General features: G+C 39.7%; 1 protein-coding gene across 1 annotated transcript; it reads right to left on the minus strand.

Annotated features, from left to right (window-relative positions):
* Positions 1–11403: 11403 nt before the first annotated feature.
* On the minus strand, positions 11404–85882 carry LOC111158554 (katanin catalytic subunit A1 like 1). The gene is made up of 11 exons (XM_022520654.1): positions 85734–85882; positions 66736–66911; positions 64601–64761; positions 45890–46058; positions 39212–39339; positions 38481–38586; positions 33656–33814; positions 32162–32288; positions 29724–29858; positions 14337–14463; positions 11404–12694 (listed from the first exon to the last, which is right to left on the minus strand). Exons 2-11 carry the CDS (start codon positions 66895–66897, stop codon positions 12496–12498), a joined length of 1473 nt encoding a protein of 490 aa, XP_022376362.1. The 5' UTR covers positions 66898–66911; positions 85734–85882; the 3' UTR covers positions 11404–12495.
* Between the last annotated feature and the right edge of the window lie 58297 nt (positions 85883–144179).

A 144179-nucleotide genomic window follows, 5' to 3' on the forward strand; every position in this document is an offset into this window, starting at 1 on the left:
AGGCAAGAGAGCTCTAATTGGGTGCTGCCACTAAACCCCAGTTTTTGGATCAGGAAAGGTATTAAAAGAAGTGAGAACTGAACCCTCACTTCCTCTTGCCCCTACCACGTTTGCTAGAAAATAGATGAACAGTTCCCACAAATGCCTGGTAAACACTTCTATGTTCAAATGTCTAAAGGCACTAGGTAGGCCGTGACAATTCTGGGGATCAGAACCCTTTGGAAAATTAAAGAATCTCACTTTTGGCAAAAGGCTGAAAGCAGTGTGGACACTGCCTAGATAGAGCTCAGGCTGTATTTGTCAGGGAATAAAAGGGTGGTGCAACACTTTGGTCTATTTCCGGTGTCCTCAGATTTCTACTACGCTGCAATAAAAGTACTGGAGTAAAGTCTAGCTCAGAAAAGACAGTGGCCCTAATTTTGACAGATCCCCAACAGCCATTCACCCCGAGTCAAAAATGGCTCAATGCAAATCAATCTGCCCTGTTCTTTATGACTAGCAAGGGTTAGGAATAGGATTCATCACCGCATCTCCCTATTTCAGAGGGACTGACGAGAGCTAGACCAGGCATCCAGAGCTGCTTTACTTACCGAGAAAAAAGAAAAAAAAAAAACAAAAACAAAAAACTTGCACAAAATAAAAACTAACCAGTGCTGTGCTGGTAAACTGGCTCTCTCAGGGGGTGTGCCAAGGAAGACTCGATCTGTAGTGTTCGCTGTATAAAGATGCCCACTGAGGCCGATTCCAAGCCAGCTGGCTCTGGGAAAGCCTGTTACATGCCACCTTAGCTCACAGTTACCGGGGATTCATTGCAGTGCCCAAAACTGACAAACACTTGAAATTCAGTATCTCATTTCATCTCCCTAGTGGTCCTGTCTTATTATCACCTCCATTTTCAGGTGGGATAGCAGAGGCACAGAGAGGATAAGTAACCTGCCCACGGTCCGGCAGTTTGGAAGTGACGGAGCTGGGGCTAGAATCCAGGTTTCTGGTGCCAGAGCTGACATTCTCACAGTACCATTAACGCCTCTTGTGATCCAACCAACAGACCTCTTGTGTAAATGGCTACTAGATCTCCAGCCAGACAGCAGGAGTGAGGCTTGGACCAGAGTATACACAGTGCAAATAAGACCAAACATTTGTGGTTCATGGCAGGCTTCAGCTAGTCATAGAATACATGAGGATTCCTTCCCTTTGAAAACTCCATACCCTCCTTCCTGGAGTCTCTCTTCTAGTCTGCCTCTCAGACCTTAACATTTTGCTTTTAGTAACTACGGCTGCTTGACTCTCGCTTCTTCCTTCAACAGTTCTGTTCACATTTAACTGAAGAGTCCTTCTCCTCCTCCATGAGGGAGGAGAGGCCAGCCCAGAGCGGCACGGCCTTAGGTGTCCCCCAGCCAATGAAAAGAGAAGGGTGACAATAGGCATGTCTGCAGGAGAAGATTTTAACAGAAGCTGCAGAAATGGTTGTGGATGTCAGCACAGGGATCCCTGACAAGTGAAAAGAAAGAAATGACAGTGACATTCACATCCTATCTACAAGTCAGGAATTACTTTAAGACTGAGAAGAGGAAAACTCACAACAGAAATTACACCTGTCCCAAGGCATTCGAGGACCATCACGACCAGATTGTGCAGAATCAGGAAAACTGTCAGTGGGACTGGCTGAGAACTGGAACTCCTGGGCACCTGTGGGTCAGGGAGGCAGGCCAGCGGAAGACCCAGTTCCTGACCTCAAGTAGGGGTTTCCACTGTTCCAGGATTTTGTTGCCAAAAATTGTGAGTCTCTTACTAAAAACTCTAATATCTTCAACTTAACCTTGAAATAAATTTCCTATTTCTTTAAAAACCTTCACAGGCTTAGCCAAAGGTAAATGAAAACTTCTGCATAATTAGCGAGCATGATTTTTAAATCATTTTTAATGGAGCTCAAGACTTATAACTGCAGCCAGTGATTTATTTCTTCCATTTGGATCTATATACACTTTTGTAAAGTAACTTTTTCACCACAACAGTCATGAAACTAAGCACTGAAATACACTGAATCACTGTGCCTAGTGAGGAGGCCCTGGCTCAAAAAAAGAACAGGTAATATTTAATCTCATGGCTCTCAGTACAAATATTCTTCGTAATTTTTAGAGGGCATTTTGTACCAATAAAATTATCTGTCAGTGTTTTCACATTTATAGTCTCTAAATTTTCCAACTTTGTGAATATGGTTATAAATTATATGTAAATACTACTATAAATTACAAATATTCTACAAAATATCAATAGCATCAGGGTGGAAAACTCCCAAACATCTTATTGATGGAGAGGTATCATCCCAGAAGTTTGCAGAACACCGCTGCAGGTTACCAGTGATGATGACCCGCACAATCCTGCCCTAGGAGCCGAATGAAATGAGGTCAAGTCCTGCCTGACTTATAGGCCAAGGGCTTTTGGGAGATAGAAGAGCAGGTGCTAACTTGATTTCTATAAATAGAAATTTTTTAAAACTACCTTAATCTACCTTAAAAATCTTGTAAGCATTATTTCCTTTGTAAAGTAAAATAATTATCATCTGGAAAAATACAAGATAAAAGGTAAAAGCATCCTCTCACGCAAGAGATTTTACATTTGGGTTTGAATTTTTAAAAAATTGTTAATTCTTAAAAGGAATTCATCAGTCATAAAAATTTTTCCTAAAGTATTTAAGAGTTCATTTACAGCACAAACTAGCAAAATGTATAAGAAATCAGTGTGCTTGGAAAGTACAGAAAGATATTTTGTTTTCATCCCACATTAAACAATTCAGGGGAGAAAATGAACAGTCTCCATGAAGCACAGGAACTAAAGAGGTTATTTCTTGTGATTAGCAAATGTGTACTGCGCACAACTCTCTAATGAGAACCCAAGAAAACGGTGCCTTTCTTTTCATGTATTTCTGAATGCAGCCTCTAGCTGCCTTGAGCAACCTTCCATCCATCCTTTCGTTGCTATGTTGCAGCAAATCTCTTCCAGAGTCACTCTGGTATATGACATGCTGTCCAATTAGTTGGCAATGTATTTCCTTTTACCTTCACTGCAATGACCTTACTTTTTCTAAGATTTCATACAATCACCCTGCTGAATTAAAACTACACAAAAAGCTGTGCTCACAGACCAACTGCTAGGCAACACAAACCTGTTGAACTAAATCTCCAGTAAGAAATATTTTTGAAGAGAGATGAGAACAATTACAGGCGTTTCCCAATAAATTATTAATTTAATCCAGAATACAGTAATGTCTTGCTGGAATTTGTAAGCACAGGTAAAAACAAAAAATAATCTGTAAGGATTTAAGCATTTTATGAATGTATACATGCATACTTGAGTATGTATGCATATTCATCATGTACGTGACAGATGCCCCCCCCCCCAAAACAGTTAACTTCGTTTGATTTCTGATCAACCCCCTTTTGTCACTGGTGCTATGAATTTGGGAAGGTAGTACAGTTCACTGTGTTTTCGAGATATCACACTTATTTATTACAAGCTCTTTGCAGAGACCTGCTTTGAAGAGAAACAAATGAAGCAAGTTCTTTCAGTAAAAGCAGGATAACTTATTACACTAAATTCAGAACTAGCTTAGATTTTGAAATATGGGCTCTGCATTGTAAACCAAACTAAAATATTTCATCCACATTTATCTTTGGAGGAAAAAAGTTTAGATTGGGGAAAAGGCTTTTAAAAAAGGCTGATGGAATTCATGACAAGGGTTCCAAAGGCTGCTTGGAAATCAAATTGTTCTTAAAAAAATAATTTTGATGAGTTAAGTGCAAATGAATCAGAAACATATTGATTAAATTTCCCTTAAAATACACAAGGGTTTAAAAATTAGAGGAAATATGCTTGGTAAAGTACATTTGAGAAATGTTACAAAACATATTACAAAATGTTTGAAAAACAGCTCGAGGTATTTTACAAATTGCAAACGAAGCTTGATTCATCCATCTAATTACATAATAATTACTAACACTATAGTTTAGGATTTATGTTCTGTAATACAGTAGTCATACCATGATTAGTTATTTGTCTAAAAAAGTTATTAAAGATGTGCTAACTGAAAGCATTTTGAACATTCAGAACTAAACTCAGCTCTAGGGTAACACTTCAAAAATAGACAATGAACCCGGGGCCAAGTACATGGGGGGTGGCTCTCCTGGTAATTGACAGTGACCATACATACAGCTAATGACTCTGGAGCTGTCATCCAGTGGGCAGAGTGCTGTTGGGGATATTCTTAATAAAAATAACTGATAGAGCTTTATGTCACTTAAGCTGGTGGTCTAAATACAATTCATGGAAATTTTCAGAATGACTGGTTCCTATAATAAAGTCTGTCCCGCAAAACGGGTGTGTATTTACAGTCTGATATAGCTCTGACAGTGACATTCCCCAATTCATTTTAGTTCTACAACATAAGAGCCTATAAGTCTCCTGGTTTAAAAAAAAAAAAAAAAAAGGCATTACAGTTTGGGCACCTGGGTGGCTCAGTCAGTTGAACAGCTGGGTTCTGGTTTCAGCTTGGATCATGATCTCAGGGTCCTGGGATGGAGCCCCACATTGGGATCTGTGCTTAGTGGGGAGTCGGGGGGGGGGGGCGGTTCTCTCTCTCCTTCTGCCCCTCCCCCCCAACTCTCTCTCTCTAAAGTAAATAAATAAATCTTTCCCAAAAAAAGCATTCAGGAAAGAGAAGGTAAGAATCATTACTAACCTCAGAAAAATGAGTGAATATAACTTTTATTTCAAGATTTGAGTCCTTTTGCATTTATATTGTTTAAAAGTAATCTTGGAATATAGCAAACAAAGGAATAGGCTCTGGAACTAAACTGACCTAATTCCACTCTTCCTTCCACTGCTTAGGGGACAAATGACTGTAACAAGTCACTTTATAAACCTCAATTTCCTCTTCTGCAAAAAGAGTGTAATGGTGTATCTTACAGCTAATGTACAGATTTAATAAAACAATAAAGGTAAAGTATCTAGCATACAGCAAATATTACAAATGTTAGTTTCAACCCATGACGTCAAGTTATCTTATATGTCTTATAAACAATCACCATCTTGGGTGAATAGGCTTTACTGGCATCAGAGGCGTAAAGGTCCTTAAGATCTGTTTTTGCTGTCTGGCTTACTTTCTTTAAAGCCTATCTGCAGCATTTTTCAAGATCAAAAATAAATACAAGTCTCGTTTCCCAGTTCAAAATGTGATCTTGAAAACACATCATAAAATTCCCCTGGCTCTTTCACCTAGAAGATAAGAGGACTGCACCATGTCATTTGCTCCCAATTTCCTTTGCTCTGGGTTGCTGCTGAGCACCTCTCAAAACTTACATGAAAGGTCCAGAGAAGACTTTGGAAAAATTAGAATTAGAGAAGAGCTCACCATAAACTTTTCTGATCAGAAAGAGGATAGGAAGTAGCCACTGAAGACACTGCTCCTGTCCCTTGATTCCTTTCCTACGTGTCCTGGTTTGGATCCTGGTTTGGCAGGAGCAGCGGTGGCGAGTAAGGAGCCGGGCACGTCCAGGGTAAATCCCTGTGTCTGTCTGGACCAGTTGCAGCAGCCTGAGGTCACGTCCAGCCAGGGAGAGAGGGAAGCACACTGGCCCTAGCCTCCAGGATCTGAGCCTGAGTTGGTAGCTCACGCTTGCCCTTTCTGGCTATCCATTTGCAAGGCAGGGGCTGATGCATGGAATTAAATTGATGCTAGGTGCTTTCCGGCTATAAATATTATATGACGATATGACAATATAATCAAGTACAAACATTGACTTCACGCTTGGGTCTACCAGGAACACTTCTGGGAACCAAAGATAAAGCTAAGAAGGCCACAGCCTAGAGAAAGGACACAAAGCACTAAAGCTTAAAGACTGTACAGCTCCCTACTACTCCTTATCCCCATAGGGCTGTACTCCTAATTTACCCGTATTCTAACAAGCCGTTTAATGACTGCTTCACTGGGCTCACTACAGACTGGAGGTAGGAACTGGAAGAGGAATAAAGGTGGTCAGCCTGATAACAGAATAGTAAAGATGCTGTAAGAGCAAACACCAAAACTCAAAGACCATGTAGAGACAGGCAGAAAAGCCCTGTTCCCTACCTTCCCACCTCCCAATTCCACTAGCTGCTGAGGGTAGCATATTTTAAGGATAACTCTGAATCATGAAGAAAAGGTTAAGCTCAAATTCTCTATTTTACCAAGTCAGAGAAGGAGTATGACACATTCTAGCAAGGTTTCAATAAAAGCCAACTAAAAATAGATGAGCATATGAAAAGATGCTCAACATGTCATTACAGAACTGGAAATTTAAAAAGCAATGTTATGCCAGTACACACTTATTAGAGTGGCAAAATCAGAACCCTGACAACACCAAATGCTGGAGAAGATGTGGGGCAACAGGAACACTCATTCATTGCTGGTGGGAATGCAAAATGGTACAGCTACTGTGGAATAGGGTTCACAGGTTCTTACAAAATTAAACACAGTCTTCCAATATATTCTAGCAATCACATTCCTAGATATTTACTCAAATGAGCTGCAAACTTATGACCACACAAAAAAACTGCACATGAACGTTTACTGCACATGAACGTTTATAGCACTTCATAGCAATTTCTAAAGCTTGTAAGCAACCAAGATGTCCTTCAAACAGACTTGAACATCATGTAACAGACAAAAAGAAATGAACTATTAAGCCTCAAAAAGACATGGAGGAAACTTAAGTGCAAACTGTTAAGTAACAGTAGGATTCCAACTATATAACATTCTTTAAATGGCAACTACAGAGAGAGTGTTCTCTGCTTGTTGAGGGTTTGGGGGAGGGGGAAAGATGAAGAGTCAGAGCCAGGAGGATTTTTAGGCACTGGAACTATTCTGTATGATCCTGTAATGGTAGATATACGACACAGTCCTTTTATCAAAACCCTCTGAACTGTACAACACAGAGTGAACCTTAATGTAAACTATGTACTTTGTAATAATGTAATACTAATGTACCAATAGTGATTCAAGTATAACAAGTATACTACACTAAAGCAAGATGTTAATAAAAGGGGCTTGAAGCGCTGTGGAGGGGAGCAGAGGAGGGAGGAAGAACTCTCCTAGCTGTTGAATTTTTCTGTAAATATAAACTGCTGAAAAAATAAAGTCTATGAATTAAAAAAAATAGTTCTGGGTGATTCATAAAATAAGATACAGTCATCTGGAAAATTCACCATATGGAACATCCATTTTGCAATGGTGTTATACAAATAAGGCAAGTGTATTTACTAAACCTGTTAGAATTAATTAAAAAGCCACTCTTAGATTACCTCCATCAAACTTGAAATTATCATGGCAAACACAAAAGGTCAAGTTTACAATATGTGATTTTTTTAAGAACGGAAACTCTGGGAGATGTCATTCCTTACCAGTGAGGAGTTTGTTACTCTCACTGGTGGCATTAAGTGGACCAGTGACTATAGATCAAATAGGAACCACAAAGAAAACAGCAACGAACAACACTCTAGAAATTTATTATCAAATCAAAACCTATGCACAAAGACAACTAAGCTCAGGAAACTAGCAAAGTAGCAGAGCAAAATGTTAAGGAAAAGCACGTTGAAGAAATACAATTTAGAAACATCTTTTTCTTTGAATTAGGTTCAAAATACTGAGAGACAAACACTGAAACAAAACTCTTAGCCATATACAAACCATCCTAACATGTAATGATCTGCTGGAAGCCATCCACAAAATGGTAACTCAAGGCGACTCCCTGTTGCCGTACCAAAACATGAATAGACCTGCGTCCATTTTTGTTTGTTTTCATAAAACACGTGGGTTCTTAGAGAATGGACACTGGAACAGTTAGATTCCAAGGTTTTTACTGTTATCAAAATAGTCTGCATTTATGAAGCTATGGGAAAGAAGGGGACATGTGTCATGTCTGAAACTGCTCCTTGAAACGAAACACATCCAAATAATGAAGCCACACCAAAAAGAGAAAGAATCATGCAGAGATTTCACAGAGGCTTAATTTGGAATATATAGCTTTGCAAAGGAAAATATTTTAAATCTCAAGATTTAAAAAAAAAAAAAAAGGTAGTGGAGGGAGGGCAAGAGGAGAGAGAAGGAAGTGCTTGAACAAATCTGCATAGATGCTGAATGGAGTTTAAATATGGTTTCAATTCACTTCCTCCTAAAACTATGCCTGGTTAACTGAGGTAGACTCTGGAAAAAACAAGTGCAAAGATTCAAGTTGCCCAAAGGGCAATATTTAGTCATTTCAGAGGTTGTAAAACGAAAGTGCATTTTATGAGCACAAAATCAAGTAGGAGGCTTTTTATAGGAAAAATACCTCTATACTAATTCCCTATTTGTTGTGCTGAATTTCCGAATGTATAAAACCACACTGCCGGTGACAAAGCAGTATCCAGGTTATTTATAGACATACATGAAATAAGGCTGATCAAGAAGTGAGAACGGTAAAATAAAAAGAATAAATGACATTACCTTATTAGTTTTCCTTTTTTTTTTATTAACAAGTCACTTGGAAATTCAGAAATACCACTGAGTTAAAGAGCTGTCTACAGTCAAAAAACCTAGTAAACATTTCAAGAATTACTGTTAATTTGCATTTGTTTAAAAATGTACCTATTATCTTAGGGATTTTATTTTTAAAGTACTTATACCATTCCTGCATTAAGAAACAATATTAAAAAGCAAATGTCCTTTAAGAATTAAATAAATAAAGCCCAATTTGAAAGTATAAATAAGTAAATATAATAATTATAATAGAGTTTTTAGCTTTTTCTGCAAAAATAATTAGTGGAGATGAGAATATAACATTCGGGGTTCAAATATTTTTATTCCCTAATAAGCCCTCCAACTGTAATTCCTATTCTTCTCTATTGTGACAGATTTCTAGATTCATATAAATATTATGTGCATCACAGATTAAGTGATATGTAAAAAAAAAAAATCATACAATCAAAACAGTTAAACAAAAGACACAAAAAAAACTTTCAAAAAAATGTTTCATTCAAGTTAATGTGGCCGTTTCTTGGAAAAGGCCAGCAAATATCCTTAACATTTTAGGCCTATCACACAGGATTAAGATGATTTATCACTAAGATAAAAGAAAGAGTGGGGATCTACTATTACACCAAAAGGACTCAATAATCAAGATAATACTGAAGGAGCCGAAGCCCACACAATATGAAATACCTGCCTAAGTCTATATATATATCCTCCACCCTAGCTAGAGGAGAGAGAAACCTAACTATGCCAACTGGCTATCATTTTACAATTCTCATCATAGATTCAACAGTATAAAGTATAAAGAACTTCCAACGCAGGAGTTCACGTGAACTCAAGCTGTACAAAACCTCAGGATTACCAGTAATTTCGTGTTCAACAGTCAGGCTACATATAGCCAAGTGCAAGAGTGACATTTACGTTGTACATTCGTGCTGCAGACACACATTTTTACTTGGAGAACCTGTATGTTTGTTGATAGCAGATTCACCAGATATATGTACGCTCACTTTCTGAGTAATTAGTGGTTTCACCCTATACTCTGACAGTCAAATATCACGTCAGAAAAACTGCCATCTCAGGAGCTCAGCTGAAGCCCCTAATTATGCAGCTAGACCTCAACACATTTCCTCTTCCAAGCTGTCTTGCTTTTTCTGGAGACAGAGGTCCAAGCCCAAAGTGTGTTTTGATCATGCCAGAATGGCTCCAGCGCTACTAACTGGAAGATGAAAGTCTGTGATGCCATTCTCTAGTTTCCTGCTTGGATTTCTAGAAGGTTTCAGCCTACATTTAAAAGCCATTTGTCTAGTACATTTCATCAACACTAAGTACGTTTAAAAAAAATAGAGTGATAACAAGAGCAAAATGTCTCCCATAATTACACGTGTACACATTTACAATAAACATGAAGTTTGGGAAATGGTTTGTGAAAATCGCCAGATCTGTAATAATTCCATTGTTCAAACAAACTTATTTTAAAACAGATTTAAAGGAGAAAGAGAGAAAAACCTATATATATTATCTTTCAAAGAACACACAGATTACCGTGCCTCTCCTTTTTAAAATCTGAACTCGTTTCATTAGTTGGAGCCAGAAGCCACACAGTGTAATTATAGAAAGTGCCCAGTCAGAATTGCCCAGCCTAGTCCAACTCTGTAAGCCACAGAGGCCCCACCCGAGGGTCTCGTGGACTGCAAGCAACCAATGCGAGCCTGCTAAATGAAGGAATTACCTGATCAGATATTTGTAAGACAGAATTGTACAAAACTCGGTCCTAACCTCACTGTGCTGCAGAGCCCCAAACACTCATGGTTTCAGATGAAGTAAAGGAACTGAATCTTTCTAATCTGATAATGCAACACAGGGAAGAAAAAAAAAAAAAAAACAAAGAAGACAACAATTTTCTCATTCTGGGTAAGGCAACACACTGTCTTGCGATAAAGACAGCATACGACAGTGTACAGTAAAGGCTGGACAGAACACCTGAGCAATCTCCTCAGGATCCTTTAAGGGGGTTATGAAACACAAAGCATTTGCCACCCACTGACAGAGCAAAATGAGAAACAGCGGAAATCAAAAATTTTAAAAGTGCACCTGGTTCACCAACATACCAAAGATAAGCTTCTAGGAAGCTTGAGTGTCCAAATACTACTTAAGTGATAATTTTTTTAAAATCACAATTACCATATTATTATCCATGAAGAATTTTGAAAGAAGAAATACGTGCCAACACAAATAATACAAGACCTAGAAAAAGAGTCTAACAAGTTTTAGCAATCAAAACACACGTTTTAATAGCTGTCCTTAGGACTTCAGGGAAAAAAAAATGTTACTGGATGGTAACCGTCTGCAAGATTATCTTAGTGTGATCATTTATTTCTTTATTTAAAAAGTTAATGAATAAAAGAAAACTTACTTCAATTTTTTAAATGAATTCATTCAATTAAAATAAAATCATGATGTCCTATGATTTTAACTCTTATAAACTATGCCCCAGAGGGAAGGAGGGGTGATTTATCGCATTATATAAAATACTGGAGTTTAGAGTCAGACTTCAGTTATCTGAAAATTATACAACTCCTAATAGGGGAAACAAATGTCTTAAAGCAAGATACTAAGAGTTTTTTTGTTAAGTGTCTAAAAAGTTCTATTATTTTTAGTTTTAAACCAGTTGGGTGCTCTCCAAAACAGAATTCAAGATAGCATCAAATACAAATTTTAAAAAGCATCACCATTAAAGCAAAGGTTGCCCAATCCAAATGGGATAAATGTAATTTTAAAAAACAAGCATGAGGATGCTCTACTTGTGATTAGATAGAAGCCATCTACTTTTTTTGGCCTCTTTTTATTGTCTAATTCCTGTTGAACTCAATGTGCATGTCAGACTTCTATCCTATGTACAAGTTCTCAACCTAGACAAGGAATAATTTTAAAATTTTAAAATGAACATCACTCATTATGTATAATGCTATTTTGTTAAACCAGCTGTCCAGAAAATTCTAAAGATTTTGTTTGTTTTGCATTAGCCACAAGAGAGTGGACTTCCTTAGAATACCAAAGTATTTATTTAGAATATGAAAGTCAAGTTCAGCAAAAATCAAACATTGTTAGAGCTGAGGAAAATAAAAGGCTTATCTATTTGAACATACTGAATGAAAAGTGAAAACAAATCTAGAATTCAAGAATGAAGAAGTGCTTCTTATGCAATCATAATATTCTCTCCACCCTTCCAACATAAGTGCCAGCAAAAAATACTAAAGACCAGAGAAACAACCTGACAAAACACTTCAAAGACCACAAGCCATGAGGACATCATGAAGCTGAGTAAAGGATTAGATAGTTAATAGAAGAAATGGTGGGAGAACAGAAGGTAAAAATTCAACTATATGATAGACTGTGACAGTAAGAGTTTAACAAATTCTAAAGGTTTAACAAATTAGTTAATTCAAAACCATCATTTTTAACAATAATGAATTTGACACAAACCCAGTTCTAATGTTAAAAGTCAACATACATGGGTCCCTCATGCTCAGAGCGAAGAATAGAAAAAAACCAAAACCAACAAATGCAACTGAGAAAGAGAGGTCCTTCTAACCCTTTTGTAAACAAGCTTCTATGTGAGCACACTGATTGCTCTTTGGCCTCCTGACATGCTGCCTTTTTTTTTTTGCACGTGCAATATCTTTTTTTTTGCATGTGCAATATTAATGCGTGAAAACGTGGCATTACCAGCACAAAGCCAGGTGAGGGAGACTATCAGGCTCCCTGTGTAAGCTTTTCTTCTTTCCCAACTATATATATATTCTTTGTGGTTTTAAGTTTTTTGCCTTTAAGGGAAGCACCTCTCCAATGAAAAGTTCTAAACCTGTTTTTAAAAAAAAAAAAAAACTGCAGGGAATTTCTTCACATTTTATAAATAAAAATACCAGAAATGAAGAACTGACAGAAATTCAAGCAGATCCAAATTCAACCATCCATTTTTCATACTTCTCCAAGTCTGCAGCAGAGACAGACTTGGCAATTTTCTTAAGAGCCAATTCAAAGTCTCCTTTGGTAACAGGCATCTGAAGCTCCTCTTTAGAAAGTGCACGGATCTCTTCTGGACCTAAGCCATTGATTCGCCGTCTCATTGCCATTAAAGAGGCATCCCTAAAAACATACAAAATCCGTGAATCCACACTGATGCAAATGTTTTAAAAACTGTCAATTGTAACAAAGTTAAGAGAAAACATTCGAAAGATCATTTTATGTGTTTTTATGGTGCTGCACAGAATTTCCCATTTTAGAGATATTCTGAGGGCTCAGAAAAGGTTAAAACAGGATGCAAATGACTTAAACATAAAATGTACTATTAATGAATCCTAAAAGTCGAGGTTGGACTCCAATAGTACTGAATTTTCTTTTCCCCACTTGCTCTTCAAAGGCAGCCAAGAAAGTTAGGAAACAGAAGTAGACTTTTGAAATACGGAATTACACACTTGAAAACGAACACATGGCTAATATTAAGATAATTCAAATCTTATAACAGTTTGTCTATGACCTAATTTGAGGAGGTAAAGCCAGGAAACTCCTTCTCTGGAACATGAATGTATCTGCATCGGGTAGATGTGGAGGCCCTCACATGGGGCTCTGGTGGACAACTAAAAGGATTAAACCAGGCTTCTCCAGATCCTATTTTCAGCTCCATTCTGATCAGCTGTACATAATTATGAAGGTCTGGAAGAACTGGACAATTAATGCTCACAAAAAAGCAATTAGGAAGCTAACCCAACCAAAACTTCAAATTTTATATGTATTTTACACAGTGGAACTATTGGGAGCTTGTGTGCCACTAAATTTACATGTATGTAAGAAAAATACTAGTACAAAAAGTGAGAAACAACAGATACTACAGTTTTAAAGAAAGGCTATTACTGTCAATTGAAGTAGAGTTAAGATGGGAAAAAAGAAAAACCTTATTGAGTGAGGTGAATTGTCTACAAAATATGATGTCACTACATTGAAAGGGAAATATAGAATATATTTTATACACATAAAATATGTATTTCCCAGCTTCAACTGATACAACTTTGCTTGCTCATCTGCATGTGGTAAAATAATAACAACCAAAACTAATATTATTTTATGTTGATATAACTAGGCTCCAATTTAGGGCTAAACTGACCTTAGCTTGTCAAAGTCATTGTTACCAAATTCAGTATAATTTCTCAAAAACCAAAGGATAGATCAGAGAAAGACAAAATTTATCTTTGGTTTCACTCATATGTGGAATATAAAAAACAATGCAGAGGATCACAGGGGAAGGGAGGGAAAACTGAATGGTAAGTAACAGAGAGGGAGACAACCCAGCAGAGACTCTTAACTCTAGGAAGCAAACTGAGAGTTGCTGGAGAGGAGGCGGTGGGAGGATGGGGTTATCGGTGATAGGCATTAAGGAGGGCACATGATGTGATGAGCACTGGGTGTTATACACAACTGATGAATTATTGAACTCTGTATCTGAACTAAAGATGTATATCTTTAGTTAGTACTATATGTTGGCTAATTGAATTTAAATTTTAAAAAAAATCAGAGGAACATAAAAGGTGACCATATTGCTATACAATCATTCATCTAACAATGACCCATGAAGTTCTGTAGAAAAGAAACAAGACAAATGAGAAATCATTTCAAGGAAATGGGTCGCTGCTTTCATGTCAAGAGCTAGGAATGATACTAACTTTAAGATCAATCCTCCTGTCAAATCTATACCTAATATCTAAGGTCACAGATCATTTAAAAAAAAAAATACCTGCAAACATTAGTTATATCAGCACCAGAATAGCCCTCAATCTTCTCTGCTATATCTTCCAATTCAATGTCAGGATCCAGTTCAACCTCACGAAGATTGATCTTCAGCAGCTCGGTTCTTCCTTTTGCTGTAGAAGATTTTTTTGTTACTGCTGGAGGTTTTACTTTACAAATCATCTTGATGAGAAATCACGTATTAACATTCAGTAAAAGAAAGAGGAGTCAGTAACTTGAGTCCACCTAATATTTCCAACTCAAGGCATGACTCAGAATTACTGAATTTCCTAAGTGCCTTGGCTGCAATAACTAGAAATTGAAACAAAACTCAAAGAGTTTTCCTTATAGATTGTGAAGATACTTGCTGTGAAAACAGTCTGTAGTCCTTTATGAAAAATAAAATCATCAATATTCAAGTATCAAATGTTCTTTTAGTAAAAAGCAACATTTAGTCTAGTTTTATAAAATTAGATTGCATGGAGTGTAACTCCTATGAATCATTTCGCTCACCTTTAAAAGTGATATAGAAAAAAGATTTCCTAGGATACAGGAAATCAGCACTTGGCACAAAACACATATTAATGTGTTTTTTTTTTTTACTTAGAGAGCCAGCCCACAGACATTTGCTGTTCCAATACGACTGAAATGTGTATTATACTGTGTAAGCTCAAATGAATTACAGAATTATTTAAAATAACCAATCATGCTTGCTGTCTTACTATCAGTGTTAATGTCATATTTCTATTTAATACAGCATACTAGGATAATGCAAATTTAGGTTGCATCTGGCTTTCTATTATTTTCTGATATGTAAAATGAAATGTAATTTTCCCCAACTTATTTTGAAAAATCTTAAATCTATAGGTTAAAAAAAAAATTCAGTCAACAACCATTTACCTTCCATCTAGACTCATCATTTGTCAATATTTTGCCATTATCACTCCCTTCACCTCTCCCCCTCCTTCTTTTTTGAATTTAGAGCTAACTATAGGCACTGCAACACTTCACCTTAAATTCTTCAGCATGTACCTTCTAAGAACAAAGATATCCATACAATTATTACACTAACCAGCAAATTCAACCCTGGTACATTAGAATCATCTAATACACAATCCAGATTAACACGTCCCCATTTTCCCCAGGAACCTTTCTTAAAATCCGTCATATACTGCATTTACTTATCATATCTCTTTAGTATTTTTAACCTAAAACAGTTCCCCAAAGTTTGTTTTATCTTTTCTGACACTGACAATTCCCCAAATGATCATACAGAGTTCAAAGCATTCTAGTAAAGATCCCAACAGGTCTGTTTGTCTATCTGAACAGGCAGATATTAAAATGTTTATGGAAATGGAAAGAATCAAGGACAACCAAGACACACTGGAAAAACAACAATAAGGTGGGAGGAACTGCCCTATCAGGCTTTAAGACTTATTACAAAGTAATAAGATTCAAATCAATGTACTACTCTTGCAGAGATAAACAAATAGATCGATGATACGGAACAGGGAGCCCAGAAGCAGATCAAAGCATATACTATGGCAGCTATTTAAGACATGTGGTGGGAGAAAATGCCAGAACAACTACTGTCTACTGGGTACAAAAATGAAACTGCATCCTGCCTCATACCATACATAAAAATCGGTGCCAGGGGCGCCTGTGTGGGTCAGTCGTTAAGCGTCTGCCTTTGGCTCAGGTTGTGATCCCAGGGTCCTGGGTTCAAGGCCCACATCGGGCTCCCTGCTCAGTGGGAAGCCTGTTAAGATACTTAACCCCTCAGTGCCTCAGTTTCCTCACATGTCAGATAAAGATATGAAGAGAATCTACTGCATAAGACTGTTGCATGGGTTAAATAAGTTAATACATGTAAGGACTGGCCCACAGCACTCAAAAAGTGTTCATTGTGGTGCCTCCTCACCCAACACCAGCACCACCAGTGGTTAGCCAACAAATAAGATTAAAGGGAAGCCTGTTTCTCCCTCTCCCACTCCCACTCCCCTGTTTGTGCCCCCAATCTCTCTCTCTCTAATAAATAAATCAAAAGTCTTTTTTAAAAAAATCAGTGCCAGATGTATTACTACTCTAAATATAAGATGCAAAATTACAAACATTTTAGAAGATAAAACAAGAAATACATTAATGAATTCAGAGTGAATATTCTTAAGATATATAGATAAATATCTATATATATATATATTCAAGAAGCTGCCCACAAAGGAAAAGACTGACAAACCTACCACATTAAAATTAGGAACCCCAATTCACCAAGACTGTAAACAGAGTGAAACACAAAAGCTGGAGTTTGAGAAGATATTTACAACATATATTGCAAAGTACTTATATCCAGAATATTTAAAGAACTCCTACAAATATAAAGGTCAGACCACCTAACAGAAAAATGGGCAAAAGATATGAACAGGTATTTGTTATGTATCTTTTCCTTTATTAGCCATTTGATTTTGTTACAATCCAAATGGCTACCATAGGAAAAGATATTCAAATTATTTAATAAAGAAGGAAATAAAAATTAAACCACAATGAGGTAGCACTGCACACCAAGAGACTAGTATATGAATTAAAAAGTCTAAGGTTTTGGAAAAATGTGAAGCAACGGGAACTCTCCTATCTTGCTGGCTGGAGTACAGTGTGTAACAACCACTTTGGAACAACCACTTGGGAAGACAGACTGGATTTATCTCTTATTGTTCCAGCTATGCAACATGACCAGCAACTCACTGCATGGATGGAATGCTCCATCTCCCTAAAGAAACTCGGGCTAAAATTTTACCATTATACGAGTATAAAAATATTCATAGCAGTACTATTCATAATTGCCTAGAATTGAAACAATTAAACTGTCCACCAAATAATAGGATGGGTAACTGTGGTATAATGACATAATGGATGTTATAGGCTGAACTGTGTCTCCTCCAACCCCCTGAAGTTTTAGGTTAAGTTCTAACTTCCAATACTTCAGAATGTAACTGTATTTGAAGACAGTGCCTTTAAGAGGTGATTAAAGTAAAATGAGGTCATATGGGTGGACCCTAATCCAGTCTGACTGATATCTTTACAAGAGCAGGAGGTTAGGACACACACACAGAAGACGACTACATAAAGATACTGGGAGAAAATGGCTTTCTATAAGCCAAGGAAAGAGGCCCCAGAATGAAACAACACCTTGCTCGATCTTGGACTTCTAGACTAAGAAAATAAATTTTTGTTGTTTAAGCCACCCCGTCTGTGGTACTCTGTAATGGCAGCCCTAGCTGACCAATACAATGGAATGATATACAGCAACAAAAATGAACAGCACCTAGATTTCATAATATGGATGAATCTTAAAAATGTACTTGAACAAAAGCGAAATACGAATAAATACAGTTAGTGTGATTCAATTTAAGTTTTAAAAAAGATAAAGCTTTGTTTGGGGATACATTATTAGGTGAGAAAATTATAAGATAAAAATAAATTATTTCCAAAAAAGGAATAACAGTGATTACCACCAGGGGGCAGGAAGGGAGCTATGCTAGGGAAGAATATACTGGGAGCTTCTGAGGTCAGATAATGCTCCATTTCTGGTCCTAGAAAGTAGTTACATGGTTGTTTGCCAATTATTGGATAGACTGAACTAAATTTTAATACATGGTTCTATAGTTCTCACTCACACACGCAAAGACAAAGCAAAGCAATGCAAAGAGAAGCCACAGTGGGAAGAGAAGCAAGCAGGCATTATCTGAGGTTGCCAGAAAAAAAAAAAAAAAAAAAGAGTATGAGTCGGAAATCTTCACCTCTAGAATTCCTTCATCTTGGGAGCTCCTTATCCTTGATCATCCCCAGCCAACAGGCCCACCTTAGAGTTCACTATGGTATAGAGACATAGAAGTCCTGCACTCAGATGGTCAGCAAGAGGGGTGTGGGAAAAACAAGGGGAGGACAGGAAGCCCCTAGGTCTGCCGCTACAGAAAGTGGCTGTTCTCTTGATGCCTCAGTAAGAACTCCGAATGTAACCCAAGTGCGATTTCACAGTTCTCCACACATAGCAGGTGAATGTTAGCAAACAAATATCACTTTGCTCTTAGTCCTAATGCTAAGAGTATCACCGTACTTGTAAATCAAAATGTTTTACTGCAGCCTGCCCTAAGAACTCAAACACCAAGTTCAATATAATGTATTATCCCACAGAAACAAAGTTCCAGTCAGTCACCTTAAATGAACTTTGGAGCGTAAGCCTGCTCAAAGTGAAGGCCTAGTGCTACTGAAGCCTAGTAGGAAGCGTCCTGTTCCCTAGTCACTATAATTTGGGGGAAAATAACTTGTAATTCTGGTTGTATCAGTGGTTTGTTAGAAGATTCCAAGTAGGATTTATCGACTCTATAAAACTGAATGATATTGTTGAAGGATTTAACAAGAAATTAATATGTTAATAAAGAACTGCAAATGCCACATAACCAAGTCAGTACACATTCTAAATTTAAATAAACATCGTTAAAAGGATCATACACTTCTTATATTAACAATTCTTCTTAAGCACACTTGGCAGTCCAGTGAAGATGATAGCGGGTATGTGCTCTGGGGCCAAACTGTCTGGGCTCACAGCCCTGCTCTGCCTCACTGGTGGGGTACTTAACCCCTCAGTGCCTCAGTTTCCTCACATGTCAGATAAAGATACGAAGAGAATCTACTGCATAAGACTGTTACGTGGGTTAAATAAGTTAATACGTGTAAGGACTGGCCCACAGCACTCAAAAAGTGTTCATTGCGGTGCCTCCCCACCCAACGCCAGCACCACCAGTGGTTAACCAACAAACAAGATTAAAGGGAGACACAGAAAACCCAGATCCCTTTTATTAAGGACCATGTGAGACACCGCTGGGAGACACAAGGGAGATAGGCCAGGCCAAATAAGCCTTCACAGAATTAGCATGCTTTAATGTCAACTTTGAAATATCAATAAACTTTTCCTAAATTTGTATTTATTTAAGTAATCTCTACACCCAATGTGGGGCTCAAACTCACAACCCCAAGATCAAGGATCATATTCTCTTCTCACTGAGCCAGCCAGGCACCCCATTGGATTTTTTTTTTTTTCTTCTTCTTTTTAAGTAAGCTCCACGGCCCAAGATGGGGCTCAAACACACACCCCAAGGTCAAGAGCCGCATGTTCTATTGACTGAGCCAGGCAGGGGCCCCAGTAAAGTTTAAATAGAGGCAAAGAGAGAGAACAATCTGGGAAACGGGAGTACCATAAATAAGGACATGGAAGTAAGAAGCAGCGTGCATATACCAGAGTGGTTGGGGGGAGTAAGTAGAAAAGTACGAAGGAGGCCTGAGAGAGGCAAATAGACACAATTAAGAAGGATAAGGTGTGGACCTACAACTTAAACAAAGAAAGGGGGAAAAAAAAACACTCTGACCCTGATGTGATAGGAAATGAGACTAAGAGACTCTATGACACTTCAGTGATTTAAGGAGGTTATTCTAAAAGCAAAATATAATTAAATGAAAGGGGCTGAAAAAGGACTACATTAATCTGAGCAGGTGCCTGCTGCTGTAATTTAGATGCATAAAGGAAGAAGAGACTTACTGTGAGGCCAGGCTCTAGCTGCGCCTGTTATTTTGCCTTTTGTTAACTATGGCAGATTGTATTTACCAGGACGGCTGCAACAGTCTCTCTCATCCCACACGTGCTTCTACAATGTGGTCTTGCCACTCTCCCACCCAGAGGTAGTCTCTTGAAAATGGTGGGGCTGTAAATGTTGCAACCCAGAGTACAGCAGAAGTGACACTACACGCCTCTAAGGCTAGGTTATAAAAAGGGATGCCCCTACCACCTATCCCAGTGGACCATCTGGCGCCCTGAGCTACTACGTATGTATGAACTCTGACTATCTGGAAACCCACCACGCCTGGAGTAGCCAAGGCCGCATGGAATGGCCACAAAGAAGAAAGTGCTCCAGAAAAACGAGCTCTGGCTGAGGCATCCGGGGTGCCTTTAGTTTAATCTATTCTCATTTTTATACTATCTTCCTTTTCCAACTAAAAATTTATTTTCATGGGTTGCTTTGGTTCATAAAATGTCCTTCAAACTTTTTTTTTTTTTACTTTCATATAATCTTTCTTTCCATTAATTTTACCCTATATTTCTAAATCATTCCTTCAGGCCTCTCACTTTTCCAAGGGTTATTGTTTTATCTATTCCAGACCCTTCTGTCTTACCAGATGCTCCAGCCACAAGAGCTATCTGTCTGTTCATTTTCAAGTAACCACACCTTTGTTTCTGTTTTTCTCTGAAAATTAGTGAAAATCTAACTTCAAAACACTTTGGCCAGAATTTATTTATTTATTTATTTTAAAGATTTTATTTATTTATTTGACAGAGAGATCACAAGTAGGCAGAGCGGCAGACAGAGAGAAGGAGGAAGCAGGCTCCCTGCTAAGCAGAGAGCCCCATGCGAGGCTCGATCCCAGGACTCTGGGATCATGACCTGAGCTGAAGGCAGAGGCTTTAACCCACTGAACCACCCAGGTGCCCCTGGCCAGAATTTATTATTCCTCATTCTCCACTCCAAAATACCATGGATGGGGGGGGGGGGTTGTTGTTGGTGTTAAACAGGTGATAGGGATTAAGGAGTGTACTTGTTGTGATGAGCACTGGGTGTTGTATGTAAGTGCTGAATCACTATGTTGTACACCTGAAAGTAGTACTACACTGCACTGGAATTTATGCTGTATTAGAATAAACTAACTGGAATTTTAAATTAAAAAACTTAAAAAGAAAAAGTACCATGGAGAACACTAAGATCACATGACACTGTTTTCCCTACAGTTAGGTTAAGTGTATGCCTACCTTCCAACTAACTGCACCAGAGCTCTCTAAGGACAAGGCTTGTACATCGCTTATATTCCCACAGTGCCTAATAAGTGCCTAACAGCAAAGAGCTAGATAAACACCTACTGAACTAATACAGATGAAAGAAAAAGCTAGACAGAGTGGAGTTCTAATTATGATTACCTGTTTGGATACACATTAGGAGAAAGCAATTTCTCAAGTTCCATGGTCACAAGGTACACACCTTCAGACTAATAATGAGCAAAGAGAAGCACCCAAAAGTGATTTACCTATAATGGACATAACGTTTTCATAAGGGAAAACAAGTTTAGAAGAAAGCCCGTCAGTCAGCCAAATCTATTTTCTTCTCCAATATTTCAAAGAAAGCTAAATTCCTACCTTTGTATCACAAAGCATGTCTTTCCCCCAATACCTAAGCTCTCCTCAGCAGTTTATAAAATTGCTATCATCGACTATTTTTCCAGTTACTTTTTTTACTCCCTGTTATGGTGAATTAAAGTTCACAGTACCAAAGTTTAAATGATGTCAGTTCAAGTAGTAAAACTTTTATTTTCCCCCATTAGTATTAATTTCTTATTTATAATCATTGTACACAGTAGTAAAATTAAAACTGATTTCGTAGAAATATACCAGATAGAATACAGATATTTGGTTTAGAAAACAAGGAAGAAAAAAAGGAGGGGAAAAAAGAGAAAGGAAAGAAACATTAAATCAGAAGTGGTAACAAACCACTCAAATTTCAAACCTTCATGTGGCTAATATGAGAGCAAGCCAGGCAATAAGGAGCTGCTTCTGGGGGTTAGAATATTCCAGGATAGCTTAAAGCTTCTAAACTGAATCACTTTCATTACTGCTTTAAATAAGTTTATTATTATTGTAAGGTCAATCAAAATTTCAGCACTGTTTTAAGAAAAATAACATTTTTCAAGTAATGAGATTATGAGAATTAATGGAAAGACAATACTAGACAACCTATTAGCTAGAAATCTACCAATTAATTTTATCACAGAGCCTTGAGATTTAGTCATGAAAGTGACTAAGGAATATGTTTTAAAAATTAAGTTTTGGGGTCTTTGGGGGGCTCAGTTGGTTGAGCATCTGCCTTTGGCTCAGGTCACGATCTCATGACCCTGGGATCGAGACCCGCATCGGGCTCCCTGCTCACTGGGGAGCCTGCTCCCTCTTCCTCTGCTGTTCCCCCTGCTTGTGCTCTCTCTGTCAAATAAAGAAACATCTTTAAAAAAAGAGAAAAAGTCGCAGGTGAGGCTTCCATTTCTGGCCATCACAAAAAAACTGGTACCAGACTTTCTTTGGTAAACACATAAAACAAAAGAGGCAACTGTTTTCATGCATTAGCCAACAGACAGCAAATAACTATAAAATAGCTTTTTCTTAAGTTCTACCAATAATATGAGTGCCTGCCAGAACAAAATTCAATACCTTTCAAAGGAAAACAACATAATCCAGACTGCCTACGATGTGGAGCATATGATAAAAACTACTGGACACACGAAGAAACAGAAAAATGTGACCCATAATTAAGAAAATGAAAAAGCAGCCAACAGAAATTGATGTTCCAGATTTAAGAATCAGCTGAAATAAACTATAAAGTCATATATCAATTATCTATTTATGAATAAGATATTACACTAAAACTTATTGGCTTAACATAATAATTTATCATCTTCATCGTTACTGTGTGCATCAGGAATCTGGGAGAAGCTTAGCTAGAATGCTCTCACTTAGGATCTATGATGGCTAATTTTATGTGAACTTGGCTGGGCCACAGTACCCATACATTTGGTCAAACATTATTCTAGATGTTTCTATAAGGATGTTTTTGTATGAGATTAATATTTAAATCCATAGACTCAGTAAAGCAGACAGCTCTCCATAATGTGGGAGGCCTCATCTGATCAGCTGAAGGCCAAAGCAGAACGAAAGCCAGATCTGCCCAGAACAAGAGGGAATTCTGCCCAAAGAGGGCCCTTGGACTTGCATTGTGACACCAATGCTTCCCTGGGTCTCCAGCCTGCCAGCCTACCCTGCAGCTTTTAGACCTGCCAGTCTCTGTAATTCCATGAGCTAATCCATTAAAATAAATCTGTCTCTATATACATGCTCTACGAGTTCTGTTTCTCTGGAGAACCCTGACTAATGCAGGGTCTGTCATGAAATTTTAGTCAATGTACAGGCTAGGCCTGTAGTCCTCCAAAAGTATATAACTCACGTAACAGGTAAGCTGGTTCCATTGGCTGCTAGTGGGAGACTTTCGTTTCTTCCCATCTGGGCTTCTCCATAGGCTATTTGTCCTCATGGTATGGCAGCTGGCTTCCTCAAAAGCATGTAATCTGAGAGAGGGACAGCCAGGCAGGAACTATCCTTTTTATGATTTAGCCTCAGAAGTCACTTATAGCATCATTCTCCCATATTCTATTCCTTAGAAACAAATCACTAAGTCCAGTACATTGTCAGGGGGGAGGAGAACTAAGCTCCAACTTTTGATGGGAAAAATCTCCAAGAATTACAGGAAAAGATAGACAAAACGGATAAAGAGCTGGGGAATCCCAGCAAAGCAACAGAAACTATATTAAATAGCCAAATGGAAATGCTAGATTTGCAAAATATGTTTGAAATGAAAAATACACTGGTTGAGATTAAAAGTAGATTAAGAAATGGCAGAAGAAAGTGTCAATGAACATGAAGATAAATGAACAGAAATTATCCAACCTGAAGAATTAGAAAAAAGACTGAAAAAAATGTAATAGAGTCCAGTGACCTGTGCAACAATATCAAAGTCCAACATACATGCAGGATAAATAAAAAAGGAAAATTTTACAGAGTACATCATAGTAAAATTGCTGAAAACAAAAAGATAAACAGAGTATCTTAACAACCATAGAGAGGGGGTGCCTGGGTGGCTCAGTCAGTTAACCATCCAACTCTTGATTTCAGCTTAGGTCATGATCTCAGGGTCATGAGATCAAGCCCCTCATTGGGCTCCGTGATGGCTGTGGAGTCTGCTTAAGATTCTCTCTCTCCTTCTCCCTCTGCCCCTCCCTGCCTAAAACAAAAACAAAAACAAAAACAAAAACAAAAAAACCCACAGAGGACAACCACTCAAGAAAATTCCAACCTACTTTCTATAAACATATACTACCACATGACCCAGTTATCTCACTCCTAGGTATTTATCCAGGAGAACTGAAAACATATGTTCACACAAAGAACTGAACATGAATGTTGACAGCAGATTTATAACAGTCCCAAAGAATGCCCCAAAGAAGAATGGGCTGCAAAGGGACACAAGAAATCATTTCAGGATGAAAGATATATCCTGCATTCTGATTGTGGTATGGTTTCATGGCTTGTATGTCAAAATCAGCAAATTTTAAGTGGATAAAGCTTACTATAGATAAATCATTTTTCAATGAAGTTGATTTTAAAAAAACAATAGCCAGAAAGGAAGAGATACATTACATACAATGGTGTGAATGACAGTGGACCTCACATCAGAAACCAGTGGAGGCCAGATGACAAAGTGACGTCTTTTTTTTTTTAAAGATTTTATTTATTTATTTGACAGACAGAGATCACAAGTAGGCAGAGAGGCAGGCAGAGGGAGAGAGGAGGAAGCAGGCTCCCTGCAGAGCAGAGAGCCCGATGTGGGGCTCGATCCCAGGACCCCGGGACCATGACCTGAGCCGAAGGCAGAGGCTTTAATCCACTGAGCCACCCAGGTGCCCCCAAAGTGACATCTTTATAAGTAATGAAAGAAAAAACAAAACAAAAAACTTTTTCTAAGCTGGATTTATTAAAAATATCCTTCAGAAAAAAAAAAAATATCCTTCAGAAATAAGGGTGAAAGAAAGACACTTCATATAACAAAAACTGAACTTGATGCTGGCAGATCTTAACTAGAAGAAATATTAAAGGAACTCTTCTGGAAAAATGGGAGATGAACCCAGATGGAAATCTGGACCTTAAGATAGAAAAACAGAGCAGTGCAGGTATTAAATATGTAGGCAAACAGAAAACACTACTTTTTTGTGCCCTCTTGGTTGAAGTTTAAACTGATAATTTAAATCTCATTATATTGTGGGATCTATATGAATGTAGGTATAAAACACATGACAAAACAGCACAAAGGCTTGGTGGGGGGAGGCAAACAGTTCTTACATTTTACATGAAATAGTACACTTTAAGTCAACTGTGAAAAGTTATAGATGCATACTGTTAATTCCTAGATCAACTGCTAAAAAAAAAAAGGGTATAAGTAAACATTCATTAAAGGAATTAAAGTGGATACTAAAAAATAGTGAATTATCAAAAGAAATTAGGAAAAGAGGTACAGAGAAACAAAAGGGAAAATAACAAGATGGCACATTTAAACACCCATATCAATGATTACATTGTATTTAAATGGACCAAATATGCCAATTAAAAAGAAGAAATAAACGGATAAATAGCCAGGCCCAATTATATGCTATCTACAAGAACTGCACTGCAAATGTAAGGACAGGGTGAAAACTCAAGGAAGAAAGCAGATATATCAAACAAACGATAAGCAAAAGAAAGATGGTGAGGCTATGGTAACATCAAAAGTAAACATCAAGTCAAAGGGTCTAACCAGAGATAAAGACATTTCATAATGGTAGAAGGACAAAGAAGATATACCAGTAACTGTTTATGTACCTAATGAACTTCAAAATGCATAAAGCAAACACTGACAGAATTAAAGCAAACAATAAACAAATTCACAATAATACTTGAAGAGTTTAGCAACCCACTCTCTGTAATTGGTTAAAAAAAAAAAACAGTAAAAAAATAAGTAAGAATCTAAAAGATTGGAACAATACTATCACACTAACTTGATCTGACCAACAACTATAGAATATTATAATCAACAAGTACAGAATAAACATGCACCAAAAAAGACTATATGCTGAAGAATAAATTCAATAAAACTTAAAAACTGACATTCTACAGAGTAGTCCTTGACTAGAATGGAATTAAGTTAGAAATAAAAAAAGGAAAATTAGATTTCTAATTGAAGAGTAAAGAAAATATGCTATAGCAAAATCTATGGGATAAAGCCAAGGCAGTGCATAAAGAGAAATTTACAGCTTTAGATGTTTATATTAAAAAAAAAAAAAAGCTTTAAAATCAATAGTATAAGCTTCTAACTTAGAAAAAGAAAAGATTACACTCAAAGTATAACAGAGAAATAATAAAAATAAGAGAAAAAAATGTCAATGAAATAGGCAACAGATGGGGCACCTGAGTGGCTCAGATGTTTAAGCATCTGCCTTCAGCTCAGGTCGTGATCCCAGGGTCCTGGGACTGAACTCCACATGGGGCTCCCTGCTCAGAGGAGAGCCTCTTTCTCCCTTGCCTTCTACTACTACCCCAGCTTGTGCTCTCTTGCTCTTTCAAATAATAAATAAAATCTTAAAAAAAAAAATAGGCAACAGAAAAATTACAAAGCAAAAAACTGGGTTTTTGAAAAGATTAATAATATTGATAAATCTCTAGCAAGATGATAAAGAATAATAGAGATAAAATACAAATGACCAATTTTAGGAATGAAAATGGAGGCATTACTGTAGATTCTATAGACAAGAAGAAAATAAGGTATGTAGATTTGTAGTATGTCAACTTAAGCTGTAATTTCACTTCCCAGCATTCACATTGCATAGCTCAGGTTCAGTGTGGACCACATGTCATTATGGGTGAAATCTGAACAGCAGAAATGAATCAACTCAGAAAGTTCAGCACATGAAGTGCATTTGCAGCTCAAGCATACTGTCACTGGCTTAGACTGCTAGTATGGAGAAGGTTCTGCCAGATTTCCTCTTTCAACTTTTTTGACTCCTTAGCCATGTGTATATTTAATGCTGTTATAATCGGACACCCCAATCCTCAAAGTTGGGAGTCTTAGAAGCCCAATATGGGTTCCAGTCTATTTTCATGGGGTTCCAACTCATCCCCACAGGTTAAATAATTTGTCCTTGTTTCCACCACTTCATCTTCTCTTCCTGATTGCCCTCACTATGGACTTCAGGCTCCAGAATCAGACAGGAAATCAACAGCCTCACATAAACCCTTTAGTCAGCTTGTACGTTTCTATTAGGTCAAATCCCAATTTGAAACTTAGAAGAAATGGACAAATTCTTTGAAAGACAAAGCTTACTTAAGGAAAAACAGAGTGGCACCTGGACAGTGCAGTTGGTTAAGTACCCAACTCTTAGTTTTGGCTCAGGTCCTGATGTCAGGGTCATGAAGCTGAACTCCACATCAGACTCTGCACTCAGCAGGGAGTCTGCTTGGGAGTTTCTGTCTCCCTCTGCCCCTCCTACCCCTGCTCTCTCTCTCTAAATCAAATAAATAAATATAAAAAAAAAAAAATAGGGGCGCCTTGGGTGGCTCAGTCGTTAAGTGTCTGCCTTTGGCTCAGGTCATGACCCCAGGGTCCTGGGATCGAGCCCTGCATCAGGTCCCTGCTCAGTGGGAAGCCTGCTTCTCTCTCTCCCACTCCCCACTCCACCTGCTTGTGTTCCCTCTCTCACTGTCTCTCTCTCTGCCAAATAAACAAATGAAAAATCTTGGGAAAAAAAAAAAAGAGGAAGAAAAAATAGATAACCTGATTAGATAGCCCTATACTTTCTTTTTTTAAATCAATGGAACAGAACAGAAAACTGAGAAATAGAACCCACACATACACAGCAAAATAATTTTCAACAAAGGTGCCAAAATAACTCAATGGAAAAAGAAAACTCCTTTTAACAAGTAGTGCTAGAATAACTCTTCCTCTCTCTCTACATATATATACGTGTATGTGTGTATATACATATATACATATATATGTGTATATATATATGGAAAAAAATGAAGTTCAATCTCCAATACTACATACACAAAATTACTTCAAGATGGATCATAGATTTAACCATAGTTTCTAAAAGAAAAACAGGAGAAAACCTTTGCCCTTTGGGGTAAGCAAAGATTTCCTAAGACACTAGAAGTGCTATACATAAAAGAAAAACTTGACAAAAGAACATCACCAAAATTAAAACTTTTGCTTATCAATAGACATCATAAAGAAAATTGAAAGGCAAACCAAACTGGAGGAAAATATTCACAATGCATGTACCTGATGAAGAATTATACAGCATTAATAAAACAACAAATAAACCAATTGAAAACTGAGCAAAGGACTTGAAAAGACACTGCACAAAAGATATACTAATGACCAAGAGGTACACAGAAAGGCACTCCACACCATCAGTCACCAGAGAAATGCAATTTAAAGACATAATGAGATAGTATTTCAGATTTAGTAGTATTGACTATACCAAATGTTGGCAAAGATATGAAAATACTGGAATTCTCATTTGTTTATGGTGAAAGTGTAAAATGGTACAACTACTTAGGAAAACAGTTTGGGTACCCGAGGACTCACCCATTCTATTCTATTAGCCATATTACCCAAAAGAATAGAAAACATTCATCCATAAAAAGATTTGTACAAGAATATTTATAGCTTCATTCATAATAGCCTCAAGCTAGAAATAACTCCAATGTCCATCAAAAAAGGAATAAATTGTGACATAATCCTACCAAGAATAAACTACCAATACATGTAACCATATGGATGAGTCTCAAAACATTATGCTGAGTGAAAGTAATAGACACACAAGAGTACACATGTTATGATTCCATTTACATGAAATTTAATAATAGGTAAAACTAATCTATGGTGATAAAAATCAGGAAAGGTAATACCTATTGAGGGTTTGAATTAACTGGTAGGAGGCACATAGAAACTTCCATGGGTCAGAATATCTTACATCTTGAGTAAGGTATTGATTAAAGAGGGGTATTCACTTGTCAAAACTCACCAAATTACACACTTATAGTTTATCCATTCAATTCCATGTATATTTTATTTCAATATGAAAAGAAAAGTAGTCACTTATGAAAAGTTCAAGTCATCGATAGGATGAAGTTATATTTTTCAAAGCAGCATATTTTTAAGAAAATCCCAAGAGATCTTTATTTTTAGTCACTTAAGATTTAATGAGGACTTTATGGGACACCTGGGTGGTTCAGCCGGTTAAGCGGCTGCCCTCAGCTCAGGTCATGATCCTAAGGTCCTGGGATCAGATCTCACATTGGGCTCCTTGCTCAGCAGGAAGCCTGCTTCTCCCTCGTCCTGCCACTTCCCCCTGGCTTTGCTCACTTTCTCATTAAAAAAAAAAAAAAAAAAAAAAAAAAATTTTAATGAGGACTTTGAATTTAAAAGTAAAACTTTGGATATCCTATCAAACTTATTAACATGAATACTGCTCTGAAATGTAAGGAACTTCAGTGGAGTACTACTGTGGCCTCTTTTTCCATCTACTACAAATTGTTCTGTGATGCTATAAACTTTAAGCAGAATGCCAAAGGATTAAAAACTTACAGAAACAGAAAAAGGTAACAGGAAGTAAAAGGAAAAACCCAACATTTAGATATAGTAAAAGGAAGGCATCATACCTGTTGGGAGAGGTATATATATCCTTTTTTCTAGTCTCCTTCTCAGAGCTTCATCAATGTCCCATGGGAAATTAGTAGCAGCCAATACCATAACCATTTTGGAAGGATCATCATTCTCTAAAGCTCCTCCAACTCCTATACACAATAAAGGGGAAAGAAGGCATTTTTCTTACAGTCCTTTATTCTCTCATTCAACAACATTTCTAAACATCTGCCAGAGGCTTTGTCATATGCTCAGTGATGAAAATAATGCAGTCCTTCTGACCTCTGTATGGTGGCAGAACCAGACACATCAATAGATGACTATAAAACAAGGAGGTAATAGAATTCATATAATCTATTACAGGAGTCTAATCCAGTAAGAAAAACCTTCTTTTTTCCTGTAAGAAAATGAGAGTATAGTTGCTCTGAAAAGAAAAGGCATGGGAGATCATGCTGTTTTATTCCTTTTTCAAATCATGAAGTCCCTCAAAAAATTTTTATTTTAGCTGTTAGTCTAATTTATTTTCTCAAGAAGGAAGAACAGAAGGTTCACATTTGCTAATGTACTCGCATGCAATCATAATATGGCAGGGCATACTGCAATAATTTTACCCTTCATACTTCTAAGTGACTTGGAAAAAATAAACAAAAAAATCTGAGAAAGAACCTAATAATCAGTCACTACTGAAAAGATCTTTTCTTTTTATATCAAACCAAATGCAAATACCTTGAGTCTACTTTTTCAGGATTAAAGTTTTAGAATAAAAAGTTTCAGGTTACACAGACGTGTACCCCTGGGGATAAAAATATATTATATGTTTATAAAAAATAAAATAAAAAAAAAATTGGAAACAGCAAAAAAAAAAAAAAAAAAGTTTCAGGTTACACAATGGGAACTCCAGAAAATGTGCAGTAACAAGAACAACAACAAACACATAAAAAACTCAAAAACTTTATTGCTAAGAGTTTCTAGTTGTGGCCTGGCTTAACGAGGTAGTGAATTTAAAGCAATCCAGTTCAATACCGTATTTCCTTGACAAATTATTACTACACTCCTGTTTCAGTCATTATCACCAAAAATCAAGCTATCCAATTAATAATCAACAGTCACAAACACCCCTTGATGAAATTCAGCTAAATTTATAGTCAGTGATATTTTTGAAACATCTAATGTGTTTCTCCTCTAGATCCCTCCCCCAAAGTATAACATAGTCACTTCTTTCTCTCATACTTTAGCAGAAACTAAAATGATAAACTCATGGAGGGCAAGGACTCATACTACTCTGTTTCACACATGCCTGCAGTGCCTGGCAATGTATACAACACACACAGTAAGTATTTAGTAAGTATCCACAGTTGCTGTAGAACCATAGCTATTTCCAAACAACACATTCTGGATTTTTTTTTTTTAAACACATTTTACATTTGCCACACAACTACCAGAGTAATAAACCTCTAAAGGCAGTTCTGACCCACCACTCTCTTCCTTCATTGCCATTTCTTTGTCTGAATAACTTCTACCAAAGTTTCAAAGCCCAACTCCGCTGTTTCCTTCCATGACTCCCTTAGTCTGGGTGGTACGTCTCCTCCTGTGTTTTCACCACACCTAGATTAGTTCTACCACACAATTTTAAAATGCATTATTGTTAAGTTGCCTGCTTCCCAACTAGATCAGTGGTTCTACTTTTTGGCTTCAGGATCTGTTTGTGCTCTTAAAAAAAAAAATTACTGAGCTCCCAAGAGCTTCTGTGTGTGTGGAATAATACATCTATCAATATTTACCATTAGAAATTAAAACTGAGAATTTTTAAATGTATTAATCCATTTTAAAGTAACAAATCTATTCTTTGTTAATATAACTAACATTTTATGAAAAATAACTACGATTCTCAAAATCAAAAAAACAAATTTAGTAAGAAGAGTGGCATCTTCTTACATTTGTAAATCTCCTTAATGTCTGACTCAACAGAGAACAGCTGGATTCTCCTATCTGCTGCTGCTTTCCATCTATTATGACATCCCAAATGTCTTCCAGCCTCTGAAACACTCCACTGTATTCTCGTGAGAGGCTGAGAGTGAAAAAGGGCAAATAATGTCTTGATTTTATCATGAAAATGGTTTAGCCTTCACAAACCTTTTAAAAGGGCCATAAAGACCCCTGGGGCCCTGGACCACATCTCTGAAACCTCTGCAGTCCTAGTAAGATCCTTACCGGCCATGACATTCCTTTTCTTTGTAACCTCGGAACCTGAAATGGCATGTGATTCATAACACACTTGCAGTAAATGCTATCCGAGTGCATGAGCAAACTGAACAAGCAGGTGGATGAACTAATGATTACAAATAAATTCAGGCTGCCTTCCAGTCCACTCACTGAGAATTTCCACAGTATGAATCGACCCAAAATTCACAAAGGAAATGTAACAGTTTGGGGACAGTAATTAAATATCAATTACCATCCATCTGAATGAGTAGTTCAGACTTGACTCTGCGACTTGCCTCATGTTCATCAGAGGTTCCTCTTCGACTACAGATAGAATCTATCTCATCGATGAAGATCGTGGTCGGCGCATAAAATCTAGCCTTTGTAAAAAAACATTTTAAAGCAACCATTCAATGAACTCATAAAATAATCTGAATTTTTTTTTTAAGATATTTTTTATTTATTAGAGAGAGAGAGGTCACAAGTAGGCAGAGAGGCAGGCAGAGAGAGAGGAGGAAGCAGACTCCCTGCTGAGCAGAGAGCCCGATGTGGGGCTCGATCCCAGGACCCTGGGATCATGACCCGAGCCGAAGGCAGAGGCTTTAACCCACTGAGCCACCCAGGTGCCCCATAATCTGAATTTTTTAATGCCATTTCCTCCTCCTAAAACAACGCTTTAAAAAAAAGAGCAGAAATTTCTTACTGCTTTATTGCCACCGTTTGGCTACTGACAGAGATTAAATCATTTATATCAGAAAATGGAAATTTCTAAAAATAAAAGTTAGATGGTTGGTGAAGGTGGGTGACAGAAACATGGGGATTCATAGTACTATTTTTGTACTAACTTTTGTGTTTGAAAATTTCCATAATATAAATCTTCTTAAAGATAAATTATCAATCTCCATCTTCAAATATATATTCTTAAATAACTACTGCAAGTCCCTTCCGAAAAAAGAACAAACTTTTATGACAGATCAACTTCTGATTTTTAAATTAAATATTAAAATATACTCTGCTCAACCAGCTCATTAGAAATCCAGAAATATCAGGAAGCCTGGGTGGCTGGCTCTATTGTTAAGCTTCTGGCTTAGGCTCAGGTCATGATCCCAGGGTCCTGGGATCAAACCCTGCATCGGGCTCCCTGCTCAGTGGGAAGCCTGCTTCACCCTCTCCCACTCCTCCTGCGTATGTTTCCTCTCTCACTGTGTCTCTATCAAATAAATAAATAAAATCTTAAAAAAAAAAAAAAAGAAAAGAAAAAGAAATCCAGAAAAATCAAACCACACACATTTCTAAAGTGTCTTCCACCCTTACTGGATAGGATGCCAAAGGGCTTTCTCTTACCTCAAAGAGAAAGATACACTGAAAACGCATCAACTACTCCACAAAACCCACCACCCCATACCTTACTCATGTGTCAAGATGGAACTGTTCAACTACATCTCCATTTGCCCTTTTAAAAACAGATTCCTGGGGCGCCTGGGTGGCTCAGTGGGTTAAGCCTCTGCCTTCAGCTCAGGTCATGGTCTCAGGGTCCTGGGATCATGCCTGCATTGGGCTTTCTGCTCAGCAGGGAGCCTGCTCCCCCCCCCCGCCCCCGCCTGCCTCTCTGCCTACTTGTGATCCCTCTCTGTCAAATAAATAAATAAAAATCTTTAAAAACAGACCCCCTAGACGAATGGATGTAAAAGGGGTATCATTTGCCTACACAATCAGTTCTTTGAAATCTGAAAATATCATCACTCACCATTTCAAACAACAGACGGACTAACTTCTCAGATTCACCTCTATATTTAGATGTCAGTGTAGAAGAGGAAACATTGAAGAATGTTGTGCCACATTCAGTGGCAACAGCTTTAGCTAGCATAGTCTTACCGGTGCCTGGGGGTCCAACCATCAGTACACCCTGAAATTTCAAAAGATGTATTAAATGTTTTAGCAGATTAAAATGCATTCTTATAAGGTATCATCAGCTATTGATGTACATAAAAATTTTCCCATCAAAAGATTAACTCAACTGTCACAGTAAAATCACAGTGTATTTGACATAAGTATCATTTCATAGATTTAAAAAAAAAATGACTGATTTCACAAAATGTCTCAAATCAGAGGCACTTAGAGGTGGGCTAACAAAAGGCCCAGGCAATAAGAAATCTTCTGATACATTGAGAAAGAACCTACCCGATTTTCTTAAAGTTGGAAGAACATAAGTATGTGTAGTCTTGAGCATGGCTTAACAGTGACGACTCTGTTTAAACATAATGAAAGTAAGATATTTTCTACCACATATTCCTTGACCTCCTAAGGGACAAAACCTGTCTTCCACAACACATAATACACAGTTTTAATCAAAAGTAGAGATCCGGGACGCCCAGGTGGCTCAGTTGGTTAAGCCGCTGCCTTCCACTCAGGTTATGATCCCAGGGTCCTGGGATGGAGTCCCACATCAGGCTCCTTGCTCGGCAGGGAGCCTGCTTCTCTCTCCCCCTCTGCCTGCTTGTGCGCTCGCGCGCACACTTTCTCTCTCTCTCTCTCTCTCTCTCTCTGACAAATAAATAAATAAAATCTTCCAAAAAAAAAAAAAAAAGGAGAGATCCACTTATTAGTTAATAAGGTAACTAAAATCCAGTGGCAATTCAAGCATAATCAATTCAGCTAGCATTTTATCAGCTTAATGTGCTAGACAATTAACAGTTCATATAAAATAGATACTGATGAAAGAACTACTAAACACAAACTAAAAACTAAATCTTAGTTACTTACCTTTGACAACATACAAAATTCTTCTGTAAAAATAAATCAATAAGGAGTAAAAGTTATTCAAGAACACCAATCCTCTGGTGTTGAAGACTACTGGATATTCAATACTCAGTATTTTCTTCTTCCAATGGAAATTCAAATACATAGTTAACACTACATTTCTTTTGTATATTGGTTGGTGATCTTTGAAAGAATTCTGTTCCATTTATTAATTTAGTTTAATAAGCTTCTGGGGATTTAAACTTTGAAAACTATGCACACATAAAGTTTCCAAATTCAGAAACTGTCCAAACCCTTTCCTAGTGTGAAAATTAAAGAAAGGAAAACGCCTTTAAAATAGAGCTGCGGGCGCCTGGGTGGCTCAGTGGGTTAAGCTGCTGCCTTCTGCTCAGGTCATGATCTCAGGGTCCTGGGATCGAGTCCCACATCGGGCTCTCTGCTCAGCAGGGAGCCTGCTTCCCTTCCTCTCTCTCTGCCTGCCTCTCTGCCTACTTGTGATCTCTCTCTGTCAAACAAATAAATAAAATCTTTAAAAAAAAAAAAATTAAAAAAAAATAAATAAATAAAATAGAGCTGCAAGGCCAGAAGGGGGAGCTCTTGAGCCCTACAACTCTTAGTCAATTGCAAACCCTACTGGAAGAGACCAGCCTTACAAGTCTACATACACTACATTAGATACTTTACCAGCCAGGCATGAGGAAGAAAGGTTTTTCTCCTCCCTGTGGCAACAATGAGAGAGTGTCAAAACCAATGGGAGACTGCCAAAACCCAGCCAATGAAAAATCACTACACTTTAGCCTTACACTTTACTCCAATAGATTTTTTCTTTTATTACATCCCTCCCAATTTCCCCTTTCCTCTATAAAAATGTTCTTCTCCTTTGCTCTCCAAACTTGCGTGTGGTTCTGCCATAGCCTGTGTGTCCCAAATTGCAATTCTCTGCTATTCCTAAATAAACCCATTTTTCGGTGATAAAATAACCAACAGCTTTATTCTTAAAGATAACACTAGGTATAGAATTCTGACACCTAGAAAGAGGATTTGAAACACTACTTATATAAAAAATTTTTTGCTTTCCAAGAAACTTGTAGCTGTGCATGAGATGGATATTTTGAAAACTGTACAAACAACTAATGGTATAAGCACAGCTATAGCAAAATTCATTATTTCTCTAATGTCCCTCTCAGTTCCTGTAATGTCTTTCATGTGGCCACCTCCAGTAAGAGTTAATTTCCAATATCTCCTCTATTTCCTGTATCTACTTCTCTACTGGCTCCTTCCCTCAGTATATAAACATACTTAAATCTGTCCTGTTTAAAAAAGAAAAAAATCCTTTGCTTGACCTTACAAACCCTTTAGCTACTATCTACTTCTTCCCTTCTCAGCCAATCTTCTTAAATGGTTCATGCTCACTGTTTTTTCTTTATGAGCTACAATCTGACTTCTGCCTCCACTAATTCACTAAAACGACCTAATTTACTAATCCAATGGTCAGTTTTCAACTTTTATCTTCTGTCCTTCTCTCTGACCTCTGATGGTGCTGATACCTGAGGTTCATTCCCTTCTTCCTGAAAGTCTTCACCTTCTATTAGTTCTAGGACACTATTCTTCCCTGACACTCCTCCTACTTATGACTCTATTCAGTGCCTTTCAGTTTTCCTCCTTCCCTGCCTCTATATTCTCAAAGCAACCAAGCTTCTTACTCTTTTTCCTTTATGGACCTCCCTGAACAATCTCATCCACACCCATATTATTATTTTAATTTAAATTCAAATTCTATCCTAAGCTCCAGAACTCTACTTCCAATTATTGCTGAGTATTTATCTAAATATATTTTGTTTCTATTTAAACCTGTTCATCTTCTCAATTTCCAGTATCAGTTCATACATAGTTCACAGTACTGTATAATAAAGAATTTGGCTGGTCTTTTCCCCCAGTTCCTGGGAGGTAGATTATAAATCCCTGGAATTTCCAAAGTGACAGGAGTGCTCTGTTGTTCACTTGAACCATGAATTTTATGCTGAGGTGACTCACGGTGGGCCCCTGTATAGTTTATGCTAATGAGATGATTCAAGATGGTAGCTGGCCTTCCTAGAAAAACCAACCATGGGATTAGAGGGCTAGGACCTTGAGCTGTACAATATCAACTAGACCTAGAGAAAGAAGGGAGACTGGAGACTGAGATACATGGGCAGTGATTCAATCAATCATGACTATGTGGTGAAACCTCAATAAAAGCCCTGGACACTGGAGCTGGAGTAAGCTTCCCTGTTAGCACTATTCTATGTACTGTCACACACCCACAGCATCCTAATTCTATGGGCAGAAAACAGAAGCTTCACTTTCAGCCTCCTTACAGATCTTACCCTATGCATTTCTTCCTTGGGCTAGTTCTGATTTGCCTCCTTTTGCTACATTAAACCTGTTATTCTAAGTGCAATGCTTTATTAAGTTCTGTGAGTCATTCCAAAAAATTATGAAACCTAAGGGGGTCCCCAAATTTATAGCCAGCTGGCCAGAAGTGAGGGTGACCTGGGGATGCCCAAGTTTGCATGTGGCATCTGAAAGGAGGGTAGTCCCACAGAAAAGTGCCTTCAATGTGTAAGGTTTGGCTCAGTTTGGGGTCACTGGTGTCAGAAGTAATTGCATACTCCTTCAATTCAAGACTGGAATTTGAGAGTCATACAACTTGTGCCCTCTCTCTATAAACATTCAGTCATAATGTTATCATTTACCTTTTAAACATCCCTCACAAATCCACCCATTTTTCATAATCAAATAGCAAATGCCTTTGTGCAGGTCCTGTTGTTCAGCTCGACTACTGCCGGCCAATGTGATTTTCTACATGTGCAAATCACCTTCCTGGTAAAGACTTACAGGGCTCATCATGATAGGGGGGTTACACCTACCTTGCTGTCTTAAAACTCCTATAAACAGCTATTTTAAGACTTTTTTTCTCTCTTTTAAGTATTGTTTTTATAAGTTATAATACAGAGGAAATGTACGGTAATATATTACCAAAATTAGGTAAATCTATACTAGTCTATAAAAGTGTTTAAGTTATAGAAGACAATCAAAATGCCATGAGTATTCCAAGCTATTTGTGTAAATATAAAATCTCTCCTCCTCTTTACTTTTAGGCATGTCAAAAGAGGAAGAGATCCTGAGAAGAGAAACAAACCTTCCTAGCTAATTCAGAAGGGCAGAGTAAGATCATGGTGTTACTTCACTCTACTGAGCAGACTAAAGGAAGCCTCTGCCTGTGACTGAGACCAAAAAAGTTCCAGGCAGTCACTGTTAGAAGGGTATTTTAATATGCTAAAATAAAAACAATGGATTTAGGAATAGCCCTGAGCAGGCTTTTTACTCTAAAGTAGAGGGCAGGTCTAAGAATAATACCAGCCTAAACAAAGTGATCAAAACAATTAATTAGTGAGAAATATGCCAACTCTCAGAAAGGTATTTATTTGATCAAATACTTATTCTATAAGACTATCTACTATTTAATTTGCTTGTTAACTTATTTGCAGAAACAGACATCTAGAAAATTTTTAAAGCTAATCCCTAGCCCAGCAAACCTGAGGGCAGTGACTTAACTGAAGACTGTAGTTTCAACATTCTGTTCCTCTGAGAAGCAACACACCTACAAATTCAATCCAACTACAAATTCAAATCCAGGTGTTAAGAGGGTACACAAACCTCCTCCAACCTTTACCAACTTGGTTAACAAACACATAAAGAAACCACGGTGCTGTCATTCATTATCACGCAAGCATCATCTTTAAACCTATTTTATTTTAGTAAATGCTCACCTTCCATGGCCGTCTAATCCCTTTGAAAAAGTCAGGCATCCACATAGGAAGAACAACAGCTTCTCTTAGCAACTTCTTAGCTTCTTCCAGATCTGCTATGTCATCCCTTTGCAAGAGAGCAAAGTTTCATGTTTATTCATGGACACCTTTGACTTATGGTCAATACTAATTTTTTAAATAATTTTTTATGAAATTAGTATATTAAGAACATTATTTTAATTAATATTGCATAAAATGACCAGTGAAAACATACTGTAGTTATTAATTAGGACATGCTTGCTTGTTTTTAAGATTTTATTCATCAGCGAGAGAGAGCACAAGTAGGGAGAGCAGCAGTCAGAGCCGGCAAAGGCCAGTAAACGGGAGAAGCAGGCTCCCTGCTGAGCAAGGAGCCCCAGTATAGGACTCGATCCCAGGTCATGACCTGAGCTGAGCCCCAATATAGGACTCGATCCCAGGACATGACCTGAGCTGAAGGCAGACACTGAGCCATCCAGGCGTCTCTAATTAGGACATGTTATTGAATTAAAAACCTTTGTCAGTTATGTCAACATCAAGTTAACATGTAAAATGACTTGGTTAGCTTTTGAAAGAAGAACTGTCCTGTCAATTCTACACATGCATTTATTATGGATGAAGGCACAGTCATGGATAATAAGAAAAGACTGACATTAGGCCAAACAATAACTTGTTTTCTCTGCTGCTTTAATTCAAGAACTTAAAAGACTTACCAATGAATGCTAGGATTCCTGGATACAATGTCTCTCTCTAGAGCTTCCACCAGATCCTTATCGTACCCAGCACCATCAAATTTAGGAATTTCACCATCGCTCGCACCATCTTGCATATTCTTCCTTCCCTGGAGACAGATATAAAAAAAGTACTGGTTAATAAGAAGATAATTTTAATTAACATCATTGAGCTTTCAAGATATTAAAATGTAATAATTTCAAAGTAACTTTTCATTATTTTAAGATACTGTTTTGTGATTACCCAAATGCCATAACTGTTTATTTCATCAGAAACAGATGAACTTTATTACACACTTCTTTACATTTATATCCTTGGGGGTACAATTTCAAGTAAAACTAAAATGATCCTTGCTAGATACTTCTTAGTTTGTGGATGTGGGGAATTTCCAGTGCCACCAAAGAATATACAAAATATTAATGGAGAGGAAGAAACAACATTAACTTACTGAGAACCTACTACATGGCAATAAATCACAAATATATTATCTCATTTAATACTCACAACAAGGTAGTTATTATTATCCTTATTTTTTACAAATAAGGAACTGGAACTCAGGTAAAATACCCTAATCAAGTTTAAAATTATTAAATGTCAGAGTAGAGATTTTAATGCAGCTCTTTCTGACTCCTCGAACATAGGCCCTTTGCACAACATCAGACCACCTCACGCCTGAGTCAGCTTAAAGCTTAATAAGAGCTTTACAAACTATGAATCCTATGAAACTATGAAAGCCAAGAAAGAGGCTACAGATTAGGAAAGCCTTGGGACTCTGATCTGCATCTTACAAAGCCTTTTTTCCCTGTTACTCTTAGCACCTCCCAGGATTTCCTCCCAGTAAAGTCCTTGGACCACATCACAAAGTCACAGTAACGATAATGGTAAAAGGACCTTTTTAAGCAGTATTATTAAGACCACTAAAGCAATATACTTTACCCCAAATTCTTTATTTAATAATATGGTGGCTTTAAAAAAGAATTACATGCTCTGGTTTCTGTGGGGTTCTGCCAAGATTTACTCAGCTTTGAAGAGCTTTAAATGAAATGCACTCAGTTGCTAGAGATAGTTCAACCACGGGACAGAGCCAAATACCCTTCTAGAGCTTCAGCCCCATAGTTACTGTCTAATACAAAAATGAAAGGGAAAGTGGTCAAAAAATGTGTGAATTTCCTAAGCTTAAATCTGAAGAGAGAACAGAATGAACCTCTCCTACCACACTTCATCTGAGATTAAGCATAAGCTTGATCATAAGTGCTGACAGGGGACTAAATGGCTCCCCTTGGGCAAATGCTTGAGTTCATTAAGCCACTAGGTAAATGACCAAACAGTACTCTTGGTGACTTAACCCGAAAAACAAATAATTTACTGTTTCTGGGTAGCACAGTGACAATATTAAGCTAAATTTTCATAAAGATTCTTATATTTCAGATGATAGATACCAATATTGACACTATAAAGAGTATATTTGTGGCATACTTAACACGACAAACATAATATCTACATATTTAAAATAAGCTCAGCCTAGAATCACACTTTAGGACACAGGTAGGACACAGGTAGGACAAGGCTACGAAGTCACATTGAAACAAATCAGGTAGGACAAGGCTACGAAGTCACATTGAAACAAATCACTGGCAATTCCCTGTAATCATTTTAAAAACTCTTCTAGAAGTAAATCAACTAAAGAATGCAACAGAAACTGATATATCTGGGACTTATTAACATGCCATGATAGGACAGTCATTGTAATTTGAGACTTTAAAAATTGTTAAAAAAATATAAGCAGACATCCATTTTAGTATGAATTCCCAAGTGGTAGGGAAGACATGATAAACACTGGCAAGGGAAAGAAAAAGCTGTACAATTACCTCAATGTAGTAAGAACCAGAGGATTTAAGAATAATTATGTGAGCATCTGTCTAATACATTTCATTGTGTTAGGTTTTATCAGTGAATGAAAATACACTATCTGCCCTCACTGAGCATCTAGTCTAGCAGGGGAAACAAGTAACATGTAAACAAAACAAAAACACACGTAAACTGTTAAATGCTGTGAAAACACTGAGTGGTCCATGCAGCTAAGAACTGAACAAATAAAACAGACTGGAGAGACAGGCAGAGGCCAGCTCACCCAGGCCCCTATGGGCCACAGTGGGGAGTCTGGATTTTATTCTAAATGTATCGTGAAAATATCTGAAATATGTTAAATAGGGAATAACAGGATCTGATTTAAATCTTTAAATGACCCTTCTACCTACCATGTGGAAAAAAGATGGAATAGAAACAGAAGCAGAGAAAGAAAAACCTGTGTTACAGTACTCAAGGTCAAGCCTTTCAATACACAGAAGAGGAAATGTGGGGTAAGCCAGTCAAATGACTTGCCCTAGAATCCAAAGTTTATCAAAGGTAGAGATGAGATTTGAGTACAAATTAAGTACTCCAAAAACGATTCTAGGAACTCTTCCAAGTCAAAATGGTGAGGTTATTAAAAAACAAATTTAGATAAACTAAAAATAAGTAATTTGGTGACACTGGGAAATCAATAAAATGGGTGATCATTATCTTTCGTAACAAATACTCAAATAAACTAGAACAGGGATAACAAATACAGGTAATCGTGGTTTCAGTTAATGAGCTAGATTAACTGTAATACCTAAAAGAGACTTAGTTTTCAAGCAATAAAGATAACCTCACTCAAGATTATTACCTGAACAATTTCTAGTAATAATAATAATGATAGCTACAATAACACTGAAATGATCTTAGAAAAAAATCTTTGCTTAGATTTTCACATTAATTGACAAAGGTCAATGTAGCAAGAATTTGATATTTAGCATGAAGTCTAACAGACCTTTTTCCTCATTAAAGCAAATATTTTAGCATCTTTTTACTAACATCTAAATTACCCTTAACAAGAAAGGTTTATTAATCATCTTTCATTAGTATTGGCTAATAATACAATGTGAAAAAAAAATGAGGCTAAAATTAGTGACTAACACATTATATAAAGTCAATTAATGACACAATTTGGCCTAAAGCGCAAATAATGGTTTTTACATTTTACTGCATGTCTTCTCACATTGGCAGATTAAGTAGAAGACAGTCAGTTACTAGCTCTGGGTCTTGCATTTCAAGTGACAAATGAATTGCAACCAAAAAGAATATCCAGGCAATGAAAAATTCAAAAACCACATCATATAGAGGAGGATAAGGGACACTAGAGACTTCTAATGGAGCCACATGACAAACTGACCTATTTACCTCTACTTCCTCTAGTAGTTCTTTCAAAAGAAAGAACCAGGACCAATTGAAAGTAACAAAAGATATAAATTTCAGATCAGCAAAATAATTTTCTAACAATGAGTTCTAACAAAGGGATCATTGCTCTTATTAGGTTGTGACTACCCAACATCAGAATTACTAATTAGTAATTAAAAACAAAAAACAAAAAAACAAAACAAAAACACTGGCCCACAATCACAGGGATATCCAAGCTCATCTCAACTCTGATAGTTTGAAATGGGTCACAGAAATATTTGTATCACAGAAATCAGCTGATACTACAAATCAGGGCTTGATTTATTATTTTACTAATGGTCTAGACTTAAGAAAATAATGGGGAAAACATTAATAAAAGTATGCCATTTCTACAGCTGTTACATTGTAAACAGCATAAAAATTAATGAAATATTTTTCCATTATTTGAAAACTATTAACTACTTCATCAAAGTTGCCCAAATAGTCGGTGAATGAGTAACTACCAACAGGCATTTCTACTGTTTTACTTTCATCTTACTCATTAACAGAAAAAAAAAAATACCAACCAACATTCATGTCAGAACTACATTTTTATTCATTTGTTAACTGCAACCATAGGTTGGCTACAGATAAAAAGAGCTGAGCAAAAGTCAGCAAAGGCATCCTGTGAGAGTCCATTCACTCTACAGAATTTACAGTAAAGAATACTATATATTTAATTATTTGTAAATTATGTGCTACACATCCTTTATATCAGATTTATAATAAATGTGTGAATGTGTATATACATACTTTTTTTCAGAAAACTAGTTATTGAACATTTAACAATACACTATTAATTAGATGATCATTGTTCATCAAATAGACCCCATAAGACAGTATCCATTTCTTCATAAGAAAAAGAAAAATTTTTCTGAAGTCACTGTTCATTTGTATAATCACTTATCAACAGTTCTCAATCCAGTTTACAACATCTCTTCACATCAGACATCCCTAGACTTAACTCAGTGATTTCTCCTGTCCTTATATATATATATTTTTTACACCTATGAAGTTAAGCGGTTTGAATACAGCAGGAACTTTCAAACATTTGACCATGACACAAAATAATAAATTCACTTGAGATGAGCTACTATATACTAATATGATTAAGTTTTTTATATATATTCATATAACTCAGTATTTTTTTTCTCAAAATAACAGCGTCCTTACTATCACTAGAGCATTCTGAATTTTCTAGTCTCTCTTTTTTTTTAAGCTGGTTGCAATACACAAAACTAATTTTTAAAACACAACGGGGACTACAGTATCTCTGAGGAGCCTGCCAATACAAGGTTCTCATTTTCAAATTATTATTCAAAGGCCATGGATATCTAGCAGTTTTACCTAAACCCCCTCAAACCCTATCACAGCCTTCAGTGAATTTTAAGGACACTAGTATTCTAATGGGCATTTGAGTGCTTACAACAATAATAACTGAACCAAGTACACTTTTCAAAATCTAATAAACTTTGCATGAGTTTGTTTTTCTAAATTGTAGTCCCTTTTGTGTCCAGAGTGACTCAGAAAACATCTTTTATCTTCAAACAACTGCAGACTTGGGTTTTTTTTTTTTTTTTTTTTCTCAAATAAAGGACTTACTTTCCAGTGACATTCTCAGTACTTAGATGTCTACGAAAGAATAAAAGTTAGAAAATTACTTGGAACTTTTTAAGAGACAATTTGAAATCTCCAGAAAAATGTGACATTCAACAAATGCTGCCTCGTTGCTTTGTTCTTTGCTTACGTATCACTCAACATTTAGTTAATTGTTCTGGGACTCCTTTCTAATCCAATCCATATTTTTAATCTAGTTTGGCAGGGATAACTACATAATATGAAAAAAAAAAACTAAAATAAAGAGAGAAAAGATCTGCGCACAAATTCAAATTCCATTCCAAGCTCCATCCCTTACTCTCTGACCTTGGGCCAGGTACTTCAGCTCTCTACCTCAGTTTCTTCATTTATAAGATGACTACCTACTTCATGGGACTGTTCCCAAATTACCATCTAATCACTCCGAATGGTGCTTAGCAGGGAAGCATCCAATAAACCATGACCAAGATTATTCTATTATTATTCTATGTTAAATTAAAGTAAAGACTAAAAGTTCCCCACCCTGTTCTAAAATTCACCTAAAAGCTACTAGCAGAATAAGGGCTGAATTTCAGCCCCTACTTTATGCTTTAAAATGCAAACCAAGGTCAGCTGACAAAAATGAAGAACAAGGGAAGAAACAAAGATGACACATAAGATAGAGATTTTTAAGTATCTATTCGGTGGGTTTTGATAATGGTAGAAAACCAGTTCAATTTCACCAGCAGGAATCATTCATTCATTCATTCATTAGTGCCCCCTCACGAATCCCAACAAGTATCAGAGATGGAATCACTCACTGTTTTATGGTATAATAGTTCTGGTAAATTAAAAAAAAAAAAAAAAAAAAGTAGAATCTATCAAAACAAGTAGAATCTACCTTTGAATCTAGCTCACGAATAGAAATACTCAAAAAACACCACTTTTATTCTACCACAGATTAAATATGCACAAGGCCTAGGAAGGTGGTCTATGCAGAGTCCTGATCTAATGACTGGAATTATACAGGGTAAAAATATTCAAACATAGTGTCTAATTTTGGATAACAACTTGCTATTAGTGTTGTTATATTTTCATTATAAACGTCATGGCATCAACATGAGGACATATCCTGAACCTCTGGCTAGGAAAATTTAAAACTTCTTGGTGGAAATTCAATAATTATCATCATTCATATATGATGATCACAATGAAAATGGGAAATGCTATCATTAAACATCTAATTTTGTCTTTTCACTAAAATTAAGGCTGGTCATCCCGGCTGGCTCCCTCCTCTGTAAGATTATCTAAAGTCCATTTTAAGGGCAGGACAGAATTTCCACCTAGCACTATGTTCATTCACCTATCAATTTTCCAAATAAAGTAAATGTACACAGTGAACCCCAACCAAGGAAAATTCTCTCATTAAGAGAAAAAAATCTACATCCTTGGAAGAATTTCCCCTACAATATTTTTCATTTATTGCTCATTTTAATTTAGAATACTTGTTAAAATATATTTTAAGTTTTAAAACTTTATTTTGAATATTTCTTTCCAAGATCCATTTTACTAAAGATCTGTGCATTTGTTTTTCTAAATATACTTCTGAGGTTATCAGCATTGCAGAATGGCCTTCAAAATGCAAAGACTGCTTAGGTTTTTGAGGCAGGTGGATTTTTTAATATCTTCCATGTCAAAACTGGGATACTCCGAAAAGCCAAAAAAAATTATAATATGCACCAAAAGTCATGGGCTTCAAGGAAATGAGTTAACAAAGAAAGTCTTGCCTTATCATCTCTTCCTCTTGCTCTACAATCCTTGTCTCTACTTGTAGAGGGTTTTTCACCCTTGGATATAGGATGTGCTCGGCCTACAGGTCCCCGGGCTCCTACTCCCGGCATTTCTTTCCTCAGAGGTCTTACTTCTCGATTGGGACGCCTTATCTGAGGTGGAGCTCTGACAAGAAAAAATTAAAATGAAAATTAATCAGAGGCAAAAGTATTTCAAATACTTTAGTCAATAGAACTATTAAATCAAGAAGCCCCAAATGTCAGTTGTTCCCCTTTTGCCAATTCATGGCTACAACTATTAGGTCAGTTTTTAGAAGTGTTTTTCCCAAAAAAAAAAAAAAAAAAAAGCGCTCTTCTGTAAAATATACCAGTCCACACAATTTTTAAACACATATAAATATGTGTAACAGCAATTACTTTGTCAAAAATAACTACTAATCACCAATAGAGGGCAATAGACTATTTCCATCTAATAATAGTATAATGGAAAGCCAAATTACTTATTCATTACTGTCCTAGGCCAAAACTAACTTAAAAAGAAAAAAAAAAAAGCTTTTAAAAATAATATTAAAGGTCAATTACACTTCAGTTTTTGCAAAATCATTAAAAGCTGAAAGGACAAGAATTCAAAATACATCTATTTGCATAGTTTACTAATTTATTTACAATCAAAATGATTTCCTCTGCTTCTGTATTGGAAAATCCAACATTTCAGTCATCAAATTGTAAGCGGTAGGGCTAAACAATGAAATCTTGCTATATACAAATGAATTTATGTGTGAAAATGTTCTTCATGTTTTGATGGTGTCAAAAATAAAAAAATCACAGGATCATTCAAATTACATATGTGCATGTGATTTAAGAACTTTGAGGACTATGTATAGTGAAGGATATTAACTAGATTTGTGGTGGTTTTCACAATATATAAAAACCCTGAATCATCATGCTGTATACCTGAAACTAATATAATGTTGTATGCCAAATATAACTCAATTTTTTAAAAGTTACAATAAATACATAAATGTAACAATGTACACAAGGTGGTACATTTTATTTCATGTAATATGAAATATGTTAACAGCAAAATTTTGAGCTTTCTGAGCACACTACTTCAGGTCTCGCTTTGGGTATTTGGCGGGGGGTGGGGAACACTATATGCTCTGTGCCTAATCTTTGTTCTTCCTTGGACTGTCTCTGCCTCTGTTTTCCTATTTTTACTCTCTCTACCGTTCTGTCTTTATATCTGTAGCCCTTCAGATCCCATACACATAGTCCTTTTTTTTTACCCATATGCCATACCTACTATTATCCCTTTCCAACTCCATGCTTTTAATTCATCTAACTCATCATGGAGTCTCTCTTCCTGATAGCAGAAGTGACACCTGTATTTAACTCGGAATCCAGCAAAACAGGAAAAGAAGATGAAAAGCCAGGAAGGATGCAAACTTGAGGCCACAAAGGTGAAAGACCGCTGACATACTGCGGGGTCTAGTAAAGCATCTTCAGGCTGTTGGAATTAGACCACTACATGAAATGGCTAAGGGTAAGGGAAGCTGGTGAAAACTGGATGTCTACTAGGTTATTACATGCCAACATCGGAGTTCAGTCCAGCTAAACATTTACTGACCACTTATCAGGAGGTATACGGCCACTAGTTTGCTAGGCCCTGGGAGAAGACCAAGATGAATAAGCAATCTTGTGAAAAAATCACAGAAAAGGGACTGGAGAAGAGTGTATAGTACAATGGCTACAAGGCATTTTCAAATATAAAGATATTACCATGGTATTAATTCTAGTGCATGATTAGTCTCGTAAGCATCTGCCAATAAAATAAAAATGTGATGAGACTGATTAAAAAAAACAAAAACAAAAATGTTACATGCTCTGTTCCTACTAGTTCACTACAACCACTATTTTTCAACTGAACTTCTGCTCCATTTTGATGAAGGTGTGGAAAGTAGTAGAGCAGAACTTTACTTTTATTTATATATATTTGTGCAGGCATACATGACTTTCCTGAATCAGACCCACTGGTAAGGTCCAAAGACAATAAAATGAGAGCAACAATCTCCAGCATGCAGAACGCACGTCAAGTTTACCCTTCTGTTAGCAGCTGCGCCTGCTATTCAAATACTCTGTCATTGTCTGTGGGCCTGCTTTCTAGCCACACAGCCAACCTGAAGCTTCTGCTCCCCGACAGCAAGCCCGTCCCTTCCAGCGGCATGCCAGACAGCTCGTGAGCTGCTGGGCTTGGCCCGCTAGGCCTCACTGCTTAGGGCAGAAGGGTGGAGAATCCCGAAATGCTTCTTCGGCCGCATCAGCTTGTGCTTTCCCCGCCCCGGCCTGCTTTCTAACAGTTGCTTGGAGTCCCGCTGTAGTCCATTTTGCACATGCATCCGGCTCAGGAAAGCGGTGCTGGGAGAAGAATTATTTCAAAGCTCTTGCACTGGCGGCATTCCAAGTGCTTGCTGCTGTTGCCCTTGTCCGCCACTCAACATTCTGACAGGCTCATAAATGGTCCGCATTGCTCCAGAAGCCAGGTGTGCCTAGCGGCAAGTCGCACATCTCACGAAAGTGTGCCTGCTCTGTGAGTCTTCAGTTCCATCTCGCTGCAGGTTGACATTGTATATGTAACAGACTCTGTCAACTTCCCAAAGGACATCTTTGATTCTGCTCTGTACTTCCCCCATTAGCGCGTCACTGCACAATGTCATGCTTCAATTTAAGGACTCAGTGACAGCTTCCAGGCTGGGTAAAAATATAAGTCTCATGGCTTCTTTTACTGGCCTCTTTTGAAAGAGAGACGTCAGTAAGGTTACACAGCCTCATCAACCTCTGCCCTGAAGGTCAAAGAGAAGACAACACTGTACTACCTCCCAGTATTCCAAATGTAGAAAACAGCTGGTAGATCCACAGATCAAACACTGGGTGATCTACACTGTGCCCAGGTCTCTATTTCCCTCTAGGAATGGGAAGAAACAGGCCTTTTTCTATCCTAATTTCCTCCAAAATCCAGTATTTCCCCTTTCTAAAACATATTAACTATCACTATTATATGTAAATATTCTTATCAGCACTGCTTGTAATAGCCAGTACCTGAAAATAACCCAATGTCCAGTATCAGAACAGATACATAAATTATTATATATTCCCATAATGGATACAAAATACATGCGAACATGACTTATAGCTACATGTAACAACAACAGATGAATCTCTGGACCCGAGTGTTGAGCGAAAAAGTAAGCTCAAAGGACACAGACAGTAAGCAACATAGGATACCATTTGGGGACACAAATATATGTACTAAACGTAAAGAGAGGCAAGGAAATAATAAATCCCAAGCTCAGCACAGTGTCTTACTCTGAAAGGGGAGTGGAATAGGATGCAGAAAAGCTCATAAAGGGTCTTCAGAGGTTAAGAGTACAGTTCTTTATCTTACACGCTTTGGTAGGTACATAGAAGCTACTGTGATTCCTTATACCTTACATAAATTTTAATTATTCACATAATCTACTTAGCAGTTAATAAAACTTTAAATGTGATATACTACAACAACACTAAGTAAAAGATCTAAGCACCTAAAAAGTGAAATTACATGGGCACCTGGGTGGCTCAATCCTTAAGCGTCTGCCTTCAGCTCAGGTCATGATCCCAGGCCCCTGGGATCCAGCCCCGCATGAGGCTCCCTGCTCTGGGGAAAACATGCTTCTCCCTCTCCCACCCCCTCTGCTTGTGTTCCCTCTCTCCCTGTGTCTCTCTCTGTCAAACAAATAAATAAAAATCTTTAAAAAAAAAAAAAAAAAGTGGAATTACAGAATTCTACAAAGTTTTTGGCATGTTCCAGAAATACACATGTTCTAGTGACATGGGCTCAGAGTTCCCATCCTTAGTTGACCTTCTAGATTACTGCCTGGCAAATCTCCATAAAACATCAGGCAACAGAGAGAGAACTATCTATATTATAGCACCACTCTTCTGTGGTTCCAGAAATCAAAGGGAAAAAGACCTCTTTCAAAGAGGCCCTTCATTCCACACCATATTAAGAAACAGGATCTAAGACACTAAAACAATTTTCTCCAATTGTTATATAGGCTCCTTCTTAAGATTCCTATCTATTGAGCTCTATTTCTTCTAGCATTCTGTTTAATGATGATTCTCATTTTTTGTTCATACATTGTTAGAATTCTATATAATAATTTAGAACAGGTCTGTTCTTAGATATGTCTAAGAACATAAGGCAGATTGCTTGAAGTTAACTTCTGGAAAAGAGAGAAAAAAAATCTTATTTTGCTATTATATTAATCTATAACCTATAAATCCAGGATTAAATAAACAGAGAAACATGTCTTTCCCTGTCTAATAAAAAGATAAAAAACATAAGTTCCAATTAGTTCATAATAATACTTTTGCTATAAGAACTTGGAGTAAATATATGAGACTTCTGAGTCTAAGAGAAGTTATTTGTTAAGAAATCAGGAGGCAAAAAACAAAGCTTAAATAGAAATGAGAGGACCGAGGATCTGAAGTTAAACATTAATGATTAAGAATTTTAATGTCCACTCTCATCAAATACATGACTGCTATTTTTTCAAATCAGTAAAGTTATTATTTACCTAATAAGTATAGGAACTGTGCTGGATGTTATATTGACATAAAAACACTGCAAACACTATTCCTACCTTCACATAGAACAGCATGGTGATCTGAAGTCAGCATTAGACTTACAATCCAAAAACCTGGATGCCTTTTTACTCCCAGGTCCACCAATTACTGATTATATAAGCCTGTCACTTAACATCTATAAGCCTCACGTTCTTCCTCTGTAGGTGGATGACAATATTTCATAAAATTTGTAAATCTATTTTTCACTGATATAACAACATATATTCAGTAAAATGTACATATATTACACAACTCAGTAAGTTTTAATACCATATAACCACCTGTAGATAAAGACATAGAACATTTCCCAATATCCCTGGAAAGCTTTTTCATGGTTCCTCTTTGCCAGTATCAGCCAGTAAGGTCAACATTATTCTGACATTATCATATATTAGGTTTGCCTATTTCAGTTTCAGAAAAAATGGAATCCTACAGTACATACTTTGTGCTTGGTTTCTTTCTTTCAACATTACCTATGAAATTTATCCATGTTCCTGCATGTAGCATGAGTTTATCTTTCTTCAATGACAGGCAGTAGTCTATTGTTTAAATATAATGACAGCATTTAGTTGTTTTCCATTTGAAGGTATTATTAAAGCTTCTATGAATATGGGGATTATGTTCATGGTAAACATAAGCATTCATTTCTTTGGAGTTATGTACTCAGGAACAGAATTGCTGGATCACAGGGTATATGTAAGATTAGCTTTAGTAAATATAACCACACAGTTTTCCAAAGTGGTGATGCCATTCCACACTCGCATCCACAGTGTATGGGAGTACCAGTTGCTCCATCCTAGCCATTCTGATGGGGATGGGATGTAATGGTATCTCATTGTGCCTGTACTTTGTCTTTCCTGAATGACTATGGATGTTGGGCACCTTCTCAACAATACTTATTGGCCACATAAACATGGTCTTTTGCAGAGTAACTTTCCAGCCCCTAGTCCACTTCTTTTTTTTTTTTTTCAATCAGTTGTCTGACTTTTCTTATTGACTGTCATTCTTTATATATTCTAGATACAAGTCCTTTGTCAGATATATGCATTGCAAATATCTTCTCCTAGTATATGGCTTGCCTTTTCACTCTCTTAATGGTGTGTCCCCTCATGAAGAGAAGTTCATAGTTTTAGAATTCTGATTTATCAATCTTTTGTATTTAACACCTCAGTGTCCAGTTCAATAAATTTTTGCTACCCCCAGATCATGATAATATCCTTCCATGTTTTCTTCTGGAAACATATCCTTACTACCTTTTACATTTTAGGTAATGCTCTATTTCAAATATTTTTCTACATGGTATGAGGTAGGAGGGGACAGGACCCCCCCATAAATATTAATTAACCCAGAAGCATTTAGTGACAGGACTCACCTTCCCCTACTGAATAGGACATCTTCTCCATAAATCAAGAGACTTCACAGAAGCTAACCTTTAATGATAAGTTCTAGTTCCAAAAAAGAACTTTAGAAATTTTAGTTTTTTGTGATCAGACTAAAAACAAATATTTTATTATGATATATCCAGAAGTCTGTTCAAAATACTGATTATTTTCAATAAATACCTGAAATCTTTTTTTTTTTTAAGATTTTATTTATTTATTTGACAGACAGAGATCACAAGCAGGCAGAGAAGCAGACAGATAGAGAGAGGTGGAAGCAGGCTCCCTGCAGAGCACAGAGCCCGATGTGGGGCTCGATCCCAGGACACTAGGACCATGACCTGAGCCGAAGGCAGAGGCTTTAACCCACTGAGCCACCCAGGTGCCCCAATACCTGAAATCTTAATGAATGCAAGACTGTATGTTACCCAGTATGAAGTCCACATTAAATCTTCCCTCATTATCTAACAAACAAATCAATCACATCCAGAAATACATTGAACGCTACAGGTTATGCTGATATGAGTTGTTTTGTATTTTCTGTACAGGGGATATTTCTGTACTCTTTAGAAGCTTACTTTGATTTTTAAATAGTTCAACTTGTTAAAGTTAAAAAATGCAAAAATTCAGTTATTTCTTAAAACTTTTAAATACAGCTTATAAAACTTTTCCTATGCACAAAAGTGGCAGATTTTAGAAGCCATTTTTAAGGTGCTTTTGCATAATGTTTAATACCATTTCATACCTGGTTAATTAAATGCCACCAAAATTTTTACCTACATTTATAAATGTAATATATTTTATTTCCTTCTTAGTTCCTCAACTGTCTTACTCAATAAGGCATATTAATTTACATATAAGTACTTTTATAAACCTAGTAAATTGGCCTTAAAAGTAAGATAAGCCTTGGGGCGCCTGGGCGGCTCAGTGGGTTAAGCCTCTGCCTTCGGCTCAGGTCATGGTCTCAGGGTCCTGGGATCGAGCCCCACATGGGGCTCTCTGCTCGGCAGGGAGCCTGCTTCCCCCTCTCTCTGCCTGACTCTCTGCCTACTTGTGATCTCTCTCTCTCTGTCAAATAAATAAAATTAAAAAAAAAAAAGTAAGATAAGCCTAAACTTCTCCTAACATTTCCCAAAAGTACTTAACATAAATTAGGTAACAACAACAACAAAAAAAAATCACAGATCTCCATTATTCCATAATATGTTCTAAATTGGAATTGCATGCTCATCATCCTCACTAACCACAACAAATATGCACATATTCCTTAACAGGAAAATATTATTATTGCAGCTTTGATCCTCTTAGACATTATATTCTTGGTTCTAAATCTTCCTGGAGCTGAAAGATGCTTAGCCAGTACAACACTGTGATTCAACATCTCTATACATAATGCTGTGCTCACAGGTGTACCTTCCATCTGTCAGAGCCATTATGACACCACCGATTCTATTCCTTATGCTTTATTACACTTCATCCTTATGACTTACTCACTCTATAAATGGAAGTCTATACCTCCAACTCCCCTTTCCCCATTTTGCCCATCCCCCTAGGGGGATGAATATTATAAATAAGGTGGTAAGATTTTTTAGGTGACATGTGAACAAAGACCTAAATAAGATGAGGACATCAGTCATCTAAATACCTAGTGCGGATGGGGTAAGGGCTAGGAGAATGGGCAATGAAAACTACAGATATTTTTTGAGCACATACTATGTGCCTGGCTGTTCTTTACACTTTACTTGTATTCAATCATACAGTTCTCAAAATAACCCATGAGGTAACTGCAGCATTGATCACCAATTTACAGAGGATCATGACCTGAGCCAAAAGCGGACGCTTAACCAACTGAGCCATCCAGGATTCCCTCGAGTTCTAAGATTATTCTTATTCTGAAAACACACAGACACAAAACAAATGAGATAGCCCCTGTTTTGAAGATGACCCTAGTAATAGTATTATTGTCTTCTGGCTTATATCATCCATCTGGCTGTATATAGGTTACTGGTTTTTTGTCTCCCATTGTTTTCCTGATTGTGCTTTTGTCTTTGGTGTTGAACAGTTTGTGATGACTTCTCTAATTGTGGATTTATTTTCATTTATACTACTTAAGACTTGTGCTTTTTTTGTTTCAAATTCTTCATGCTTTTAAAAACCATCTTAAGCATTCATTTTATATCCTATAACTAATAGTTCTATTATCAGAAATTATTGGGAGTTATCTTTTTTTTTTTTTTTTTAATTTCTGCTGAGAGAAAGACTGAATGGCTTGTCCTCACAGACACTAAGTGACAAATTTAGGATGAACCCTCAAAGTCTGGCTAATTATCAAGCTCCCAGCAAAGGAAACAGCCTTCCTAGAATCTGAGCTCCTGGAGGGCAAGAATCTTCCCCCTACTTTTTGCATCCATAGGGCCTAGTATACAGTGGGTGCTGGGTAAGTTGAGTTGAACTGAAGACAGACAGAGCAGAGGGATAGGGACTAGAGAACAAGAAGACAGCAATAAGAGAAAGAGAAGAGGCAACAATCGAAAAAGAGGAAGGAAAAAGAAATACTGTAATGTCACAAAAGCCCTAAGAAGAAAGTTCCAAGGTAGAAAGATGGTAACCATTACCAAAGGTTACAAAAGTTAAATACAGTAAGTCTTGAGAACAGGCATTCTATTATTAAATTAGGAAGTGATCTTTAAGAATTCAGTTCTAATACCGCAATGATGGAGATCCAAGATTTCTAGTTATTCCAGAAAGCACAGCTGTGAAAGATGATACAGGTACAATACACATGACAGCAGTTTGCCAAAGGAGCAAAGAGGGGGGCTGACAGCAGCTCAAGTGCAGCAAGGCAAAGACTTTTCCCCGAAATTTAAAAGTAATGTGTTAGGATTTCATTCTGACTTACCACTATCTTGTTCCCATTCCTTAGTTTATCTCTAATGAATTAAAATTTCTATCTTTCAGTTGTCTGTTCTGTAACATAAAAAAAATGGTAGAAATACCAAGTTTTTAGGCACTTATTGTAATAAATGTCTAGAATTCCAAAATAAAGATTTCAGATAAGTGACTGAGTTCTACAACATAAGACAAATGCTCCCTAGAGAAACTTACACAAAAGAAACAAAATAATGAAAGGACTTCCCACTCAGGATTTCGACCCTGGAAAACATCTGCTCCCTCTGTCCTTACTCTCAAATGATCTTGCTTGCTTTTTTTCCCCCTCACTGAAATAACCAGAAGAGAACTTCCAAATGCTCCCCTCTGTATCTAGCCACTTCTCTACACCCACACGCTGTGTAACTAGGGGCCTTCCCTCCAGTTACTTTGAATCACATGCTCTTGTACACTAGACGGTCTCTTCCCTGTCCACTCCAGCACATTGCCCTTGATGTCTTCCCCTCCCATCCCTGGCATCGACAGTTCCCCCCTTCCCTGCCAGATGCTCGCCAGCCTACAATCACCCTGCCAGACCTCTCCTCTCTAAAATAACAAATCTTGACTCTGTGTCTTCTGCAACTACCACTCAATTTCTCTACTCCCCTTGTCAGTAATATTCAGTGAAGTGTTACATGTACTCATTGTTTTCAATTCGTCTCTTCCCATTCTCTGAACCCACTCCACTATTCAATACCATTCCATGAAAACTATTCATCACAGTCACTAATGAGCTCCATGTTGCCAAATTCAATACAATTTTCAAATTCTTATCTTTACCTACATGCAAAATTCGATGAAGTTGCTTAATAGAATAAAAACCTCAATTTCTTCTAAAAAAAAAAAGAGATAATTACAGTATCTATTTTAGAGGATGGTTGTGAGAATTAAGAAATAAAGCATGTAAAGAATTTGTTAGCACAGTACCTGATTTATAATTAGGATCTCAATAAATGTCAGTGTGGTTAATCAACACTGCTAGCTGCATTCTACCCACAATCTAAAAATAAAGCCCACTCTATCCTCCAGAAACAGAATTTTGGAAGAGAAAGTACTCTAGAACATTTTTTAAAAATGAGTATAATCTCAACCTGCCAATCATATTAGACAAATAACCTGTTTCACCATATAAAGAATGACATTAAAATGTCCTTCTTAAAATTCCTTACTTGCTGATGATTCCTAAATAACTAACACTAACTCCAATCTCTCCCAAGTTCTGGTTCTCATTTCCAGTTCCTATTAAACAGCTTGATCTAAAAATTTAATCATCTGCTCCAATTTTTCCCTCAATCTCTTTATTTCATTAATCACAAAATCCTATCCATTTTATCTCACTAATGGCATTCACATTCATTTTCAAGACCATATGACTAAGACGGCAAGGACTGTGTCTTATTCTGAATCCCACCATATCCCCAGCATAGTACTGGCATAATATATGACACAGTACTAGGCATATAATAGATGCCGGCATCCTAGTTCAAGATTTCCAGGATGCCTGCATTATTTTCTCTTACATTATTTTCTCTTACTGGTTTCTGGAGGCCAAGATCTGTGGGGGGTGTCTATTACATTCATACTTTCCACAAGGTCAAATATCATGCCTAGCATATGATGTATGTTCATAAAAATATATGTTGGCTATATCAATGATACAGTGTTTTTCTTCCTAAGACTTCAAAACAATTTTACAAAACAATCTCATCATAATATACATTTTATAGGGGGAACAATGAGGCAAGGAGAAGGGAATTTAATGTGAAGGACTACTCAACTAGTGGTGGAACTGTTAAAAACAAAAACACATACAGAAAACTTGCTCTCCTGCCTCTTAACCACAAGAAAATAACAGCAAGAGCCTGGATGAAATGCTGGTAAGAATGAGATGGTAGCCTACTCTCTATTGGTACTTGACACTGGCCTTACTTGATCTTTTTCCACTACAAACTGGGACTTAAAATACTAGCAGTAACTTAATTTATTTGGGTACCCAAAGATACAAAGCAACAACTGTAATACCAAGTCAATAAGAATTTCCTCTTTGCTGAAATTCTAGAGAATAGCACAAATTGGATAAAAAAAATATTACTATTTCTATATACAGAGAAACACAATATGCCATTTTCCTTGGTTCCAGATAAAAGAACATTGGAGGGCCTATTAGAGTTCTATTTTACCTATACAGAATAAGCCAAATGACTAATTTCAGGGCTCCTATTCTTATTGCCATCTGTCCCAAAAGCTGTAACTTAAAAAGACCTAACATATTTATTTTTTAAGTTGAATAAAGAATGCTTTATTGAATACATGCTATTTCAAATATTGCTCCAATGCAGGAAATCTGTTCCACTGCTTCAGATCTCATGAAGAGAGACCTTTTTCAAATGGTCTTTTTTAAAGAGAATTCAACTGCGTGCCTGGGTAGCTCAGTCAGTTAAGCATCTGCCCCAGCTGAGGTCATGATCGCAGGATCAAGTCCCACATGGGGCTTCCTGCTCAGTGGGGAGTCTGCTTCTTCCTTTCCCTCTGCCCCTCCCCACTGTTCATTCTCTCTCTCTCAAATAAATAAAATTTAAAAAATAAATAAAGGGAATGCACTTAATAAACTTAATGGAAAATATCATAAGTAATTTAATACAAAGTATCCTTTAACTTAGGACACTAAGAATGATCTGGAAGCTTCATCTCTCTGGAGTTTAATTCTAATATTGCCACTATCTCCCATCATAAACCATTTGTAGCTCAATTTCCTCACATTTAAGATAATGAATCTAATTCATTTTCAAAGATTGTTTTGATTTATCCAAGCAGCTGCTGGTGATTTAAAACAGGATGGTGATTAAACTCAGCAGAGGCATGACATATAAGGTATAACTTGAAACAATGTGGCAAACCACTGCAGGAGACCACAGTCTACAGATTACCTTGGTGTGCAGAAACAGGGATAGAGAAGTTTTGTGTTAAAAGTCCATTAAGTAGGGGCGCCTGAGTGGCTCAGCGGTTTAAAGCCTCTGCCTTCGGCTCAGGTCATGATCCCAGGGCCCTGGGATTGAGCCCCACATCAGGCTCTCTGCTCAGCAGCGAGTCGGCTTCCCCTTCTCTCTCTCTCTGCCTACCTCTCTGCCTATTTGTGATCTCTGCCAAACAAATAAATAAAAAATCTTTAAAAAAAAAGTCCATTAAGTGAAAAGGACAGACCCAGAAGCAGGGCTACCAAGTTAGTAGCTAATGCTGAATACATCAGACGCATCCCAGAAACTTAATACAAAACAACGTAAGTTATATTTTCCTACTGATTCACACTGTAATTTCAGTGTGATGTTCCAAAGAAAAAAAAATTAACTATATTTAAAATATCAATACTTATTTCATTATTTGCAGCTTCTTTACTCTCTTATAATCTCTAACAAAAATTTAACCAAGTAGATAACAGATCTATATATGTATTAGGATATATAGATATATATTAAAACCCACAGATACCACTGAATGTGTGTAGGAAAGTAAGGCAGTAAAATGATCATAAATAAGTTGAGAGGCGCCTGGGTGGCTCAGTGGGCTGGAGCCTCTGCCTTCGGCTCGGGTCATGATCCCAGGGTCCTGGGATCGAGCCCCACATCAGACTCTCTGCTCAGCAGGGAGCCTGCTTCCCCCCTCTCTCTCTCTCTGCCTGCCTGTCTGCCTACTTGTGATCTCTGTCTAATAAATTTTTTAAAAATCTTAAAAAAATAATAAGTTGAGAAGATTTGGGTTCAAATCCTGGTTCTGCCACTTGTTCAGATGACTTTGGGAAAATAAACTCTATAAGCTTCAATCTAGTCAGGTACAAATGGGGTTCATAATAGTAAGTTAGCAATAGTAATATGGGCAAACAATAATAGTAGCTATTTCGTGGGATCACTGGAAGTTTAAACAGGATAATGCTTATGAAACATATGATTAGTGATCAATAATTAGTGATCATAATTAGTTGTTCCCTGAAAAGGACTACCAACTTCACAAGACCTGGACAATTAAAAAACAATTATCTTCTCTGCCAGAGTTATTACAAATGTTTCAGAAAACAAAGGATTTATGCAGAATGAGCAGGGAGGAAAATTATCCTTTTTTAATTCTGTTATTCCCCTATTATTTATCTGAAAAAAAAAAAAGGTAGTGCTTTATTCCAGAGTTGACCATTCATTTTAATTATTCATTACATGTCAGTTACGGTCTTATACATTAAACTCTTCTAATTAATTCCACGAGGTACAGATTATCATTTTACAGATAACAAAACTAATATCTAGAGAGATTAATAACTCGTTCAAGGTCCAGAAGCAAGTAAGTGGCAAGAACAGAATTCAAACTTGGATCTCATAGACTTAAGTGGCTTCCCATTGAACTAAGAATATCTAAGGAATATACCCACTAATCACTATCTCTAGGTGAAAATTTCATTATGTTTTATGTGACCTGTAGAAGACACAAACTTGTAAAAGGAGAAAAATATCATACAACTCTAACCTCCCAAAACTTTCAACACTGAACTTTCGATCTTAGTATTTATTTTATTAGCCCATGAATACTCAAGGTATTACACAGAATTCCTTCAGTAGTAGAACCTTGTGAAGTTGTTAGGTGTTTTTCCATGGTTGTTGATGATACACGTCGGAATGGGACTCTTTGTCCTCCCCCCCCACCAGACAATATACAGTCTTGGATTTGCTTTTTATTCTGATCCATAGAAAAAAAAAATACTATGGATAGTATGTAATGGCCACATACAGGGAAAACTTTTATTAATTTAGTATGGGGAAAGGAGGTTCAGAGAAATACGTTCTGGTCCATTCATCTGTTGTTTTCATTAAGAGTAAGGATTAAAAACACAAGCACAAAAATAAGTAAGATCTGGGTTATAAGCAGCTAAGGGAGGACAAATAAAAGGAAATAATGGGCTAATGTTTCTCTAATAAGAGAAGTTTTCAGTTAAGTGTTCATCAATGGGCAAATGCCAGCCACACTTTTTATTCAATTAGAGCCACAAATATTAGAGTTACTATCTGTGGCCACTGCTTTTTGAAATACATCATGGTGCTCCAGCAATTCAGAACAGATATTTCCTATATTGTAAATTATTCCCAGGACTAAATGACCTCACTGGCAAATTCTACCAAACATTTAAAGAAGAGTTAACACAAATCCTTCCCAAATTCTTTCAAAAAAATTTAAAAAAAGAGATCGCTTCTAAACTCATTTTACAAGGCCAGCATCACCCTGATACCAAAGCCAAGAAAACTATAGACTGATATCCCTAAGGAATACAAAAAAAAAAAAAGAATTAAGATTTTGTTTCTTTGAGAGAGAGCAGATGAACAGGGGAGGGAAGGCATGAGGGGCAGAGGGATAGGGAGAAGCAGACTCGCCAGTGAGCAAGGAGCCTGACTGAGGCACCCAGATACCCCAGGAATATGAAAATTCTTAACAAAGTATTAGCAAACTATTCCCATTGAATATGAATTCAACAATACATTCAAACGATTATACACCATGACCAAATGGGATTTATGTCTAGAACATCAGGGTAGTTCAACACACAGAAATCAATAAATGTGATACAATACATTAATAGAATGAAAAATAAAAATCATATCAACATCTAAATAGGTGCAAAAAAAAAAAAAAACCCTCCACAAATTTGGTATAGAAGGAACATACCTCAACATAATAAAGGCCACACACAATTAAGCTCACAACTAACATCATACTTAAAAGTGAAAACGGAAAGCTTCTGCTCTAAGATCAGGAATAAGACAAGGCTGCCCATACTCATCATTCTTACTCAACATAGTATTGGAAGTTCCTGCTAGCACAATTAGGCAAGAGAAAAAAATAAAAGGCATCCAAATTAGAAATGAAGAAGCAAAAGTTGTCATTATTTGCAGATGATATTATCTTACACATAAAAAGCCCCAGAGACTCAACCAAAATTCTCTTAGAACTAATTAACAAATTCAGAAAAGTTGCAGGATATAAAATCAACATACAGAAGTCAGTTGTGTTTCTATACACTAACAGGGAAACCTCTAAAAAGAAAGACAACAATCCCATTCACAACAGCATCAAAAACAATAAAATATTTAGGAATACATCTAACCAAAGAAGTGAAAGAATACTTTGAATACTACAAAACTTTAATGAGAGAAATTAAAGAAAACACAAATAGAAAGATATCCCATGTTCATGGATCAGAAGATTAATATTGGTAAAATGTCATCTACACATTCAACACAACAATCCCTATCAAAATTCCAATGGCATTCTACACAGAAATCAACAACAACAACAACAACAAAAACCTCTAAAATTTGTATGGATCCACAAAACCCCAAATAGCCAAAACAATCAGAAGAACAAAGCCAGAGGCATCACAGTTCCTGATTTCAAACTATACTATAAGCTTTAGTAATTAAAACAAGATAGTACTAGCATAAATACACACATGGACACCAATGGAAGAGAACAGAGAATGCAGAAATAATCCCTTGTATTTATAGTCAACTAATAGTTGACAAGAGAGCCAAGAATACTCGATGCGAAAAGAATGGTCTCTTCAACAAATAGTGCTGAGAAAATTGGATACCCACAGCAGAAAAATAAAACTGAACCCCTATCTTACACCATTTCATAAAAATGAACTTAAACTGAATTTAAAAGACTTAAATATAAGACTTGATTATCATAAAACTCTTAGAAGAAAAAACATGGAAAGAAACTCCTTGACATTGGTCTTGGCAATGATATTTTGGATAGGATATCAAAAGCACAATACAAAAGCAAAAATCAAGTGAGTCCACAGCAAAATAAAAAGTTTCTGCACAGCAAAAGAAACAAATCAAAACATGAAAAGGCAACCTTATGAATGGGAAAAAATATCTGCAAAACATGTATCAGATAAGGGAGTTAATATACAAAATATATAAAGAACCCATACAATTCAACAACAACAACAACAAAATCCAATTAAAAAATGGGCAGAGGGGGCACCTGGGTGGCTCAGTGGGTTGGGCCTCTGCCTTCGGCTCAGGTCATGGTCTCAGGGTCCTGGGATCGAGCCCCGAATCGGGCTCTCTGCTCAGCAGGGAGTCTGCTTCCCCCACTCTCTCTGCCTGCCTCTCAGCCTGCTTGTGATCTCTCTCTGTATGTCAAATAAATAAATAAAATCTTAAAAAAAAAAAATGGGCAGAGGAACCAAATAGATATTTTTCCAAAGGAGACATCTAAAATGGCCCACAGGTACAGAAAAAAAACTCTCAACATTACTAATCATCAAGGAAATGAAAAAAAAAAAAAAAAAAAAACGGAAAGGAAAAAGAAAATGCAAATCAAAACCACTATGAGATACCATCTCACGCCTGTTGGAATGGCTATCATCAAGAAGACAAGAAAGTGTTGGCAAGAATGTGGAAAAAAGAGAACCCTTTTTCACTCTTACTGGGAATGTAAACTGGTTCAGCCACTATTGAAAACAGTATGGAGGCTTATCAAAAAAAATAAAAACAGAACTATCAAATGATTCATCAATTCCACTGTTGGGTATATATCCAAAGGAAAGGAAAACATGATATGTAAGAGATACATGCACTCCCATGTTCACTGCAGCATTATGCACAATAGACAAAATATGAAAGCAATTTAAGTGTCTATCAACAGATGGATGAATAAAGAGGTAAAACACAACATACAGTGTCTATCAACAGATGAATGAACATACATTTATGTATATGTAATGGAATATTATTCACTCATGAGAAAGAAAGAAATCCTCCCATCTTCACCAACATGGATGGACCTTGATGGCATTATGCTAAGTGAGATAAGTCAAACAGAGACAAATACTATAGGATATCACTTATAGGATATCTCACTTATATGCAGAATCTTAAAAAACCAAAATTGTAACAACAGAATTAAATATCAGGGGCTGAGGAGAATTGGGAAGATGTTTAAGAGTACAAAGTTGCAATTAGTAGATTAATAAGTCCTGGAAATCTAACACACAGCACAGAGATTATATACAACAATACTGTATTTTAACTTTCAAAGGTGGTAAGAGACTATATCTTAATTGTTCCCACCAGAAAAAAAAAAAAAAAAAAAAGATAATTACATGACATAATGGAAGTGTTAGCTAATACTACCATGGTAATCAAACTACCATAAATCTATATATATCTCAAATCAACACACTATACACCTTAATTCACATAATGTTATATGTCAGCTATATCTAAATAAAGTTATTGCAAGCTTTTAGCTGTAAACTAGAAGTATATTTCTGAATTAATGACTTTCAGAAAATAACAGGTATTTTATCACACAAAATTTTCAAGAACCGATAAATCAAAATGGCATTATTTCTTTTCCTCGGTATTTACTTTGGAACTTCCATGGTAACAACCCTTTGACTCCTGAAATGTTGCCTTTTAAGAAGATAATGATTACCTTAATGCAAAACACCTGAAAGTGGTTACATCTGTGAAAAGGGCTGTATTGTTGTAGACCTTAGAATCATCATCCAGTGTTTGTATAATGGGAATCATAAAATTATCTGTAACTCAATGGAAAAAACCCTGAAGGAATAAATTAGCCACTTCTCACAGTTCTTTAAATGCTTTTAAAAAACTTCAAGAGATCAACAAGTTAAACACATGATCACAGCTACTGACCAAAGAAAAATTTATTTTCTATGATGCAACACTCTGGCCACAATACCACTTCACAATCAAGGAGACTGAAAGCCAGAAAGTCCTAAAGTCAGATCCTGGCCTACCCTAACTTACAGGTCAGGGTCTGTCAGGCCTCAGTTTCCTCATTGTGAAAATAATGGAATTATTCATTCAATGTTCACTGAATGCCTACTATGTGCCAAATACTGTGTTAGCAATAAAATTTGTTATTTTTTTTGTTTTGAGAAAATAAAAACATGGCCCTTGCCCTAGCAAAGCTCCTAATTTTGTGAACAAAGAAATGCAACGTGGTAACTGCTATGCACAAAGCTCTGTGTTTGAGCAAACTGAGAAAGCCTGCAGAGAGAAAATACAGTTCAGCTGAGAATGGAACAAGGGGTATGAATATGAGTAGCCCAGATGGGAATCATGGGAATCCCCTTAGCAACGAATAGACTGTGCAAAAACAAAAAAGGAAAAAACGAGAGACAGGTTTAATGTAGATGACACATAGCCTGCACTACAGGGAAATAAACTTGGAGCCTGATATGCCACACTAGGGAATCTGACCTTTAACTTTTAAGGAATGAAAAGGTTCCTTCTACACTGGGACTCTGGAAACTGGCTGTAGGCCCAACCAGATGAATCCAATTTGTCCACCATTTCATCTAAAGTTGTCAGAATCTTTTAAAGCAAAAAGTTTTAAAGCAAAAAAGCCATCCATGTTTTGATGCTGACAGAAAATCTAAAAGACCTCACGTAACTGATAAATTTTAGGACTAGCAGCAGATTTCTATTGTTATGATTTATAGTAGTAAAAATTCTAAAAGATACATGACAAATGATTTACTTCTGTATCAAAAATAAACTCTGCAAACTATCAGTGTGAAAACTAAACAAGTATTAAATTTGCATACCCCCCAAATATTTTTTCATACTTCATTCAAATAAAGCTTCATTCTCTTCACTCTGAATATCAAAATTAACTATAAAAGTACCTAAAGAGAATATAAAGTCCCATTTACCTGTGTTCTGCAGGTACAGGGGGCGGCCAAACAGCAGGATCTCTAAATGGTTCATCTTGACAAGACACAGGGAAATCTGGGGGCTTGTCAATTTTAAAACTTTCCAAAGTGCTGACAATACTTTTAACTTGTTCGTATTCTTCCAATAATTCCTGCCGAACCTTAAAGAAAATAACCTCTATGCTGTAAACTGTTTAAAGTTTATATGAATGTCAAGTAATAAATTGCTATAGAATGCTAGTTTCCTTGGGGCGCCTGGGTTGTGCCATCAGTTGAGTGTCCAACTCTTGGTTTTGGCATAGGTTCTGATCTCAGGGTCATGAGCCTGAGCCCCATTGTTAGGCTGTGTTCAGTGCAGAGTCTGCTTGAGATTCTCCCTCTCCTTCTGCCCCTCCCACCTGCACAGACCAGCACACTCTCTCTTTCCATCTCTCATAACTGTCTTTAAAAGAAAAAAAAAAAAAGAATGCACATTTTCTCAATGTCACTCAAACTATGCAAAATGAGTCATTACAACATATTTAAAAAACAAAGAACTATTTAAAGTAATATAGATAGGAGGGTAGGAACTGGATTGAAAAAACACATTACATGCTTTTTTGCAGGCGAAGTATGTTTTTCAAAATGGAACTCTTATTTCTACTAATGAATGTGATGACCATTAATATAATTTAAAACAAGCAACTAGGTCAGTAACAAGTTAACCATTCCCAGAAATCTAAAATGTTATGCTAAATCCTTTTACTATATTTATAAATAGCTTTCAAAAAATTATCAGCCATAATTTTTACCAGCATTTCCTACTCCTAATATCATTAAGTATGAAATGCCTGAAAACCTTAGGTGCTGGAATACTAAGCATTACCAATTTCCAACTTTTATTTAAATTCTCCTTCATCTAAAATCTGAATTCTTCTGGACTTGTTTAAATTCTTTCAAGTGTTGGATAAAGTTCATTTTGAGTTCACAGGCAAGATTTTTTCCATATTTAAGAAACTTCACTGAGTACCTACTATGTGGAAATTCTTGAGTTTTCAAACTTTGAGATGAAACTAATTTTCAAAGGCAAACAGATAATGGATTGAAAATTACATTTATAAATTCATTTTAACAATTCTAATTTGTTTTTAACCAGAAAGCACACTTTACTGTAAAGCAGAGAAAAGAAAAATCTAGGTAAAATTCAACTGCTAATATATGCAATTATATACTTGGAGAAATGAAATTAGAGAACCTAATGGAAATAAACATAGTAGAAATATCCAAACAGAAATGATCACTATTTAGCACAAATGAGAAACTCTCCAAAATATTTCCAAGCTAATAAACCACTCTTGCCTGTGGCTAGTATGTAGGACAGAAAAAAAACACAATTAAAAATTCAACTCGAGTTAAAGCAAGTATATTGTTCTCACTCAATAATTTGGTAATGCTTAACTTGGAAAATAAGCCAAATTTACCCTGAAAACTTAGTGAAACATCAATTTCTGACATGGAAAAATTAAAAGAAACGCTTGAAAGGCATTAGGACATTAAGTGGAAACTTCAAAGAAATGCTTGACTTTGTACTTTTAATTTTAAAAGGATTTTAAGTTTTAAGAATAAGTGGGGAAATTCTAATTCAAGTTTTTATTAACTGTACTAGTATATAATCAAGTTGTACAGTCAAGAGACACAGCAAATATATTAGTTTTATTAGATTATTGACTCCTTTGTATTTGTAGGAAGTCTTTCAAAAGAAGAGGAAACTCTCTTAAAGGAAAAGTTTTATGAAATGGGTCAAAACTACATGTAAAAATGAAAGGGAAAAGGGCAAGTAGAAATACCTTATATCAAAAATTTGTAATTACACACAACTAAGTGACTGATCATGAAAATCTAAAAAACTGAAAGTAGATTCAATTAGAATACCTTCAAAATATGTCTCATGAAAGCTATGAAAAATATATAAAATATTAACTGAGCAAGACAAAATTATTCAGAGTACGTTTTAAATATATATATATATACTTATATATATATTAATATATTTCAGTATTTGGACAAATAAGAGCTATTTACAAAACCTCCAACTCTAGGCTCTCAAGTATAATGAAGGACTGCCCTCATTCACTGAATACTGGAATGTGTCTTACCTGTTGCCATTTGCCTTTGACAGCCGGGTCTCTGACTGACAGGCAATGTCTCTGAATCTGCTGTATCACCCCCTGGTAATACACCATTGATGAGTCATAGTTTCCAAGAAGTGCATATTCTCTTCCTTTCTTTGCATTGTCACAAATCTCAGCCAAATTCATCTTCCTCCAGAGACCTACACAGAATACATAATGTCTTCTTACTGAGTTTTCGGCACCAACTTCAGAACATTTTTTCTTATTCTTTAAAATATCTGCTTAAAACTACTTTCAAAGTCAAAATGGTTCTCTTTCTTTGAGGTTATCTGAATGCATTTTATAATACTGAACAAAGTTGCTAATTTTGGAAGTACAAAGGATATCATAAAAGAACACCTAAGGAGATAACAGAGAGAAATTACACAGCTCTGAACTATTGGCTTATGTTAAAGGTACATAAATTGGACACTAGTTCTCCTTGCCCATTTACAATTACCGTAAGTTGTAATAACAATAAAGATGAACTTGATCATGTTCAATTTATTCCTGACAATTTAGTAATAAATATGTGAATATCACATATTTTTTCCACTGAAAAAACTGCAGAAATTAGTTCTAAAACATTTTGGCCCCCAAAACCAGAAGTCCTACTTAAGGAATACATTTTAAAGAAACAGCCTATAGTTGTCCATGCATAATTTATATGTATTTAATTGTCCCACACAACTTAAATCTAAGCAAAAAACCAAGAATTAAACTACCTGAGCCCTTTTTACTCCTCAACTTACAATATTCTATGATTTTGTCTATAGTTTTCTGTCTGTGCAAATAACTATCATCAATCTTTTCCCTTCGACAGATGCTAGGAAGAAGAGTTATCATCTGAACCTCTGGTTTCCACCAAAGCTGTCCAGCCCAGTAATTCTGACTTTTCTTCCTGACTTCCCAAACCCATCCAAGAATCATCCAAGGTTCCTATGCAAAGATACTTTCCGTCCAAGACTACAAAGAACAGGAAGTTCAGAGATACAGTAGAATAACATCCAGGAAGAGTCCAAATTGTCCTACTCTTATTGTATAGAACAGTAAACCAATGAATCCACTTAGTAGAGAAAATCAAAGTATTTCTCCATGCCTAACCCAGTCAAGAAATGAACAGATATTTCTCCAAAGACATACAAATGGACAAGAGACATATGGAAAAAATGCTCAACATCACCCAGCATCAGGGACATACAAATCAAAACCACAATGAGATACCACTTTGCACCTGTCAGAATGGTGAAAATTAACAAATCAGAAAACAACAAATGTTGGCAAGGATGCAAAAACAGGGGAACCCTCTTACACTACTGGTGGGAATGCAAACTGGTACAGCCTCTCTGGAAAACAGTATGGAGGTCCCTCAGAACCCAGCAATTGCACTACTAGGTATATACCCCAAAGATAGACATGTAGTGATCCAAAGGGGCATATGCACCCCAGTGTTTATAGCTGCAATGTCCATCATAGCCAAACTATGGAAAGGGCCCAGATGTCCACTGACAGATGAACAGATAAAGAAGATGTGGTATACATACACAATGGAGTATTACTCAACCATCAAAAAAATGAAACCTTGCCATTTGCAATGATGTGGCTGGAACTAGAGGGTATTATGCTAAGCAGTGTAAGTCAATCAGAGAAAGACAGTTCTATGAATTCACTCATATGTGGAATTTAAGAAACAAAACAGAGGAGCATAGATGAAGACAGTGAAAAGTAAATCAAGATGAAATCAGAGAGGGAGACAAACCTAAGAGGCTCTTAACCAAAGGAAACAAATGGAGGGTTGCTGGTAGGGGAAGGAGGGTAGGAGGATGAGGTAACAGGGTGATGGACATTAAGAACAGCACATGATGTAATGAGCACTGGGTGTGATATACAACTGAGGAATTACTGAACTCTATCTCTAAAACTATACACTATGTATAAATTAATTGAATTTAAATTTAAAAAATATTTCTCCATGCCTTTCTAAGGGAATTATATTTTGGTGTTACTTAGCCCTTTCTCTCTATCTCTTCTCTATTCTTAAGCAGTTCAAAAACTCTTCCTCAAAATTAAGCACATCCAGTTCTAGGCATTTCCAAAGGACTCCACTTCTTAAAAATAAAGCGGTTTCCTTTATGTTTTTTGATATATTATTTGTCCCTTCACCCAGCATAAGTTCCAGGAAGAAAGCATCTATGTTATTTGAGAATCAAATTGCAGCAAAAAGTACAGTACTTTTGCAGTTAGAAACTAAAGCATTCAGTAGATTTACCCACATGGAAATCATGGAAAACCTCTTGTTCAAATCAGAACAGTAACACCAAGCAATAAAGTCTTACTACAGAGAATGACCTGTAATTAATAAATCCAGTAGAAACAAAGCTGTTCCATGTATTATTTTCTTGTAAAGTCACTGTGACACAAAACATTAATTCTGCTAATATGTGCAGGTACACAACTACGCAGGATAAAAATATCTTGACATAAAGCAGGGGTTTTTAAGATTTTATTTGACAGAGAGTGAGCACAAGCTGAGTGAGCAGCAGGCAGAGTAGGGAGAGGGTGAAGCATGCTTCCCACTCAGCAGGGAGCCTGATGCAGGACTTGATCCCAGGACCCTAGGATCATGACCTAAGGCCAAGGCAGACACTCTGAGTCACACAGGCACCCCAGCAAATTCTTTCTACAGAGGGTCTGACAGTAATTACTTTAGGCTTTAAGGGCCAACAGGTAAAGTTGAGGAGATTATATAAATACTTAAATAATGAGAAAATTTTCCATAATTTTTATTGATAAAATTCAAAACATTATAGTAATAACTGCTGAGTACAACTTTTTGTAAAACCCATCTCCTTGTAAGAATGAAGCTCTTTTGTGGAGGAGGATAATATTCCACTTAGTTGAGATTCAAAATTTGTGTTCCCTATCGTCGAGATCAATTGCAGGGGCACCTGGGTGGCTCAGTCAGTTAAGCATCTGCCTTTAGTTCTGGTCATGAGCCCAGGGTCCTGGGACTGAGACCAGACCAGCACAGGGCTCCCTGCTCAGCAGGGAATCTGCTTCTCCCTCTCCTTTTGCCCCTCCCTGAACCCTTGTGCACTCTCTCGTGCGCGCATGCTCTCTCTCTCTCATTCTCTCTCTCTCTCTCTCTCTCTCTCGCCCTCTTGCTCTACTCAAATAAATAAAGTCTTTTTTTTAATCAATTGCAAACGTTCATATGGTAGTGCTGCTTTTTAATAAGATTTTATGTATTTCATGTTTGAAAATGTCTTTTTACCTAGAAAGGTGCCACTGCATACATATGATTTCAATGTTCATTGTTTGGAAGATATCTACAGACTTTATTCTTAATATTTGTCTTTCAGCATGTCCTTACATTGCAGATTAATCACTTCCAATCAAAGGTTAAGGTACAAATTAAATGGATTTTGTAAAATGGTAATTTCCTTTGCATTTGCATCAAAGTCTCTCAGAAGGCTGCTGAAATGGAGCTCAGATACGATCTCCAGCAAATCTGAGTGACATCACTTCTTTACCTTCACTTCTGATGGCATGGAGAGAGCTACACAAAACAGCTTAATATTACTTGTGATTTAAACAACACTAGTTGACATCGAAGTAACTTTTAGTTTTCCACATAACCACTGTTTTGCTGGTAATTTTAGGTTGAGTACATTAAGAAACATGATCAAGTCTGCAGCAAAAACTGATTTCCAAAGCCATTCAATGTTCAGTAACAGTGGTTGAGAGCAGTTCCTCACATTCAGAAAAACCTCAATTCAGCCCTAAGCTCAAAAGACTAAATTAAAACTTTACCACTACTAAGCCACTGAACTGCAGTGTGGTAGGGCAAGTCAGGCTACTCAGCTTCTATTTCTGATAAAAATTCATGGAGCTGACAAAGATTAAGTCCACAAGAGCAACACTCGAGTCTCGAGGCATGACAAGTTCTATATTGCATAATATATTCAAATATTCACTGCAAAATACCTGCTGATAAATAAAACAATAAAAAACCATAGATTTTTAACCACTCTACAATTTTGTAAATTAGTTTTGTAAATTAGTTTTGTAAATTCGTTCACCTAAGCCTTTTTCTGCTCTACATGTATTTTTGCCACCATCAGTTGGCAACCCTGGCAGATTCCACCTCAGGTCATACACAATTAGTGTTTCTGAACTTTCTGTAAATTTTTTGTTTGTAATTATTCCATGAACACTGTTTTTAAAACTAGTTCTTCAAAAACTTCAAACTTAGAATTGACTTCTTGAATAACAACACTTGAGCTGTACTGGTAACCTCTGTCAATCCAGAAAAGCCAAGGAAAACCACTCAAAATCCTCTGCTTTGTTTAATTGATTATCAATGTTCTCAACTCTTCCAGCAACTGTTCTCGCCAAAAGGCTAATAGCTCTAAACAAGTTTATTTTCTCCAGACACATTTCTTTGGCCACTACGATCAAACAGGATTTAGTTAAGGCACCATCAGTAAACAACTTCCTTACTTGGCTAACAAATGAGACGCTCAGAAACTTAACCTCAGTGCAGCCTGATTTTCATTGTTAATAATTTTGGGAAAAAATTCTGCAATGATAAGATATTCCTTTTTAAATTTTCTAATTTTTTCCAAACATTATTTTCCTGTGAGATGGGAATACTTTGATGAGTGATTAGTCTGGTAATATCAGTGTGTACTGTGTATCTTTTAGCACAGCTATGGTATCACTGCATAATAATCAATACTCTGTCATCTAATTTGACAATCCATACTCTAACGTACTCTAGAAGTATAATATGTCAAGTCCATTTTTTCTCATCTTTTCTTGTTTCAACGTGATGGGTAAAGTGCTGGATAATAAAGTAAATGGTCACCGAATAGTGATATGCAAGTTACTTAAAACAGTGATTATAGTGCACCAAGCAGCAGTACAAAACATTAAGAATGTTGCAAAATCTCTGTCCCAACTACTCAAACTCACAAAAGTTGCCATAAGTAATATGTGTGGCTGTGTTCCAATAAACCTTTATTAATGGACACTGATAACTGAATTTCACTTAAGTTCTACATGTCACAAAATAGTATCTTTTGACTTTTTTAACCATTAAAAGAATGAAAAAACCATTCTCAGTTCATAGGCCATTCAAAAAAGTGGCTGGCTAGATTTGGTCCCCAGATTGTTATTTGCTGACTCCTGCTTTCAGCTTCTATCTTAAGAATCTGGGAAGGGGTGCCTAGGTGGCTCTGATGGTTGAGCCTGTGCCTTCCACTCAGCACAGGATCGCCAGGTTCTGGAACCAGCCCACATCAGGCTCTCTACTTAGCAGGGAGCCTGGTTCTCCCTCCCACTCTGCCTTTCCACACCCCTCTTGCTCGTGCTCTCTCTCTCAAATAAATAAAATTTCTTTTAAAAATTTAAAAAAAAAAAATCTGGGAAAATGCAAGCAAATTAAACCCAAAAGAAGTAGAACATAATAAATTTAAGAACAGAAATCAGAAGAATAGAAAATTTCAATGTAGCCAAGCTGGTTCTTTAGAAATATCATTAAAATGAATACACCTCTAGTAATACTGACCAGGAAAGGGAAAGAGAAAGCACAAATTAACAAAATCAGAAATGAAGGAAGGGTTAACATTACAAACTTTAGAGATATTAAAAGGCAAAAGAGGACTTAATAAAATGGGCAAATTCTATAAAGGTCACAAAATACCAAAGTTTACTCAAGAAGAAATAGAGTGATTAATCTGAATAGTCCTATATCAATCAATGATATGCAACTTATAATTTATTTTTTTTAAAGATTTTATTTATTTATTTGACAGAGAGAGATCACAAGTAGGCAGAGAGGCAAGCAGAGGGAGAGAGAGAGGAGGAAGCAGGCTCCCCGCCAAGCAGAGAGCCCAATGCGGGACTCGACCCCAGGACCCTGAGATCATGACCTGAGCTGAAGGCAGAGGTTTAACCCACTGAGCCACCCAGGCACCCCACAACTTATAATTTAAAATCTTCCCATCAAAACAAACTCTCCAGATTCAAATGGTTTCACTAGTGAATTCTCCCAAAGCATTTAAGGAAAAAATAAAACCACTTCTAAACAAACTCTCAGAAAAAAAAAGAAGAGGAAGAAAAACAACCAAGTTGTATTTTAAGGCCAATATTATCCAGCTACCAAAACCAGACATTATATAAAAGAAATTTACACACAAGTACCACTCAGGAACATAGATAGAAAAATCTTTAAATGTTAGGTAGTCAAATGCAGTAATATATAAAAAGAGTAATGCATTATGACCAAAGAGGTGTTTATATCAAAAATTCAAGGTGGTTTTTTTTCAAAGTGGTTTACATTTAAAAAACAGTCAATAGAATTTTAGAAGACTAGAAATGAAATATAAGATTATCTCAATAGATACATAAAAAGCTTTGACAAAAAAATCAACACCATTCATAAGAACTCAGCAAAATAAGAGAATTTCCTCAACCCAGTAAAGAGCATCAATGAAATACCCACAGCTAAAATCATATTTACTGTGAAAGAGTGAATGCTCTCCCCCAATATCAAGAAAGAACAAGGCCTGTATATTTGCTCTTATCCCTTCTATTCAACATTAGAACTAGAAGTTCTAACTACCACAATCAAGTAAGAAAGAAAAAAATAAAAGGCATACGGATGGGGAAAAAAATTGCTTTTATTCATATACAACATGATTATGAATGGAGAAAATCCTAGGGAATCTACAATAGTTACTAGAACTAGTAAGTGAGTTTTGTAACTCAAAATTTATTTTGTAACTCAAAAGCTATTATGTTGTAGAACACAAAGTCAATATTAAAAAAATCAACTGCAAAAAATCAACTGCATTTCTACTTATTAATAATAAATAACTGAAAACAAAAATCAAAAATGAAAACACTAAAAAATATTAAATACTCAGGGATAAGTTTAAACAAAATACATGCAAGATCTGAATATTGAAAACAACCAAAAATGTCTAAGGGAAGTTAAAGATGACCTAAATTAGTGGATATACAGGTGTGAGCATGCTTATGAACTGATACATTCAATAGGGTAAGATGTCAAATCTCTTGAAAGTGATCTATAGAGTCAATACAATCCCAAATAAAATTCCAGCAGCCTTTCTTGTAAAAACTGACAAGCTGATTTCACAATTTATATGTGATTTCACAATTTATGATTTCACAATTTATATAAATACAAAGGGCACTGAACAGCCAAAACAGTTTACCAAAGTAAGACAACTTATGTTATCTGATTCCCAAGACTTACTATAAAGTTGCAACAATCCAGACAGTGTTGTATTGGCATACAGAAAGACTCACAGACCAATGGAACAAATTAGACAGTCCAAAAATAGATCCATACATATATGGCCAATTAATTTCTCACAAAGTTGTCAAGGCAAGTCAACAAGGACAATTTTTTTCCCAAAAAAAGGGTGCTGAAACAACCAGAAATCCATATGCAAAAAGAACCTGAAACTGAACTCTTTCTTAATATCAGATACAAAAATTATCTCAAAATGAATTATTGACCAAAACATAAGTTAAAACTATAAAACTTTCAGAAGACAACCCAAGGCATAGGGAGGGAGGGGGCACCAGTTCCTCAAGCCCCAGTTGCCATAAGGCAATGCACAATGGACTGGCTGATATCCTCATATACAGTAGGTTGCATTAGAGGAGAGGAATCCTCAGTTTAGGGAAGCCAATCTATTATACGGAACCTATCCTTTGTTCCAAAGGAAGATACTCTACCTACTTTTCAAAACTGTTCAACTTGGTATCAGTTTCACCCTGGGGAGTCCCTTTGCCTCTTCTATGTTGATTGATTGATTGATTGATTTTATTTTTATTTATTTAATTATTTTGGTCTGTCTTTCTCTTTCTTGGTTTGCTCCCTTACTTTCATGGAACACATTTTTCATATATGGGAGGTAGAGTTTTTGAGACTTTATTCTACCTTTATTTTACCTCCATAGTTTAGTGATAGTTTAGCTACTGAATGCTAGTTTGCAAATAATTTTCCTTCACAATTTTGAAGGTACTGCTCTACTACCTTCTAGGTTTCAATTAAGTTCAGAAGACTGGCATCATTGAAATTCCTGACCCTTTATGTATAACCTGTTTTGTTCCCCTTTCTGAAAGTCTGTGGGATCTTCTCTTTCACACAGGCTTTCAAAAATTGTTGATGATATATTTGAAATGGTCTATTTGGGACTCTTTCAATCTAGAAATTAATGTCTTTAATTTTAGAAAAATGTCTGAATTATTCCACTGATGATTTCTTTCCATTTTTTCTGTTTTTTTTCTGGAACACCTTTCATTCAGATGTTGGACCCTAGGTTGGTCCTCCCATTTTCTTACCCTCTCCTATTTTCCATCTCTTTGTCCTCTGGCTCAACTTCCTTCAAGATTTTCTCCAATTTATATTCTGATTTTTCTCTAGAGTATTTTTTCCTTTTGCATTTTCTTATTGAAGTATATAACTTATATAGTAGTACAAAAGTCTTAAATGTACAGCTCAATGAATTTTAACACTGAGGCATCCAGGTAACACCACATCACAACACAGAACATTTACAGCACTCCAGAAGGATCCTTGATGAGTTTTGCCTGCTTTTTAAATTTTTTTTTTAAGATTTATTAATTTATCTGAGAGATAGAGAGCACATGCACAAGTGGGAGGGGCAGAGGAAGAGGGAGAGAGAATTTCAAACAGATTCCATGCTGAGTGCAGAACCCCACAGAGGACAACATCTCACAATCCTGATATCACAACCTGAGCTGAAACCAAGTGTCAGATGCTTAACCGACTACGTCACCCAGGTACCCCTTACCTGAGCTTTAAAAATCAGTTTTATTGAGCTATAACTTTTGTTAAGTTATAGGATTTGATTTCTTTTGAAAAATGTATACAGTTGCATATCCACCACCACTGTGACATATAAAACATTACCATCACCCCAGAAAACTCCTTCCTGCCACTTTGAATTCAGTCTCTGCCCCCATGATGTATTCTTCTGTTCACATACCACAGTTTTGTCTGTTCTAGAATGAGACATGAATAGATGAATAGACATGAATAGATCACTCAGTGTGTTTTCTGGTGTTTGGCTTCTTTCATTTAGAAAATGCTTCTGAGATTCAACCACGTTGTTGCATGTTTTTGCTGCTGAGCAGTACCTCATTATATGGAAATGTTAAAATTTGTTTATTTATTCATTTCTCCATAGGCACTTTTCAAGGAAAAAAAAAAAGTACAGCATATATTCTTTTCCCAAGCCTCACAGAATTTCCACTGAGGTTAGATCTAAAACTTCAAGATACAAAAAAAGATAAAATCTACCATAAGACAGAGTCAAATGGTACAACGTATAGCAGAATTAATGTTATTATCTAAAGCACATGATAACCTATTATTTACTATAAAATAAGTATATTTAAAAGCATAGAAAACACATTAAAAAATGAATAGACAGATACAAAAAAGATTCAAAACTTCTAGCATTAAAAAAAAATAGTCATTGAAATTAAAAGCTCAATGAACTAGTAAGCAAATAGCAGATTTGACACAGATGAAAAAAAGAATCAAGAAACCAGAAGACAGAGCTGAAGAAATCGTCCAGAATGCAGCTTTTAGAGACTAAGTAAGCAAAGAGAAGAAATGCGGAGAATAGAAAGAGATGGTCCATGATATGTCTATTATGAATTCCAAAAGGAAAAAAAGAGAAAATATCCAGGTGATAATGACTAAGAAATTTCCAAAATCTAGGGACAATAATAACTATTTAAATAAATAAAGATAAGTCCACACCTAGAGACAAGGTAGTAAAACTAAAGAATGTTAAAAGCAATAGAAACAAATACTACAATACCTTTTAAAAAAAAAAAAAAAGCTAACTTTTCAAGAGTTATGTTTCAGTGGAAACCTAGAGTCAGTGAAATTATACCTTCGAAGTGCTAAAGGCGGGTGGGGGTGGGGAAACTGCAACACTGAATAGTATACCAAACTAAACTATTCGAGTGTGAAGGCAATATAAAAATTTCAAGCAGAAAAACTGATTATAAATGTAGGCACCACAAAATTTTAGTTGTGACCTCAGGCAAACGTGTAATTTCTCTAGGCCTTAGTTCTTTATCTATACAATAGGGAAAACAATATTTATCATCAAAGTTAAGAACTAAATGTGATGTTAGCATCCTTCCTAGCAAATAAAGAGAAGTGAATCAATGTAAGCTATTATCTTTACTCCACACTCAACATTAATATAGAGGTTTAGAGCAGCTAATTTTTCCTCAAAAATAACAAGAAATCAACTGACCCAGTTTTCATTATAAACGCCCACAAACAGAGCACCTGGGTGGCTCAGTAGGTTAAGTGGCTGCCTTCTGCTCAGGTCATGATTGCTCAGCAGGGTGCCTGCTTCTCCCCCTTCCCCCACCCCACTCACACTCTCTCTCAAGAGCATGCTCTCTCTCTCAAATAAATATTAAAAAATAATAAGAAATAAATTCCTAGAAGCTGTACCATAATTTTAGTTACTCTTAACCATAATCTTGAAATATAGAGGGTTTCTAAAAAATCTCCTTTATTATAAATTAGAAGTTTCTAGGACTTTTTTCTTTCCAAAAATTTTATTTATTTGATAGAGAGAGAGAGAGAAAAAAAACACAAACAGGGGGAGGGGCAGATGGCGAAGCCATCGTGGCTGATCCCAGGACCTTAGGCTCAACAGAGCCACTCAGGTGCCCCCAGAAGTTTCTAGGACTTAAAATGTCAGGTTACATCAAAAAAAGGCATGAACTGCTTTAAGCAATGTCATGCTTGACAATACTTCTCTTATTCTGAGATTATCACGTATTCAAAAATGAATTCAGCACCTTCTTACAGTATTTACTGCTGAACTGATCCAGTAATATTGCCCTATACAGAATGATCCAACTAGTATCTTCAAGGAGAGTTCTTTTCTCAAAGAGAGTTCCATGCTCAGAATGAGAAGAGCTCTGTTCAAGTTCATGCTCAGACCAAGAAGAAAGAAAGTTTCATTTGGTCCTACATAATTATGACTTATCTCTTTAAGACTCATATCTAACCCTAACGAATCAAATAAAATCCTGGTTCCAATCTCTCCTCAGCTACATTACATCTACAGCCACACTTTCTTCTCTTCTGAACTACCATTCTCCCACAACACACACACACACACACACACACACACACACACACACACACACTCACTCACACAGAGCTTTCTCTCCCAACATACTTGGATTTTTATCTCATACCAAGACTAGGGCACATGTTTGGGAAAACAAAAACTAGCGTATACTGAGAAGCCTAAACTGCTTAAGATATCACAAATAATTCTTTTGTCTCCACAGTTGTGCTTTTAAAATGAGAAAGAAAACATTTTTTCAAACTAATTTTTTAGGATGAGCGAGTGATATCCAATTCAGTTATAATGTATGTGAAGCTTTAAAAAATATTGCTTTAAGCTGTTTTCATTCTCACACTTCCATAATTCTCTCAGAATGTTCCTTTTCCTTCTATGAGTTGCAAATTCCTGAAATATTTATTTCAAAAACACTGAAGCAGCCTCAACTACAGCGATGTGAACAAAATAATACAAGTTGGAACTGTGGTAGCAAAACAACAAATCAGACTTGATTTTAAGCATTTTGTATCACGTTGAATTCTACCAACGTTCAGCCTCTACATACTTAAAAAAAAAAGTTTATTGAAATTGCCAAGGTCCAGTCTATTTCATACAATGTCTGCTATAAATCCAAGTAATTAAAAAAACACATAACCACAACTGCTCAAATTACCGCATTTTGAACTATGTTTTAATAGCAATAAATTAACCCATTATGTGAATACTAGTCACCAAAACAGTTTACTCTGAAAGCCACAATACCTCCCATTTCTTGATAATGGGTTATATGGTCAAGGACTGTAGCTTGCCAGGAATAATGGAGAACAGGACTTCATCACAAACTCAGAGACAACAGGAAAGTGTCTGTAGCAACCAAGTCTTTTCATGTGTTTCCTTACCTAAGCTCACTTCTCGAATGCTTAGGGAACAGACAAATGACTGTCCGCACAAAATAAAAGAATCTAAAGCGATCATTCTAAGAGCTTAAGTTTCTAAAAAAGTAGCCACAACAGTAATTTCTGCCCTGGTACTCAATTCTTTACAACACTGAGGCAGCCGACAATGTTTATACCTGCCATTCTGTGTCAAGATGGCAGCTTAAGCAATATATTTTATCTTAAGTACTTAAGTACCTTTTTAACATAGAAATAACGTTCACTGAATGTTTATTCCACATGAGGAAATATGATAAAAATGGCTGTCTAGTCATTATCTCCTTTAATCCTCATCACACTACTAAATAAAAATGGTTATCCCCATTTAATAGACGAGGAGGCAGAGGCTTTAAAGAATTTAAACACCCAGCCTGGATTTACACCCGGATGTGTCTAAACTCAGAGCCTGCACTGTTGGGTCATTATACTCTACCGCTCAAATTCCTTCAAAATACATCAACTCCTTCAAAGTTATATGGCTAATCCAAAAATAAAAAATAAAAGGCTAGCTAGTAGAGATGAAATAATGTATTTTATTCCAGTTGCCTATATAATTACATACTACTGTCCTTAATTTCAAGGTATTTGAATGATATTACATGAAACCTTTCAAAACCCTGTCTGCATCACATTACTTTACCAAGTAATCTTTAATCAATTAATATTATCATATCTATTCAGTCATACATTCATCATCTATTCTATAATATTTAGCAAACACCTACCCCATTTAGCAAACACCCATGTATATGGAAGGCCCATATTCACCAAGAAAAATGGAAGAAGGGAAAATCATCAGAAAGGAAAAGATACTTAAGTTTTAAGACACTCACGGGTACAGAGAAATCAAAGAGAATGAAAGAACATGCTATTGAAATAAATGAAATAAAGTTGAAGTTATACAGACATGATTATAAGTTACAGAAGCATTTATAAAAAATATCTTCATACCCAAAAAATTAGAAATAATTTCAAACTAAAGCTCACTTTTAAAAAATAATGAAATCTTGCCATTTGAAATGATATGAGTATGCTGAGCGAAATAAGTCAAAGACAAATACCATGACTTCACTCATAGATGGAAGTCAAGAGACAAAAAACAAGCAAAGGAGAAAAAAGCTGAGGGGGAGGCAAAGGAAGAAACAGACTCTTACTACAAGAACAAACCTACGGCCACCAGAGGCGACATGGATGGGAGGATGGGGGAAACAGGTGAAGGAGATTACGAAATGCACTTGTGTGAAGCACCAGTTACTGTGTGGAAGTGTTGAATCACTACTGTACACCTGAAACTCATAACACATTATATGTTAACTACTGAAATTTATTTTTTTTTATTTTTATTTATTTATTTGAAAGAGAGAAAGAGCACGAGCGGGGTGAGCGGCAGAGGAAGCAGATTCCTGCTGAGCAGAGAGCCTGATGAGGGGGCTCAATTCCAAGATTCCAGGATCATGACCTGAGCCAACTGCAGACACCTAACAGACAGACTCGGCCACCCAGGTGCCCCTAACTAACTGGAATTTAAATAAAAACTTAAAAAATAAAAGTCACTTTCTAACAGGATGCTTAACAGGAGCTTTTAGTCAACAATTATTAATGGACAATTAGTAATTAAGAATTACAAAGTTGGAAAGGGACTTAAAAGGTTATTTATTCCATCTCCATACCTTCAAATAGGGCCATAATCAAACCATCCATAGCAAAAGAAACAAAGACATCTAGTGGACATTAAACAACTCACCTTGGAAAACACTCCTTTTGGGTTTTTTTTTTTTTTCACTCCTCTCACAATCTATGCCTTAAATTTTTCTAGCTAATGCCTGTATATACCTAAGTTACTAAGTATTCTAAGGCAGTATTTCACCAGGCCTACCAAATATGAGTATAGTTATCTATGAGAAAAAAGTGTTTGAAATAATGCTGAGTACATTAAAATATACATATTTCCATTTTATAAACGGAGGTTCAAAATTAGTGACATCATAATATAAATCAGTCCAGAAATGAGATATAGTCAAAGAAATTTAGGCTACTGGAATCTCAAATCATGCAGCAGAATTCCAAATTTCTCTGAAGATGAAACCAAGGCAAAGATGTTAATATTATTAATGGTCTACAAAAAAAAAAAAAAAAAAAAATTTTACGGCATTTAAGGAAGACTCACTTAAAAGAGTAATTGATGAATCCTTTTATAGAACAAATCATTATTTTGTAATATACCTACTGCCTTGAACTACCTGCTTAATATGATCAGGTAGTCACAGAACAAGGTCTCTCGTCAAACAAATGACAATCCTGGCACATTGTTGCTATGGGGGAGGGAGGGAAGAGAAAGGTGTTCAGTCACTGGGCACTTTGGGTTTACCTCTGTTAAACTGCCTATTCCTCCCAAAAATCTTATAAATAGTATTACTATCTTTTTTTTTTTTTTTTTTTAGTAAGGAGACACGTTGGGAAACTTGCCTGTGATTACATAGAAAATAAGCTGTAGTTCCAGAATTGACAACAGATGTATCTGACCCCCTCCACTATACCATAGTCAGTAAACGTTCCTTGGAGAAATGTTCTCTATAAAAGAATACCACTGTGCATGTTGAGAAAATAAAGTATAAAGTACTAATCTAAAGGATCCATAGGAGCTTTCTAATTTTACTGTGATATTTCTACAAAATAGATAATTATCAGTTAAATGAATAAATATAAAGTTGTTTAAGAATACTCAATCGTTAAGTTCTTGGCCTGGATTCTCTTCTCTTTAGTAACACATTAAGCTATAGGTTTCTTTAGTATTTTAAGCTCTCCCATAGTAAATCGAAATTTAAGGAGGGGGGGGATCACACAACCTTGTGTTTTGCTGTCATTGAAAATTACTGAATTCTAATCTCAGCTTGACAAAACCATTCCTAACCCGTCCTAGCTTTCTACAGTGGCTATTCCAAATCTCCACCATTCTCCTTTCCTAAACCCAATCTCCTCTCATCAATTGACCTTGATTCCTATCGACCTCTTAGAGATCATGAGTTTGAACTCTCTAACTTATAAATTATCTATATTCTCACTTCTCTCCTTTTCAGTGCCTCTCTCCTCCTGTCTACATCAGCACACTACCTAGGATCACAGTGGGCACTTAGTTGATACTTAGACAATATAACTAATTCTAGACTAATTCTTCCACCCTCCTCATCCCATCCTTCCCTAAATTTTCAGAGTCCTCTATAAGCTATCTCCTCTTTATTTTCTACATCTGCAAACATTTCCTCTTTATTGGCTCTTTCCCTAATAGTTTATCAGTCTTTAAAAAAACAAAAACAGAAACAGAAAACCTACAAACCCTTTTTAGTTACTGCCTCATCTGTTTCTTTTCTTCAGAATCAAACTTCTTTAAAAAGAGAAGTATGCCTGGAAATTTCATAGTAAGGAAGTACTGTCAAGTAAGTAGCATAATATCACAGGGTTTTAAGAATCCTTAATTCTTTTTTAAAAGTTTATTTATTTAAGTAATCTCTAGACCCAATCGTAGGGCTTGAACTCACAACCCCAAGATCCAGAGTTGCTCACTCTACTGACTGAGCCAGCCAGGCACCCCAAAAACCCTTAATTTTCAAGATACATAATGAAATAATTACAGATAAAAAGATATAATATCTGAGTTTAGCTTTAAGATAATCCATTTGCAGGAAGGAGTAACAGAAGAAACAAAACTGGCTATGTGTTCATTCTTCAAGGAAAGTGACAATTACATGGGGAGCTCATTATTTTATTTTCTTTTGTATATGTATTATCAAGGAAAATTTTTAAAGTTTTTAATCTTGTTTTTCAAGTAGCCTATGCTCGCATTTCTCTTTTTTTTTTGCAAAGAAGTTTAGAAATACTTTACAGCCACCAAATCCACTGGACATGTTTCAATCTTTACCTTACTTGCCCTCTCCAAGACACAAGATACTCTGGTCCATTCCTGCTTCCTTTTTTCCTCTCCTTTGTCATTTGTTAATGCATGCTCACTCTGATTCTTCTCTCTGCCTCCCAACCTCTCAGTCTCATTTGTAGGCACTTTTCCCGCTTCCTTTCAAACATGGTCCCATTTTCCTGCCCCAATACACACATGTGGGCACACATGCACACACACCCAAAATGCTCTTCCTTCCCAAGAGTTCCACACTAAAACTTTTCCTTTTTCATTTCCACGCATTTCTCCAATGTGAGCTGATCCCCTCTCTCCTGTAATTTCAACTACTTACACACATGCAAATCCCCACCTCCAACCGTGAATGCTCTCTCCTAAGCTCCAGATCCAAATGCATCCTTACCTCAATATCCCACTGGAATTTTAAATAAATGCTCAGAACTGAACAGACCTTTATCTTTAACTCCAACAAAACCCTGCTCTTGCTCCTCTCAAATAAATGCTTTCACTATCCTCACAAACGTCCTAGCCAGAATATTAGAAATCATTTGTTTTAGGGTTCCAAAACTTTCTAGCCCCCAGCTAAAGTCATATCAATTTTATCCCTTAAATCCTTCTACAATCCCTGTCTACCATAACCTCAACTGCTTAGTTCAGATGTATCTTCATTTTTCTATTGTACCTTTTTTTCCCCTAAAACTGGTTTCCCTACACCACTCTATTCTCCCCTCTCCAAACTTCAGCTGGAGTTACCATTCTAAAATACAAACCCAATTAACACTACTTTTGAAATTCTTCAATGGTTGCCTATGTGGGGGAAAAAAAAAATCATGGTACCGAGTTCTCTTCTAACCTCTCCCCCAACTACATTGCAAGTACTCTAGGATTCAGGCATCAGAATGACCCAGGATTCTCCAAACACAAAACTCTGGAATCTATCCTTTGCTTTTGTTGTGCCACGTGCCTAAAATCACTTTCCTCAGGGGCATCTGGATGGCTCAGTGGGTTAAGCCTCTGCCTTCAGCTCTGGTCATGATCTCAGGGTTCTCTGATGAGGCTCTCCGCACAGCAGGGAGCCTGCTTCCCCCGCTCTCTCTGCCTGCCTCTCTGCCTACTTGTGATCTCTGTCAAATAAATAAATAAAATCTTAAAAAAAAAAAATCACTTTCCTCACCTTCTCTCCCAGTGAAACGTCAACTTACTTAGCTGAAGTCAAATGTCACATCATACTAGAAACTTCCCCCAATCTCCTTAGATAGGTCAAGATCTTTCTACCAATGGGTACAGAGAATGGCATCAGTGGTTGAGATCATGACTTAAATTAGACCCACCTGGGTTGAAATCCCAGGTTCAAACCTTATCAGCTATGACTCTGAACAAGATCTGTTTCTTCAACCCTAAGTAACAGTAGCTAGGGATTTTTATGAGGATTACATAATGGGCTACATGCAAAATACCGTACAGTGCCTCACTGAAATAAAGTATTAATAAATATAATTGTTATATTACTGTTTATTTCCACTCTGGGCTCCTTTAGCAACTTGCACCTATCCCTATTGTGATAACATGACTGTTTGCTCAGGCAGAACACAGACTATCTTCTATTATATTTTTATTACCACTACCAGGCATAACACCTACAATATCATAGGTTCTTAACAAATCTTGAATAAACAAATAATATGCTTCCAACCCCTGTACTATATGCCATTAAGGCCTCAATTTTTTTTTTCCTAAGGATCTTTTAAAATTTACTTTCCAACTCCTTATACAAAAATGGTACTTTAAGTAAAATTTACAAGTCAGCCTCATTGTAATAGAGAAAAAGGGAATTTTGTAGTGGCCTTGTGTTGTCTTCTTGTTTAAAAAACACAAACAGGGGTGCCTGGGTGGTATAGTCAGCTAAGCATCTGACTCTTGGTTTCAGCTCTGGTTGTGATTTCAGGGTCCTGCGATAAAGCCAGGAGTCTGCTTAAGAGTCTAGTCTCCCTCCCTCTCTCTCTGCCCCTTCCCCTGCCCCCTACTTAAAAAACAAAAAACAAAAAACAAAAAGAACTAACACACACAAAGTAAGCCCACTGTCCTATCAACAATTTTTCTAGATATTATATAAAATACTTAATTTCTAGGACAGTTATCTCCCTGTTGAAAAAATTCTAAAGGGTAATTAAGGCAGGTTTTCTAAATCTGTGTTGGCTTCCTTACCACCAGGACCTGAGCAAACTCTAAGGACTAAGGTGTACTGCAGAATATTTTTTTTTAAGTAGAACATGGCATTTTTCATTCTGAAAATATGCTCCTGAATAATTCTGAGAATAATGAAATACCAAAGAAAATAATTACTACTACCCACTGCTAAAAATAAAAAAAAAGACAAGTCTGTGCTTTAAAAATCACTAGTAAAAAAAAAAATAACTAGTAAGTTAAACTAATCTTCAAAATAGAATCAAAATATGTGTAGACAATATTCAAGCTAGTAAGTGGGGGTGTAGGTGTACTCATTTTGCAATCTTGACCCTCAAATAAAATGCAAAAGGCAAAACGGTAAAAAAAAAAAAAATGCTACTATATAATAGCATGGTCTCTACTTCTACACTTGATCTTGAAGCATTAACGCCCTTTGAGTAATTATTAATGGGTTTAATATGCAAACACCTCTGAGCTACTTAAGAATAAATATAATTAAATACCTAGAAATAAACGTATTAGGGAAAGGAGAAAGGCCAGTTAAAAAAAAAACAAAAACAGTTTCTCGGGTCTCACATCAAATGCGTGCCATACATACGGTTCGGCACCCAGAGGCAGCAACCTGGGAGGGTCAGAGACGCCGCAGGCCCGAGGCCCTGCAGCTAGGGCGGCTGCTCATCCCTGAGACCAGGCGGGGCGGTGGCCCAGCCCCGTCGGGGTGGGGCCGAGCGCAGTTAGCCGGGGCGGGCGAAACGGCAGGGCGGGAAGCCCAAGTCTCACCTCCACTTCCCTTTCCCAGCGCAGAGCACAGTTCCGCGACCACCCAAGAGCCCCTGCACCACAAAGACAGATTTTTCTCTCGCCCGGTCCGCTTAAAGTTTATCGGTCTTTCCCAACGGTCAGGGCCGCCGGGCTTTGTAGTTCGCCGGTCCGGGCCATCCCACCAAGGCAGCAAGCCTGTGGAGCCGCTAAACTACAATCCCCATAATACCCCGCGAGCCTCGCGCTCCCACTGTTCTCTACTTCCCCTCACGGCGCCCCAGGATGCGTGCCGCCGCACTGCCGTGGCAGCGGGAGACCGGGTGTGGCCGTCAACCTCAACACCCCACCACCTGCTCTCCTGCTTGCGCCCGTCTCCCTCTGATCCATTACTTACGTGCCGCAGGTCGGCCCGCCGTTGGTGAGGCGGTCCGGGTGGGGGTGGGGCACCGGCCGCCGCCGCCGCCGAGTCCGTTAGTTCCCTACGTGCGTGAAGAGGCGGTGGCGGCGGCGTACGGTTGCCATGGCAGCCGCAGGCCTAGCGAGCGGTGGGGGGAGCGCGGAGGCGCTAAGTCACTCGGGGGAGGAGCCTGGGAACCCCACCCGGGTGAGGGGGAAGGGAGGCGTAAGGGTGCGTCTGGAACCGAGAGACGGTGACATTGAGGAGGACGAGTGACTAACGGAACTCGGGTACTGCCCACTGAGCCCTGCCGCGGCAGCGTCCAATCAGGTTGGCAGGACGCGTGTCCTGTGCCATCGGCTGAGCGCGTTGGTGCCCGCTCTATTCTGGGTGGTTGCCTATGGCGTCAGAGGAAGGAGCGCCTGAGCGGCTCAGCGCCCGGCTCTTTAAAGGTCGTCCGGTCCGGCCCCTCCCCCGCCGCCTTTGCGGGCATCCCTCGCTGGCTCTGGAACCGGAACCACCCTTTCTGGGGTTTTCACCGGGAAAACCGAATTTGCAATTTTTCACACCTTTCTGCCACTTTGAGGAGTGGGATGGAAACGAATCCTTTAGTAAGGCGTATGCGTACGGCCTAAAGGATTATTAAGGACGTTTGAGAACTTTTAAGTGGCACTGATTTCGGCTGAATTTTTGATGTGTCATACTTCCGAAGTAACCGTTTATGGACTCTTCCCGAGACCCGTCTCAGAGATGCAGTGCCGCAGAGACAGGTTGAGCGCGTGGGCGTCTAAAACCCGCTTCTCGGTTCACGTCCTGCCCTTACACTGGGTAGCTGTTGACCAGGGGCAGTTTACTTACACGCTCTGATGCTGAACATTCTAACCTGCAAAATGGAGATGATGTCTAGCGCACCGTGCTTGTGAGAAATAAAGGCACTGAGACTGGTGGAGCGCTGTAAAACAAAGACTGGCATTCAGTTATTTACTCCTTTGTGATAAGAGTCAGGAGTGGTAGCCTGGAGGTGAGGGTGGGTGTGACTTGAAGAGGGAGTTTTCTGTAGTGATGGAAAAGCTCTACACCCTGCTTAGGGTTTCGGTTATAGAGGTATGTGCATCTGCCAAAACTCATGGAATGGTACGTGTAAAATCTGTACATTTCACTGTGAGTAAACGAACCTCAAGAAAAGAACATAAAAATAATTTCAGTCTTAGCAACTTTCAAATACATAAAAATAATTTCAGTCTTAGCAACTTTCAAATACAAAATACGGTGTTGTTAAATTTAGTCACCAGGCTGTACATTACATCCCCAGGACTTATTTATTCTGTAACAGAAAATGTGTACGGGGCACCAGGGTGGCTCCGTCGTTAAGCATCTGCCTTTGGCTCAGGTCATGGTCCCAGGGTCCTAGGATGGAGACCCTCATCCAGCTCCCTGCTGGGGTGGGGAGGGAAGCCTGCTTTTCCCTCTCTCACTCACCCCACTTGTGTTCCAGGTCTCAGCTGTCTCTCTCTCTGTCAAAATCAGTAAATAAAATATTTAAAAAGAAACTGTGTACCCTTTGACTCCCTTCATCACCCATTTCACTCCACTACTCCCACCCCCCACCTCTGGCAACCACCAATCTGTTCTCTGCATCTGTGAGACTATAATTAGAAATGTAGACCCTAATAGAGACCACAGAGATGTTGTCCAATCTCCAGATTTTGCAGATGTGGAAAATGAGACCTAGAGATTTAAGTAAATAGAGGAAGTGTGGGAGGGAATTACTCTGTCGTTTTCTACCAATAAATGTCTCTTGAGAAATTATGATTGAAAATAGCAAGCTACTTATGTGTATGTCATCCAGTTCTCAGTCTGGGTTACCTTGTCCACAGAAATTTTGTCGAAATAGACTCAAGTCCCTTTCCCACCTCCTGTGGAAAGGCCAATGTTCTCTCCAAGATTGTACATTCCCCCCATCACCAGAGTGGGAGGGAGGCGGTTACAATCTCGGGGTCATTTCTGGCTCTGAGTTCTTGTTTTTCTCTGAACACATGGACTCTCATATCTCACCTTTTGCAACTCTTTTCTCTCCTGCTACACACAGCTTGGAAATCAAACCCTTTTCTTTGGTTGTTTGTATAGCAGGCTCCTCTGAAGGTTTGGAGCAACTGGAGTTTTAAATGAATGCTGCCAATAACCTAACCCTAGGACTCCCTGGTCTTGGAAGGCCTTCAGTATCCCAATGGCATTGGTATCCACCAACTCCCTTTTTTTTTTTTTTTTTTCAGCAGAAAACTGCAACTCTGCACTAACCACCATCTCCCTGGTCCCATCTCTCTCTCTTCCTCTTTTCTCTCTTTACACAGTACCTTTAGTTATATCTGTCTCCTAATCTATACCTTCAGGACTACTTTCCATTCTTAAACTGTTCATTAAAGTATTTTCCTACACAAAGTACTTGCCCCAAAAGTAACTCTAGTGCTGGCTATTAAAATCATGTGTTTCAGCTCAGTATATAACCGCACATTCTATTTGATTCAGCCCAAAGTATACTCAGTAAATATTGAGCTTATGCATATGACCTGTCTAAGATACCTGCACAATGGTTTCAATTATGAAAACTATTCAGTATAAATGAGGAAGCATTCGACAGTAGCTGGAATCCGATGTCTAAGAGAAAGAAAAACTAAAGTCTCTGTGATCATAGGTAATACTGTGCAGAAATAATCACGGCTTTCAAGCAATAAAATCCAGAACCAAATCTGAGTCAATACTTAATAGCAATAATGACATCCTTAAAGAAGCAACACCTGGACTTGTCACCTCTAGCAATCTGATCACAACTCTGCATACATAATGAGCATATAAATAGTCTCCTTTACTCCTGGAGAAGGTGATACTGATCTGCTATCAGCTGAACACATGTTTTTGTAGTAGGGTTGATAGGTTCACCTGATCCATCTATCCCTCATCTAATTTCCCTTGTGACCAGTCACTTGTACTTAGAAGGCAGCTGGCCAGGGTTGCAGTGCAGACTACAGCCATGAAGAAGTCTGCAAATCCAAGGCCCCAGTGCATAACCCTCCTTGGTTTTTTTTGTTGTTGTTGTTGTTTTTTAAGATTTTATTTATTTGACAGATGAGAGGTCACAAGTAGGCAGAGAGGCAGGTAGAGAGAGAGGGGGAAGCAGGCTCCCCGCTGAGCGGAGAGCCCGATGTGGGGTTCGATCCCAGGACCCTGAGACCATAGCCTGAGCTGAAGGCAGAGGCTTAACCCACTGAGCCACCCAGGCGTCCCAACCCTCCTTGTTTTTTGAAGTCAGGATCCCAGAGAAGCAGCTCAGCAGGACAAACCACTTAATGAGAATGATGACAGCAGCAAAAGGCAACAGCTGCCTTCAAGCAGGCCGAAGGAAGATGGTCACACGAAGACCGTGAGCTACGGAAGCAAGGCCTTAGGAAACCTAGCATGGCTATGGACAGTTGGGAAGGAATGAGGACCGACAATTGTTTTTTGTTTTCACGGGAGACTTTGGGTCAGTTCAAGTAATAAATACACTGTGCAAATCTGAAAGTAATAACAGATGCATCTACATAGACAATATGGTCATGAGCCATTGCCCTCATTAAAGAGACTTAGAACATCTAGGGGCGCCTGGGTGGCTCAGTTGGTTAAGCATCTGCCTTCGGCTCAGGTCATGATCTCAGGGTCCTAGGATGGAGTCCCACATCGGGCTCCCTGCTCAGCGGGGAGTCTGCCTCTCTTTCCTCTCCCTCTGCCCCTCCCCCACCTTGTGTTCACACTCTTTCTCTCTAAAGTAAATAAAAATCTTAAAAAAAAAAAAAAAAGAGAGAGAGAGAGAGAGACTTAGCACATCTGGTTCAGAGTTTGACATTTTTCTTCAGTTCTCAGGGTTGGCCGCTCCAGCATTTGACTTTGCTGGCCACCCTCCTTAGCGGTTCCCGAACTTGGCTCTCCCCCAAGCTTGCTTCGCTGTGTTATTCATCATCTCTTCTACCTACTCCTTGTAGGAATAGCTTGTGGAAATAGCTCCCAACATTCAGTCAACACACCCTCTCCATTTACAGGGTTTCATCTCTCAGCCTTGGCTGACGCTCAGATTTCCTTTACTAGTTTTGATCCCCAAACTGCAGTCCAGCCCGAGCATGCTGCGCAGGTCCTTAACCTCGCTCTGTAGAATGTTTTCTTCACCTGGGATGCTATCCCCCTACCCTAAATTCTACCTATTCTGCAAAAACTAACTCGGGCCTCGGCAGGAAGCCTCTCCTGGTCGTTCCTGCTCATAATCGTATCATCTTGCTCTGTACTTACAAAATTCCTGCCTTTATCACCCACTTAGGCAACTAGCTGTAACAGCCTAGTGGCACCTATCGTGTTGTTTACTCATTGGCTTTTGTCTTTTCTCCTCACTGGATTTCAAGCTCCTCTGATGTACATTTCTGGGTATTTCCAAACACTTCTTTATAATACCTTTCATATAAGGACACAATATTTTTGACTGATGGCTCCTTAACTTTTCTCCTGAGTTAAACCTCCTCCTTTCTCATAGCTCTCCCCCTTCTAGTGCTATGAAGGACATTTACAGCCTCCTACTATGAATATCCCTGAAGCTATGGAAAAGTATGGGCCCTCATGTGTATTCAGTGGATGGGTTTCTTGAGAGGCAGTTCCTCTAAGACTCTTTTGGTATGGAAGGAGTTCAGAAGGTGAATGGCACTGAATTCCAATGCTCAAAGTCACTACTAGGTCCTAGAGCAAAGTTTAGTAGGTCATGAAATCAATTTCATGCATCCTATCCAGCTTTTTAATGTTTAAAATGGGCTTGGGTAAGATAGAGTAGGGTAGGGCAGAAGCAAATAGAAGCCCTAGGAACGACATGCAGAGTGTATGCACATAGTTCTGGCCAAGTTCTAGACAGCAGTCAATGAACTTCCAGCTTCAAACCTACCCTCCCTCTACTGCTTTGTGTTGGTGGAGCTGGAACTAGGCAACCCACATTTCTCCTTTGTCTGCAGGCTCCTGGGTACACTAGGGAAGAGCACGAGGCTAGAAGAGGAGGAAGCCACTAGCTCACAGGGTCGCTTCCTGTTAGTCTACTATCAGCATCACCCCAGCAATGGCCTTTTAGCCTGGTGGCAGTGATTTCTGCCTCCAGCTTCTAGTGGCACTTCCAGAACCAGCCTCAGGATACCTCTCCTCCCTCCACCCAGATTTACCTGCATGAGTCACATGTGCCTTTCTTCAAACGTCTGGAGCCCGCATCCCTGGTGCTCCTCTTTAGGCTGCTGGGTTCTAAGAACCCCACCCTCCTCTCCACTCTTTGATCTCTGGCCCCAGAGGCAGTTGCTGCTTTGCAGTTATTACTGACATGTTCCTCCAGCATTCTTTTTCAATTTTTACAGCCCTCCAACATCTATTTAATTCCCTCTGCTAAATTCTTCCTCTGAAATACTTCTGGTTTCTTTTTTTAAAGATTTTATTTATTTATTTGCCAAAGAGAGCGCGTGAGAGCACTTGAGCACAAGCAGGGGGAGTGGCAGGCAGAGGGAGAAGTGGACTCCCCACTGAGCAGGACTTGGGACTTGATCCCAAGACCCTGGGACCGCAATCCGCAACCCGAGCTGAATGCAGATGCTTACCCGGCTGAGCCTGAGCCGCCCAGGCGTCCCTACTTCTTTGGTTTCTTTTCTCCTGACTGGTGGACCCTGACAAATATGGATTGGGAAGTGAAACATTTCCTGCTGTGAATTTTCAGTCCAAAAGGTTTAAGATGACTTAAATGCCCAGGGGCCAGCCCAACCCTGTCCGGGGGGCTCTATATCTCCGGTGTGCAAAGAGCAGAGACACACGGAGGTCGTTGTCACTGTCAGAGCCCAGGCCTACCTAGCATTGCCTGTAAAAATCATTGCCAATGAGCCGACAGCTGTCTCCCACAGTTTGGCGGGATCCCTGACTTTCATCTGGAATCCGACCTCTTGGATATGTAGAAACTCAGCTTTTTAACTTGCTGCCCTTTTACTCTTTTTTGCGAGTGGCAGAAGGCAGAAGTTACTGGGGAAAAAAATCAAGGAAGTGTACCAGAGACCTGATAAAGTGGGACTTAGCGAGTTGAAGAAAAGGATGAAAACGATAGATTTCCGGTGTGCACCTTTTCTCTGATGATGCCTTTTCTCATAGGTGACAGGAGGAGGTAATAGGCCAGAGAAGGAAAGGAAGAACCTTATCCCGATGTTTCCGCCAAATCCAGCCCAAATGAGTCTTTTGCTCTCTTTTATTCATGAACTTACTTCATACTTCTGCTTCAGTGCTCCCATTAGAAGGGAGACACTTTTTAAAGACCAGAGCTATTAGGCCGGCCTCACTTAATCACATATCCTTAATGAAAAGAACTGCTCTACATTTGGGGAATTCAAAATATTTCTTATGTACGCCAAAATAAACACAGAACCTCTTGGCAGTCGTCTGTGGGGATTCTCCCTGCTTAGGATTTTTGTATTTCTTTATGCTAATTTAGAAATATGAACAGAAAACCCAGGACTCAAGGCTGTTAAGTGGATTTGTAACACTCTGGAGTGTCGTGGGTACGTAACTCAATGAATGAATGTATAGTCCTCTGTGATAGCTGGAGTAATAGTATTTTCATTGAGAACTGCAGTCAGTCACTGTATATTCTCTGCAAGCTGCTAATACATTAGCAATGCGTCTTTCACCTAACTGTTTTAGGACCTTACATTTAGTAGAGGAATACATAACCAAATGTGAATTACTCTGGCAAATGTTGGCAAATGACTTCGTTTGTGACACGCAGAACATTTTCTAGCGAAATGAAAAGCATGTCACCTTGTGATTTCGCCACTGAAACACGTTACAATATAGGTGGCGTGTCACAGAGGAAAAGCAGCTTGTGATCAGGTTTTCTATTTGTAGAAAGCAGGGTTGTGCTAAGCAACCCAACCACAAAGCATTTTAAGTTTGAATGAAGAAAGGAGCGGTGCAGCTGGGATCCCATCTCCCCTTCCAAGAAGATACCAGCCACCTAGAGACCTATAGGTCCTGGTCCTGGAATCCTTCTCTTGCCTGCCTTTTTTTTTTTTCCCTCCCCTGTGTCCTGTTTTAGTTCGGCCAATAGGGAATTGAAAGTGATGGGGTGATAGGTTTGGTAGGTTTGGGAGGTAAATTCTATTTCTTCTCTTCCCTCTTGTTTTTCTGTTAGATTTTAGGTCTTCTTTGTGATTTATGTGCGTAGATGATGACTTACATGAATCATTCCTAAATGGTTAACTATTCAAGCAAACTGTTCATCATCTAGTTCTCTGTGATATCCTCACCTTATGTTTGCCAGGCTGCCTCCCTCTTTTCTCAAATCCCACTGCAAATTCCACGTTTCCAAAAAACCCTCCCTGACAGCAGCAATGAAGACTTCTAACAGCTCTTATTCATCCTCGTCTCTGTCCCTTTTCCCCAACTCTCCGGTTGCCTGTTTCACCATCTGACAGTGAAATCACAATGAAATAAAGGACAGCAATCATGTAAGTTTTCTGCTCTTTCTTCCCTCTTGATCTGTGCCTGAATTTATGCCTTCGTGACAAACAGGCATGTTGTTTTTTTAACCATTACAATATACATGAGAATTAGAGTTGTCCTCTCATACCTCAGAGATACTGTGGGCTGTTTCCAGAACATCACAATAGAATGAATATCACAGTAAAGCAAATCAAATGAATTTTTTGGTTCCCCAGTGCATATAAAAGTTATGTGTACATGCTACTATAATCTTTTAACTGTGCAATAGCATTATGTCTAAAAAACAATGTACTGGGGCACCTGGCTGGCTTATTGGAGTGCTACTCTTGATCTCAGGGTTGTGAGTTCGAGCCCCGTGTTGTGTTGTAAAGATTACTTTAAATTAAAAAAAAAAAGGAAAATCTTAAAAATAAAAATACATTTAGAAAATAAAAATACCTTAATACAAAGCTTAATACAAGGATCCTTATTGTGAAAGATGAGTTTTCAGCTGGTGGAGGATCTTGCCTCACTGTTGATGGTGGCTGACTGATCAGGGTGGTGGTTGCTGAAGGTTGGGATGGCTGTGCCAATTTCTCAAAATAAAACAACAATGAGGTTTACTCATGTTTATACCTGTAGAGCTAATTCATTCATTTTAACTGTTGCACCCATATAATACAGCGCATTCATTTCCCATTGATGGACATTTCATTTCTTTCCAACTTTCATGTCTGATGAGTCTGGGCTGCTGTAAGAAAAACATCATAGGCTGAATGGCTTATAAACAGAAATTTATTTCTGACTTTTCTGGAGCCGGAATAGTTCAAGATCAAGTCACTGGCAGATTCGATGTCTAGTAAGAGCCAGCTTCCTTGTTAATTGACAATGGTCTTCTGTGTCCTCTCCTGGCAGAAGGGGAGAGGAAGCTCTCTGAGATCTTTTATAAGGACACTAATCCCACTCGTGAATGCTCCACCCTCATGACCTAATCACCTCCCAGAGATCCCACCTCTAAATACCATCACTGTTGGTGGTAGGGTTTGAACATTAGAATTTGGAGGGGATATAAGCATTCAGTCTGCAGAATTCTACCTTTGGCCCCCCAGAATCCATGTCCGTCTCACATGTCATCAACTCTAATGTCCAAAGTCTCATCTAAATATCATCTAAATCAGTTATGAGTGACACTCGATATTCATCCTGAGGCAAATTCCTCTCCAGCTGTGAGCCCATGAAACCAAATGTGCCATGTGCTTCCAAAACAAAAATGGTGGGGCAGGCCCAGGACTAACTTTCCCATTACAAAAGGGAGAAACAGGAAGGAAGAAAGGAGGGAGGTCCAGAGTTAAGTTCAAAACCCAAGGGGGCAAATTCTACTAGACCTTAAGACTGGAGAACATTCCTCTTTGACTTGATGCTCTGCGCTCCAGGTACACTAGGGTAAGAGTCCCACCGTCCATACACCCTGGGCTGGCGGGCCTGCTCTCCCAGCTTTGTTGAGCAGAAATTGGGCCCCAAATCTCCCAACAGCCCTGGCCCCATGGCTTTGGGTGGTCTCACCTGCTATGGCACACCTGGGTACCACTCTTATGGCTCCAGGGTCCCATACTTTGAAATTTAAGAGAAGGCAGTCATGTCCCCAGGGATTGTACTCTCTGTAGGCTGTGCAGATACCACCAGAATTTGCTGCCTGCACTCTCTTGGGGGGCAACCACTGTAGCTGCGTTGCACCTGGGCCCACTGGCTCCTCCTATGGGGCAGCCTGGGGAGGGGGGGTAGGAGGTGTGGTTTCGCTTGTGCAGTGTAAGGGGAGGCAGTGCCCAGCAGCGCACATTGAGCTAGAAGTGCAGCAACCCCTCTTTTGAAACTGTTCTTCCCTGCCCTCCCGCTTGGGCCTCTGTGGGAATGGTAGGCCTAAAGATCTTTGAATCACTCTGAGAGGAATGCTTGGTCATTCCTCCATTGTTTTGGGGAATACCAATGGGCTTCTGATGAGGAGGCTCATCTATTCCAATCTCCTCATCAAATGGTCACTTAGCTACACCCTTAGTGTTCTCTCCCAAAGAGGCTTTCTCCTTCCTTTCAACTGGGACAGACAGAGATTTTTCCAAATATTTACGTTCTGGTTCCTTTTTGATTAACAATTCCATCTTTAAGTCATTTCTCTCTTCTTGAATTTTACTGTAAGGAGTCAGGAAGTGTTTCTGCTAAATATCCAATTTCATTGACAGTGTGAACGGATTTCAATCTCAAATGGAACCAGAGGATATGAAATGGAGAATCTCAAGAATGTGACCTCAGGGGTGCCTGGGTAGCTTGGTTGGTTAAGCATCTGTCTTCTGCTCATGGTCCCAGGATCCTGGAATCAAGCCTCGCCTCCGTTCTCAGACTCCCTGCTTGGGGAGTCTGCTTCTCCCTTTGCCCCTCCCCCCTGCTCATGCTCTCTCTCAAACAAATAAATAAAACCTTAAAAAAAAAAAAAAAAAGAATGAATCCTCAGGAGAATAGAACTTAAGAACCAAGAAACTGATTTCCACCAAATGCCTCATTTACCCAAGACTAAGACTTAGTGCCTGACCAGTGAACATGCAAAAAGAAACTCTCCCCATCCTAGGGGCGCCTGGGTGGCTCAGTGGGTTAAGCCGCTGCCTTCGGCTCAGGTCATGATCTCAGGGTCCTGGGATCAAGTCCCGCATCGGGCTCTCTGCTCGGCAGGGAGCCTGCTTCCCTCTCTCTCTCTCTCTGCCTGCCTCTCTGTCTACTTGTGATCTCTCTCTGTCAAATAAATAAAATCTTAAAAAAAAAAAAAAAAAGAAAAGAAAAGAAACTCTCCCCATCCTTAAGCCAATAAACTCACTGCTTGGAATCTGGCTCAAATTCCCCTTCACTGCATTCCTTGCCCATAAATATTCATCCCAGACACTGAATGGACCGACCTGTAGCTTGCCATTTCCCAAGTTGTATTCTTCTGCTATTCCTGGATAAACTCCATTTTAGGTCATTTGAACTTACCTCAGTTTACCACTTTATTTAGGTTGACATTTGCTTGTTCTAACTTCCACAAAATACTGGAATATGAACACAATTCAGTTGTTTTCCGCTTTATAAAGGATGGCCATCCTTCTATTCTCCAATAAAATGTTCCTCATTTCCATCTAAGACCTCATCAGAATGGCCTCTACCATCCCAGTTCCACCACCATTCCATTCAGGATTACTTAAGAAGATTGAGGCTTTCCCTACAACTCTCCTCTTTCTGAGCTCTCACCAGAATCACGCTTAATAGTCTGTTCATAGCAATGTCAGCCTTTTCTAGCATGCACCTCAAAACTCTTCCAATCTCTACCCATTACCCAGTTCCAAAGCCACTCCACATTTTTTTTACTTGACAGAGAGAGAGCTTGCGCACAAGTACAGGGAGTGGCAAGCAGAGGAAGAGGGAGAAACAGGCTCCCCGCTAAGTAGGGAGCCATATGTGGCATTCATTCCAGGACCTTGGGATCATGACCTAGCCAAAGACAGATGCCTGACCAACTGAACCACCCAGGCGCCCCACCACTCCACATTTTTTTAAATACTTTTTTTTTATTTGAGAGAGAGTGAGAGGGAGAGAGGGAGAGAGAATCTGAAGCAAACTCCAAGCTGAATGCAGACCCCAACGTGGGGCTTGATCTCACAACACTGAGATCATGACCTGAGCCAAAACCAAAAGTCAGACAACCAACTAAGCCACCCAGGTGCCCTGCCATTCCACATTTTTAAGAGTTTGTTAAAGCAATGCAATACTCCTGGTACTTCACTAATCTAAAGGTTGTACAATGAATATTCTTGGAGGTTACTTTGTACATATGTGTAAAAGGTTTAGTGGGGGGCGCCTGGGTAGCTCAGTGGGTTAAGCCTCTGCCTTCAGCTCGGGTCATGATCTCAGGGTCCTGGGATCTAGCCCCGAGTCGGGCTCTCTGCTCAGCAGGGAGCCTGCTTCCCCCTCTCTCTCTGCCTGCCTCTCTGCCTACTTGTAATCTCTCTCTCTGTCAAATAAATAAATAAAATCTTTAAAAAAAAAAGAAAAAAAAAGGTTTAGTAGGATTTATGCCAAGAAGGAGAATGATGGATAGCAAAGCATGCTCATCTCCAATTTTCCTAGATTTTACAAATTATTTCCTAAACTGGTTGTATCCATTTACATTCAAAAGAGCAGAACAAGAGAATTTCTATTTCACCATATCTTGGAATTATCCAACATTTTCGTTTTTGCTGGTCTGACAAGTATGAAAGTATTAAGGTATATTTGAGTTTAATATGGGTTTCACTATACGAGTATTGTCAAGTCAAGGAAATGAAGCAGAATCCAAGGAAGCAGAGGAAGTCAGATATAAATTAGGTAGTATATTAGTTCTCTATTATAATAAATTACCTCAATATTACAGATCTTACAGGTGCAAGACAACAGACTTTTCTTTTCTTTCTTTCTTTTTTTTGGCTTGATCCCAGGACTCTGGGATCATGACATGAGCCAAAGGCAGAGGCTTTAACCCACTGAGCCACCCAGGTGCCCCGACAATAAACTTTTCTTATCTCAGTTTCTGAGGGTCAGGAATCCAGGCACAGTTCACCTGGGTTCTTGGCTTCAAGGTGTCTCTGAAGCTGCAAACAAGGTGTTGGCCAGGGCTGGAGTCTCATCTGAGAGCTTGACTGGGAAGGACCTACTTCCAAGCTCCTATGGTAGTTGGCAGGATTCAGCTCTTTTCAGGCAGCTGGACGGAGGGCCTTCGTTCCTTGTTGGTTGTCAGCTGCCTTCGGTTCTCTGTTATCGGAACCTCTTCACAGGTCAGTTCATAATATGCCAACTCACTTCATCAAAATCGGCAAAGGTGAGACTGTGATAGCAAAACTTGATAGAATCTTGATAGAATTGATAGAATCTTCAGTAATCTATTCTTCAGTATAGAATCTTCAGTAATAAACTTGATAGAATCAAAACTTGATAGAGTCTTCAGTAATCTATTTATGAATAATAATATTCATGGATAGTATCTAGTAATCTGTTCATCTTGCTATATTCTACTGGTTAGAAGCAAGTCACAGAGGGGCACCTGGGTGGCTCAGTGGGTTAAGGCCTCTGCCTTCGGCTCAGGTCATGGTCCCGGAGTCTTGGGATCGAGCCCCGCATCGGGCTGTCTCATCAGTGGGGAGCCTGCTTCCCTTCCTCTCTCTCTGCCTGACTCTCTGCCTACCTGTGATCTCTCTCTCTGTCAAATAAATAAATAAAATCAAAAAAAAAAAAAAAAAAGAAGAAGCAAGTCACAGATCCCAGGAATACTCGAGGGAGAGGGATTACTGAGAAGCGTGACTATCAGGAGGTGGGGATGATTACAGGCCATCTTAAAGTCCATCTGGCATAGGCAGGCATAGGAATTAAGAATATTGGTTAGCCCATCATTACAAGCCCAAATAATAGTGGGCTCAGTTAGCCTAGAGATGTATTTCTCTCTCATTTGGAAGTGTGGATAAGCAGTGCGGGGATGGTACCACCGTCCCTCGTCATCACCAGGGACCCATTCTCCCTCTATCTCATTCATCCGCCATTCAAAACAGGTGGCTTCTACCTCATCCTACTGGACAGTTGCTCTAGCACTTGCCACCATGCCGCACTCCAGCCACTGAAATCCATTCTACCTACTGCAGCCAGAATAATCGTGCTAAGATGAAAATCTAATCACGTCATTCCTCTGAGTAAATACCAATGGCACTTCCAGCCTCCAGTAGAGGTTCTCCAACTTTTTTTTTTTTATCATAAAACTCTGTAGTCAGTACAGGCATACATATATAGGTACACACCACAGACACACACACACACACACACACACACACATACACACTCTCAAATGTAGATCTCAAACCCATGCAAGTTTCTGAAATAAAACTCACTCTCACTACTTCTCTACTATTCCCTTTTTCTTTTATATGAATTCACGAACTATTAATGAATGTGGGAAAACATTGGCCTACAGGATATAGTTCAGGGTAAATGGTGACCTGATGGTGCCTGTTTTTGCTTCCTCTCTTCACTCCAAACTCCTCATGGTCCCAGATCTTGGTGCCTATATGCCTCCTGCTTCTGCCTATAACCACCCTCCCCAACTGTCCTTCTCACCTCACCAGTTCCTCCTTGCTTTTCAAGAATCAGCTCAAGCTTTCCCTCTGGAACTCATTGCCTCGTCCCAGTCCCTTTCCTGGAGCCCCACAGAACTCTCACTTCTGCTGCTTCCAGTCATCCACTTTCATCTCTGCTTCCCCCTAAATCAGTGCCCCTGAGGATGGGAACTCTGACTAAGGTCGTGTATCCTCAGCCTTTGCAGAGTACCTGACATAAAGTCGAGACCTAATAAATGTTTCTTCTATGAATAAATAAATGAATGAGTGTCATAGGAAAAGAAGTTCCTGACAACATTTACTGAAAATCTATTGTATGTAGAGCGTTGTGCTAGAGAGAATCATGAAAACAAAGGCAGAAGTTGACAGTGATACATTTTTACAAAGGTATAAAGGACCTGTTTTCATAAATAAGGAGTGTCTTTACAACTACCACGAAGTGCCATCGGGTGTCTCACTGACAGTGGACTGAATGATGTTATGTGGGATTGAAAGAACTCATTTCTTGCATCCCTTCTCTTAATTGATTCCCTATTTCATCTCTGATGAGAGAAACCTCAGACATCCCTCAGACGTCTCTCTCCTAATCTGGGTCTACTCTCCAACAGTGAGGCCCAGTGTAGAGCAGAGGGACAGAGCTGTTCAACTGATTTTTGATCAAATATACCATGTAACTCATTCGGGGCCTTCCGAAACAGGTCCAGGGAGCCAAAATGAGGTAATATGACATGTCACAGACTTCAGGGGTGGTTAAGGACACACACAGCAGCTGCTGCAGACACCATCATGAGCCAGAAAATTCCAGAGTTCAGCAGGAAGGGAAGTGTGAATTCAAAATGGATTCAGTGTCTCACTTTCTTTTTCTTTTTTTTTTTTTTTTAAAGATTTTATTTATTTATTTGACAGAGAGAGATCATAAGCAGGCAGAGAGGCAGGTAGAGAGAGAGGAGGAAGCAGGCTCTCTGCTGAGCAGAGAGCCCGATGCGGGGCTCGATCCCAGGACCCTGAGATCATGACCTGAGCCAAAGGCAGCGGCTTAACCCACTGAGCCACCCAGGCGCCCCCAGTGTCTCACTTTCAAACACTTCTTTGACTCTGGGAAACCCAGTCTTCTCAGATCAATTCTGTTATCCTGGCCGGTAAATTCACTAATAAACCAGGCCAAAAATATATGCAGACCATATTGGAAAGAATAAAATACTACGAGGCAACAACTTACACGCTATGGTGTTAATTTAAAATCCCAAATTCTTGGGTCGCATGGGTGGCTCAGTCATTAAGAGTCTGCGTTAGGCTCAGGTCATGCCCCCCGGGTGCTGGGATTGAGTCCCACCTTGGGCTCCCTGCTCAGTGGGGAGCCTGCTTCTCCCTCTCCAAGTCCTCCTCATTGTGTTCCTGCTCTTACCATCTCTCTCTCTGTCAAATAAATAAATAAAATCTTTAAAAATAAAATCAAATCCCAGATGCTAGAAAACAGCATTAGAAATAACCTGACCTCTCTCAAACTAATGCTTTCTCTCTCTAGTTCGTAATAATAGCAGTGGCTTATATTGATACTGAGTTTTATCTTCTTTTTTCTTTTTAAGATTTTATTTATTTATTTGACAGAGAGAGAGATCACAAGTAGGCAGAGCAGCAGGCAGAGAGAGAGGGGGAAGCAGGCTCCCTGCTGAGCAGAGAGCCAGATATGGGGCTTTATCCCAGGACTCTGAGATCATGACCTGAGCTGAAGGCAGAGGCTTAACCCACTGAACCACCCAGGCGCCCCTGAGTTTCATCGTCTATAAGAAGCATTATGTTGTTTGTTCCCAGAGCAGCCCTGTAAGGTAGGTACGAGTATTATTCCCATTTTACAGATGAGGTAACTGAGAAGTTAAGTGACTGCCTATGGGTCACACAGTAAGTAACTAGAATTGTATGGGATTCTAATTTATAATACGATTGATTTATTGCAAGGGAACAGCAATCAGAAACCTGGATTCTAACCCCAATGCTGCTAACAACTTAGCTGTGTCCTTTTGGACCTATCATTCAGCCTTTCTGAGCTATATCTCCTCACCTATGAAAAATGAGCATAGTAATACCTTCCCTAGTGCTTCACAGAATGCTTATGGGGACAGAATCCCAGGGTCTATGTGAAAGTCCTTTGTAACTGGGATGCTAATACACAGATGTCTGATCTTAGCCATCTTTTTCAGCAAAATGATGAGAAGACACGTTATCATCTTTTTACTTTGACGGTGTGTTTCACTGCAGTCATTCAATAATTTTGCGGATATTTTTGCCTTTGTGATACCCCGTTGTTACCATCTCTACAGCAGGCCAGTGAAGGAGAAGGAAGCTCTTTCTTCTCACAGAGAACTTAGAGCAGCAGATTCTCAATGTTAGAACATGTTAACCTCACCTGGACTACTTTAAATACATAGGTGTCTAGACCCCACTGGGACCAATAAAAATTTTAGTGGGGGTGGGTGGGGATGGGGAAGGGCCTGGGCATCCATATTTTTTGATGTTCCCCAGGTGATTCTAATTTGAGGCTAAGATTGGGGATCCCTGCTGTAGAGACTTCAGGTTTGATCCAGAACTGGCAGGTACATAAGCAGAGTATGTCTGAGGTCTCTTGGGAAAGAGGTCCAGGCGTTGGACCCTAAACCACAAAGATCCTAAAGTCCTTGCTTTGCATCCATAGCCGACCTCCTTTCTGGAGCTAGTATCAGCGGAAAGTGTGGGCAGTATGTGTATGAGGGAAAAGATGGTGAACCTGGAGAAGAAGCCCGAGCAGCACCGAGTCCCGTCCTGGTCACTGTTTCTCTATAAAGATCCGCTTCTCAAAAACATTCTGCTTGGGGCGCCTGGGTGGCTCAGTGGTTTGGCCTCTGCCTTCAGCTCAGGTCATGATCCCAGCGTCCTGGGATGGAGCCCCACATCGGGCTCTCTGCTCAGCAGGGAACCTGCTTCCTCCTCTCTCTGCCTGCCTCTCTGCCTACTTGTGATCTCTGTCAAATAAATGGATAAAATGTAAATTCCTACATCATCGGGATTACAAAATTGTATACCTTTATAAAAAACCAACCAACCAACCAACCAACCAAACAAACAAACAAAAAAACTCAGAAGCATGAAATCTGTAAGCGGCCAATCCTGTAATTTTTCCCGCTGATGACAAGGAAAGAATCTTCCATTTAATTCCAGTGCTCTTGCAAATAGTGCTCCATTTGTTTCATTTTAGGGTTAACCAAATAAGCATATTTTACCTTTCTGGTGCGCAATATTTCATGTCTATTAAAAGTACTTAGTTTCCAGTAAAAACATAGGTTTAGCTATGGACTCAAATTTCTTAAAGAAGTCATTATTGGGGGTGCCTGGGTGGCTCAGTGGGTTAAAGCCTCTGCTTTCGGCTCAGGTCATGATCCCAGGGTCCTGGGATCGAGCCCCGCATCAGGCTCTCTGCTCAGTGGGGAGCCTGCTTCCACCTCTCTCTCTCTGCCTGCCTCTCAGCCTACTTGTGTTCTCTGTCTGTCAAATAAATAAATAAAATCTTAAAAAAAAAATGTGTTTAAAAAAAAAAAAAAGAAGTCATTATTGGAAGAAAATATCCAGCAAAAATCCAGACCTTTGACTTTGCATCTTCATTGGAAACAAAGTAACACTTCCTGCACTACTCACCTCTGAACTCCTTCTCATACCAGAAAATGAAGAAACAAACTAAATAAAAGAAATTGATTTTTCGGGATTCCCTCTTTAGATCTGGGCACCACTAGAAAGGGACATTCTCTTACACTGGTCCCATTAGAAATTATCTGGGGATGAATTACATTGTCTCATTTGATCAGCTTGCTCCCAAGACTGGAAACAATTTGGTGGGAGTAAACTCTTCTATAAGACCTGGAGAGTTAAATAATGAAGAGGTTTATCTTTCATCTGAGAAGAGTTTATAGTCCACAGCATAGCCTGGAGACAAATACCCAGCCTCTGAGACCCCACAAAGGCAATAATTAGGCGGCATTTTATTGTGATGCAATGGGTTTCCAAAAGATGGAGCTGGGCTACTCTCAGGGGCCTTGCAACCAAATTGGCTTCCCCGAGAGCCAACAGAAGAAAGTTGGCAACCTAAAAATATTTAAAGAGCTTAGGACCCCCAAGGGAGAATTTCCAACTATTGAAGGGGAAAAGACTAAGCATTTGCTAAGTCCAAGAAGGAGATTTTTAATGAAAAACTCAGCAAAATGCACAGACTTTGGGTAAGGATCTTAAAAAAATAATAATTAAGGTCATACCTATCATAATCAAACTGGAGACTTTCCATTTTCCTTATAATAACATAAGAAACAGCATCTAAAAATAGGCCCTGCAGATAATGAACTCTTGTCTCTCCCGAGTTCGTTAGGCTGTAACACCTTCATTATACAGAAGATAGGTTCCATCTCACCATCTGTCAGGCATAAATCCCGACATGGTCTTCAAGATCTCTTTCTCTGGCCTTTAATTATTACAATTCTGCTACTTATTTCTCAACAGGGTCTACATCTCACATGTTCCTTCTACAAATGATACATAGTGTGCGCTGTGGGTAAGCTCTCGGGTACCAGGCCCAGCTGCCTGACGGAAGCTGTCTGACGTTGGCTCTGACTTCACCTTCTTGTGCCTTGGTTTCCTAGGCTGGATAATGGGGATAACCATAGTACCAGCCAGACCCACAGTGCCTGACACACACACAGTAAGAACTCCAAAAATATTCGCTATAATTATCACTGCATATGTCATCTCCCTCAGTGCCTATAAAAATATTTAATATATTTTAAAAATAAAAAACAAGGGGCACCTGGGTGGCTCAGTGGGTTAAGCCTCTGCCTTGGACTCAGGTCATGATCTCAAGGTCCTGGGATTGAGCCCCACATTAGGCTCTCTGCTCAGCAGGGAGCCTCCTTCCCCCCTCTCTCTCTGCCTGCTTCTCTGCCTACTTGTGATCTCTCTTTCTGTCAAATAAGTAAAATCTTTTTATAAATAAATAAATAAATAAAAACAAGACACATGGTCTAACAAAGGATTGTTTTGCAGATTGGTGGATTTATTTATGTGAAAAGTCTCAACAAACCATTGAGTTTTTTGAGGGCGTTTTTTTAATTGCATTGCAATCTTTCATCCAGGAAGCTTTCTACAGTGTGGTCCCTGGTCTCAACTAGTTTATTATTTTTTTTTTGTTGTTGTTGTTGTTGTTTTTAAGATTTTTTTTTTAATTTTTATTTATTTGTCAGAGAGAGATTGAGAGTACAAGGAGGGACAGAGGCAGATAGAACAGGCAGAGGGAGAAGCGGGGGAGTAAGCCTGATGCGGGACTCAATCCCAGGACCCTGGGATCATGACCTGAGTTGAAGGCAGCCGCTTAACCCACTGAGCCACCCAGGTGTCCCTGGACTGCCACTAGTTTATATTGCATTTGAAATACAGAATACACTCACGAAACATTAAGTACAAATCCAAAGCTTCACGATTCTGTATAAAGTAAGTAGTTTGGACCACAAGAGCTACAAAAAGTGAGGAAATCAGGTCTTTGCTGTGTACATAAAGTTGATAGAGAACTGCACATAGACTGTGAAATGCAGGTGAAGAAAATGAAGGAAAGTTCCATCAGGAAGGAGAGCTGGGAAGGCACCAGTACGTAAACAGAGCCCTTCCTCAGGAACAGCCAATTTGTGTTTGAAATCAGATGAGACAGATGAACAAAGCTCCTCCAGCAGGGCAGGCGATGTGGCTGAGGGCTTCATGCCAGGCTGAAGAGTGTCCTTTCATCCTGAGATTCCCTGAGGTTTGGTGGGTGGGCAGTGCCACCAGCTCAGATTCGTGCAAGACAGCTTCGTGTGGGGGTGCCTGCGTGACTCAGTGTGTTGAAGCCTCTGCCTTTGGCTCAGGTCATGATTCCAGGGTCTTGGAATCGAGCCCCACATCGGGCTCTCTGCTCTGCGGGGAGCCTGCTTCCTCCCCTCTCTCTGCCTGCCTCTCTGCCTGCTTGTGAGATCTCTCTCTGTGTGTGAAATAAATAAAAAATCTTAAACAAACAAACCAAAAAAAAAAGACAGCTTTGTATGGGCAGAGACCAGAAGAAAGGAGAATAGTTGGATGGCTTTTAGTAATAATCTAGGTATGAGGGCCCCTGGACCGAGGTGGGGACATTGGGAACAAGAAGTGACAGACGGGAAAGGCATGACAAAGATTTGTCCCCCTCACTCCATTCTCATAGCCCAAATTCTCCCTAGACTAATCCTCTGATGTCTGAGCACATTGGGCCCAATTCAGCACGGGATGCATTCCTGAGGTTTTGAGGGTGTCTGGGCTCTGCTGCTTCCTCCCACCCTCTTTCTTAGATGCTAGAGGACAGAGTCCTCACAGGCTTCCAGGAAGCTCTTCTGATGTCCTGGTGGACTATCTCATCCCAATTCCTGTTTGCTCCCTCTTGCCTTTCCATCCTGTGTCCAATAGATTCCAGGCAGTAAGATAAAATCATATTCGTTTCTCATTCCCTCCGAAGGTCATATAATATTCCCAATTGTGTAGGGCTTTTTAAATTATTTTTTATTTGCAGTAATGAAGATTTTTAAATTAATAAGTCATTGGTAAGTTAGTACATAGTTCATTTTACCCTAGTACATAGGGTTTAAAAGGTTAGGATAGAATGCTTTTTAAATGAATGAAATTGACTCTACCTTAATGATTCCTTGGTAAAGTTGAAAAGAAAAAAACAGTCTGATTGAACATATAGAACAGTGACAATTGCAGATTGAAGGTCAAGTAAAAAAAGCTTAACTGGGGCACCTTAAGCCTGTGCCTTCGGCTCAGGTCATGATCTCAGGGTCCTGGGATCAAGCCCTGCATCAGGCTCTCTGCTCAGCATGGGACCTGCTTCCCCCTCTTTCTCTCTGCCTGCCTCTCTGCCTACTTGTGATCTCTCTCGCTCTCTCTCTGCCCAATAAATAAATAAAATCTTACACACAAAAAAAAGTTTAACTGTTACTTTAGTCCCACAGCATTCACTATTGGTTTAGAAGGTCGCATCATTTATTATGTGTAGGATAAAATATCTCACATTGTATTAGGGATAATTTCTTACGCAAAATTAACAAAATGTAAAAACCAGAGCAACCAACCTCTTATTTCTGTGAGGATCAGGACATGAAATTGCAATCATCTGCTTTTGCTTAACACCTCTTTGGAGGAGACACATTTTTGCCCTGGATAGTAGTTGAAAGCAATGATTAGTCTTGATAAATGCCTTTCAACTCAGCAAGTAACACATGGATTAGTGTTTTCTGTGTTGAATTTAATGATGCGGATAGTGACACATAGAGCAGCCCCCCTCGGAGTGGGTGGTCTCCTGTTGGGCAGCCTCAGCGTCATCTGGGGACTTGTGTGACAACTGACTAGAGGTACAGATGCTCAAGCCCCACCTGACACCTTCTGAACCAGTGCAGGACCAGACTGCTGGTCCAGATCCAGCAGTCATGTGTTACATCAGGAGTGGAGAAGCTGTGTGTGTGTGTGTGTGTGTGTGTGTGTGTGTGTGTAAGTCATGGGCCACACAGCAGGTGGGAAGCAGAAACATAACGAAGAACCACGTGGCTAAATATAAAATAAATGTAGTTGTTTCATAGATATATTTTTATAGTTTCCATAAAATATATAGATACGTTATAGATATATGTTTTCTAGTTATATCTCTCTCCATATATATACAAGATAGAATATTCTTCTAATTATTTTTAAATTTTAGAACTTACTATTTCCAGTCAACGTTCAACAAAACTTACATACCTCAAGTACTATATTCTGGCAATTTCCAGGAAGAGAGGGAAGAAGCAAGAGCGAGTGGGAAGACCTAATTATATACTGGCCCAAGCACCAAGAAACACACACCTCGCTCTTCTACTAACACTGCACTCACTTGGGGGAGTGAGAGGACGCTTCAGATTAAAAATGGTTGAAACCGACTCTACCATAAATTGGCATTTTTAGCTGCATCTCAAAAAGCACACATCTTCCCGAGATGCTTTGCTCCTGGAATCTCATCCCGGTGCAAACTCTCACCTCCCACCCAGTGCAGGAGGAGTCCTGCAGCCTCTGCTGTGGTATCTGTGGTCGTCAGGTAGGCAGGCAGGCGGGCTTACGTTCAGCCTGTTTTCCACAGAGTTTACGGCCACCTCACCCCCACATGCATTCTGTTCATGAGGGCTCTCCTGCCCCATGGCTGCCTTGCTTTGTCACACCTCAGTGTCTTTGCTTGTGCCTTTCTTCTACCCGAATTTCCCACCTGCCACTTGTCTACCAGGCCAAACCCTCCCCTCCCCCCTCACCATGGGGTCTCAGTTTAAATGCTTTGCACTCTGGAAGCTCTTCCAGAACCCCCCAGACAGATTAGGGGCTTCTTCTCCTAGACTACACACACACACACACACACACACACACACACACACACACCTTTGTACACAAATCCCTTATAGCCATTATATTTTCTCTCATTGCATATGTTTATACTCAAATTCAACTCTCCATTGGACTACATCCAGAAAGGACAGGAATGATGTCTTACCTTTGCATTCTCAGCAGCTGGCTTATGGCCCTGTAACAAAGTATTATTTAAATTGAATACATCACATGAACGATCAAATGAGTGAATGGATGAGTGAATGAATGAATTATATCTAGACAAAGTTGCACAGGAGCTTAGAAATGGCGTCTATAACCACTGACTGGCCACACTGAAGAGAGAGCATTCGGGCCGGGTGTTGAAGGACAAATCTGATTTTATAGGGCAGGAGAAGGAGAGAAGAACTAAAAACAGAAAGATGGCAGGAACAAAGTCATGGGGGTGAGGAAATACAATGGCCTTCCCAGAGAGCGGCTAATACCACAGGTCCAGTAGCAGACAGACGTTAAGGGGGAAGAAGCCGGGGCTGACGCTGGGGCCAGGGTAATGTGCTGAGGTGTTAGTTTAGGCCTTATTCCGGGACCTAATGAGGAACCGTGAAGGAACCCTGAATAGGGAAGGCATGTGCTCAGATATGTGACTTGACGGGAGCTGGGTTGGGAGGAAATTGTTGCAGTCCAGGCAATTACAGTAATAGCCTGAGAAAACCCAGCGACAGTGGAACAGAGAAAACAAAGGAAATCTGAGAAGCATTTGGGAAATAGGATTAGGAGGACTTGGCAACCAGTTGAATGTGGGAAGTGAGGAACCCACGCAGCTGAAGACTGAGCTAAACTTTCTGACCTGGTGGCTGAGCTGAGGCTCAGACACGGCCACCCAAGAGAGCTATCGTGTCCTCACGAGCTCTGGAGAGCAAGGATCTTAGCTTGTGCCTTACGCTGCATTAACTGGTCACTCAGAGGTACTGAGTGAACATTCATGGAGAGAATTAATATTTCTTAGACTCACCAAGTATATAAAAAAGGGAAATATTCTAATACTTAAACTCTCTTTATCAGAGACTCTGACTTTTTCTTAGATTCTCAGCATGTTTTGCAACCACAGATGGATTCACAAATGACTCAGCTTGGGCACCCACCAGGCTGACCCCTGTGACTCTGTAAGCAGCAATCTCCTTTACGGCTGCGTGCCCTGGGGGACGACCGGCAAGTGGTTGGTATTTTTACTTATTTCGAGGGAGTGCTATGACGGTTTTAGTCCCCTGAAAATAAATCCAAAACAATAAACCCGACTAAATGCTTTTCCTCCAGTAGAAGAAAAGAAAGCAAACCTACTACAGGTAAATTGAAATCCTCAAATAGACCCATAACACATAGCTGAGACATTCTCGGGATAATGGCTTAGTTAGACCGGGGCTACAAATCTTTACATTTCTTTCTTCATTCACCTTGGCAGGACTAATGAGATTTTATGGCTGCCAGGATGTTTATCCCTTGGGTGACATTGGCAAGATCAACTATATCTTTATTAGTAAAGACTTTTCTGCACTGCAGCTTTTTTTCACACCAAAGACTGCCCCAGCCTAGATCATCACATGTGCAACATGTAAGAACCTCATTTCTTCGTATAAACATGCCACTGTCCCCTTCTGTTCTTTGGCTCCGATCACTCTTTCCTAAGGTCATATTACTCCATAAAAGGGCTGGTGGAAGAAATGAATAAAAGGAAGAGAGAAGAAAGGAAAGTTTCAAAGGGACCTACAAAGAGATTTGGGGCTGACAGCAACACATCTAGAATATTTGATGTGCCCAAAGACCATTAGGAATAGAGCTGCAGACCCACTGTTAGCCACAGTACCATAATTACTGAACCGGGGAGAGGGCTGTGCTCCCATCAGCAGTGACTAGGAATAAGAGCCTGGTGACCTCCACCATAGTCTAGGACAAGGATTTGACCCCTTTTGTATTGCCTATAATAGCCAGCCACATCTTTTTTCAGCACTTAATTAGCACCATAAACACACAAACATAAAAACTCACATATTTGACAAGTACCATCATAAATGCTGATCATGACATATCCATTCTACTTTTGTAGCTAGGAAAGTGTCCCCAGTCCTAAGCCCAGTGGATATTAGAGAAATGGCTCAGCCGAAGTCAGTGCACGGGTTCTATTTCAGAGTAAGATGGGGTAAGCACACTCCATCCTATTTCTCCCATTGAATACAGCTATAAGAGCTGCGTGCAATGCAGAGCTGTTACTGGAGAACTTTTTTAAAGAGTAAAAAGTGTCAGCTCAATTGGGGAAGAAAACAAAAATTCAAAGAACCTTTAAATTGCCTGTGGATTTACCTTGTTTTCCTTTTGGTGATCCCTGCACAGGACTCAAGGCCATCCGAAACCCAAAAGTGAGAACCACTGTGAACAGAGCTCTAGCAAAAGCCTGCTAGGTCAGTGTCAGGATGTGAGAAGGAAGTCTTCTGGCGGTGACAGCAGCATCATGGAAGTTCCACAGCATAGAAAATGCTAAGGAAGGGGAATCTTCCTCTTTAGTTAAAGGAGGGATGGTCTCCAAACCATGCTTTTTTCTTCCGTGGGTGCACTTACCCCTTGGCCCGGGCCATGGGCAGAGTCACAGGAATTACGCAGAAGAGCAGGGTAAATGAGACCCTAGACTTCTGGATGGATGAACAAAAAGGAGAACATCCAGGAAAAAACTGGAATATACCAGAGCGATCAGGGAGAGAAAGGAGGTTGGGAAAACAAACCCACAAAGTTCTTTGCTAATTTGGGGGTCTCACCCCAAGCTCTGCATGCTTAAATTTGACCACAAACAGCAGACAAAGAGTTTGAGGACTGAGCTAACACATACATCACCATCTGGACTCCAGACCAACCATGAGACGGTGAGCATTCAGGAAAAATCTAAATAGCACTGCAAAGACTTTGCCAATGGAACTGACATTGGAACCACAACCCACAGAAATCTGGTCAGAACTTGCAGCCTAAGCACAATGATGTCAATTGTCTGCTTAAAAAAAAAGAAAAAATCAACATGCTCTATGGATTTAAACAAGATCCAGTTTCTCATAACGTAATATTCAAAATGCCCATGATATGCAATGTTATATTTATTTAGTTTAAGATTGTATTTTTAAATTTTTATTGCCATTTATGGATTCAGTTGGGAGCCATTTTAAATGTACTAATACTTATTTTAAAGCTTCTATTAAATAGGGATGCCTGGCTGGTTCAGTTCATGGAGTGTGCCACTCTCGATCTTGGGGTTGTGAGCATCAGGCTCCCTACTGAGCAGGGAGTCTGCTTCTCCCTCTGACCCTCTCACCTCTCATGCTCACTCCTCTCTCTCTTTCTCTCTCTCTCTCAAATAAATAAATGAAATCTTTAAAAAAAATGTGGGTTGGAAACTAGTGAATGGATGCGTACATGGCTGAATAAAGGATCTAGGTGTCTTCTCCAGGCAAAAATTCCTGCAAACCCATCAGATGGCCATGCTCTGCCCTGGTCAGCTGGGTCTGTTGCCACTGAAGACAATGGACTGTGGTGATCCAATGGGAAGGCAAGAGAATTGGACCACAGCTCACCAGCTGCCGGATGGATTGGCATGAGCCTTCCATCCCTACGTTAAGCAGAAGGAAGGAATTAAGCAACAGGAAACAGCACAGTGAAATGCACTAAGATCAATGCGCAAGCCGAAACATCCTTTAGAATATCTTCTGTTCCCTCATGTTCCTTCAAAGAGCTGCCTGTCTTCAAATACATTTAAGAAACACTCTCTACCCTGTCTCCTTCTTAAAGATGTACCATGTATATTTACTTGATTAACACTTCTGAGAAGTCCCATAGGAAAGAAATATGCTTAACTTTTTAAAAGATTTAATTGAGGTATAATTAGCATATGCACAGTCCATTAAGTGTTCAGTTCAGTGAGTACTGAGAGTTGAATGCTCAATCTACCACCACCCAAAGCGAAATATAGAAAACATTTTCAACGCTCCAGGAAATTTCGCTATTCCTGCAAATCCCCCGTTGAGCAACAGCTAGTGTCTGACTTCTCATCACTATAGTCTGGTTTTGTTATGTCTTAGACAACAAAAAAAACTGAATCATGTATGGATTTTCTGGTGGTGGGTGGAGGGAGTGCTGCTAACTTCTTTTGCTCAGCATGATTTTTTTTTTCAGTATGAGAGTTTTGAGTTTCATCAATGCTGTTGTGTATATCAGTAGTTCATTCATTTTTTTAATTGCTGAGCCATATTCCATTTGTGTGTGTGTGTGTGTGTGTGTGTGTGTGTGTGTGTTTACACATCTCATGATTTGTTTACCCATTATCCTTTCGATGGACATTTGGGTTGTTTCCAAGTTTTGACTACCATGAATAAGACAGGTATGAACGCTCTTGTGCACGTTCTTTTGTAGACACGTGTTTTCATTTTTCTCGGGTAAATGTTTAAGAGATGAACTGTTGGGCCAGAGGGCAGACATATTGAACTTTATAAAAACTGCCAAACAGTTCTCTAAAGTGGTTGCACCTGTTTGACTTTTTCAACTTGGTACTTTCTGTATTCATCTGACCACAGAACACCGCCCCCCTACACACACACACACACACACACCCTCCCCAAAATCTGTGAAATGAGCAGGAAGGGTTAGATTTTCAGATTCCTCCTAGCTTTATGCAATGAGAAAATGGCCATGCCATTCAGACGTGAAGTCTTTTTGTCTTCTCTGTATCTATCTTGTAGGCAAAAGTCAATGAGGTGAAACCCAGGATGGCCAGAATTTAAAAGCTTGGGAATAGAAAGAGAGAAGACAGCACTGAATGAATCCAGTGAGTAGGGAAAAGGTGCTGGCAGGCCATCATCTGGACAGAGGTATAAAAAAGAGATTTTTAAGCGAGAGAGGCTCTGAAATACTGAGGTTAGAAACAGTTAAAGCAGACACAATGGTGTACAGAGACTTCTGTATTGTTTAAGAAACTGCTCCAAGAAAATCACTGATAGCAAGATATTAAGAAAACTCTTGAACATTACTTTAGAAAGGGTCAGAGACAGGTGCCCTTGTTTCCAACCTGCCAGGTTTATACCTGTTGCTCCCCATTTGGAGAGTAAAGTCATCATCCTAGCCAAAGAACTCAGGAAGACTCTTCGCCTCTTTAATTCCAACCCTCACTGCCCACGTGTCACCTCCTCCTACATTATACTCACTTCTTCACTGAACTTGTCTTTGGAAATGATTGGAGTCATGCGAGTGCTCCCAACACATTACCATTGTCTCGTGAATTTCCTCCACCTCCCACATCATGACTTTCCCTTATAGCTTTCTCTGAAGGACCAGCATTTCACCCACTGGGGGGAACAGTCCCATTCTCTACTGTGAACTCAGTGACCCTCTTCTTCATCAGCATTCACTCTCATTTTCCACCATTGGACAGATGATTTCCTGAGATTCCTTCCACACTTAACATCTTGTATCATTCGATGTTCCCCATTCATTTTTTCCCTCTGCTTAAAATAGGCACATACCACCCAAAATTGACATTGACTCTACATGTCCTTTCCCTTCTAATACAACCTCTTAAAGTGTCCAGTACAAGTCAATTCGCTTCTAGATAATTTCCAAGATATACTTTATTTCTGTGTGCCACAGAAGCAGTTTTCTTAATAAGGTCCCTAAAGACCCACTCATTTCAAATCTGATGACTATTTCCCTTCCCTCTTCCTCATTGCCCTTTATCTGAAGATGTGTGTGTCTGCGTGTGCACACAAACGTGCATCTGCATGCCATTTATTGGTCCTTAACCTTGTGATGCCTAGGAAGCTATTAAAATGAAGTATGTTTAGTATACTGAGTAGCATATACGTTCTATTCTACGTAGCATAGTCTACACAGAGTATTAGTCTGCTCAAAAAACCACAGACTGAAAGGCTTATACAATAGAAATTTATTTGCTCACAGTTCCAGAGGCCAAGAAGTTGAAGATCAAGGTGCCACCAGGGCTGGGGGCTGATGAGAGTTAGGGGTCCCTTTTAACCTGAATTACCTCCAAGGCCCCATCTTCACGTATAGTCATGTTTGGGTTTAGGACTTTAAAATATGAATTTGGAGAGACACAGTTCTGTCCATAACAATAGGATGGAAAGGATACATGAAATAAATAGAGTGGCAAGGCAAAAAATAAAGGTCACAACTCAAGGCAGAATGCTAGCTGTTGTCTGTAGAAACAAGGAACAGAGAGCAAATACCAGGTTTTATTTATTTATTTATTTATTTACTTACTTACTTACTTATTTTAGAGAGGTAGTTGAGGGGGAGGAGTAGAGGGAGGGGAAATTAGAGAATCCCAAACCGACTCCCAGTGAGCACAGAATCCAAGGCAAGGCTGGATCCCATGACCCCAAGATCATAACCTGAGGCAAAATCAAGAGTCGATGTCCAACCTACTGAGCCACCCAGCTGTCCCTGTTCTATTTATATTTTAAATAAGCTCTTCTTCTAGCCAATATACTGATACCTTGTTTATTCACCCTCAGCGGCCATCATTAAAGACAATGATTTTTTAAAGATTATTTATTTATTTATTTATTTAAAAGGGTGTGTGAGAGAGAGAGGGAACACCAGCAAGGGGGAGCCGCAGAGGGAGAGGGAGAAGCAGGCTCCCTGCTGAGCAGAGATTTTATTTTTCCCTGGTGCAGGGCTGGATCCCAGGATCCTGAGATCATGACCTAAGCCACCCAGGCAGCCCACACACAATGATACAAATTTTACAAGCACAACTCCATTTTACAAAAAGGGCTGGCTCAGTCAATATTTTCATTCAATACCACCTGTGATGGCAGGGAAAATGGGGCTTTAACGTTAAACATGAAAGGGCACAGAATTCATTAATGGCTCTGATTTCCACTTTCTGGCATTGATTAGAGACTTTTGCTCAAGAACCAGTCATTCTGAAACAATTGGGGGAAATTGGTTGTGTCTTAGATAATGTAGAAGAATTATTATTAATTTTATTAAATCTGATAATGATATTGTGGTTATGAAAGAAAATGGAGAAACATATAGAACTACTTAAGGGTAAAAAAGAAGCAGGAGGAAGATGAGGGGAAAGAGGAGGAGGAAAGAGAAAGGAAAATATGAAGCACATGTAGCAAAACATTCATAACTTGAACTGGGAGAAGGGTACATGGGGTTCATTATACATCGTGCCTACTTCTATGCAAATTTGAAAAATCTATTAGAAAGTATTTTCGGGGGCATCTGGGTGGCTCAGATGGTTAAGCATCTGCCTTCGGTTTAGGTCATGATCCCAGGTCCTAGGATTGAGTCCCACATCGGGCTCCTGGCTCAGCGGGGAGTCTGCTTCTCCCTTTCCCCTGCTCATGCTCTCTCTCTCTACATGTCTTAACTGAATAAATAAAATCTTTATTTAAAAAAGAAAGAAAGAAAGTATTTTCAGGGCGTCTGGGTGGCTTAGTCGGTTAAGCGTCTGCCTTCAGTTCAGGTCATGATCTCAGGATCCTGGGATGGAGTCCTACATCAGGCTCCTTGCTCAGTGGGGAGTCTGCTTCTCCCTCTCCCTCTGTGTGTTCTCGTTCTCTTTCAAATAAATAAATAAATCTTTTTAAAAAAGTGTTTTTAAAAATTATATTGGTGAACACTTAATGCCTAAAATGGGAGTTAGCTGGCTGCCTGCCATTAGGAGTAGATCCAACTTTTGTGATGCCTGAAACTTTTACAATCTGGGGGAGCCCTTTTGAAGAAAAATCATGAATACAAAATTCTCCTGGAAGAGGCCTGTGTAGTGAGAGGTCCACATGCTTGAACTCCATCAGATGCATGGTAAACTCTTCTCTGTCTGCCATGGGTTAGGTTTGGCTGGCCCAGTGATTTCCCCTTATTATATTATTATGAACATTTTAAACATAAGCAAAAATCAGAGATGATTCAAAGACCTTCTCTGCACTTGTCGCCCAGCTTCCACACCATTTGTCTTTAGTGAGTCTTAACCCCCACCCCGTCCACTCCCCTCTATACAGACTGTGTTATCCTGAAGCAAATCTCTAGTATCATTTTATCTCTAAATTATGTCAGTATGCATCTCTAAAAGATAAAGATCCTTTCAAAAACCAAACCACAATATCATTATCACACCTTAAACAATAATTCCCTAATCAAGTCAGTTCAAGTTTCTCTCATTGTCTCAAATATTTTTTTATAGTTTGCTTGAATAAGGAACCAAATAAAGCATATATTGCAATTGGTCTCTTTTAAGGTATAGGTTTGCCCTTCACATGTTTTCTTCCCCTCACAATTGATTTGTTGAAAGAACGGGGTCCTTTGGTCCACTGGGGTTTCCCACAGTCTGGATCTCACTGAGAGCATTCCTGTGGTAACATTTCACATGTTCCCCTATCTCCTTCTTTCCTGTAAACTGCTAGTTAGAGCCAGAAGTTTGATCAGATTCAGGTTTGCTTTTTTGACAATAATTCTTCCCAAGTGTGTACTTTATCAGGAGGCACAAGATAAAGCGCAAGCACGTGTGTGTGTGTGTGTGTGTGTGTGTGTGTGTGTGTGTGTGTGTTTGAGTTGACAGTGCTAGTAGCCTTTGCCATAAAATCCTTTGTTAACCAATGTTTGCTTGGTTGTTATTTAAAAGTGAGTGCCTAGAGGCAGGTGTTGTCTACCCGAGGGGTGCTGCTCTATCTCTACCCCAGGCCCACTCCACACTTCCCGGCTGACCTGGCAGGCTCCCAAAGGTCCTGAACCACTGGAAAGATTGGGCCTGGCAACATCGCAAAGATAAGCAAGGCGCAAAGCCTTGTCCTAAAGGAGTTCATAGTCTGGGTTTTGTAAACACATGAAAATAACAATAAAAGAGGTGTAGCATCATTAAGTGGTACAAGTGACTTGTGCAGTGTTCCCCCTGGGAGTGCCCAGGGGACAAGACCCATCAGCGGGGAGAGTCAGGCAAGGACTTTAATCCGAACATAGATTTTCTCCCGCTGAAGCAGAACCTTGTATAAGCCGGCATCCACCCATGTCCACCTGCGCTTCCTGTCCCAAGACGTCCTGTCCATTCTTCTCCACTGTGTGTGTTGGGCCAAAGCTCTCATAGCCGGATTTCTGGCTCCCTCCTGGTTCCATGCCACCTGGTGGTATGACCACAAGTTACAACATATTTTCCCACCGAAGAAGGGGGAAGAGATCAGCCATTTTCTGCATTGGGAAGTGTAGAAACAAGGCAACTTGTTGCATGCCTACTCTCTTCCAGGCACAGAGCTGGGCACATACCCGTGTGTTATCTCATTCCTAGCCCTCACAGCACTGAATACCTAGGTACTCACCCAGTGTCCACATTTGCCTCCTTTCTCTCTGACAGATTTCCAATTTTAATCGCGGTGGCAAAGGGCCCACTAACACTTGCCTCCTCAGACTCTCTCAGAGCTAAGAGTGACCGTGTGGAATGATGCTCACCAATGGGTTCTAGCTGCAAGCTGGCTAGGGATCTCTGGGAAAGCTTTCGGGGCTTCTCTTTCTTCCTTCCTTACTTCACCTTCCTGCCTGGAATGGAGATTTCAGTGGGAGGCAGAGCAGCCATCTTGGGACCACCAGGAGACCCAGGTGAGGACAGAAGCCTCACACAGAGGAATCACACAGCAGGATCGAAGAGCTTATCCTCCTGATGTCACCACACCTCCCCACAATACCTACTTCTAGAATTCCCAATAAGTGTGAGAAAAGAAAGCCTTACATGGTTAGACCATCATAATCAGCTCTTACATGACGCTCAAGTATAATCTATCAGATAGTCGCTGTTATTACTATGGTAATTCTACTCACGTCTTAAGATACCCAAGTTCAGGTAGGTTAAGAAACTTGGTTGAGTTCACACAGCCAAAATTGGACACAGCTGACATTCGACACTTATTATCTGTCCCCTGCCACTTAATTACAGAATACACAAATCTTTTGCTCTTCCATGATACCTCTCAAAAGGCAAGCCAGAGGCCTTTTCCTCAACATTTGAAAGCCTGGTAGAATGAGCACTTTTCCCTTCTCCCAGTGTCTGTCTGTCTTCTCTCCAATACTGTGTCAGCATATTCCTCAACTAGTCAGAGCCTACACTGCAGGCAATGAGGACATTGCCCCTTCCTTTCCAGAGAAAAGTGGCAGCTCCTGGATATCCCTTCTCCTCTCCTTTCTACCACATTGCTCATTTCCTACCAGCGGAGAACGCTCAGAACATTCCTGTTAAAACACAGCTATCTTGACCTGGGATTCCCCCACTGGGTGCTGCACAAAATCCTAGTCTCACAGGAAGTTACTGGATTTAATTAAGACTAAGATGCACATTCTTTCATGTTTTCATGTCTGCAAGAAATTGGGATGTTTGTTACAGTCAGTGTATCTTGTAATCATCCTTGACCATTTTTTCCCTTGCTTTAATGTCTCTGAAATTGTAATGTGACTTAAAGGTCCTGGCATTTTAGTTTTGTTGGAATAGGTGCTTGAAAATAAAACAGTTCGGTAGTCAAGTAAGTTTAGAAAACTTCATAATCAAATAAACTAAATTAAACAGAAGTTTTTAATGATGGCCTTCTCAGAGCCTTTAACATGCTAAAGTGCTTCTTAAGAGATTTGCTAAAATTTTTGGGCCATGGGGATTCTTTTTTCTTGGATGGCACCTTATAATACTAGTGTTACATGGAATATACGTTTGGAAACACCATATTAGACCATTATATTCTGAATTAATTCATCAGATTTGCTAGCCAACTGTCCTCCTCAAGAGAATTTTGAGAAAGCTGGTCAGAAAATATGTAAACTGTGAAACTGGCAAGGCTGAAGCATGGCCATTTAGCAAAGGAGTCAAAGACCTCATAGAAGCATCATTCACCTGAGTAAGGTGCTGGAAAACAGAGCAGATCCCTTTAGGGGTAATTTTGGGGATGTGGGAGTGGGGTGCTAGGATGCTGAATTTCACTACCTGACTCTTTATTGGCAGTCAAGTCTGCTTGCCTTCATCTGGTCCAAAAACACAGGAGTCGGGCTAGAGTCAACCACCCCCCCCCCTTAATTCCTGGATACTGCCTCTGATCCCCAGAGCCTTAGGACAACATCACTGGTGTCAGAGATATGAATAACTGTGTAATGCTGGAAAGATGAGACCTCAAACTTCAAATAGTACTTTGTACATTCCTGGGTAATTTCCATGCACAGACAAAATTGAGGGCCATACATTTAAGAAACTGACTTGAGTAAGTAGTGTCTAAACTTCAGCGGCTGGGGAAAGACGTAGCTTTTGCAATAATCTACGCTCCAGGCAACACAGGCTAAAGGTGGTGAAGCTAGAAAATGGGAGACGAAGCAAGAACTATTTTTGAGCAAAAATCTCTGGGGAGGATCTTAATAGAACTCAGATCTGGAGAAAGCTGAAAGAATATTGTGCCACTGAGAAACACGGCAGTGATGGGAGGAGTGGGAGTCCTGGGTCCCCTGAGGAAGATGATTGTTTGAGTTTACATGTAAAGCTACAGTTTTTGGCCTCATGTCCAAGTGGAAATGTCCAGGATGGCAGCTGGAGATGGGGACTGGTTCTCAGAGGGCAGAGTTACAAATTTTGAAGTCATTTGTACCCAGGTGGTGTTTGGAGCCTTAGGAGTTTAAAAGTTTCCCAAAGTGTGATGTTGCCCAGGGTATGGCTCGTTTATAACTGTTGGAAGTCCACATGAATGACTTGAAGTTCAAGTTCCACCTCTGCTGCCCACCAGCTGTGTGACCTTGCAGGAGGTATCTACCTCCTGAGCCTCAGTTTCCTTACCTGGAAAATGGAAAGTATCATAGCAATCTCTCTGAGCTCTTGCGAGTAAGAAGCGAGCACATCCCTGTAAAGCTCCTGGTGAACTTCCTGGTGCTAAGTATGGCCTGGAGTCTGGAGTCTCAGCAGGTCTCTGATTTCCCTAGCCCCCTCCTCCTACCCCCGCAGCTCCCAAACAAGCCACAGCACGAGTCCGCTCCCCAGGTAGTGAATGAGTCCGACAACAGCACACAATCAATTTGCACTCACCTCAATGGTATGTGAAGATCAAATCTTGGCGGACCAATTTAATTTTCTTTGATGAAGAGATACACCATGTAGATAAAGAATGAGTGAGAGATACAATCTCTCTGTGCTCAAGTATGACCTCGGATTCCATTGCCAGTGACCTTTTTTTACCAATGAGCTAGAAAGAAAGAAGACAGACTTATATCGTAGGTGAAGGCACCAAGAGCTGAATAATATCACCCAAAAGGTGGCGTATCCCTAACTCAGCCTCAGCCTGGAAGGATCCCGCGTGATCTTGCTCATGTCAGAGTGGGGGCGGGGCCGAGCTTCTCTGTCTTTACTCCAGTGATATAACTGAGAACTTCCTCAAAAAATCACAGACGACACCGGGTTGCGAGGTATTAGTAAGAGGGTAGGACTAGAAGTCAAAATACCATTAGTTGACCAAAGAAATAGTTTATAATGCAGGCAAGTTTTGATAGGAACAAGTGTAACATATTTTGAAAGCAACTATATAGACAGAAAGAAGGATATAGATATTGACTAATTCACAGGATTATCAACCAGTTTCACCCAGAGCTGTAGGCAGGTAAACAATGCTGAAGCATGGTAGGAGTGCCTGGGTGCCCCTGATGGGCTTAACACACAACAGAAGAAGGCAGTAAGGCAGAAGAAAAGAGAAGGAAAGGCAGGATGAGAAAGAGAGAAAGGGAGAAATGATAGGTAAGTGTGATGTTGAAATTGCTGTGCTATTTATTAGGAATGGGAAATCCTAGTTAATTGGAATTAAACTAGAGCACAGAGTGTGTTCTAAGCACTGTATTCAGAATCCTGCTGTCATAGTTTTGTTCTTTTTCTGCCTGACTTATAAATGTTAAAGAGCCTACTACAAGTCGTAGATGTCTTCTCTTTCTATGTGCACTCACTCCTTTGGCGATGTCATCCACCACCAAGAATTTCCATACCACCCATCTGCTGGTGACTCACAATTCAAACTTCCATCCCGGACTGGGGTGACCAGTCGTCTACTTGTCCCCTCAACAAATCACAAACTTGGTTCATGTGGAGTGAAATCTTGAGTCTTTCTCCCGCCCAGACCTGCCCATTCTCCAGTCTTTCTCAGCAGCATACACAGCACCAAACAGCTCACACAGAGGACTTGTCCTTGGTTCCTGCATCCCATGCCCTATTGCTTCTAATTCTTCAGAGTTAGAATTAGATCTCACAGCTGAAAAGCAGCAGGAGCTAATTATTTCACATTCTAAAGACTACTGCAAATGACCAGGACCAGAACAGTCCCTCCTTCCTGCCCCATGCCTTCTCCTGTCCCTTACTCCTGACTTCAAATATGACCTTGCCTGAACCAGACCTATCCTGATCAACCCCACAACAAGAAGACTGGGGAAGAGAAGACAGTCTTCAGTGTCTACTGCCTTGGGAGTGAGGACCGCAAATATCCATGAGGAGCGATTACTGACCCTCCCTTTGGGAAAGAGAGGAAATGGATTCAAAAGTGATGGGAGGCTCTACAACAAAGGCCGGTGAATTTTCTCTGTGAAGGACCAGATCATAAATATTGTAGGATTTCCTGGCCATCCAGTCTCTGTCCCAAACACTCAACACGATCATCTATGGCAGGAAGGTGGCCATAGACAGTGACAAATGAGTCATACATGAATGAGCAAGGCTGTTTTCCAATAAAACTATTTATGGACACTTAAATTTGAAACCCATGTGATTTTCATATCTTTTCACTTTTGTCAACCACTTAGAAAGTAAAAAACACAGCAACAAAAAATTCTTAGCTCACAGGCTATACAAAAACAGGCAGTGTGCCAGGTTTGGCCTCTTTTCCATTATTTGCCAACCCTGAACCCAAGAGAGACACTGTGGGGATCTGCCAGAAAGGAACATCTCACCCCCCAGAAGACACAGCTGATGAACTGTGCACTGCAAGCCTGTCCTGGGTAGAACAGAGTAAGGGAAGGGGCCTATGGAGGTATTTTCTTCTGGAAGCTAGGATCAGAATGCTGTGCCTGCTTCTTAGCTGGGGTTTCTGAAGGCAAGACCCTTAGTGAAGCCTTACCTGCCCCAAGAGGAAGAGAACTGATTTTACTTGTAACTCTCCCTCGAAAATACTCCTTTTTTATAAAATGGTGTCTCCTAAATTTCAGCTCTGTCTGCAGTAAACTTAAAACGTAGCAACATGGTTACAGATGATTTATTGGGACGGAGAGCTTTTGCATGGGTTTTTGGAGTATTCATTTTTAAGTTTCTACTATCGTTGGTGTAATTTTTTTTAAAAAGTATTCAAATGAAAGAAGGTTAAGCACCGATCCCATATGCGTTAACAAGCGCAGCTGCAGAATGCCTATCCTGAGAGCTTTACAACCATGACCAACAAGCATCTGTTTTGGAGGTCTGAAGGAGAGCCCAGCATGCCTCCAGAGGCTGGGTGGGATAACCACCTGGAGTTTCCCCCGTCGCCATAATTCCAGGGTACAAAAAGAGACAGAGGCCCACAGGAAAGAGGGGATAGAAAGAGCAGCTCTTCTTTCCTTTTCTCTGACAGCAGAGACAGTGAAGACTAACTCTCCAAATCCCCGTGTAACAGCAAATACCCAGCAAAAGAAGTTTCCTTTGAAATTACATCTACCAGCAGAAGAGAGCCACAAAATCTGCATTTTAATTCTGAAATGATGCTGGTTTTTTGAGCTGCCATTACTACTGAAAGATTTTTGAAGAGGAAAAAGAAAAAAGCCGAGAGGCCTGGGTACAAACCAGGTCCTGATGTTTTCCCCTGTAAAGGGGGTGGGTGTCATTGAAAAATTGTCCCCATCCTCTTGGCCTGAAGTCCCTGGGAAGACACAGACAGACTGTCTCAGGTCACAGGCTTTCTCTGCATCAGGTGGCCACTGAGTCTCTCTGCTCAGGATCTGTAAGGACATTTTCTCTCCACCTGAGTTTTCCCTAGCACTAGAGAATCCGAAAAATCCATGTGTAATTGGCCAATTGTGTTGGTGTGGCTACAGGGGGCAAATTTCAGGGCAGTCTGCTCTTCCTGGGCTGATTTCAAATCACTGGATTAATAAGAGCCAACACTAAATTTTTGCCCCCAGTTACACCGTATTACCAATTCTTAAAAATAACCTAGGGACAGATAATATAGAAGATGCTCTACTTTCCAAAATTTTTTTCTGGCTATCACCTTTTGATGTCCAATTTTGTCTCTGCCATGCGTGGCAGAAGTTTTGCAGCCGGGATATTTTTCACACTATGTCATTACCAGTCAAGCTGTCCAGATATATTACTTAACAGAGAGGCAGCAGAGATGCCATTAAGTGGGCTGGATGACCATCCAGCTGAGGAAAGAGTCTTCGTTCCCACGACTCCCTTCTGTCCTGGACAGAATCGTGTGGTTTCCATTTGCGAGAAACACACTTGCGGATATTGTCTCTTAGCTGAATGTCCTTCTCTCTGCTGTCGGATCAATAATTATGAAAAGATAAATACAGGAAAAGAGCAGCATCACATACATGACCCTCCCGGCTCGCTAGGCTCCTACTTCACACCTGCTGTCAAGCACACTCGCTCCGCTCCCCCAACAACGGCACAAGCAGGCATTACTCATCCATTTTCACAGCTATGTAAACTCAACTGTAGGAAGTTAAATAACTTGTCTGGGCTCATACTTCTGGTATGAAGTGGAGGCTGGCTTCAAGCCCAGCTACATTTGCCTCCAGCACCTCTTTCTTTCCAGTCTTCCACAACGTCTCCCTAAGCAACTACCAGGGGCTGACCGAGCATTTTCTGTGGCTGTCCCTCAAGCACATTTGTTTGTCTCTTTGTAGGAACCTCTCCCCACCTCTTCTGAGATTGTTACCTTTCTTTGTAATCGGATAAGGATAAATTTAAAGAAAAATTTCAAATAGTGTCACTCTCTTTTACAACTGGTTTCAGTTTTTATATTTTCTTCTGATCTTCATATATGGGGATGGAACTAGCATATTGATTTTTTGTTTTTAAAGATTTTATTTATTTATTTGACAGAGAGAGATCACAAGTAGGAGAGAGGCAGGCAGAGAGAGAGGGGGAAGCAGACTCCCTCCTGAGCAGAGAGCCCCATGTGGGACTCGATCCCAGGACTCTGAGACCATGACCTGAGACAAAGACAAAGGCTTAACCCACTGAGCCACCCAGGTGCCCCCAGCATATCGTTTTAAATGCTAAAAATTGTATCCCCTTCTTTTTGCACTTAACGTTACACTTGAACATATTCCTATGTTTGCACATCATCATTATAATTACTGATTTATCAACCGCGTAAAATTCCATCATATCGACATACCTCAATTTCTTGAACCACTTCTCCTATACCAAATTGTTTATAACGTTTCCCTAATATAAATAATGTCACAACAAACTTTTATTTAAACGATTTTATTTTTACGTGATCTCTACACCCAAGGTGGGGCTCAAACCCACAACCCTGAGATCACGCGTTGCATGATCAACCGACTGAGCCACCCACGTGTCTCTACGATAAACTTTTTCACATATGTATGCTTTTTCCTTTTACTGGGAATTTTCTTTAGGCTCAATTCCTAAAAGTATAATTACAGGACTAAAGGGTTTGACTGTTTTATGTTTGACCCCTATTCCTAAATCTTGAGCATGCAATTTTCAACCTTCTCCTCCTTTTATAAGCATAATCTGCAAAAGCCAGATTCAAATTGTAGCTTCATTTCCCTCACGTCTGATTGGGCCCTGGGTTCCAGGGGAACAGCTCACACTCAAACTGCTTCCAAGTACCGAATGTAAGCTGGACTTCCTCAAAAATTCTTGTGTTTCCCATTCAAATACTAGGCCAGAAAGATACAAAATAATTTCATGCGTTGGCAAGGGTATGAAGAAATAGACACACCAATACATTTCACTGAGTATAAACTGGTATATTCTCTAGAAGGCAATTTGGCAATAGGTAGAAAAGGCTCTAAAAATGCATATATGCCTAATTTATCCTAAAGGGAGAAAGTCAACGATAGGTACAAATATTCAGCTGTAAGCTATATCTATAGCATTTCTTTTTATTTTTTTATTTAAATTCAAGTTAGTTGACCTACAGTTCAATACTGGTTTCAGGAGTAGAGTTCAGTGGTTCATCATTTATGTAGAACACCCAGTGTTCATCACAACAAGTGCCCTCCTTAATGACCATCCCCCATCTAGCCCATACCCCACCCACCTTCCTCCATGAACCCTCAATTTTTTCTCTGTCATTAAGAGTCTGTCATGATTTGTTTCCCCCTCTCTCTCTTTTTTCCCCTCCCAAATGTTCATCTGTTTTGCTTCTTCAATTCCACATATCAGTGAAATCATATGGTATTCATCTTTCTCTGATTGACTTATTTCTTTTAGCATAATATCTTCTAGATCTACATCATTGCAAATGGCAAGATTTCATTCTTTTGATGGCTGAGTAATATTCCCTTATATATATGTATATACCACATCTTCTTTATCCATTCATCAGTTGATGGGCATTTGGGCTCTTTCCATAGTTTGGCTATTGTTGATAACGCTGCTGTAAACACTGGGGTGCTTGTACCCCTTTGAGTCTGTATTTTTGTATCCTTTGAGTAACTATTTAGCAGTGCCATTGCTGGATCATAAGGTTGCTTTATTTTCAGCTTTTTGAGGAACCTCCGTACTGTTCTCCAGAGTGACCGCACCAGTTTGCGTTCCCGCCGACAGTGCAAGAGGGTTCCCCTTTCTCCACATCCTTGCCAACACCTGTTGTCTCCTGTGTTGTTAATTTTAGCCATTCTGACCCGTGTGGCATGGTATCTCATCGTGGTTTTGATTCGTATTTCCCTGATGATTGATGTTGAATATCTTTTCATATGTCTGTTAGCCAGCTGTGTGTCTTCTTTGGAAAAATATCTATTCATATCTTCTGCTCATTTCTTAATTGGATTTTTTCGGTTTTGGGGTGTTGAGCTTAATAAGTTCTTTATTGATTTTGGATACTTCCCCTTTATCAGATATGTCATTTGCAAATAGGCTGCCTTTTAGTTTTGTTCATTGTTTCCTTCAATGTGCAGAATCTATAGCAGAATCTATTCCTTATAATAGCAAAAATGGAAATAAGTGTATGTCAAAAAAAATGGAATTGGTTTAAAAAGTTATGACGTATTTGTATAATAGGGTACTATGCAACCATTTAGAATTATAATCAGATGTGGGGTGCCTCGATGGCTCAGTCAATAGATCGTGCAACTCTTGATCTGGGGGTTGTAAGTTTGAGCCCCACACTGGATGTAGAGAGTCCTTAAAATTTTTTTTAATAAATAAATAAAATTATAATTGTACATGATATAATACATTAATGACACAAACACAGGCTCATAATACATCTAATGAAGAAACAAGTCACAAAAATAGAACTTACTATTTTACCTATTTGTGTGAAATAGATTGGTAAAAATAGCTGTAGAAACGCTCCAGTTGTTAGTAGTATTTCTATCCAGAAAGTGTTTAATGATTTTGCCTTTTTATTTTTTACACCACAGATATTACTGCTTTTGTAATTTTTTTTTAAAAAAGATGGCTCTTTTTTTTTTTCTTATTTAGACTAGTTTCTGAAGCTGCATGTATACAAAAAATGTTTTCCCTACTCCATCCAGCTGGGACAAGGACAAAAAGAAGTGACTGCATCATCCTCTAGATTCTATGTGTGTTTCATCGTCCATACATGCAAATATCAAGGGAATAGCCAAGGGATTAGAAATGTATGATGATGAATGTAAGGGAAATCCCCTTCAATATCTCATTCAAAATAACAGTACCCCCAGTCCAGCCAAGGAAGTGAAGGTGACTCAACCTCTCTACCAGGGACTGGGACACTTCTCCCTGCAGAAGTAATGGGATGGGGGGAAGTAAGGATAGCAAGGAAGAGACACCACCTGCCCTTCCCATGTTAAGTTACCTATTGCTGTGTGACAAGCTACCCTCACACTCATTAGCTTAAAAAAGCAAACACGTGTGACCTCACAGTTTCTGTGAATCATGGATCTGGAAGCGACTTCCCTGGGTGGTTCTGACTCAGATCACTCATGAGATGGCAGTCAAGCAAGAACTGCAGTCATCTGAGGGCTCAACTGTGGCTGGAGATTCTATCCCAAGCACACTCACAGTTGGTAGCGGTCTCACTGGCTACCAGGTAGGGGCCTCACTTTCTTGCCTCCAGATATGGTCTGTGTGCTCTTGTGACATGACAGCTGATTTCCTGAAAGAGTGATCAAGACCAAGTGAAAGATACAGCACCTAATATGGAAGGCACAGTGTCTTTTGAAACCTAATCTTTTTTTTTAAATATTTTATTTATTTATTTGAGAGAGAGACAGTGAGAGAGAGCATGAGCGAGGAGAAGGTCAGAGGGAGAAGCAGACTCCCTGTGGAGCGGGGAGCCCGATGCGGGACTCGATTCCGGGACTCCAGGATCATGACCTGAGCTGAAGGCAGTCGCTTAACCAACTGAGCCACCCAGGCGCCCTGAAACCTAATCTTGAAAGTACATCCAATCACTTCTGCTGTATCCTGTGGGTCACACAGACCACCTCTGACACAGCGTGGGAGGGTTCTACGCACAGGTGAGATTGCCAGGAGGCACGAACCATGAAGGGTCCCCTTGGAGGCAGCCTACCGCACTCTCCAGTCATCACTAAAACCCCCTTAGTAAGAGAACTGTGGACTCAGGAACTTAAAGCCACCTAAGAGAAATAAGGTTGGAGGACAATGGTTGCAAATGAATCTACAAAAGTTCTAACAGATAAATTTTTACTTTTATTAAAATAAAATAACAGATAATACAGTCACTAAAGAGCTTATCAACAGCATTAAATTAGAGGTAACAGATACGATACAATTAATTTCCACTTCATTATGCTTTGCTTTACTAAAAACATTTTCGGGTTTCCTTGCCAGCAGATTCAAGGAGTTTTTATAAATTTATTTTGCTCAGCTGCAGATATTACACACACCAAGAAGGTTTTTTCCTCTGTACCTGGTCCTATATGCAATGTGAGTGCCTCTCTCATTGGTTTACTCTGAGTCTTACTCTGGTTATAATCCTACAGGAACAGGGTTGGCCCAATGTAGCTTACTACTCAGTTACAGGGAAGCGAGGGGGATTTCAGTCCCTCAAGGCCTAACATCAGGGTTAGAAAGCCTCAAGGTCACCCTCACCTGCTTCAGGCCTCACATATGCCTTCAATCCTGGGCTGCCACTCCCTGCAGGACAGGCTGTGCCCCTTTCCTGCCTCACCCCTCACACTTGCCCCAAGGCTGTCCCACATTCACATCTTCTGCCATGTCTTCCTCTTCACCTCCTTTTCCATTTCTCATTTCCAACTCATTGTTTAGATTATTGCCAACAAGAGTTAACAATCTCCATATACCAACCCCCAAATTCTAGACCATGATCAAAGGTATCAAGTAAAATGAAAGGTAGAATTTTTAGAAGAATTAGTGTGGCTGTTCAGAGTCTTTTAGTGACTCAAATGTAAGATTGCTGTATACTCTCAGGGCTTACAGCTGAGTATTTACTACCTTTGTTAGCAAATAAATGAATTAAGAATTGGAGGATACATTTACGCTTACTGGCCCCAGTTTGGCAAAGTAAAAAGTCAGCAACTCTGATGATTTCCCCATCCCTTCCCCATCAAAAAAAACAAAAACAAAAACCAAAAAAAATCTGACCTGTGAAATTGTGCAGTCTGGGGACCCACAGCTGGGGCCAGTGGTGCCATCGTGTTGTTTGTACTGTTGGTACTATGACTGTTCTTCTGCCCTGAGATCAGAGGACCAAGTAATGCATACCAACTCTAAGATGTCCACATTAGGAGGCTTGAGCCACGTAAGAAATAACAGAGAAGAATCTTATGTATTAGATACAAAATGTTTCTAGAAGTAGAAGATTTATAATGGTGAAGAAGACTTCTTAAAGTTCTGGAAAAGTCTGAGAGACCCCGTGGTATCCTTTGCAGGTTAATATGGTAAAGACTAGCAGCAGGATAACATAACGGGTAAACGCTATATGGGTCAGGATTCTCCCAGTGGCTAAACTCAAATTAGCATAGATGAGGTAGGCAAGGATTTGAATGCCACCAGAATTCTTTCTCCCCATCTTTGTCTCTGCTTTTCTGTATTTTTGCATTCATTCTCTCCTTCTACAGAGAGCTTTCTTCACACAATAGACATGGGAGCCCACCTCACTGGGTTCACAGTCAAAAGACTCTGTGGCCAGAGAAGAAAGGGTTCTTCTGTGAGGTCCTGTGAGGAATGTCCTGCGTTAGGACTCTGTCAGGTGACGGGTCCCTCTCTACACCAATCATTATAGCCAAGAGGTCAGCTGTGTTTACTTGATTCCCTAAGCTTCACTTCCACATCTGTAAAACAGGGATATTATTAACACCAACCACAAACTGTTGTTGTGAAGATTAAAATAATTCGCATGAGATAGTGCATATAAAGTACTAAATTCTGTATCTGGCCCATGGTAACCGCTCAAAAGTCTATTACCTATTTTGGCAATCATTAATGCTCTGTGATCAGCTCAACATGGAGACCAAACCACAATATCTGGTCTTTTATTCTTGCCAACACTCTCCAATTCCTACAGCCCGACTGGAGCCGTGTCAAATAATGAACATAACATACTATAAAACCATGCATTCAGGAAGGTGTGGGAGGGTCAACAACGGCTGAAATCAGAAACACATAATTTAGGACTTAAAGGAACCTCCATGATATTTCACATAATACAACTGTACCCTCACCTGGCTAGATAGAGGCAGGAAGTATAAATCAGGACCCAAATCCTGTTGCTATGACAAGCTAGTTTCAGCAGTTGTGGACTTGCTTTTGTTTCTTCCATCTGTACAATGGGGATAATGATATTCGCCTTCTACTCCCACCCTGGGGTGTGGAGGGACTTAATGAGGCGCTGTTGGTAAGCTGCTTTGAGCTCGGCTAATGAAGCTCTGGGCAAGCACTCACATTACTACATGGGCCCTTCATGGCCATGTGTGTTTGGCGTAAGAAGTAGGTTGGCTTTACTTCAGAGAGCTGCCAAGAAATGTAGACTAAATGGTCTCCTTCAAAACTGAAATTAGAACAGAAAGGTTGGCCCAGTTACTGCCTTGTCCTAGTGAGACCTCATGCCTCATCGTGTTGACATCGCTTCCTTATGAGCACCACACCTGGGTACCACGGACCTACCATCACCTTATTTTATCTTCACTCTTCTTTTTATCCCTCAAATCAAGTACCATCTCATTCCACTGGGGTGTCATTCTCTCTTCATCACAGGTGGAAGGTACAGTTGGATAATGTAAATTCTGGATGGATGACCATTGTGTCAAGAATACATGAATCATATGTCAATCATATCTCAGTAAAACTGGGGGGAACCCCAAAATAGGAGGAAAGGAAATTATATACTGTAGAGCGGCAAATGGAAAAACAGATTTTTAATACTGTACTGAAATGACAATTAAATCTTTAAAAAGGCATTATTACCCCAGTGGTATACCAGGGCTGGGCTGGTAGGGTCGTGTGAAAACTGTGAAATTTTTAGGAGTTTTTGGAACTAGCTGTTAAATACAGACATTTTAAAAACTAAATTATATGCCCCTGCCATTTTTTAGAAGTATATTAAAAACAAAGCTCATAAATTCTCAAAACTTATCATTTACAATAATTTGACAATTACATACTCTCCTGAGGTCAATTTATGTCTACCGTTTATGGCTATTGTAGCTCCATGGAGGAAATGTAGTCTCCCACTTCGGATGTTTTGTTTGAAGACTTTTTGACTTCATGACGGTACGAAAGCAATTCTCATTTACTAGAAGCCAGACTTCAAATTCTGAATTCTGATCTCTTCCTGGGGAATGATATGCCGGCAGTAAGATCCTCTCTGTGGTGCTGGGTGGCAGCTGAAGCTTTCAGTCAACCACGTGAGAATGAGGGTCAATGACCCACCCGCTGACAACTATTCTGTCCTCAGAACGACCATGCTGATTTTCACTTTCAGTACAGTATTCAATAAATTACATGATATATTCAACATTTTATTATAAAATCGGCTCTGTGTTCAATGATTTTGCCCACTGTAGGATACTAGAAGAGCACATTTCAGTTAGGCAAGGCTAAGCTATGAGGATCAGGAGGTTAGGTGTCTTAAATATATTTTCAACTTAAAATATTTTCAACTTACAATGGATTTATCAGGCTGTAACCCCATTGTAAGTCAAGGAAGAGCTGTATTATATAATAATGTGCCACTTTGCATTTCTTCCCATCTGCATGTTCAGTGATGTCCTTTCAGTAGCTTGAAATTAGCCACAGTAGGAGTACTTATACCACAGAAACTGGACTGCTACAAATCAGGCGTTCCCCTTCCCCCAAGAGCCAGTTGCCAAACATTTACTAGCACACCCTGTCTAGACCCATAAGGACAAAGCGAAGACAGGAACGAAAACAACAGCAAACGAAAAATGTCAACAATATTCTGGAAACTAAAAAAAGCAGATGAATAAGAGGTAATTAATTTAGCAGAGAAGATAAAGCCAAAACCTAGCCCACAGAAAAGAAAGACTGCGAGAAGCAAGCCAGCTACACCACAGAACCTTAGAAACTGAAATTGATTCCCTCTGTGCAGAGCACGGGTGCAGGTGTGCTGAAATTTGTGCAAGGAGCAAAGAGACTCCCCACATTTCTTCCTGTACCTGTGCAGCCAGGCCACCGTCCCCGCCCAGCCCTGGGATAAAGGATGGATCAGAGATCATCTGGACAGTGGGCACAACTGAGAGCTAGCATGTGACACATGACTGAAATGGGATTCAATGAGTCTGCATCTTGGATCGCAAGATCCCACAGTCCCCTTCACCCTCTTGGCTCCCAGAACACTGGCAACGAGGCTTATACCCGACAGGCAGAAAAAACAGATGATTCAGTTCTAGGGAAGTGGACCATTCCAAGAGAAAAGACTTCCAGAGATTGACCCAGCAGGATCCCACAGTGGGACATCCAGATCACTGCAGAAACATGGACAGGGAGCCCACTGGTCAACAAGCTTCGCCCATGCACACAACCCTTCAGTGCCAGTAGAAAATGGCCTGACATTAGAGGGAAGCCTCTAACATGAAGAAAAAATCTTTCCAAGGTCAAATAATATATCCAGACAAGCTATCAAGGGCAAGAGCAGCATAAAGACATTTACAAGGTCTCCCACCATTTACCTGCCACAGGCCTTTCTCGGGAAGCTATTGGAGATGTGCTCCAACAAAGAACCAACCAAGAAAGAAGACAGGAGCTCCAGATAATAGGGGATGCAACGTAGAAAAGAAGGCAAGAGAAAGCCCAGGATGATCCTGAAGGGAGGCTCTGAGATTGCTAAGTAGAGTGGGCCTGGAGGAACCAGTGCTGAGTTTGGAGAAGGAAGACAGCTCACCAAGACATTACCAATGTGTCCACTACACTGGGGAGAGCTTGGGGGTCAATTACTCATAAATACCCCTCCCAAAATTACATAATTAAGTAGACAAGGCAATCACTGGCTCCAAGGGGGCAAAGATGTCCCAGAGCAGACATGTGGTTATAGTACACTGTGAACGATATTCACATAGTTAAAATAATGCAAATATTGAACAGTGATTTAATCAGAAACTTCAATGTCCCCTAATTCATAATATTCTACGATGCACGTATTTTTCACATTTTGACACCTTGAAAAATCAAACTGAATCTTGTAGCCAGCATGATAAGAAAGTGTTGAATCATAGTGTACTTGAAAGCACTTTCTTTCTTTTGTGGTGATTCATCAATAATGCTACATCCTGGAGCGCCTGGGTGGCTCAATGGGTTAAGCCTCTGCCTCCAGCTCAGGTCGTCATCTCAGGGTCCTGGGATCAAGGTTCTCTGCTCAGCAGGGAGCCTGCTCCCCACCCCCCACCCCCTGCCCCTGCCTGCCTCTCTGCCTACTTGTGACTTCTCTCTCTGTCAAATAAATAAAATCTCTAAAAATTTTTTTTTTAAATGCTACATCCTATAATGGATGGCAGCTAAGATGGGAAGAAATATAGGACCTCTGTCCCAAAGTGAGGGAGGAGTGTCAGTACCTGTGTGGTGGATGGGGGTGGGGAGAGCAAAACCCTCACCCTAACTCTTCCACAGCAATGTCAGCAATTATTCAGAGTAATTGCTGCAAGCACCCGGAGTACAACTAAACTCATAGCCACGAATCAGTAACTGGAGATAGGAATGGACAGGCTAGGGCGCCTGGGTGGCTCAGTCCGATAAGCATCTGCTTGGGTCATGATCCTAGAGTCCTGAGATGGAGTCCTGCATCTGGATTCCTGATCGTGGGGAACCCGCATCTTCCTCTCCCTCTGCCTGCTGCTCCCAATGCTTGTGCTCTCTCTCTCTCTCTCAAACAAATAAATAAAATATTTAAAAAAAAAAAAAAAAAAAAAAGGGACAGGCCAGAAGGCTACTGTGTTGTGATTTCTTTGGAAGTCTTGTAAACATGTGAATGCTTAAATTCTTCAGATTATATACATACGTATTGAAAGTGAAAATAATATGGATAGAATAAAAGTAATAAAACGAAGCTCCCTACTTCAAGCCTCCCTGGGGCAGAAGTTTTCAGACTGTTACAATCCAAAGGGATCTTTATGGCCTCCCTTTTAGGACAAAGGCTCTAAGGCGTCCCCTCTCTCGTGATCCGGTCTGGTCTTCAGTGGCCGGGCTCCCGGTGGTGGTGGTGGGGGGGGGGTCGCACCTTGGTTCTGGGTGCTTCTTTGGGCAACTCAGCCGCCGGATTCTTCATTCTCAGGAGATGAGACAGCCGGCCTGGGGGGAAAGTAGAAACCGCAGCGCACACGACACGTTTTTCAAACGCTCCTGTTACCCCAAGCCCTCGAGAATGAAAAAGGAAGCTGGCAGTTTGGCAGGTGTGGAAACCCTTTCCCACAGACATCTGTCGGCGGTTCTGGAAGCCTAGTCGCCCCCTCCCCCCGCCCCCACCCGGTCACCCCGCTCTTTACAAAGGAAGAGCCCCGGATTCCCGAGGAGATGAGGCATCCGTTCTGCCGGCGCGTTCCAGCCGCCTGTCCCCCTGGCAGGAGAGGGTGAGAAAGCCCAGAGAAAGCAAGCCTCGTCCTGGCAAAGCGAGATGCGCTGGCGCTTCGGGTGTCAGACCTCCACGGGAACGTCCTCGGGCAGAGGGGCGTCCGCCTGCACCCCGGGATGGTCCGGCACCACGTGACTCTGCACGAGAGCGAACACACATCTACAGTTCTGCCCCCCTCGGGGGGAGGGGACTGCCCGTGGGACTAAGCACTTAGGGGGCGCAGGCCGGTGGGAGAGGCTCCCAGGACCCTCCCCCTATCCCCCCCATCCGAGCCCGCCCAACCCCCACCGCCCGCCGGCAGCTCGGAGCCTCGTGTGCAGATGGGAACAAGCCAGTACTGGTGGGTAAACAGCCACAGCCCCCGCCCCTCCCCTGGGTCCCCCCACACCTCCCCGCAGTCCCGCAGCCCAGCAGAGGGCCTCCAGGAGCTGGCTCTGGAGATTAGGCTCTGATTGGCCAGGCCCGCTTGTTAAATATTTTAAATATCACTCCCTGCCCCCGGATCCATCCGTGAGAGGCCAGAAAGCAGACTTCCTGCAGAAGCCCCTCCACCTTCCTCTCCCTGCCTCCTTCGCTCCCTCGCCCAGAATTTGTTAGAACACCAAGGGAGTGTCTCTGGCAGCCGAATGCCTTTTTTTTCTGTGTGCAAGAGGAGAAGCCCTTTCCTCGTTCCCTGGGGGACCCTGGTGTTCCAGACTGCAAGGAAATTTTCCTCTGTGCCTCTTCCTTTTACTTCCCTAACTTGTTTATCCTGATAAAATTAGGTTAAAATGGCTAGGGAGAGCATCCTAAAAGGGGGAAAATAAACTTACTATAGGCAGACGTGCAGCCTGAGGGCCATGTGTGCTGAGAAACAGCCAGGGCCTGGGTGATGTGCACACCCCCAGCTTGCTGGAGGCTTCTTGATATCCACATTCTTCAATTCTGGTTGCCAGAGGCCCTCTTTCCCTCTTTTTTCTGGGTTTCCAACCCCTGCAGGAGAGGGATCCCGTAGGCCGCCTGTCCGGCCCTGGCCACAGACCCCTGGCCCCAAGGATGTTCTGGCTCTTCTTATAGAGGAGGGGACTTGTGTTTCCCCGGAGTAGGAAGCTGAACGGGAGGCAAGTTCAGGTGTCACTAATGCAGTCAAAGAAGGGCCATTTCCCCCACAAACAGCCTTTGGCACTCCTCAGACTGCATCATAATCTGGAAGCAGTCCCTTCTGTTGCATCTATCTCTATAGAAAACATTCTCATCTCTCAAAATTGTAAGACTCGGGACAATTGAGCAAATGGTCTCTTTGGCTTTTGTTTCTGTTTTGCTTGTTTGGTTTGTTTTTACATGAAATCAAAGGCAGGCTGCAGAGTGGAAAGGGTCAGCCCAGGAAGGAGGCAGAGTAAGTCCTTAATCCCTCTGGCTGTCATCTCTTCCTGAAATGAGAAAAATACTTACTGCCTGCCTACCTCAAAGAGTTGCCATGAGTAACAAATTTAATCCAGCTGCAAACGGCCTTAAAAAGTATATAAAGGAGCCATGTGAGTTTAAGCGATACTGGTTTTCTCTTTCATTCCAGCAAATGCGTGACCGCATATAGGGAACACTCATGCAGTAAAGTCAGGGCATTACCCACTTGGCAAAGCTTGCCTCTGCACACTCAACCTTGGTTCCCTCCTGGTCCACACCCCACATGAGGTCCTTCCCTCCCCAGATAACCCACTCTGAGATATCCTCACCAGATAGCTACTATGCTCCCACTGGGTGCTTAGGACAGCGTCTCCCCCGGGGCAGGGGTGCATGTCTGTGAGGCCTCCTTCCCAAGCGTGAGGGCTTCGTTGCGTCAAGGACCACCCCACAATCCTGCTAGCTCAGCTGGAGGTTCTGGATCAGCCGGAGAAAGGGGTAAAACCAGATGACCAGGGGCACAACGGGTGTAAAGAAGCACTGGTTTAACCTGTAGAAGAGGCCATCCATCAGTTTAAGAGGCCCTGGAAGAAGTCCGGAAAGGCCTGCTGTAGCAGGGAAAAAATTAAAGTATTTTGCACAGCTTTAAGAGGTAGAACCAGGAGGCCCTGTGCTAGGATTTAAGAGGTCAGATTTTTTTAAGCCATCTTTATCATTTTCAAGTGTACAATTCAGTACTGTTAAATATATTCACACTGTTATACGACAGATCTCTAGAGCCTTTTCATCTCGCGGAACTGAAACTCTATACCCACTAAATACGAATTTCTGGAGCACCTGGGGGGCTCAGGTCATGATCTTGGGGTCCTGGGATCAAGTCCCGCACCAGGCTCCCTGCTCAGCGGGAGCCTGCTTCTCCCTCTCCCTCTGTCTCCCTCCCCTGCCCCTCCATCTGTCTCCCTCCCCTGCTCTCTATTTTGCTCATGCTCCCTCTCTCTCAAATAAAAAAATAAAATTTTTACAAAATATAAATAAAATAAATAAACACAAATTTCTCTTGCCCCCCAGCCCTAGACAACCACTTTTCTACTTTCTATCATTTTAACTATTTTAGACACTTCACGTGAGTAGAATCACACCGTCTGTCCTTTTGTGACTTCTTTCACCAAGCATAATATGCTCACATCCACCCATGTTGTAGCATGTGACAGGATTTCCTTCTCTTTTAAGGCTGCATAATATTTCATTATATGCATATACCACGTTTCATTTATTTCATTTATTCATTGACATGTGGGTCATTACCACCTGTTGGTTATTGTGAATGAAGGTCTAATGAACATAGATGTACAACTATCTCTCTGAAATCCTGCTTTGAATTCTTTTGGATACATACCCAGAAAGTGGGATTGCTAGATCATATGGTAATTTTATTTTTAATTTTTTTAGGAACTTCCATACTGTTTTCCATATGGCTGCGCCGTTTTACATTCGTACCAACAGTGCACGAGGGTTCCAAATTTTCTGCATCCTTGCCAACAATTGTTCTTTTCTTTTCTTTGGATAGTGGTCATTTTAATGGGCATGAGGTGATAGCTCATAGTAATTTTGACCTACATATTTCTGATGATTAGTGATATTGAGCACGTTTTTATATGCTTGTGGCCACCTGAATGTCTTCTTTGGAAAATAGCCTATTTGGGTCCTTTGCCCATTTTTTAATCGGGTTATTTGGGGGTTTTGTTGTTGATTTATAGAAGTTCCTTTATATGTTCTGGTTATTAACCCCTTATCACATATATGATTTGCCAATATTTTCTCCCATTCCGTAGGTTGCCTTTTCACTCTGTTGATTGTTTCCTTTGATGCAAAGAAGTTTTTAAGCTGGATGTAGTCTCATTTGTTATTTTTGTTTTTGCTGCCTAAGAAGACATATTTTTTAAAAGATTTTATTTATTTAAGAGAGAGACAGAGCAAGAGAGGGAACACAAGCAGGGGAGAAGAAGAGGAGAAGCAGGCTTCCCACCGAGTAGTGAGCCCAATGTGGGGCTCAGTCCCAGGATCCTGGGATCATGACCCCAGCCAAAAGCAGATGCCCAATGACTGAGCCACGCAGGCACCCCAGAAGACATATTCTTAAAGATGTTTTTTAAATGATGTATTTACAGGGCAAAAAATTTCGAAAGAGAAAGGGGGTTGGGTAGAGAGAGACAGTGAGAGAGATGTACATATACATATAAACATACCTAGATATATATTCATAAACATATGCACGTAAAATTCTCATGTCTACTGCACACCCGGTCTCACAGTTTTCTTTCCCAGAGGCAAGCACAGTTGCCAGTATCTTTCTAGATAAAACCTAAACATACATACGTGTGTATCCTTTTTTTTTGATTCTATAAACCTGATACACATTATTGAGCCACATTCTTTTTTTCACAAATCCACAGGGCCGGGGCAGAAGAGTCAATGTAAAGAGTCAATGTAAAGACTTCCCTGTCAGTATGTGAAAATAATTGAATTTTTTTAACAGCTGCCTGATATTCCACATAACAGATACTCCATAATTTGTTTAATCAGTCCCCTGGTTAAACATTTAAGTGACTTCCAGCCCTTTGCTGTAATGAATATCTTCGCACACACGTCTTTGAGCCCGGGGACTATATCTATAGATACAGTTATTGTAATATATGTTATATATATTTATAGATAGACAGATAGATAGATAGATGGATAGATAAACAATATAGATATTGTTAAAAGTGGAATTGCTGGTCAAAGGCTCTGTGCATTTTCAATTTTGATAGATATAGCCACATAGAGGGTTGATTTTACCCCAAAGTAAGGAGGGATTTTGTCAACCGAGACTGTCCAAAGTGTTGTGTGCTAGTTCATGAGGTTGTGAGAGTCTGAAAAAAATCAAGACCAGGTTACAAATCAACTTGTCAAGAACACCACTGATATATTCAAGCATTGTAAACTCATTGACCACAAAATTCCTCCCAACACCGACAGGGTGGCTTTCTAGTAATAGGAATGGCCCAAGAGACTCAACATAATTTTGTTGCATACTCTTCAATGGTAAAGCATGATGTTGGCTTGGCACTGGCATTGGGAGGTCCACGAAGGATGCACATTAATGCAACACATGGCAAAAGACATCCTTGAGTGAAGCAATGCTCTAAGTTAAGGGCTCCCCGTGGTATGTTTGTACCTGTGGCCCTCAAGCAAGTGGTTAGAAAGGATACTTGGAGGAGCTCCTTCTTGTCCTTTCTATCCATCATCACTCCCACTGGACACATCCAGAACACCACATATGGAAAAACACTCTTTAGCAGAGGTCGCCAAACAGAGTACTGTTTTGTTGACAGCCATTAGGTCGGGGTCCACAAAAGTAGGGCCATGACACACTGGTGTGTTGTAATGTGATGGGGAGTGTACTTACTACTCTTGCTAATTAAAGATCCATGGTTTCTCAGGGATGGCAAGTTCCCTGCCTTATGTCCACTCATTTAATTTCCAGCCTTTGATTTTTTTAGAAGCTCTTTCCTATAGACACAGAACTGAAATCTCTTCTCTCATTGGTTTTAGTTCTTCCTTTTGGAGCCACCAAATAGAAAATTTTTCTTCTTCTTCATTCCAGACCTTCCAGAACAGCCAGTAGAGGCGCAGTCCGTCTTCTCCTCTTTGGGTTCCTTCCCCTCGTCTTCCAACCATTTCTTATGTGTCATCTTTTCCAGATGTTCAGTGTCTTAATTGCTCTTTTTGAACACCTCCCAAGCAGTCAAAGGCCTCCGACAGCGTGCTTCCCAGAACTGGGCCTGATCCTGGCCAGGGAAGGGTAAGATGGAATCATTTCCTTGTTTTTCTACACTTTGTTATAACAGTGGAGCCTAAAGTCAGCATGCCGGGGATCTTTGCTTTGGCCTGTTATACAGGCCTTTCCACTTTGGGGGGTAAAAGCACCCTGATTTCCTTTAGGGAATTTACCCTCCTCCCATTCTGAGAAGTCTTGAGGGCCTGTCAAAGATTCTCCCTGAGCCCCTCCTATTGGGAGGATACTGGAGCTTAGAACCCAATCTGGGCCATGCAGACCGGTTCCTAGGGTTTGGAGTCTTTGAGAGAATGAGAGAAAACACTGCAGCTTAGAAGTTCTGATGGGGGAACAGAGAGTCTGTCCATTCATTCTTGCTAACAGCCTTCCTTCTTCCTTAGGCGGGCTCCTCAGCCTCCAACAACCATTACTCCAGACCTTTCCAAAGTCCTCTTCCAAGTAAGTGCACCAGAAACTCTTTCAACTGCTTGTCACCAAAAAGCTCGGACACCATCAGAATTTACCTTGCTCTGCCCCAGTCCTGGTGGGGGCCTCACTGTGGGCCAGACTCCTAAATCTGTTCCATAGGCTGTTTCCATTCAGGACACTCTGACACCAAATGAGTTTGGTTTTTCCCCCACACCAAACAGCTCTCCAATTCTCCAGACACCAACTAGGTGTTCTATGATTTAATTCTAACACTGTTCTCCAGAATTACTATGGAGTGCCCAACCTCAGGGTTCAGTCCCATAAAGCTGTCCCCACTTCAGCAACCAATGGCACATCCTCGGGGCCTCCCAATGGCTGTAGAGTTGAGGGGTTCCCGCAGCTCCCTTCTCAGTTTCAAGAATTTCTATAACAGCTCACAGAACTCAGGTTTATTGTGAAAGGCATTATAAAGGATACAAATGAACAGTCAAACGGAAGCGTTGCATAGAGCAGGGTATTGAATGGAAGGAGGGCAGGGTTGTGAGTCTTCTACACCCTCTCTGGGTGTGCCGCCCGCCCCCACTCTGATGTGTACACTGACCAGGAAGCTCTCTGAACACCGTTGTTTACGAAGGGTTGCATTACGTAAGGCTGATTGATTAAATCATTGGCCATTGGTGATTACTTCCACCTCTAGTACCTCTCCCCTCCCAGGTCTGGGGATTGAGCGGAAAGTTCCAATCATTTTATCACAGAGTTGGTTCCACCCGGCACACAGCTCCCAGCCTGAAGCCATGAAGTCACTTCATTAGCTGTAAGCTCAGGTGTGGTTGAAAGGGGCTTGTTATGAATAACAAAAGAAGCTCCTGGCACTCCTATCATTCAAGAAATTCCAAGGGTTTAAGAAGACCCTGTTTCAAGAACCGGGCTTGAAGACCACGTACACATTTCATCTTAGATGACGCTCTCACACACAAGGGCAGCTCATTTTGTACTTGGGAAGTTGCTTTGGGACAAAAACACAGCCTTTGAGGAGCCTCTGATCTCTCTTACTTGTTCCCTTCTATCAAAAGATAACTGCATGTTGATTTGGCTATTTTACCACCAGTCTTTGGCAAAAATGTGAAGCAGCTAATTATAGCCCCTGTGTGTTGGCTACTTGCTCTACGACACCTCTCTGGAAACTCAGCACTCACGGAGGTTTCCCAGATGGTCGATAAGTCACCGCCGGAGGTTCAGACCCAAACCTCCCTCTGAAGCTGGGGAGAGATAATGAGATTCCTTTGTGATTCACAGCCCACGAGGACTCGAGAGAAAGGTGTGTGTCCAGCTGTTGCCAAGAACCTGGGAGAAAAGGGGTAAAGAAGCACACGGAAGACGCCACCTACTCATTAAGAGTGATACAGCTAGAAATGGAATCATGGAATCCTCCGAGTGTTGAGCTGCAGGTCCAAGGCATCCGATTACCAGTGAGGCAAAGACCTGGGTGGGGAAGGCTGGTTCCAGCCAGGTTTCCTTCAGCATCCTGAGCACTAGACAGCAACACAGTGATGCCCACCCCACATGCTAGCATCCCCGTCTCACTGCACCCTCTTTCCTACTCAGAGGTTGTAGGAAAGACCCCCTCCCCTGCATTCTCACCGTTGCCTCACCCCACTTTCCCCTCTTCGCTCCAACAGGGACAGCTCTTTGTGAGGGAATTAACAGCATAAGGAATCCGACATGCCCAGAGAAAAGACAAACATTGTGGGAAAATGTAAGTTATATTAAGATAAATTTAGATATGGCTTTTACTGGAGGGTTTTTTTTTTTTCCCTCACCCAGATTTGGTAGCTCTAAGATCCTAATTTTATAACCTTGGTCATGGGGAGAACCTCGACTGATTCCTATCACTTTAAACAGCCTTTTATAGCCTCAGCATCTAGAGTACATTTCCTCTTCTTTTTCAACATATCACATTTCTTGGCAGAGCCATCTAGCAGAAAGCACCAAAAATTTTATAATGAGGATCAAATCAAAATTTCACACATCAGATTTGTCTTGTAGATTGTTTCTTCCTGCTACATCTTTCCCTATTTTAACTTTATTTTAGTGGCCAACAATTTTAAATTTCATCTCGGCATGGTTCAATCATCTTCTAGATTTTTGTTGCCAAAGGGCATTTGCTCTTTGCTCTGACTTTAAAGTTGCTACATTGAAAGACTCTGCCAGTGTAATCACTCAGGAGCTCGGCTGTGTTCGGACAGTTGTCACTTCCCACTCGAATTCCGGTGGGGGGGTGAACTCCACGATGGCCGCCCCACTCTTCCGGTCTCAGTTTAACTTGGCTTCTCGCTAAGATTTTTCCATTTTAAAATGTGTGCTGTGCTCTTGATCCCAATGTAAAGGTGGTTGGGGATTGCCTTTAGGAGTCAAGATCAAGTTCAAACCAAAATACCACAAGGCGTTCTGCAGGGGCCACAGAAGGACCCTCTCTCTTAACGACCCCACCAGGCCAGGAGGCCCAAGTGGCCCTTGCCTCTTCAGCTGAGTCACCATGTCCCCCAAGCGTGCTTTTTTTCCCCCTGAAAACACTCTCCTGGCTCTGCTCAGTGACTAACTCCATCACGAATGTGACCCAGTTTGTTTGGCAAGATGTGATTTTTTTTTTTTTTTTACTCACGCTGCTTTTCCTGGTCACGACTCTCCCGCAGGCATTCAGCGACTCCCTCTTGGCACCCGGCTCGCCCTGCTGCCCAGCTGGGTGGATGGCTTTCTCCCCAGCTGTTCCCTTTGCAGCCCACCCTCCTCTCCCCGGCAAATCCATATTCCATTTGCTTTTCTGCAGCATTTGGATACCTCCAGAGTCTCCTTAAAATAGACAGATAAACACTAATCTCCAAGGGAAGTTGCAGGGCAGAGCCCACAGATTTGTACCAGCTCAGTAATTCGCTCTGGAAGGCAGCTGGAGGAAAAGCAGAACAAGTCACTGTGTACACGGCTCTTTGTCATTTACAAAGCATACTTAACTCACGTGGTCTCATTTAATAATATATGCGATCACCCATGGCGCAGGTGTGTGGTCCTTCTATTTTTCAGGGAGGAAACCAAGGCTCAGAGAGATGGACTCGTCTGCACAGAAAGGGAGAGGGCCAGCTCTTGAACCTGACCTTTTAAAAACTGCTGTATAATTTACATTCAACAAATGGCGCAGATCATCGTTGTTGTTTGCTGAATTTTGACAGATGTATATGCATGTAACGACCTCCCAAAAAGGATACAGAACATCTCAATGTGCGCCTGAGTGGCACAGTCAGTTAAGTGTTCGAGTGTTGATTTCAGCTCAGGGTCGTAAGTTCAAGCCCCACTTTGGGTTCTGTGCTGGGTGTGGAGCCTACTTCAAAACAAAACATTTTTATCACCAGAAAATCCCCTCTGGCCCTTTCCCAGAAAACCCTCAAGGCCCTTCCGATTTCTGCACCAGAGATTAGTTTGCCTTGAACCTCAGTCTTCTGACTCCCAACTCCGCATCCCATCTTTTCCATCACACCATGTGACCCCTTTGAAATTACCAGAATGGACCTTATGGATCGCACCTGGCTGGATTCTATGGACACAGGACTTTGGGAAGCTGGACCATGGTCTTTCAGCTGAAAAAGCTGGTTGGACCTCAAGTCTTGCAGTTTCTGGAATGTATGGAGAACGATCCCCAAACTCCATCATGACCCCATCTCTCAAGCATACCATGAAGTTAAACTCACCGCCCTCAGGCCTCAACAGTACTTCTGGGACACAGGATTACTGAAGGAAAATTGTTCTAAGGTGTAAAGGAGAGGGATGGAATCCAGCTTTGGGTTGAAAACACCAGACTCCAGCCCACATTTCTAGGACCGCCCCTCCTCAGCCTTGACCTCCCCCACAGTATCTGCGGCCACCAGCTACAGGCAACGCCCTGAATTCTCACACCAGACTCTTCACTTGACTTTTCATGCCCATCAGGCACACGTAATCTGTAAACGGGGAGTTCTGCAACTGGAGGTCTCCAATTTAGGGGGAAAGAAAAGACAAAAGAAAAAAATAATAAAAGCCATTTCTCTGGCTTCCGAGGATGCATGG

This window comes from Enhydra lutris, unplaced genomic scaffold (assembly GCF_002288905.1).
Source record: "Enhydra lutris kenyoni isolate GAN:26980312 unplaced genomic scaffold, ASM228890v2 scaffoldscaffold60, whole genome shotgun sequence".
Taxonomy (NCBI): Eukaryota; Metazoa; Chordata; class Mammalia; order Carnivora; family Mustelidae; genus Enhydra; species Enhydra lutris.

Excerpts from the sequence above, each read along its gene's own strand:
- LOC111158554 (XM_022520654.1), bottom strand. The coding sequence starts at position 66,897 with ATGAATTTGGCTGAGATTTGTGACAATGCAAAGAAAGGAAGAGAATAT. Across the intron at positions 46,059-64,600 it reads CCTGTACCTGCAGAACACAG|AGCTCCACCTCAGATAAGGC; the intron begins GTAAATGGGACT and ends TTTTCTTGTCAG. Across the intron at positions 33,815-38,480 it reads GGATTAGACGGCCATGGAAG|GGTGTACTGATGGTTGGACC; the intron begins GTGAGCATTTAC and ends TTGAAATTTCAG.